General features: G+C 33.7%; 8 protein-coding genes and 1 non-coding gene across 11 annotated transcripts; 5 read left to right on the top strand and 4 right to left on the bottom strand.

Annotated features, from left to right (window-relative positions):
- Positions 1 to 5941: 5941 nt before the first annotated feature.
- Positions 5942 to 11019, bottom strand: LOC136987274 (UPF0389 protein CG9231-like). The gene is made up of 3 exons (XM_067284986.1): positions 10814 to 11019; positions 7589 to 7688; positions 5942 to 7348 (listed from the first exon to the last, which is right to left on the bottom strand). The coding sequence occupies exons 1-3, from the start codon at positions 10935 to 10937 to the stop codon at positions 7165 to 7167; spliced, it is 408 nt and encodes a 135-aa protein (XP_067141087.1). The 5' UTR covers positions 10938 to 11019; the 3' UTR covers positions 5942 to 7164.
- Positions 11020 to 24453: 13434 nt separating this feature from the next.
- On the top strand, positions 24454 to 76773 carry LOC136987313 (zinc finger MYM-type protein 3-like). Its single transcript, XM_067285042.1, has 23 exons — positions 24454 to 24768; positions 55920 to 57236; positions 59479 to 59607; positions 61485 to 61599; positions 61909 to 62003; positions 64423 to 64665; positions 64777 to 65034; positions 65111 to 65305; positions 65418 to 65654; positions 67054 to 67357; positions 67440 to 67510; positions 67566 to 67661; positions 67734 to 67920; positions 68033 to 68098; positions 69518 to 69714; positions 69814 to 69904; positions 71073 to 71204; positions 74432 to 74661; positions 75068 to 75287; positions 75364 to 75486; positions 75571 to 75813; positions 75894 to 76008; positions 76086 to 76773. The coding sequence occupies exons 1-23, from the start codon at positions 24706 to 24708 to the stop codon at positions 76264 to 76266; spliced, it is 4908 nt and encodes a 1635-aa protein (XP_067141143.1). The 5' UTR covers positions 24454 to 24705; the 3' UTR covers positions 76267 to 76773.
- A 4601-nt stretch (positions 76774 to 81374) lies between these two features.
- On the bottom strand, positions 81375 to 85897 carry Prx4 (Peroxiredoxin 4). The gene is made up of 6 exons (XM_067285056.1): positions 85680 to 85897; positions 82535 to 82652; positions 82345 to 82461; positions 82148 to 82270; positions 81913 to 82078; positions 81375 to 81821 (listed from the first exon to the last, which is right to left on the bottom strand). The coding sequence occupies exons 1-6, from the start codon at positions 85831 to 85833 to the stop codon at positions 81768 to 81770; spliced, it is 732 nt and encodes a 243-aa protein (XP_067141157.1). The 5' UTR covers positions 85834 to 85897; the 3' UTR covers positions 81375 to 81767.
- Positions 85898 to 86532: 635 nt separating this feature from the next.
- On the top strand, positions 86533 to 86606 carry TRNAI-AAU (transfer RNA isoleucine (anticodon AAU)). Its single transcript has one exon. It is a non-coding gene; the product is annotated as a tRNA-Ile (tRNA).
- A 988-nt stretch (positions 86607 to 87594) lies between these two features.
- Positions 87595 to 88077, bottom strand: LOC136987210 (transcription factor A, mitochondrial-like). The gene has a single exon (XM_067284900.1). The coding sequence runs from the start codon at positions 88075 to 88077 to the stop codon at positions 87595 to 87597; it is 483 nt and encodes a 160-aa protein (XP_067141001.1).
- Positions 88078 to 92105: 4028 nt separating this feature from the next.
- Positions 92106 to 112675, top strand: LOC136987306 (putative uncharacterized protein DDB_G0277255). Of its 2 annotated transcripts, XM_067285027.1 has the most exons (15): positions 92106 to 92271; positions 97627 to 97698; positions 97913 to 98083; positions 103841 to 103950; positions 104022 to 104187; positions 104571 to 105585; positions 107130 to 107268; positions 107406 to 107549; positions 108021 to 108111; positions 109456 to 109625; positions 109695 to 109968; positions 110040 to 110147; positions 111317 to 112140; positions 112357 to 112377; positions 112454 to 112675. In XM_067285027.1, the coding sequence occupies exons 2-15, from the start codon at positions 97638 to 97640 to the stop codon at positions 112514 to 112516; spliced, it is 3357 nt and encodes a 1118-aa protein (XP_067141128.1). In that variant the 5' UTR covers positions 92106 to 92271; positions 97627 to 97637; the 3' UTR covers positions 112517 to 112675. The 2 variants fall into 2 exon arrangements, with proteins under 2 accessions (XP_067141128.1, XP_067141127.1); XM_067285026.1 differs by having other exon boundaries at positions 92107 to 92271; positions 109456 to 109968.
- On the bottom strand, positions 112633 to 123109 carry mRpS9 (mitochondrial ribosomal protein S9). The gene is made up of 13 exons (XM_067285039.1): positions 123006 to 123109; positions 121540 to 121684; positions 118731 to 118834; positions 118598 to 118660; positions 118496 to 118526; positions 115276 to 115355; positions 115110 to 115198; positions 114974 to 115049; positions 113649 to 113774; positions 113537 to 113579; positions 113347 to 113452; positions 112815 to 113063; positions 112633 to 112746 (listed from the first exon to the last, which is right to left on the bottom strand). The coding sequence occupies exons 1-13, from the start codon at positions 123075 to 123077 to the stop codon at positions 112734 to 112736; spliced, it is 1197 nt and encodes a 398-aa protein (XP_067141140.1). The 5' UTR covers positions 123078 to 123109; the 3' UTR covers positions 112633 to 112733.
- A 27-nt stretch (positions 123110 to 123136) lies between these two features.
- LOC136987307 (coiled-coil domain-containing protein 181-like) lies at positions 123137 to 131802 on the top strand. Of its 2 annotated transcripts, none has more exons than XM_067285028.1 (5): positions 123137 to 123197; positions 123617 to 123828; positions 127672 to 129134; positions 130517 to 130680; positions 131388 to 131802. In XM_067285028.1, the coding sequence occupies exons 2-5, from the start codon at positions 123657 to 123659 to the stop codon at positions 131530 to 131532; spliced, it is 1944 nt and encodes a 647-aa protein (XP_067141129.1). In that variant the 5' UTR covers positions 123137 to 123197; positions 123617 to 123656; the 3' UTR covers positions 131533 to 131802. The 2 variants fall into 2 exon arrangements, with proteins under 2 accessions (XP_067141129.1, XP_067141131.1); XM_067285030.1 differs by having other exon boundaries at positions 130507 to 130680; positions 131388 to 131524.
- A 5497-nt stretch (positions 131803 to 137299) lies between these two features.
- On the top strand, positions 137300 to 141999 carry RpL13A (ribosomal protein L13A). Its single transcript, XM_067285053.1, has 6 exons — positions 137300 to 137390; positions 137640 to 137712; positions 141014 to 141079; positions 141257 to 141501; positions 141572 to 141694; positions 141870 to 141999. Exons 1-6 carry the CDS (start codon positions 137370 to 137372, stop codon positions 141954 to 141956), a joined length of 615 nt encoding a protein of 204 aa, XP_067141154.1. The 5' UTR covers positions 137300 to 137369; the 3' UTR covers positions 141957 to 141999.
- The last annotated feature ends 2180 nt before the right edge of the window (positions 142000 to 144179 follow it).

Raw genomic sequence — 144179 nt, 5'->3', positions numbered from 1 at the left:
GGGTTTCTAAAAGTACATCGTTGTTGTACACAATGGGGAAGAGGGGATCCAGGCATTTCCTACGTGATCATTTTTAATGGAATTAGTGGCATATGAATTTGTTCTTATAAGCCTACTTACTAGTCACGTGAATTCGGAGATGTTTTCTGTGTGTGTGGTAAGGGCACGATTTTGTTCACCCTATTTGAAGCTTAATAACTCCTGTTCCTTTCGTCGAAAATTTCTGAAATTTTGCAAGAAAGTTTGGGTATTAGTGGGGTTTGATACTGTTAAAGCTTGGTGGTTAAACGCCGAGAGAGTGTTGACACGGGGGGGTCACTTGTCGCATCTCGAGAGAGGTCGGAGTTAATTTACAATTTTTATAAAATTCCTCTCTAAAGTTGTTATATTTTAATGCAAAATCTGAATTCACATGTAGAAAAATGTGGAAATTCAGTTAAAACACCCTTTGGGTTCTTCTGGATTCGCCCCGACCACATTTAACAGTCTTTAATAAAGATTTTGTGTATATATTGGGGGATGTTACAATGACAATACTACTAAGTTTTGTAGTGTGGTATAAAATAAAAATAGGTTGGGAGGAGACAATTTACAAAAATATTGGGGGCTGTGCCCCTCTGTTCTACTGACGCCAATATCAGATTGACTATGGCGGGAGAAGGAAAGACGATGCTGTAGGACTCTTATAGGGGAGCCGAGACCCCCCTTTTTAAGTGAACTTCTTTGTTTCCTTGTAAGGACGTGTCATTGTGGCTTGTGGAGGAGTGAAGGCGGAAAAAATCACCCCGAATAAAAATATTAGAGGGTCGAATGCGGTGGTGAAATATGGTTAGGGGAGGAGCTCGTGCTGTCTCTCCGCGCGGTTGTGTGTGATCGTACAATATTCAATGCATTGGAATTATTTAATAGATTTTAATGTGGAGAATATATTGCTTAAATCTGTACGATTTCAGTGTAATGCGATATAATTACTGATCATTTCCTTTTCCGTATTAAGCTGCCCTGGATATTTAGTGTCGAGTACAGCAACACAGACACGTTCGTACCATTTAATTCTCTCAATACATTCACTAAGCGAGCTCCGCATCATGTGACATCGTCTATAAGTTGGTCTTGTTACACGAGTAACTTGAGACGAATTCCCTTGAAAACCCTAATTAATATTCATTACACGTTCAGTCACATGGTGAAGCAAGACCCATTACCAATAAAGTAGGCCCTAATTGACAAAATCAAGGCCGATCGTATAGCTCTAGTGCTGTACTGACGCGTTTATATACTTATCTCTACGTTAAATCTATTCTGTATACCCAGGTAGCGTGTTTATTCAGCTGTATTGTCTTACTGCTTCTTTATCCAGCTGTACTAAAGCCGTTTTACTAGGTAATGCGCCCACTGTCTTTTTTTGGTGTGTTTATGGTTACGTGCAGGCCCTTTCCGAATACTCCTAATAATAAAATGTAGGAAGTAGGGACCCATATACATTTTCGTTTACTTTTAATTTGCTATGGGGTCCCAATATGTATTATTCCAATGGCATCTTGGGTGGTTCTACCTGCACTAATTCTTTATTCATCTACTCGTGAATAATATTTACGAATATAAAATTTCCTTGTATTATCTTTTTACTTGTTTACAGAGTTTCTATTGTATATCTATACAATAGAAACTCTGTAAACAAGTAAAAAGATTGGCGGGTTTTTTTAGAATCTCGTAGAAGTGACGTAACAGTTGTTCCCACTAATCTCTACACTCGGTTGACTAGTAGGTGGGCCCCTCCATCCTTGGAAGATTGATGTAAGAACCAGCTGTGGGAAGAATTGGGCTTTAAGATTGTCACCATCTCCTGTTACTGTATTTTGAAGTTTCTTATTACAGAATACGTTTTATTATTTGCGTAAATATGCAAATCGCCTGAAATGATCCAAATTACACTAGAGATCCTCTAAATATATACTTAACACTTTCCGTATACAGTAAAACCTGCGTAAACCGGAATTTTTTCGTTTTATACAGGTTCTGTTTATACAGGTACCTGTACAATAACTGTACAGGTTTTTACTGTACAGTTATTGTTTTCTTGCTTTAAAGATGAGAAATTCACATGTGAGCCACTGTGTATACTTCACGTCATTTAACATAATTAAAAACTGCTTTACATTATAATAATTAGTGTTTTGGATATCCATTTACGATCAAGAATTGAGATAAATGAATTGGAGCCTGCAACATGGTATTCCATCCATTTCCGAAAGCCACGATGGGCCTGGTGATCTCGACGATGATTACAATTGAGCAATAGCTGATCCAGAAATATCTAGGTGGTGTACGGAAAGGATATTATCTGAAGTAGCGGGCTTTACTCGAGAAAAACCCTAAGAAGGGGGTGCAATGCCCTGCGCACCTCCCAAATCCGACCCTTCATATTAAATGCCGTTAATTAACCTTTTATACGCTTAAAACTAGACAATTCATAGCATTCATCCTCGAAATATGCGTGTGTATGGGAGGTCCACCTCTCTCTAGTGGTCCCCCCAACTTGCAACGTAAACGGATTCTCATGTTAATGTTTTCTTTTCGAGACAGCTGAGCTGCAGGTGTTCCTGTTTTTATAAAAACTCGATTCTAGGAATTCCATCCCGGCCGATGTTGTGGAAGTAACTTAGATTGACACAATCGGGGAAGATGAATAACAGGATCGACAAGTGGGAGGAGGAGAATACTGAATAGAATGTGGGAACCACTCTGATCGCGCGATAGATTATTAATCACTCTCTAGAGGAATTTTTAAGAATTTCAATAGAAAAAAATCTAGATATAGGGTCTAAAACCCTCGAGCTTTATTTTTTTTTATCTTCAATAAAATCATTTGCTAATTGATTAATTCTAGTCGGGCCGTCGAGAGCTTAAATGGGGCCCAGGAATAGAGCTAGCCCCTTTTACCTTTTAGAGAGACCCAATGAAATACGTAGAATGTTTCTTTATTAATAATAAAAAAAAGCAGTTTTAAAGATTTTATGTTAATAAAAATAAGTTTTTAAGGGTAGGAACCCCTATGGGCAACAGGGGGTTTATCCACGGGGGAATTTAGAAAGATTGGGTAATTTAACTGCCTAACATTCTCCGAAAAGCAACAGGGAGACAGACACGTGCCTTGGTACCCCTGAATCTGCCTTGTGCAGTACCCATATTCTCACAATCCTAGATTGACAGGGCCCTAAATTTTCACCGTGCCCACCTCTCTCGACGGTCCTGGATTCTTCCTAGATATTAAGGATTCATTATAAACGTTTATTTAAAGTTGATGATTCGTTGTATTCGTACTGCGTTAGTAGGGTTGCCAGAGAGGAGTCTCAGGCGGCTCTGCCCCATATTTATTTACATTAGTACAGGAAAAAGTTGTGAATGCCATAAATGCACTTACACTCTAACATATACAATACCTAAAAGTGTGCTCTTCATCCACGGGGCTAGCTAGTGAATGTAGGTTTTTACGTTGTAATTCGGGCCTCCCCTAATTATTTACAAATTAATGAATAAAATCAAATGTACACATTTCAATACAATAGAAAGTGTTCTTGGAAAATTCTATTTGACATCGATAAATTGAAATACAACCTGTAACGTTATTTAAATTAGTTCTTTCCGGAACAAGTTCTTAGAACAAACCAGAATTGTTTATGATGATGATGATGACGAAAACGACGATAAAATTGGCGTGTATGTGCAAGGAATATATATATAAACCTGTGTAAACCGGAATTGCACGGTTAACAGATTAATCTTAAGTTCTGTGACAAAATGATCGTGCGGGCAAGAGTCAGTGTAAGGGTGCAACCAAGGTCATTTGGGCCAAGGGTCTAAACTTAACTACTTTCGATTACATAGAAGTTTCGGTATCCAAGGTTAAAAATCTCACGTGTCATATTTGAAGTCATGCGGTACGTAAATACATCTGTTGCTACTCTCCGGCAAGGCCGTCGAGCGCTTGTACGGGGCCCTTTCGCTCCTTAGAGGGTCCCCTTTTGACATTTTTCGTTAGTAAAAACAATTTACAGGGATGGTAACCATTATGAGTCCCCAAATTTTCTCAAGATGAAAAAAAATTCCCAGTTCCCTCTCGACATTCGTTCGTCACATCGTATGTAAGCTCCCAATGTGCAACGTAAGCTATTGAAAGCAAGAAAGACAAGGCCTCCCTAGGTGCCGAACACAGAGAAAACACAAGATTTATGTTTAGTTTTTAATGCAAAAAACTTGATATGGAAAGAAACTTTAGCTGTATCACTTCCATAAGTGGTGGAAACCTGTATTTACTTGACTTATTAGTGAGGCCGAAGTTTTCAAACGCGAAAACGTGTACGTCGGACGTTCGGCGCCGCTTTCCTGTAAGCCTAGAAGTTTGACAATGGCGTTTGGAACGTCGAACACGATTCCACTGACTTTCCAAACGCCATTGTCAAACTTCCAAGCTTACAGGAAAGCGGCCCTGAACGTCCGACGTACACGTTTTCGCGTCGAAAACTTCGGCCTCAATCTCTCTATTGACTTTGTTCGTGTCTTTTTGAGATGGAACCGCGTACGTGATTGGCCCGAATTCATAGTAAATCGCTTTCTGATAGCATAGGAGTTCCCCGAAAGCCTTGACATATCGAGGAATCTCAATATCAAAATTTTGGTTTAGCAGAGGTGAAGCGCTAATCCACCTTCCTCGAGCCTATTAAAAACGCTCGAATATTTCAAAAATCATTGTAGTTATCTCTCTAAATATCAATTAAGCCGAATTAATAATAATCTTCACCAGCATTCGTTATTCAGAGCAGACAGCAGCGTGAAAGTAGTTTGAACTTGAACTTTATGACATACCCAATTTATATAATAATTTATTATTAATCTGCAACTCCTACGTTAAAGATAAATTACGTCATAATACTTCATCTTCACAGGAAGTGAAAAATTCTTAAGTTTGATAAATTATATATTAATTTTACATTATTATATTTGCCACGTGTCTAATGTTCAGCACATGGTTGCCAGAAGCTCGTGAATTATAATAAATTATCCGCAGTTTGTATGAATATAAATAAAACTTCTTCCCCTCTTCTGGTAGATTTAGCATCTTTTACATTCCCCTGAGACTTCGTTGAAAGCGGTCTTCAAAAGAGGGGCATTAATCTTGTTAGAACCTCCCTACACCACTTCATTTTGTATCACAGCAGGAGCAATGTCGTAGTCAGGAATAAATCATTGGGGTAGCTAGAGGGACAAACTGAAACAATTGGTATTCTTCTTTTTCCCAGCTAGTACTGCTACAGTTTAAGTGTAAAGTAGCCTATGTTTATGGAAAGCATGTATTATGTATACTACATATGACATAAATTGAGGGGGCTTAGCCACCTCATAGCCCCCGTGTATGAGCTGGAGTGGAAAATCCTCGCTCCCTGTTGAGTACAATGATGATCTGTACTTTCGGCAAATCCCTTCTTTAATAACTTATACGATAGTATGTGGATCTCCCTGACAATGAAGAAATGACTTTAAAAACTTTGTTTTCTTCCCCCACTTTCCATCTTTCGCTTATAAAAGTGATCAAATTATTATAAATCTGTTAACTTTCATTCGGAAGAATGTAGGTTTGGGTCTGATGGACTTGAACTTGAGCAATTGAGGTATCACCGTTGTGACCATTTTTTTTTTAATTCTTTCTGCCTTGTGGACTCTAAGAGGATCTTTTTTTGCAAGCCCATTACGGTTTTCCAGGTGCACAATGGGGTGGTGAAGGATACAGCCACCCACGTCACCTTTTCTCAATGCTAGAACTCTTTGCCGCATGCCGCCAATCAGTTTGTTCAACTAACTTGTAAGTAGTGCCGAGCCATTTGCATCCATTCGACAATGTTATATGTTAATATTATGTTTAAAACACAGTATAAATGCAAAGTTTGTTGATTTACATCTTTAATAAATCATTTAATTGTACATTTTTTCCAATTAAAATAACTGTTTTATACCTTACACATTCAACGAAACTTACAATTAAACTTTTATAATATAGAATATAAAAATTCTTAAATCTCAAACTACATAAAATGTACGAGTATAACAATATTTAATTATAATTTAAATTTTATAATAAAATTCTAACATTAATTGTTGTTTATTGCTCATAATTTAACAATTTATATGCTCAAAGGTTACTTAAACAGTGGAGTAGAGGGTCTTTAAAAATTAATATATACAGTCATTTAGAGGTGGCCATTATCCGAGGTTTGACTGTATATATATAAAAAGAAATTGAAGAGTTTCAGAGAATAACATGCATTTGCATACACCCATCATCATAAGTGAATGAGAGAAGATGCCAGATTATTGCCGACAGCTCTAGTGTCTGCTAGAGTCTCTTGATATACAGGATCTTTCAAAAAGAATGCTACCATTTAAAATTTTTGTAATTATGTTAAGTATTATCTGAGAATGTCCTAATGTACATTAAAACACTGGAAAACTGAATTGAAGAGTAGCCGTTTTCATTTACGTGTGGCATTTCCTGGAGGCAGTAGAAGACGAGATGTTTGAATGCAGGCAAGAGATGAAACGCGGATGTTTACTCTAGCGATTGGTACATTGCATACTTCTCAACAATAATTAACATAATTTCAGTAATTTAAAACAGTAGCATTCATTTTGGTAGACCATTTATATCGCTTGCTGGTGATGATGCACACAATCTTAAACAACAGTTTTTCCTAAAAAATCTTTCTCCCAGAAAAACAATTTGAATTGAATTTTACATTTGAGGAGTTTCCTTTACAAATGCATTTCTCTTATTCTCATAAAACATTGCTAATTAACAAAGAACTGAATTGAAATAATATAGTTTCAACCAAATTGGCACATAGTGCATGCAATGGGCAATATTCGTTTCACATTTTTGTTTAATTTTCGGGCAATCAGATGTGAAGCAAAGCAGCAATTTTGTAAATGTGTTAATACTTTTAAAATATGCATATTGTTTTTCAACTGTTTATTGATAAAATAACTCAATTTTTCTGTCGTACATCTTGAAAACATTCCGACAAATGCGTTAATTAAATCTCTGCTTAATACACTATATACAGTACTTTTATTGTTATAAAATTCGTGACAAGTGCAAGATCAAAATATTTATTTTTTACTTTGATTTTGCATTTGGTGCCAATCTAAATTCTTCTGCAATATGCTCTCTCCTCTTCTGGCAGCGTACTTTCCGGCAAATATCATGAGAATACATACTACTCCTGTCACGACGCACATTATGACGTTTATACGAACTCGCGAGACGCTTCTTGCTTTTTCCATTGTTTCCTGACTAAATAGATTATATAAACAAAGTGTAATACACAATAAACATTATTATTGTTTAATAGCATTATTAAATTAAATATGATTCAAATTAAGGAAACACTATTTAAAATTTAAATGAGGAAAACTGTAATTCATTTATTCTAATTGCTTCCTTTAGTTTTCTATTGGCTCAAATTAATAGATTGAAATTTTTTTTAAACTTTGAAATTATAGTAAAATGAATTCAATGGCCTCATATACTTACGAAACGGCTGATGGTACGTCTTTTATTGACGGATACTTCTTGGCCCAAACCAATATGTATTTATCGTAAGTAGTTGGCACATGATCTGGCTGTCTCAGAGCTAAAATAATTGTTTTTTTTTTTAAATTAAAACATATTTTAAGCTGGAAAAACATAGAAAAAGCAATTTTTTATATAATATGAATCTTGGTAAAACTAATTTATTGGAGCTTCTAATAAATAAATAAATAAATACACTAGGGTTGAAGAGTGTATATAATGATGGATCAATAAATAACCAACACTTTTATACTGTTGCTTTTGGGTTCATTTATTGATCTATCCTTATATTTGAGTTATGCAACTCTTCTTGTATATAAAAATTAAAATTCTAGTCAAATGAAGATGTTTTTAATTGTTATTCTTTTGAAGTTTACACCTTTAAACAAAGTTTGAAACGGTATCATCTGCTTCGAGCTCCTCTTACGCGGATGGCGAATCTGCGGCACATTAGAAGAAATGCCTTTTCTCAAGTAGCCTTTTAAATTTATACTAACTGAAGTATATTTACTTCAGTTCTCTAAAAGTAATAGTTCTAAGTCTAAAACTTTGGCACGAATAAATTATTTGGAAGTTAATTATGCCTAATATACGGCGCTCGAGACTCAAAAAAAGGTTTGCCATCCCTATTCTATTATGTTCTAACTTCAATAATTTTTTTCATTTGTAAGAGAACTCTATGTTTAAATTTATAAGATCTAACATAATGAAAAATATGGATCTTATATATATATATAAATTGCAACTAAATTTTCAAATTGATCGACAGTACTGCAAGTTATGTTACCCCCCTCTTATATAATTATAATTTAGTAAATTTGTATTCACATACTAGAGAATTTAATCTTAGTGCAGGTGTATTTTACTAACAAATTTATGGTGCTATTACGTCAGTAAATCTGCATAATTTAATATATATATATCTTATTTTTTTTTGTCTGTTTTCGAGTCATACCTGTTACGCAGCCTTGAATGATGATAATTTCAGTAAGAGAGCTTGTTAGTTCCCACTAACATAACAATAGTTAAAAGAAAATAGTTTTTTGCATTGATTATTATCGTATTTGATAAGTCAGATAATTATAACAGTTAAAACGACCTGCATGAAATAATGGCAGATTTAAGAAATTTCCTCGTTGCATTCCGACGAACAATTTCAAATTGTTTAAAATCTTTAAAAAGAATATCTTTTTTAATTGTTATTTCCGGAAAATAAAAGAATGTTTTATCAAACTTGGTGCTATCAAGGTTGTTATTGCCGTAATTATACCTTACACTAAACAACTTATACTCGGCAGCAGTTTAGAAATATTGCAGACATTCCAAAGACGACCTTGCCAGAGGTCGGATGACCTTGAGTGGGGGATTTTTCTTTGATCAATTCATCCAATAGTGAGAGGATGGGAAAAATTCCCACAACCGATAGCAACCTGTTTGAGCCAATTTTTTTTTTTTTTTTACAGTATAATTCTGTAAGAAGATTGTTTAATTTAATGCAGTATAATTCTTTAAAACTAATATCTTACATATACAATTTATGCATACTTTTTACTTTAAATATCTGAAGTTTTCTTAAAATTCATTCTATAAATATGAACATGCAAATAAGCTAAAATAATTTGCATTTAATTCCATATATTAAAAAGAATGCATCATGCTACACCAATACATTTTATATTTTTCAAAGTAATGTTTGCGAATGAATCAATCTTATATAATCTGGAAAAGTTTAAACTATAAATGGACACATTATTGTCAATTTGACAAGTTTTCTTACATTAAATCAACAGATAAAGTGACCAATTTAACAGGAAGTTCTATTTGTTAAACTCAATGATAATTACTGATAAAACTCGGGAACAATTTATTCTTATTGATACTAAAATACTTTTACAGAAAAACATAGAAATGTAAAAATGTTATAGAAAATTAATATATGGGAATATCGAATATCCATTAATTTTGAGTACAGTTTATGATGAGAGAGTCACGAAAGTACAGTACATCATTGTACACAATAGGAGGGAAGGGGGAGAGTCGAGGCATATGAATTTCTTATAAATCTACTTACTAGTCACGAGAACAGACTATCCGTTAGAAAATATTCACAGAGCTTTGTTAAATCAAGGAGTCCATGAACTATTGTAAGTAAAGGGGAGGAGAGAGTTTGCTGAAAGTAAATCAATAAGATAGGCTCAAAAACTGTACATATAACTAATGGATGAGCCTACTGTCATATCTGTATTATGAATAAATTAAAATTTAAAATGTCATGCTGCCTATGGAAAACATTCAGTGAAAAACAATGCTGCAGGAATTTACAGTCTTTATATTAATTACGAACACATACAAAGAATGGAAGGATAATATTTATAAGCAAGCAACTAAATGTCATAATTATAAAAATGGAATTATTATTTGTGCAGTACATAGTAACTAATTTACATTTACTGTGACTTCTAGCACACCGAGTTTTCAACTACAAATGTTTTCGGCTTTGTTCGGAGGCCGTCTTCGGGTGAAATTACAAGAATTATAATTCTACCGAGACGTCACATATTCTACGTTACACAAATATCCTTCGTATAGCCAAACGGTTGCCGGATTAGATCGAGCTACGTTACTGCTACTATTGATAATTAAATGCCAAGTAATTTGGCCTAGAAGACATTTATATTTTATGTCCTCCAGATTCCGAATAACTGTTATTTTACTTGAATAAAGCCGAAAACATTTTCGGTCAAAAACTCAATACGCGATAAGCGTAAATTAGTTAGTATATAAAATCCGGCAACTGTGATATTGCCGTGTGGAGTATATAGATAAAAGGAGTTATTAAATTACAAAGATCAAATAGGATATTATTTCATAAAACCAACCAATCAACATGTTGGTTATATGACATATTATGCACAAAAGCCAATCAACAGTATCTTAGAATTTTGAATTTTATAGATGCTGTATATATGCTTATACTTTTAAAAGCAATAAAAGCAATCAAGTTAGATGGAGGATATATTTTATTCAATAGAAACTTCGCAGCAGCTATTAATAACGTTTATCATCAGATAAATTGGTTTTATAAACGACAGGAAACAGTATAGACAAGCTCAGAAATACATTACGTATGCAGCATGCAGAAATTAGATTAATATTTTAATGGTAATAACTAATTAAGTTACTCACATTCAAAACTTCCGTTACTTTTTGTGCCATCTGAACTTAATATTCGATAAATATTAACCGAATATTTTGGTTTAAACTGTCGAAACGTTAGGAGCGATAGTTTTCCACCTTGCACAGACAACATTCTGTGTTTGTTTGGCTTACAGTTCCAGCTGACTTAATGCCGAAGTCCACCACATCTAACCACGTTACTTCAGAGTACATCAGCGCCCTCTGAATATCCAGAATCAAAATTTTTTAAATTATTTTTTGCTTAAAACGTTACAACGTAATTAGATTATATATGCAAAGATATTTTTTAATTGGAATTATTAATAAATATAATAATTACGTTATAAAGCTTTTTAGCACAATAATTTAAACAAAATTAAATCTATGAAACTTTAAATATAACAGAAGTAAATGTAATATAGTATTACTTAGAAAGTAATACTTTCTAATCATTTTTCGGGTATTTTGAAAGAGGATCCAGGTTCGAATCCGAGTCGAGATCTCGAAGTTTCCTAGATGATTTGAGCCGTGTATATTGGGGTTTTCAGCTCCCATTACGAATACGTCGAATCTATGATGGGCACGAGCCCAGCAATGGCCATGTGGATGAAACCACTGGACATGGACGGGCCGGCCACATGGAGTTTTCCGGTTTTTTTCGCGTTTGCAATACCTAAATAAGGGGCTGATTTCCCTTATAAAGTCCTCCCTTGGGATTACCCGCGCGTCACAAGCAACAAATAAACAATGATAGGCGTGAAAAACTCAATTAATGCCCACAGACGGAAAAGGTTTAAAAAACAAAAACAGTATGAAAATATACAATCTTTTTATTGTTCGAATCAAACCTGCTTTCCTTTTGACTATTAGAGTATCTATAACAGTAGAATAGTCCTACTTAACAACACTTAACAAAAGACAATGGCCGTACACTAAGTGTTTAGCCGGCGGAAGAAGGGGGAAAGGAGAGAGAAGAAAGAAGAGAAAGGGAGGATCCCTCTGAGCGGAGTACGTAAGGGTAATTACTACTCCCTCTGCGATTAATACTGGCGTGTAGTTTTTAGGCTGCGAGGCCGTGCATCTAAAAGAAAACCCGAGTTGCATCATACACCAATAAGAAGAGCAACTACATATAAGCTAGACAGAGTAAAGATTAAGATTTAAATCTAATACTAAAATTAATACAGAACGTAAACTAGCAAGCCCTATAAGAAGCATAATAACTGAAACAACCAGGAGAAACAACGAAAAAAAAACCGATAACTTTATATTATAGCTGTAAAATATCCCAACTAGCTGTTTGGCCGAATGGTCGAGTAATATGATTAAGATCAGATTCAAAGATCTTTAGCTTTAATTTGTCACACAAACACTATACACACAAATATTAAATGCCAAGATACAGAAAAATGGCGTGTAAAATAGTAATTTCGGAAATCTCAGATAAGTGTCTTTATTTGTTCGTCTAGGTAACATCTGTTAAAATGTGTCTCCTGTCGTTCAAATTGACAGAAATTCCTTTTCTTCCCTTACACACAGTATCGAATTTCACTCGGATACTCTCTTCACCTCGGAAAAATTGTTGTTGTGTTTTAGCTCTAAATAAATAAAAAATTTTGCGTGTAGACAACCTTGTATTCATTTTGTATAGCATTTATTCCAAGTCATTACTATTATGTTATTAAGAACTAGCCTACTCCGATAGGTTAACACCTAATGTAAACAAAAGCACGTGTCATTCTGCCTTGTGATTGGTGTAATTCAAATCTCAGTCGAAGTGCGACTGGTTCTTCTGTATATTATACTTTCCAGTAATTTTGCTCTAAATGATGTGATAAAAGGAAATTAACTATATAAAAAATATTGAGCATCAAACACAAGACCGTGTTATTTATTAAACACTTGGCACTTTTCCACTTCTATTAGTTGATACAACTAATAGAAGTGGAAAAGTGCCAAGTGTTTAATAAATAACACGGTCTTGTGTTTGATGCTCAACATATAAGAAAACACGGTTTCAAGAATACCTAAATTATATAAAAAATATATTTTATTTATCTATCGAAATAAAATTTAAAAAAAAAATTAATATAATTTGAAACATTGGTCGCGTTGCCTGGTAAAGAGGCTTTAATACATCTGGATAAACAATGGTAAAGTCCGTTTAAATGAAACGGGCTATGTTATTGGTTTACTTACCCAGCTGTATTTATGACACTTTACCTCATTGGTATACTCTATGTGACACCAGGGGGCAAGGCACTGTCGTCTGCTATTAAAATGTTTACAGTTCAATAAATTCGAATTTGGAACTTTAGAGTTTACGTATTTCCAGTTTATTTTTCTTTAATAACAACACTAATAATGCGAATAAAATTTTTTACACCCATCGCCTGCCTTAAAAGGGTCGGTAGATAACTAGAATAGGGAGAAAAACTTCCTCCTATTCCCTTTTCCCTAACATATAGGGAAAAATTTAAAAATTTTCCCTATATGTTAGGGAAAGGGAAAATGTGTAGGGAATGAAGGAGTATATATAGTTTACATATATGGGATAATTAAAATTTTTGCGACGCAGAAATCTTTAAGAAAACTTATATAATAAAGGAGAAAAATTAACAAAATATGCAAATTTATTTCTCAATCTCTTAAAATATTATTTGAATATATTCTTTTAAAAAATGAAAAAATACAATGTTCAATAAACATTCTATTTATTTAAACTTTCCAAGTTTAAATCAAACATAATAAATAAAATAAATAAAGAACGACATAATATATTACTTTTATCACAGTTTTATGGCTATGTATAATACATATAATCCAAGTATTTTTGATTTATAGCATTAATCTTATTGGCAGATCAAAAGACTTTGATGATGCAGTTCTTCTTTACACACACAGCTTATTTTGATATATTGTCTAATAATAGTTTTAATTAAGATATAAATATGATTCTCTGGAAAAGTATTATCTATAACATGCATCGATAGATCATTAAAGAGTTCTTCGATCGATAATTGGTTGAAAACTCGGGTTTCAATAACTTGATAACTCTTAGGAAGAATACTTCTTTTGTTTCCTAATAATTCTTTTATAACTTTTTCAGTTTGTTTACAAATCTTTAAAACATCTAAAGAAGGATATAATTTACAAGTCTTCTTTGTAGAGTAGTTATTTAGAATGCAATTTTTGCCAAGAACAGAAGAGCAACAGTCGGTGCACACAATTAAATCACACACATCCTTCACTACAGCATCTATACATATTCTATTGACATATTTGCACAAACTTTGTATATTTAGTAAATATGGCTTGTTTGTTTTCCTGTTTGGATAATCGATATCCAATTTTCTATACTCTGAAAAGATAACAGGGTCGAGTATATATACACTTTCATCATTTATTGAAGTTTCTGTTCTTTCTGAAACTATAGTTTTAAGAGCAGTAGTGTGATTTGATAGATGCTTCAATTCCTCTTGTATGTAAGAAGCAAATGCTTTTTTGAATTCAAGTGCAGAAAGAGTGCCATATGAGTTAACACACTTGTAAATTCTATGAAGACATATGTGTAAATGATCAAGACTAAATTTGTATGTTAATAAGTACCTCATTTCTTTTGTAGCGATTAACTTATCAAAGATACGTTCGAGCGAAACTATGAAAGAAATGAACCCAACTATGGGTACTTTTTTATTTGTATCACGGATTAATTTTCTTTTCGAATTCCTTAAATCCAGTAAATATGCTATCACTTTCGACAAAAATGGTTTCCAGATGTGTTTATTAGTCATTTGTAAAGGTGATTTTAAGTGTTGACTAAGAATATTTTTAGAATTACAAATATCAATTAAGCCTTCTATCAGATAGATGAAATCTGTAGTTGCAACCACTTCTCTAAATTCTTCATGGAGTACATCCTCCTCTAAAGATAAAAGCATATCTGCTACAGAAGAACTCAATGCTTGAACAGCCAAATCACAATTTTTATAATAAAAATCTTTGTAGTTTTTGATTAACTTCTTTGACAATAAAATCTGTAATTTTTCAATTAACTCCCATTTGATTTCTTTGCCCTCATAATCAATTAATATTTTGCTTTCTGCAAAAAAATTTCTTAACAGTTTTAACAAATGACAAGAATCAAAGAAGATGCACACATCTTGTTTACTTGTCGGATGAGGAAACCAAGGTAACATACTATTAATACTAAGTTTCGCTCCTAAGCTTTCAGCTAAATTAAAATTTATTTTAAGACAATTGCAAGTGATTCCAACAATATTAACTTCTACATCATGCATTAAAATTAAACACAAGTTTATCAAGTTGCATTTTTCCTCAATAGTTAATCTATCGATAAAGAAGTATGCTATTGGAATTTTCCAATCTACATTAATTCCTACAATTACAAAAATAATCACTTCTTTTGCTTCAGTACGATCCCCCATTTCAATATTTTCACCCAGATCTACATGTCCTACAAATTGATTGTGATCCCAATCCACTTTCTTCTTTATTTGTATTTCATCAAACATTAATACAGCATAAATATTTTGATCAATATTTTTTGTTTTTGCTGCGATGGAATCCAAGATTTCTTTGGAAAATCCTGGCTTTCCTGATGTAGAAGCAAACCATGATCTTACAGTTGAAAGTTGTGGCAAACAATATAAATTTCTTAAATATTCATAGCTATTTGGTGAATAATAGTATAAACTTTGAAGAAATCTTTTCACTTCACTATAAGAATCCAAATTTTTTTCATGTTGTAGACGGTTCAATATTTCAACGATCGAATCTGAGAAGCTCTCAGAAAGTACAGAATATATTTTATAACTCAATAAATTCTTATTTTTAAGTTCCAACAACAAATCTGATAGAGTACTGACAGTTTTTCCTTCCTGTTTTGTTCTTTTCCTTTGATTATTAAGTGCATTCCTTTCTTTAACTTGTTTTCTCCTTTTATACGAATTCATATTTTGGCAATATTGATGTTCCGACAATCTTATGTTATCGTTTTGGACGTAAAATTTTGAAATTTCATTATCATTTCTGGAATTATCTTCTAACACACTTCTCCTACAGGATAATAATGTTGTTTGCTTTTCAACTATCTAAAATAACAATAAATAGTATTATTTCTTCAAATCAACAGTTTATACATAAACAGTATCCATTAAAAGTAATTATAATGCACGTTTAATACGTATGTACGAGGTCTACAGTATAACAGCAGTTAAATAAAAAGATAAATGCAAAATATAAATAACATACTTCGCATATTTCTGGTGGGTAATCAAATATAGTTGGTATTGCATCATCCTTTAATTTTTTCCTATTGACATAACCTTTTAAAAAACAATCATCCTCAAAATGTTTGGAGCATAAATAATGATATTTTGTGGGTTTAAAATTTTTTCTCTGCAATGCAGCAACCCAATTCTTTAATTTCTCTGGATTACTTACAGGAAATCTATAAAAGAACATACAATGTCTTAACATATTCAAATAGAATTGGAATTTGTATTATTATTAATCTACAAATCAATAGTCAATAGCTTTCGAGTAGAAGTTACTTTTAGCTACTTTGCACAAATGTAAATATATACCCACGTGGCCTAAAAATAACTTCTACTGCATTTTAATTAATCAATTTCAATTGTAACAGCAGTCGGCGTGAATTCATATTATAATAGTAATTTATAAATTACCTATGAAATGTGACACCACCACCTTTGACGAATGTATTTGCGCAATTAAATGCTGCACAGGATACTACCATTACGTTTATGCACATTAATATTTGTAAAACATTTCAAGCGAAACGTTAAGCAGATGGCATACTGCTGCATTTCCAGTCAAATGGCGATTTAATTATTATGATAAGTGTTGCCAGCTCTACTAAAATAAAATAAAAAATATTTTTTTTTCTGTATTATCACTATTGCCGTATTATGTAATATTTTCATAATTACACCGCATAAATTTTTTTCTATGATAATTTTTTACAATAAGTTTTATAATTCTGATTATAAATAGAAAATATATTGATTAGTAATCAACATATTAGCGAGGTTGAGCTGAAGTTTTCAACGCGAAAACGTGTACGTCGGACGTTCTGCGCCGCTTTCCCGTAACCCTAAAAGTTTGGCAATAGCCTTTGGAATGTCGAGCATGATTCCACTGACTTTCCAAAGGCTATTGCCAAACTTCTAGGCTTACGGGAAAGCGGCGCAGAACGTCCGACGTACACGTTTTCGTGTTTAAAACTTCTGCCTCAACCTCATTATTTTCGATTGATACGGTGTAACGCAAAGATAAAATTTCTAAATACTAGAATTGGATATCTTAATGCTAATATTTGTTTAAATTTATAATTATACTAGTAGATTAGGCCGGCGTTGCTCGGGCAAAAATAATAACAGCAAAGATTAAGAAGATTAAGATTATTAGATTATTTCGTACTTCTAACCCTTCCATTATATTATAGTATTTGATTTATAGTTACAAAGGTTATCTTACGTAAGAGTTTATCACATCGAGTGCCCACTCTAACACATTTTAAAAATTCTCTAAACTGTGTACAGTATAGAAATAAAAAATTAGGTCTCCCCGCTTCCGAGGCTAATTAAAGAATTTTTATATGGATCTAAAAGTATGTTCGTTTTCCTCAAAAAAACGCAAAAAAAGTCATCTAAAATAGTGCAGTAGATGCCGAGTTCTTCAGGGTAATCCTTAAAATACATGCTCTCGACTTTAGTAGTGTCTTGGTTCTGTGCATCGTACTTTTCCTTTAACAATAGAGTCGTGCCGGTCATCTATTAACTGCTTTCAGGAGAAAAGTTTTGAATTGTATCAATCGTGACTTCCAGTTTATATTAGAACTTCATATATGGTTAATGGGACTACCTGTCACTACGTTCTCCATATCTGGTCTCGTCTTTCTTCTATCTAACTCCATTCTCGAGATTAAGGAAAGACGGACGGACGGACGACAATGGGAATTTATAGGTCTATAATTATTCAAATTGTAGCCAATAAAATCATCACCGAACACCTTTGGCTGCTGAGACACATTTATTTGCTACACTAACATTTTCAGCCTAACGCATACGTCTTAAAACATTAAAGTTTTAAATATTTAAATACAAACGTAACATCCAATAACTCAAAATTAACACGAAAATTAAAATTTTAACATAACAGTAAAGTAAAAAACGAAAGTAAAACTAAAATTGCAAAATTTTAAATACAATAATATACTTTAAGTAAATGCAGTGGCGTGCCGTGACATTTGATGACAAGGGAAGCTGTGTGACGGCCGGATGGCCGAGCGGTAAAGGTGGCAGCCTACCGCTCTGGGGGACCCGGGATCGAATCCGAACGGGTCGAATAATCCCCAGGAATTTTTCGGGGGGTGGTTTGTTCGGATATGTCGGGCCCCGTCCCTCATCACCCGGTCGCCCTATTGTGGGCCTGGCCGAACCCATAATGGGCCTACTAAAAGAGGCCCTCTTAGTGCCCACAGGGCGGAAAGAGTTAAAAAAAAAAAGGGAAGCTGTGTTTCTGTAAGAAGCCGACTTCCAGGGGCAATCAGTTAATTGCGCGTCAGTAATGATCTAGGGTCCATTCGTACGTGCGTGATGGCGGAAGAGAAAGACGACAAGTATCAGACAAAAACCGTTTATTTTAACATAAAATAAACATACACTATGTACAGTACAAAATAGTTTGCTTTAGGACAATCAACCGTTCGGATGTCCCTGGCGTCGATGTGGTTCTTTGATGGTCGATCGAAGGTGGCCCCGGGAGCATTGGCGTTGACAAGTCTGTAAGGCACGGGGAGACTTTGTCCGTTGGCGTCGGGGACACGGTCTAAGTCCGAAGTGGTACGGGTTACAGGTCGGCACAATAGACGAGAAACTGTTTTTTTTTTTTTTTATTTTGCGCGTTGACACACGGCGTTATGGTTATTCGGAACGTTAACCGAGTCCATTTGATTGGTCGTTCTCCCTCAATCACGCTTTCCGAGTGGTTGGTCCCCGGTTACTAAGCGTAACGAGACTTTTACCTGAAGCGCGAGAAAAGTCAAAATTGAAAACGAATTTGATCTTCCACCGATCGTAGGACGACTTCCTTCCGCTATTTATAGTTTCTGCCTGGCAGTTTGATATAAACAATGGATCAATGTCCGGCTACAAACACTTTTACCTATGTTTTTTTAAACTAATAAATTTTTCTCTAAATTAACCGTTTTTTCGCGTCTTTCGTGACGGGTCGGACCTGTCCGGAACCTCACATTTCCATAAAAGTTTTAAACCAATAACGGAAATGAAAAAAAATAAACAATTTATGTATTTTAGTTCTAAAATACAAATAATACATACATGATACAAATTGATACGATACGAACAATAATAGAAAAACTTGTTTTTTTAATTTTTTATAAACTAACTGTATTCGGCGATTTTTCCTGCAAAGTCGTTAATTACTTTATCATAAAAGTCGCTGGTCGTCGACTCCATCGACATATTTAAAAGCTCTCTTTTCTATCGAAAGCAACGCTAGCGACCGCGATTTTTCCTCCGTTTGAGTGTTCCTGGCTAATGTACGAATTTGCTTCGTGGTCGAAAAACTGCGCTTAACACACGCACTGGTAGATGGTACCGTAAAAATTAATGATATTAAATCATATAATTTTTTCGTACGTCTTTGTTCGGATCGACATTAATTACAATATGTTTTATGTTTAAGTGTTACTTGTCAATATAGACCGGACACGAATATAAATATTGCGATTCGCTACGTAATTTAGATAAATCAAAAAATTTACTTAATTTAAGGAAATTAAAACGCGCTCGGAAAAATTGTTTTTCATAATATTAAAAGTGGAAAAAGTTCTAAAGATTTTATGTCTGAAAATAGATCAATATAATTACAGTATAATTAAAAGAAAATTATAATCAAATATCAAAAGAAACGTACATAAAAATAACATTGAATACTCTTTTACTTTTTAAATCTTAAACAATTCACTTAGTCAGATAGCTTCGTACGAATGGCCAAGGGATAGAATCGTTGGAAGCGTTATACTTGTGTAGCTTTCACCAGCTAAACCGGGTGAGGTTGGTGTTCTGTAAAACGCAAGCGCAAATGCCTATAATCTGGCTGCTTGGAAGCTGACAATACAGCGCTTCCATTCCGCCACTAATATTCAAATGTACTGTACAATAGCAATCTTATCGTTTTTTCCACATGTAGTTAGAAATTTGTAATAAGATACAAAATGTGGTTATAATAAAATATTAATTTTAATTAATTCAAAGTACGTTCAAATATGAAAGTAATCGCTCAATATGAATTTATATTTTAGAAAATACAAGGGAAGCGGCGCTTCCGCCCTTCCAATGACTGTTAATCCAATATTACTTAGATGAAAACTGAAAATCAAAGACGGAAACTGTTAACCTACATGATAGCTTTTGAAACTTCTATGACATCATCACATCTCTAGTTCCTTTGTGTAATGGAAATAATTTATAAATTTAATAATTAAATTTTATTTTAAAATTTAATTTTTAAATATTAAAAATGTTCTGCTCAGACTCAGCTTCTTAATAAATACAGTAGAAACATACAATACACCTTATCGCTGAGAACAAACAATTTATTACCTAAAACTAACGTTTTCGGCCCAATTTATGGGCCATCTTCAGGTTACAGCTGTTCGATTCCGATACAAAATCGAACACATTCAAAATAAAACCAAAATAGAACATACGTTTAAATTAAACCAATAGAACAAGCATAGTACAAAATAATAAATAACAAAAATTAAAATAACACGAAAAATGTAAATGAAATTAAAATACAAATAAAATACTGTGACTGGCCGTCAATCTTAAGGAACCATTCGTTTTGCATTAACCCAGAAGCCTACTGAGTGACGGCAGACTCATTATCACGAGTGTTACGTCTTACTATGTATTTCCAGGATGACGGTAACACCGTCGCATCCTTATAATTTAAACATTGCCAGATAAAGCTAGCATCTGTAGATCACGATGTCGCAAAAAACAGGTGCACAACAGCGTTATCCAAAATGGCGCAAGCAGATGGTTCAGTGGTAGAATGGGAAAATGCCAAAATTCTTGTAAAAGTACACTCGCCAACGCTGTCGTCCATAACTGAGAAATGTGAAATCTACAGAGCGAGTTTGGCTGGCAAATGTTTAAATTATAAGGATGCGACGGTGTTACCGTCATCCTGGAAATACATAGTAAGACGTAACACTCGTGATAATGAGTCTGCCGTCACTCAGTAGGCTTCTGGGTTAATGCAAAACGAATGGTTCCTTAAGATTGACGGCCAGTCACAGTATTTTATTTGTATTTTAATTTCATTTACATTTTTCGTGTTATTTTAATTTTTGTTATTTATTATTTTGTACTATGCTTGTTCTATTGGTTTAATTTAAACGTATGTTCTATTTTGGTTTTATTTTGAATGTGTTCGATTTTGTATCGGAATCGAACAGCTGTAACCTGAAGATGGCCCATAAATTGGGCCGAAAACGTTAGTTTTAGGTAATAAATTGTTTGTTCTCAGCGATAAGGTGTATTGTATGTTTCTACTGTATTAAAAATGTTTTACTCTCGAGAATATTTCCGATTGGATTTGAATTCGAACTTTCGAATTTTTTTTTTTAAATACGCTTCCAGAATTTCGAATTCCGTCATTCTGCTTCTTTCGTTCTGCAGAAAAGATGAACAATTCTCCAAGTGAAAAACGTAGGAAACGAAGCCGCAATAGCTCCGAATCCGAAGATCCTCCAAAAGAAAAGAAGATAACTCCTTTGAATAAAAATCTGAATAAAGATTTTTATCCCACTCAAAATGGAGATGAATTGAGTGGAGATCTCACTCTTGGAAAACAAGCACCCTGCCCAGAAGAAAGAGCTCGTTGGAGAAAATACTGGAGAAGATTGAAAAGATTGGGAAAAGATAAAGCTCAGAAAAGAAAGCTTTCGAGACTCATGAAAGAACGATTCAAATCGAGAAGGAAGAGAAAAAACACAAAGAAAAATAGTCGGTCCAAGCCAAGGAGAAAGGGAAGAGGAAGAAGTCCATCCAAGAAAAGAAATGTAACAAAGAGAAGAGGCATCCAAAGGAAAAGTAGAAGTAAGAAATAAACATCAGGGCCGAAGGGGTGCTAATAAGGTAGTCTTCGATTATGGATAACGGCATAGCTAGACTTTCATAGTTTAGTTACTAAAAGGCTCTTTTCAGAGCCATTTTTTTAATGTTGAGGAGTAACCAAATCGAATTTTTAAAAATTTACTAAATTACAGTATATTTAAAGGAATTTTATGTAACCGAGAACATTCAAATATAACCATTCGAAATACTTAAATATTTAAAAATAGTTAACGATTTTCAAACTTATTTAAAATTCCAAATAATTCATTTTTTTCGAATTTTTAACGAATTTTTTAAGTCATACACAGTAAATATAGGAAACATTTCTTTAAAATTTTATATTTTGTAGTCGGTTTTAGATAATTTTAGAAATTCGTTCGTTAGAATTTCGAACGCTGAAATTTGAATTTAAGAATTTTAAAATTTTCAAGATCCCCGTTTTCCGTGAAATTTGCAATGAATAAATATTTACTTCATGTTATTAACGATAATAGTTAAGTAAATAAAATATAGCTTTCTCCTTTTAAATGGTTGTCCGTCAGCGCTCTAGTGAGTAAAACCACCACACACCTCATCAATGGCTGACAACACGGAGTTTATCGGATATCTTCACATGTCTAATATATAAATAGGAACCAGTTTTCCACAAAAAGTCTTTTTTGGTGACACGCCTTTCTTTGCAGATTGTCCCCGTGTAGCGTTACCTCATCCCTTCAATCCTTTTAAATAGATAATTTTCGAACTTTATTTTTACAAACTTCAAAAGTTGAAATCTCGTATATTTATTTTAAATACGAACTAATCTATGAATATTAAAAAGATCTTTTAATATTTATCAAGGATTCAAACAGGTCCACAACGGATTAGGGACGATCAGTTAGTGAGAGAAGCCCGACAAGTCCACATCAACTTGTGAAAATTTTTTGGTCCACGCAAACTGGAACTCGGGTTCCCCATCTGGACACATATTCCATGATACAACTTTGAAAGGTGGTAAAGACAGCGTGTAAATATGTATATTTTTTAATTTTCATGTTACTTTTATGAGTTATGAGATGTTACGTCTTCATGTTTTTATACAGTATCTTGTGTACACAGCTTTTCTCCCTTTCTTTAACTTATCCTTGTCATTCCTCAATATCCTTTTACATACAAAATACAATGTAAATATTAGGCTCCCTTTTGTGGCCTGTCATTTCTTTCATGGTGTTCTTCGTGTTCTTGTTAAAAGTAAACCAAGCAATTAGAAATAAAAGGAATTATATTAGAGACACCAAAAAAAGGGTTTGGGAGTTAGACTGAAAGAGCATCAATATAGCATTAAAACGGACCTTTGCAGTATAATACTACCCTAGATGTCACAAGCTAAAGGGCCTATACGGTAGAATAGAATGAGGCGGAGATAGTTAAGCCTTTACACTCCCAAACATTGGCGGTGAATGCTGAGAAAATTGAATTATATAAGAGCAGATTAGAAGATAAATGTATTAAAGATGAATGTATTAATGCAAGAGATGCAGACAGTTTACCATCAGCATGGATGTTCATTGTAAAAAACACGTTTCTTTATAGAAACTACATTTACTAAAGTATATTATTGTATTTAAAATTTTGCAATTTTGATTTTTTACTTCACTGTTATGTTAGAATTTTAATTTTCGTGTTAATTTTGAGTTATTGGATGTTACGTTTATATTTAAATATTTAAAGCCTTGAATATTTTGAATCAATTTGAATATTTAAATTGATGTCGAGAAAGCGAAGTTTAACTGTGTATTTGAAATTTTAGCATAAATTAATTATTAAACAGTTATATTAATAATAAAATTTGTACACTTTAATTTAAATATTTCAAATCTTTACTCCGATGGCATTTATGGAAATGCGTCGCGCTTCCATTTGAATAACACGGATTCTGTTCTCACTTCGGGCAAGCCTTCTGCATTAGTTAATAATTTCAGAATAACAATTTTTTAAAGTGAAAAAATGCTTGAAATTGTTTTAAATCTAGAAATAATACAAAATTTTAAATTGAAAATAAATATATAAGTGATTTTAAAATAAAATTTATAGGTTGTGATTGATATTTTAAAGAAGCGGCAGGAGAAAAATGAATTATTTACGCGCACAAATTTGAATATATTTATTGATTTCGAATCTATTTTCCCGTATAAATATCCAAATAAACGATTTAAAACCAAATTGAATATTTTTAAAAACAATTGTAGACTTATCAACAAACTTTTGCGTCTTACGAATCGATAAAAGCATACGAAAACATATTTTAAACGTGTATTAATATTTATTTAAGCGGATAATAATTTACAGAAAGAAAAATATATAAAAATTCTACGAAAAATAATTCGAAAACATCCGAAAAAAAAAATACGTAATTAAATATTTCCAAAACAAATATCGTAAACATTAAACAATTTCGGGCGTCCCCTAGCGGTGAAATTTGTTTTTAAACAAGCGCGCGGAGTTTCGCTTGTTCGGAATAGTTATAATGATTGAGATTGGTGACAGCTCGTCGATTTTTCGCATAATTTAATGAAGTTATAACAATAACAGCTTGAAAAATTACCGGAAAGGTGGCATTATCGTTCATATTTTATCCAAAAATAATCTTAACGATGTTCGAAGTGAGTGTAAGATGGGATGTTAGGGTTAAAAGTCGACTTTAATCAAATCTGATAAAGTAACATGGCGGACTGTGCCGAAAATTTAACTACTGCTACTAGCGACAACGAAGAAAAATCGTTAAAGGTATACTTCGATTTACTTATTTACGATAATAATTCACGTCCTTTTTAAGTATTAACGACAAAATTTCATATTTTTATCGACAAGATGGCGAAGTGTTGTTGTTGTTCGTGTACACGAGAGAGGGCGCTGTATGGTATTTTTTTGAAAATGATTATTTAAAAAATTTCTATGGTTATTTTCACACAATTCTCATTTACGATCGAATTATTGAATCTAAATAAACTCGTTTACATAAAAATATTAGTAAAAAAGAGTTATTTTTTCCTTAATTGATGATGCTTAATGAATTCCCCCTATAAGATTTATGATTAGATGACGAAAATCAATAATAAATGGCTAACAATTACTCTGTCTTGTATCCTGTTTTCTAGTGTGCATTTCCATAACATTAATCCGTATTTAACTTCTTGTGATTAATTTGAAAACATTTGACAGATATTTATAATTTTAACAGATGTTTAAACCTGTTAAATAATACATTTTTAAGCTTGTTAATTTTTCTTATTTATCAATAAACTAAAATTTTTCAGCAATTAAAAAAAAATCTTTGTTTACTTATCATTTATAAAGATATTTACAGGTTTTCTAAATTTAATGTGTGTTGTCTGATTTAGCGATTAGTAAAAGCTGCCACATTATACACACACTTGTATGTAATAATCTGTTTTAAATCTAGTATAATTAATTTAAATGCTGTTTTATAAATTATGTGTTAATTATACTTAAAATGTGTTTTTTATTCATATTAGTAAAATTTTATTACTTAATTAAACATTTATTCTTGCTGCGATTATTTGATAGCATTCAGTTATATCGTAATGTAATATAAAATACCATGTAATCTCAGCAGACATTGGTAAAATTAGTAATAAAATAAATTATTATTTAAATTAGTAAAACAAAGTCTCTTTATAGATGCTGTTATATTATAGTCATGACTGTATTAAAGATTTACAATATATACAGTTTTTGAAGTCAAGTTTGTAATTCTTATATATCAGGTGCACATATACTGAATATTGGTACAATTTGAAGGTTAGTACTACCAAATGAACCTAAAGATCATTTATAGATCAGGCTATAAGATCAGGCTACAGATCAGCCTAAAGATCAGGCTATATTAAAGCTAATTTAATAATTAGATGTAAAACAATTTGACTAGAAGTAGGTGGTTAGGTTGCTATCTGATGGTAAATTTAATAATTAGAAATAAATAAATTTAGAATATTATGAAAGAAAAGGTTGGCCCAGAGTGGGACTTGAACCCACGATAAGCAAATGTGTTGTCGGTTATGCTGCTCAGATCTCCGTCTGATCTTCATTTTCACAATTATTAATTAATTTAGATATAATCAGAACGGTCACTCATGCATCTGCATGGTAATCAAGGGTTGTGGGTTCAACTTCCACTCTGGACCTATCTTTTCTTCCAAAATTTAAATTAGAAATTAATTTATTTCTTATTATAGTATTAAATGTATCGTAAGATTGCAGCCTAACTACCTACCTAAATTTTTTTGCTAAATTCTTTTATATTTATTTATTAAATTAACTGTAGTATAGCCTGATAAATAAGCCTGCAGATTGTTAGACAATACTAATTGAACCAAGTTGTATATGTGATTGCAATTGAAATGTAAAATTGCAAATAAATAATGTAAAAAAAATGAAAAATTTTTACATTTATGCTAAAAATATTTAATTATTTAGAGATCCCAAATATGAATATTTCATAGTAGTTTATGAGAACTGGAGGATTGAATTACCAGTAAATGGTTTACTGGTAATGCAATCTCCTAGTTCTTACAGACTGGAAATGGTACCAATACTGATTACCAGTAATAAGGTTAAAAAAAAAAATGCATTGGTAAATATATTGGCAATTTGATATATTCTTACTGTTAAATTTAGTAAAAAATAGCAGAGAGACAATAATTTTTTGAAGTCAAATATTTATCTGTATACACTTTCATATATATTAAATACAGAAATACCAAATATATGTATTTAAACCATAAAATAATTTGTCATTTTTCATTTAAATTTCAACTTTTTATTTGTGGCAACTAAAAAGTTATAGCCTGCTCAATATTTTGGGAAACTTAACTTTTCACTTTTTAAAATAGAGAAAAGGGAATTCAATTGATCATAGAACACTAAATATTTTAGTTGCCAACTCAGTGATGAGTCAATAACTAAATAATCATTGACGCAGTAACTTTTGCATTATTAATTAACTATTAATAAGAGAAAAGATATAAAAGTCTCCAACAGATGTTGAAACATAGAATTAAACGTTATGCTGGACACGTCAAAGGTGTGAATATATTTAATGTTGAAACATAGACAAATTAACACCATGTACAGTACCATACATACAATCTTCCAGTGCATAATATGTATTTGAATTAAATACAAATGGAATGTTTTCAGCCTAAAAGAAACTCTTTTTAGAAAAATTAGAATTTCTAACGTTCAGTAAAGATCGACACGTGATACAGGCCCCCTAAAAGAGGCTGAAAATATTTAATTTAAATTCATATTATGTCCTGGAAGATTGTGTGTATGGTATGTAGTTTTAATAGAAAAGGTGGCTCCATGGATATAAATGTTAGAAAAGAAACTCAAAAGTGGTTGAAGAAGTTGATATATTTGTTTGGATTAAGTGCTTTTTGGGAATCTCAGTCCCATCTTCATATCAACAACAGCGAATGTTGATCTGAAGATAGGATTGAATCCCAAAAAGTGCTTAATCTGAATAAATATCTTGACTCTTTTAACCACTTGTTTTTCTTATATTAATAATAATTTCATCAGAATTTGAATTGCATATGACAATTACCAATATCTCCTTTTATATAAAGGGGACAAATTTTAAAAAATACCAATTATCAAAATACTGGCTTAATACACAAATAAATGACACCACCAATACCAGTAACCAGCAAATGAAAAATTTTTACTGTAACTAATATTTTTTTTTCGTTTTAAAACAGACATTAAATTTAACTGATAGAACCTAAATGGAAGAACAACAAGAAAATAAAATCTTAGAACAGAACATTTTAAAATTACAGATGGAGTGTGCAAAGGTGCACGTGTCATATATGATGCATTGAATTAGGCAATTCAAATAGTGCTCTCCAGGCTGATGAAATAATCTGTCACCTTGAAGTTAACTGTCATCCCTTTCCGGATGTGTCAGCCGAAGCAGTTTTTTCACACTGTGTAGGAGTTGCATCTTGTCAAAATCCACTTGCACATCATTATATAATGCATAGGCTGCAAGTGCTGTGTTGGACAGGTGTTTTCTAAGGCTGTATTGATGATCTTTAATCCTTGTACAGAGACTTCTAGCAGTGGCACCAATATATTTATAGGAACCTTGTAATCTTTAATCCAAAATTGGAATACTATAAACTCCTTGTAGGTGTTTTTCTCAGTTGGATCTCTTTCATTCCTAAGGAGTGAGAAAATCATAGGATTTCTTCTAAAAACAGTTCTGTGCTTACTGCATTAGGCTATTCTGATTTTTATTTTACCTAAATATTGTTATATTGAGACATTTGAGAGTGTATAACTGAGCAGATTTTGTATTCTCGATCGCCATTTTAGTTGCCGTTGTTTTAGGAGTGAAATGGCGTTTCGTCACTTCGTGCAAATAGGCCGAGTGGCCTATGTACCATTTGGTATACTAATGCTGGAAAACTGTGTGTCATTGTTGACTCAGTTTACTAACTATAAATGATTGATTATAATATTTAATGATCAATTCTGTATGAGAAATTCCAATACAGTATTTTAAAGATATATGTCTTTTTAAGTAGACTGCTAATCTGTTAAATGTAAAATTTAATAACATAATAAAAATAGACAAATGGAACAGAATAGGATATGCTAATTGGTGCATTTTAAAGCATACACAGTGTGTTTCAGATCACCCAGACCACATGTTTTCTTGAAAATCATTTGTCATAGAAGGTTGGAGAAAATCTTTTTATAGTCAAAGCCCATAGGAAGAATGGATTGGTGACATTGTCATCATTCAGGACCCAGCAGAAATAGGACCAACTCAGCCAGACTATGAATTTACATATCAGAACAGGATTGAGTTTGGTGTCACTAGATGATAAATGAAGTCATAAGAAATAGTTTTTGTTAAAAAAAAAAAGTGCATTGTGATCTATTATTTACATAATAAATCAAATTATTTCGGTTGTTTACATAATAAAGAATCAGTATACAGAAAGTTGTTGCTAATGTTAACTGAGTCACAAATATTCATTCTAAACATTTTAAAATCCTTTCTTTGAAGCATTTTGTGCATGAAGAATTTCAGCTTTTTTGAGAGATTTGCATGCTATCCTGATACATGCTTTCATATACACTTTCATATATTGTAGGATATTTGATACTATGTTTAATCTTTTCCCATAAGTAGTAGTCCAGTAAGCAATCATGGTGGCCACTTCTTTTCAATCCATTTGCAAGGAAACTTTTGGTCTAGAATTTGGCAAAAAATTCAAGCAAAATGTGCTGAAACCACATTATCTGTTTATTAGTCAGTTTTGATGACACACATTACATTACTGTGGAGTAACATAACTTGTGTTAGTGAGTAATAGTTTATGAGAAATCATATACATTTTTAAACTTTTTGGTGTGCATTATACACAGAGTTCTGTAAATGAATTGCAATGCTTAAGCATGACATAGAGGCTTTACTTTTTTGTTGAATAGCAAATCAATACCTTTCCTACAGTTGTTGGTTTGCAATTGAAATTACAAAATAGTATGTTTTAGTTCAAATATACTTTTTAATAATTCACTGGTTGCACACTTCAAAAAACATTTCAGAAAAAAGTTGGTTAAGAGTTGGATCAAACCATAACATCAAACTTTTTAATCTGGCATCTTACTTGGTCATGCCTATTCATTGTGATTTGTTTATAGAGCTCATTATATAATGCATGTGGAAAAGTTTAAACAATGATTTCTTATAAACTATTGCTCATTGACACAAGTTGTTACTGTGCATTACTAAAAGGATATACTAAAATGTATTGAAATTTCAACAAAATCCAGGATGTCACCTTTTAAGCCAGCGAGGATTCTCTGCTGTCCAATAATGAACACTATGGATATTGACATCCCCATTGCTTTTAAGTGTTACAGAATTTGCTGGTGGAAAAGTGGATTTCTGTTTGGAGTCCATTGATATAACTCAATGCAATTTGGAAGATCAATGTTACAAGTTTTTTAAAAGTTTTTGACCTAATACAAAGTGAAATGGATTCATTCCATTGTCATTCAAAATACTTCAGATGCACTAATAGCTCATACCAGAACTTGAAGATATTCTTTGAATGGAATCGTGAGGATTAACGATAATTGCAATGAAGACATCTACCACTCTTTCCATTATTTTATCTAGACTCCAAGATCCAGGGGAGATTGGCTTAAATGGGAGTGGGGTGAGGAAAGGGCAAAGGTCTTCTACAAGGTAAAATTTTAAAAAGTTTGAAAATGGTATAACATTGCTTCCCTGAAAGGACCTAAACGCACTACTACAGGTTCTAAGTAAAAGTTACCTGAATGGGTTTATTAAGGAGTTATAGATGATTTCATTAATACTTTATTTTAGGATTCATTTGACTTTTGTGAGTTTTAATGTACAGCTTGCATTAGGACAGAAACTGTAAAATTTCTTTAATAAAAAGAAATAAAAAATTATGTAAAACCTGACTGTAATGCTTGCATTAGATTGAACTTGAAGTTTCTTTGGACACATTTGCCAAATGTACGTAATTTCTAAGGATTGAATCAGCATCACTCAGCTTAGCAAAACATCTGTACTTGTATGAGTTTATTTGATTTTATAAGCATAGATTTTATGCTTTTATTTGGGATGGTTTATGGAGAATTTTTAACTTTTGAGAGAACTCTCCCTCAGCATGCACTAGATCAGTGGTTGCCAACCTTTCTAACTCCCTGGACCACTAAACTCACAATTTCGAATCCTGCAGACCATCATCATGAATTTTTAAAAATGATACAAATATCTATAGAATAATAATCATAAAAGTTCCATTTCTCTTTATATTGCTTTATTAACATGAAATTCACTTGTTTAATTATAACAAATTAGTGTGAAGTTTGTTGCTGCTTGTTTGAAATAAGTTTATGGATTCTTGGCTCTTTTCCATAAAGGACTACAATCACAGTCACATTATTTATTGATAATAGTCATTTTGTGTTTGATTTTAGATTTGAATAAAAAAAAACACCATTGAACGAGAAAAAGCAACCAAGCATTTTGCATTTCTTTTGTAATACTTTGTGTAACCTTGAATTGATCAATGTCTTAAATTTTTCCACGGACCACCAGTTGGCGACTGCTGCACTAGATAAAGTGGCGACTCTATTGGCTGACTCTCCATTTAATTTGTAGATATTGGCTGTATTGTGCTTGAATTCAGTCAGTTTTATATGCATGAGGTGCTAAACTTTGGAATATATGACAGGAATAATGAGTTTAATCTGGATATCTTTGGATGTAGACCAGTGTTTTTCAACCTTTTTTTTATCTCGTGGTACATTTGAACCTATAATTAAATTTCCGCAGAAAAAAATCATGTGTCTTAAAGGTATATTTGTAAATATTCTACTGTCATATTACTTTCCACTTAACGTAAATCTTTTTGTCTATATTTTTTGTGAATTAAATAAAACAGTATCGTTGTTCCTTAAAATTGCAGCAGGTTACAACAATAGTTATCTAAATTAATAATTTTCATTCGCATAAGAAAAGCAATTAACATTGTCTTGATTTGCATTTAAAAGTGGCACAATAATTGCCCTTAGAAACCTGCCCAATGTCCCACTATTAGTTAAAATAATTTGAACTAAGAATGGTCAATTATAGATACATTTTTGATTTAAAGAAAATTTCATTTAAATGAAATAACCTGGTGTTATGCATATATAATTTTGATTATGTATATGTATATATAGTTACTACAATATGTATACATTTATTATTACAATTTAAATTGATTATACGAGTTTTTCAGAGTTATTCATTTTGACACGTACACTATTTGTTCTTCGGGCTTCTTCTGAAAATCATTTATTAAAAAGCCAGGATGCATTTTTGTCCATTACTAACAAATACTGAATGGATGAAAACATTGGTATTATCAAATAATATCAAATAATTTTATTAGTTTTACTGGTTTTGAGTATATTTGTGTGTGTTTTTCAAAGCCAGGATGATAAGTTTACTTTAAAAAATCCAAAAATTCACTCATCATCCTGACTTTTTATCAGAAAATCTATCATGTTTTAAGGTGCTGAATCATATTATTTTTAAACAGCAAAACTAAAGTTTGATTTACTTTGTAAATGAAATTTTTCCACCAAAAGCTGTCTACGAAAAGCTTCATTCAATATTATCCAACTCAACCTTCTATCCTGATATGCAAAGTCATAGTCTGGCTTATAGTCTCGTTTCTCTGAGTTCCAGTTGATGACAATATTGTCAATCAATCCTTCAGATCGACTTCAGTTATAAAAAGAAATTTATCTTAACTTTCTGCAACAGACCGTTTTTTAAGAAAAATGTGATTTGAATTGTCTGAAACACCCTGTATAATGAATGGTACACAAAATTATAATATAATAATTATGATACTGAATTAAAATTTTATATGATGTTTAATTAGAAATTTAAAATTAAATTTAAAGTTTATATCAGTGCTTACAATGTAGGAAAACATAATTTAATGATAATAGATTTTATCCACAGCTTGAAGTTTCAAAATAATAATTATTTTAAAGTATTGTATTAACATACTGAAAAATCTAAACTAGAAGTTTGTTTCTATATTTAGTGATAACAATATGCCACATTCTATACTATTCTGATGCCAAAATGATAACTAAGCATTGTTAATATTATCTTTAAGATAATTGATTTTCCTTAGCTCATACTTATTCAAAATCAGTGTTACTCAAAGTAATGAACCAAGGCAAATTTTAGTAAAACCTTTTGTATGAGATACATAAGTGTGTGTTACATCTACTCATTCATTATTAAAATAAAACCTTGCTAAGTTGAACTGCGTTGACATGAAGCTGCTCGAGCACATTATATAGAATTTTTCATATATAATATGGTCTTGTTAAGTCGAAATTGTTGGTATTTTTAACTCAGACTCATTTTTATATGTACCCTCTACAGTTTGATAGACTCATAATTTTCATTTTCTCTTACATTCTGTATGAATACAGAGAGTTAAAAGAAACGAACACTTCTTCATGCTGAACACAACACCAAGCCATTACAATCTTCTGTCGACATCGTTTTACTGTTGTGGTATGTTACATTCTGATAGGATGCAAGGGACACCTTGACGACTCTCAAAAGTGCTGTAAACTGTATACAATTTTATAATCCTTCTGTGAACAGATTTTTGAGAAATGACTTGCTAACGGAAAATTTAGAGCTACAGAAAAATTGAGAAAATCAAGTATTAGATTTTTTCTCTTAAATGTAGAATTAACAAAGTTTTACTGTATTGAAATACCTCTCACAGTTATCCTTTTTTTTTTTTTTTTTTTTCAAAAATTTTATGCTACGTTGTTATTTTATACATATAGACTGCACATTTACACAAGTAAAATGATAATATAATTCAAAGTTCAGATGTAGTGTACATATAAATTATATTACTGTTGAAGAAAATATTGCTAGTCTATCACACATATGTAGTTGGAGAGGTATTGGTGTAGACACGCATTCTAGTGTTACTACTATTAGGATATGGTGGAAGAGGATATTTGTGGAGAATTAATTTCTCTTTTAGGATGGCTGTGACTTTTTCATCTTCATAAAAATATGCTAATAGATCACGTCATCAAATGAGAATATATATAAAGACGATGAGTCCAAATTTTATCAAATACGTTTCAAATAAACATATCAAAAATTCTTTTGTGTTAATCTTCGACTTGTGTACTGGTGTAATCAAATAATTCACTCACAACAACCTTTGAAAAAACCAGTAATTTGTGTTTTTGAATTTTTAAAATGTGTTAAAATTATTTATTTTCTAAAATTATCACATTTCTGAAGAAATGCAAGTTGATCGGTTGATTTTTATTGGTGCAAGACCTATTTTGGCCAAGCTGAGACATTTGGAGAAACTCAGCTTGGCCAAAATAAATTTATCATACACTTTTCAAAATAGTTAATATTATCGAAAAACTTAATGTAGATAAGCAGAGAATAAGGAAGAAAAACAATCTGGTACACATTCTTTAAAAGTATGGGGAATGCTTTATTTATGAAGGTTTTTGTTATGATTCTATGCTTGTATTTAAAATTTCATTTTTTATACACACATACACACACACAATGACACCTTTTGTACTTATTTTTATTTAGAAATATGTTTGTATTTCTAAATAAAGTTGCTGGAATATTAAATACTTCCAGTTCAGTACGAAGTCTTTGGCATTTACAATTACCCCACACCAAAAGCAGAGGAAGAGGCAATTGTAAATGATACTTATAAAAATCTGACAGTATTTATAGTGACAGTCTAGATTAGGCCTATTTAACTACAAGAACACACTATAGTAGTATCTCATACTTTGAATGCTGAATTTCAACAAAAATTCACTTCACAGTTCAAACAACGCTTCAAAGTTTAAACTGTGCATTCAGTGAAAAAATGCTCCCAAAGCATAAACACAATCTGTTGTGTACCCAAGTCATCTCTTGTCTTTGTGTTATGCTCATATGTTTGCAGTGCTTTTCTTGCTTTATTTTTGGTGTGTTTGCTTACATATATTGTCTGTTATTCATCAATTTTTAACATTTTCTTCTTGCAATTTTTATTTGTTGGCAGCTTCTGGGTGCCCTATACATTTTGTATCCTTTAGTTCAAAGTTTTCTAAACGGAACTTTTTAAATTACATTTGACATGTTTTGAAGTTTTGGAATGTATTCCCCATAACTTATTACAATTTTTTAAATGTTTGTACGGTATTATATTTTTCTGAAATTCATAAAGCATAGTAGGCCTGATATGCTTTTTATCTGAAGACATTTTTACTTGATTTTATTCAAACAAAATGTGAAATAAAAGTTCAAAATAAGTTTCTAAACAAAGAATACCATATCACATTAGCAATAATGTGCTAAAGGCTGTAGTATTAGATAGAGTTGATGTAGTGATAACTGTGAATGCAGACTATCGCTTAATTCACTTAATTGTTCTAGAGAATATTTTTCTTCATGTTCCTGAGACAGAAAGATTTAAAAATGACATTGCTTTCGATGAAAACACAACACACACTATCACCAGTTGCTTCTTTATTCGAACAAACGTCACGCGTGATGGGAACCATTTCTACCATCAATTGGTAAAGTTAAGGCTGAAAGTAGATGAAATGCCGTTTCACGCAATCATCTATAATCTGTTGTTCTACTTTTTCGACCTCGTCGATGCCATTCCTGTTACTTGTAGCCAAACCTTATCCATTGTGTTGGTGATGGTATTTCTGCTATGCCTGGTATTGTTGCCAAATGTCATTTCTATCACGTGTGTATTATTTGACATCACTTAACTGTGAATTGAAAAAGAAAATGTGTTAAATTACACACCCGTGTTAAGTAATGAAAGCTGTCAAAAATACAACAAAAACTTCCTGTTTAACCCAATATAACCTTTACTTATTAACCATGGCATCCGAGATGGGAAGATTGTATCAATGGTTGGGTGAAAAAGGAACTTATCCCAAAGCATTAAAGTGGTATACATGTGTGGATGATCTGGCAGCCATGTTTAAGTTGCTGAAGTTGATGGTGTGTGACCAGTAAATGCAATTTTCATTTTATTATACAGTATTTATGTATTTTATTTATCGTTTTCATGTTTTAATTTATTATTTAGGGCATTTAATTCTGTTATTTTGACCTTAAAGTATGTGTATTTAAGTTTATCAAAATGTGTATTGTTTAGGGTCTTGGAATGGATTGATTCACTTTCTATTATTTCTAATGGAAAATATTGATCTGGAGTTCAAATGGTCTCCTGGAATGAATTAAATTTAAAGTATGAGATATCACTTTATTAAATTTATAACCACTGTGAAATAAAAGAAAACAAAAAGTTTTATTCAGTTAAATTTAAGAAGTTAATTTTTATATATATTTAAAAAACAAATGAAAGGAGAACTGAATCCAAGTCAGTAACTGCAGATGTTACTGATCATGCTGTGCTGCAATTGTCTTCAACCATTCACACTGACTACTACTAATTATGTATGTATTTCTTTTCAAGTTTTCTCCTTACATATTACTTATTCATACAAATAGATATGTGTGTAGTTTATTTATGCATATTTTAAGTAAATGTCTAACATAAAACAAATGAAAATTACCAGTTTTTTTTACTTTCCCGGTTGTTATACAGAGGGAAAGTATGGTAATCTGGCAAAAAATGACCTCCCTCCAGACTTTTACATCTTTTTACACACATCGAAATGTCGAGAAATGCAAAAAAAAATTTAGAGGTAATTTCTGTATATATGGGTGTGGGGGGGGCAAGTTTTTGTTTCACCCTGTTTCAAGCTTAATAACTCCTGTGCTTTTTGTTGAAAATTTCTGAAATTTTGCAGGGAGGTTTGTGTATTAGGGGGGTTTGAAGCTGTCAAATTTTGGTGATTAAAGGTCAATGGGATAGAGAGATAAAGGGGGTTGTGTGTACTTCCAATAGGGTTGGACTTAATGACGATTGTACTCTTAATTAGCATTATAATTTTTTTAAAACCCAGCCCTACCCTCAAAATTAAGCATTTTGCCATTTTATAATAGTTGAAAATATAACAAGTTTTTAAATAAAATATGATAGCAGATAGCGCAACCAAAATTTTAAATGTTGGATTTTTGTTATTTTTTTTTATTTAAATTATTTTTTGAAGAGAAATCATCTCACTTTTTCATAAGAATTATTTCAATAGAAGGTGAATTATCTTGACATTTCAGCACTTTCTTCATGAATGATTTATTTTTTTGTAATTTTTCTCTGTGACTTTTTGGTTTTCTGATGGTTGTTGTTCTATTTCTTTTTGACTGCTTTGATGATTTCATTGTCTGTTAACACTTCCTTCTGTAGAATATTGTCTCTTAAAAAACATTTATTGATGTCTCTTTCTTCCAAGCTTTAATTTCGGATAAATGTTTCAACTTGTTGAACAAAGCAATGTTGTTGTGGTCTGTCAGATCTTCGGCACATAGCTCTTTCTCCAGATAACAGATTGCAGTTAATTTTTAGTATCAGGCCACGACCTTACTAAAATTGAAGGCATTTTCTCAAAAGCAGATGCTAACATATAAAGAAAATTAATATCAGGTATGTAATTAAGGGCTAATGAGTTCTGTTTCTTCATTGATAGTCAATTATTGAAAGACGTTTTTTTTATGTACAGAAATATAAAAACAGCACTTTTATGTCATCAAAAGATAGATTGGTGGGATATGTTAGAGTATTGTCTAGGACAAGAACAGATTTTAACAGGATTTTAAATGGTTCTCTAAATAAAAAAAGAATCTATCCAAAATATTCTCTTAGGTTTATAGTAAACTGGTAGAGCAGTGTAGTTTACATTTTGAAATGTTCTTGGTTCGGCCATCTTACCTACAATGGAAAGGGAAAGTTTGTGACTTCCAGCAAGAAGGTGGTTTTATTCATTTTGAAACTACATTCATTGCCATAGAAATTAATGCACCAAGAATAAGTTGTATCACTACGAAACTGCAGATAAGTCTGAAGAAGATATGGAAATGATTAAAAAACCAAATGTAGAAAAACAACTATACCAATAACACTATACCTTACACACTTTTCTAGCAAAAGTTTAATCAAAACAAATGTTTTCTTCCCCATTCAGAGGTCTGCCTCAGGCTACAAAACATATTCAGTTACAAATTAAAGAAGAGAACTGAGTTCTAATGGTAGAACTATAATGCTTATTTTTAAAGTTATAAATTGGGGTCAAAAACATGTTTTGATTAAACTTTGCTGGAAAAGCATGTGAAGTGTAGTGTTATTGAAATGATTAGAGTTATAGCATGATGGCTCATTGCATAATGACAGCAGAGGTGTTGTTAGTATGTCCCCCTTGGTCTATAAAAAAGTGCACAAAGGCATCCTGTCTGTAGTTTACCTGTTGCAGATGGATGCTGTATCACTAGAGATGCCTTTTCATCACAATCAACGACCATATAAACAACTAACCAAGTTTGAGAGGGGATGGATCAAAGGGTTGAGAGAAGCCAGATGGTCTTCTTGTTGAATAGCTCACCACCTAGGCTGTTCTGACAACACTGTGAAGAGGTATTGGGACTAGTGGACAAGAGAGAGCTCACACACATTTCACTCAGGCTTAGGATGCCCTTGGCAGACCACTAACCGAGAGAACTGCCTGGTCCTCAAAAGCACACACAGTGCCAACCATATTGTTGTCCACTATCCAGACACAGGTGGCACCATTACATTCCTGTGTCTTACCATACCATTTTGAAGTGCCTGGGTGAGGAACATTTGTTATCATGTCCATTACATGTGCTGCCATTGATAGACACCCACTATTGTCTCTGTTTGGAGTGGTGTCACTCCCAAGGGGAGTGGATCGCAATGAAATGGAACCAGGCCGTCTATGGCAATGAATCCAGATTCTGTTTGGATCACTGACGAGGGCTGTGTTTGTGTCTGGAGGCTGTTGATAAAGGCCTCAGTCCTGCCTACTCTTTAGAGCAGCACACTTCCCCCACAGCTGGTGTGATGGTCTGGGGTGCCATCGCATTTAACAGCCGGTCACCTCTAGTAGTGATCCAAGGATCACGACAGCCCAGTAGTATGTTAGTGACATCCTGAAGCCACATGTGTTGCCTCTTGTGGCAGGGATCCCTAGATCCATTTTCCTAAAGGCCAAAGCTTGATCACTCACAGCAAGAATATCACAGGACTGCCTCCACCACATTGTCACACTCCCCTAATTTGTCATCAGTCGAACATGTCTGGGACGTCAAGTTGGACAGCCTAGGAGTTTGGCCAAACTGGAGGACCACTTGCAGAACTTTTGATTGAAATGCCGCACATCACAATATGGCACCTATATGTCTCTATGTCGCCCGAATCACTTTGTGTATTCATGCTAGAGGTGGCCCAACAGGGTACTAGAACTTCCTTTCATTTGTACTTTTATCTGCAATAAATAATCCTTTTGCTTTTATTTTGTAATTACTTACTTTTATCATCATTACACTTGCGTATATAGTTTTGTTTGATTTTGACAACTTCTCCTTGGTGCGCTAATTTTTATGGCAATGAGTGTAGTAATGCATGTTCCTTGTGATGCTACTATCATTTTTGATAAAGTTTAAAATTTTTTGTGTGTAAACGTCTAAAAATTTTTTGGAAAAATTCACTTGAGCTTGTTGCAGCTTGCAGCTTGTTGACCTGCTGACAATTTTTTGTAACAAACACTTAGATAATGAATTCAATGGCACTTTTTTTTTCATTGTAAAAGTCATTTCTTTCCGGCCAAGAATTCTTCTCTGCTATTGATCTCATGCAAGCGTAAAATTGTTTATATAAAATTTGTGTTAAATGTGTTGTTTTGCATGAATTGATAACGCGTCCATGATGATTTCATTTTTTTTTTTTTGTTGTTGTTTTTTCTTTTGCTTATTCACATTATACCTGTTTGATAGCACATTTTCTTACATCCAGTTCATTATATATTTGTTTTATAGATTCTCCATTATCAATAGATTCCTACACTTTGTATAAAGTATTGAAACAAAACTACAGTAGAGCATCGATTATCCAACTCAATTGGAGACTGGGGTTGGTCGGATAACTGAAAAGTATGAAAAAATACATTATTAGTATAGTATATTAGTATATCGCTATTAACCTACTTCGCGTTGAATTTTCATCGATGTTAAGCCTAACAAAATTTTTTTTAAAATAGTAATTGTCTCTATTGTGTTGTTAAAAATTATTTCTTTATTTTGCACAAAATAAATACAGTACTGTACTGTATATTGAAAAATATAAAACAAAAAAATATATATTCGGATTACATATTTTACATAAAGTAGACCTATACAGGCAGTCCTCTACTTACGAACATTCGACTTACAAACTTTCAAAGTTACGAACAAAGCCGACAGATGGCGGGTTAAAGTGCAGTTGGTTATTTTTTATGTATAGTCAAGTTTATTTTTGAAGTTTTACGTTAAAACATTTACAGTACATATGTATGTACTGTACATTTGTAGTTGTTTTAAATGTTTTAATAAATAATGTACTTGATTTGAATTTATACTTTCCTTTAACAATCTTAATTCAACATTATTCAAGTAGCCTAAATATTACATAATTGTAAAAACAACGTTGTATTTGAGTTTTTGCGCCAAACATCGTCTTTTCGAGTTACGAACTTTTCGACTTGTGAACGACCGCTACGAACGGATTAAGTTCGTAAGTAGAGAACTTACTGTACATTAGAAAAAGAAGTCCAAAATTTTCTTTTTCTTCACAGCAAAAAACGAGTGTCAGACTCGTTTTTTGCTGCTAAATCTTGCACACGTTTTAAAAACAGCAATTAGATAGCGTCGTTAAATAAAATTAAGCCTCATTTAAATACTGGCCTCCCTTTCATGGTCGAGCCAATGTTGCCAGCTAAAACACGCAAAAATTTAACAAAAATAATAATAAAGTAGCCAAGACATAGCCAAATATTGTAGCGCCACATCACTAGCGGACATTTGAATTTGCCGACTAGAACGCGGTCGGTTAACCGATGTGACGGTTAATCGGGGGTCGGATAATCAATGCTCTACTGTAGTACCTAGCCTAATGACATGTTCATTAAATGTCAAAAATGTTAGCTTTAAAGGTGGTCAAGATAGATTTTATGGAAACATTTATGGAGTTTAGATTTTAAAAAGACTGTTTGATATGAGAATGTTCCAAGTGAAAATGGTTGAATGAAGAATTCAATTTATGAATGTTCAGAAAAATCTAAATGTAAAAATGGTTAATGTTTGAATGTTCCATTTAGTAATGAATTTTTGTAAGTGTAGCATCCTGATGATGGAACAAAGCTCTGAAAACACTTGGTTATTGGTTCATTTTTGTATACATGAATGCCCTAAATAAAGCAGTTTTTGTTTTGAGAAGTCAGAGTAGAACTTTTGTTTGATTGACATAGTACTGAAACAAAACTAATTTCTTTTCCAATTGTTTTAGCCTGTTATTTTGAATTAGTATAATTTAAGAAAAAAGATACATATTGTAATAAAAATTTTGGTTTTACAAATTTAAAGCAGTTAAGGCAAACCCTGAATACACAGATAAATTTTCTGAATTCTTTGTTATTTGAGAATAAAAATCAATGACAATTAATAGGATTTATACTTATTTAAGAACTATTTAACTATACAAAATTCAGCATCAAGATGGATATGTACCTTACTGGATAAAAAGGTTCTGAAAGGGTTATATATACAAAGTTCCAGTATCCAATAGTGTAAGCATCAAGATGTTAGCACATTACCATATTTTACGGACTATAAAGGTTGATTTACACACAACAGTGACGTGCCGGCACAGTGACCGTTTGGTGCATAAACATCGATAAATATCGCACATAGCCAATTAGAGTTTCATCTACTACACGTGATCTGTATTCTGTCAATCATACAAGTGTCGTACATGAAATTCTGATTGGCTATGTGTGGTATTTATCGATGCTTACTGCACTGACCCAGCACGTCACTGTTGTGTGTAAATAGACCCTAAGATGCACTTTTTTCTTTGAAAAATTGCCTCCAAAATTTAGGTGCGTCTTATAGTCCGTAAAATATGGTATATGGAAATTGTCAGAAACAAGAGATACAGACACTTATGGTTAATGCTCCTGAAATATTTAGAATTATATATTGTTTTTTCAAGATTTGTAGTGCCATTTTGTTTTTAATTGAATAATGCGTGTTCTTGTTCAGTTTTTTAAATGATAAAGTCATAAGTGAAAAATTATTTCTACAATTTTTTTGTTTTAATATATATCTCAAAAGCAATAGAAATAAAAGTGTGAATAGAACTAAGGAGTAATTTTGCTTTTTGATTCGGGAAAGGAATGTATAAAAATTGTAAAGATGCGATTACATGTGTAATTTCACATGACTAATCTACGGCAGCATATACCCCATAGAAAATGCCTAGAACAAAAATAAAACCTTTGCATAATCCAAATCATTGTATACTCCATGCCTTCAAAGCAGCCTTCATGCCAGCTTTCATTCTTTAAGTGAGGTTTGCTGGTAGGCAGTTTAGAAGGTTTGTAGAATTTGGAAGAATCATAGAATCATAGATGTAATATAAATAATCAAGTCTGAGTGTTCTATAATAAACAACATTCAAATAACACCGGAGTCAACAGCGTACCTTGAATTGTTGCTGGTGTGAGTTGCATGTTCAAGGTATGTTGTTGTTCTATAATAATATAATCATTAAATGCTAGATTATTTGGCTATATTCTGGCTAACTAATAATTTAGCCAGAACAAAGTCAAATATTAATAAATATTTGTTGATTTAATTGAGTCTAAATGTCTAATTATAAAATAAGTGATGATGATGATGATAAATGCTAAAATAAACTCAAAATTATTTTCTATTTAATTTTTTTCTAATACTAAATATAGCACAAGTTGGAGAGTTGATTGCTCAGCTGTCAGATTTAAATTTATTCTACAGCAGCTTCTTGTTATATCTCGCATGTTGGGGAGAAACCGAATGAGTGATATAACCACTCTAGCTACCTGTTTGTCTAGTTTCAATCGTCCTGCAGACTTGCTTCTTTGTGGATGGTATTTCATATAATGATAGTTTAAAGGTAATTATGGAATAAGGTAATATTTCTTTGCCAGTAGAAGTTCATTGGCAACCAATTTTTTAAAAATTACTGGCTAAATAGCTTTTATATTTGGAATTTAAAAAAAAAAAAAAGACAGTGCAATATATCCAAATGAGCCATTAATAAGGGGTTACTGTACTATTGTCTTCTAATTTGAAGTTACTAAATAGTATTTTAAAGAAATGTTCATTTAATTAATATAAAATGGATTTATATATTATATAGCAGGGGTGGCCAACTTTTGTGTACATAAGATCTACTTTTTATCTTAAAAATGTGTCGCAATCAACTTGTTGTCATAGCCGTAGTAAGTGGGGAGGGGGAGGTGTGAAATACATACTATGTTTATACACTGTGTTTCAGTACAAGGTGCACTCCCACGAGCTATGGGTAGATAAGCAAAATATATGTTCAAAACTATTTTTTATTTTTTAAATCACTTATTAAGTTTTCGAGATATAGGCTCATAAAGAAAATAAATTTCCAGACCCAACTTTTGATATTTGCAGCTACGAGTTAATTCCCTACAGGCAGTACCTAAAATATTCGATTTTTTGACACTTTTTCAAGATAGATTTTTAGTAACTTAAAATATAATATAATTTTTTTTAATCAATTGCAATGTATAAGTTGTGGTACTATTTGTTCATAAATACGAAAAAGTTGTTACAAAAATGCACAGTATGGCTGATAATTTGATTAAGATTTCCCTTTTGCAATTTTTTTTTGGGCCACAAAAATTTATCATGGAAGAATGATATAAGAATTTTAGACTTATTTTTTGCTAATCTATCAATAGCTTGCGGGAGTGCACCTCGTACCGAAACACCCTGTATATTTACCTACATAAAAAAACAACATAATTATTTAACGGGCCAAAATACTCACGTTCGGGGGAATTAAAACAACACGAGTAATTATTAGCAATATTTATTAATTCAAATTAGCTACAGATAAAGACAGATTTAGAATTTATTTTATTACCTTAACATTAATGGGAGGACTGAGTTTGCATGTGTCTAACCAAGGAATCATAATTTGGTGTATATCCCGACAAAGATAATAATAGTCTTTAGTATGGGAATCAGTCACGACAGAACGTTGTTTAGTCTTTGTTAACTTTAAGTACGAAAATGCCGATTCACACAGGTATGTAGATCCGAAACAAGACTAAATATATTCGCTACATTTGGTGATACTGGGATATTTTTCTCGGTTGACGTATTTCCAAAAATCATCTTCAAATTTTCTGGCTCGTGAGATTAAATCAATTTGTAAAATTATAATTCATTTTCTAATGCCTTTTGCTCCATATAAAATATGTCTGAAATTTTTTGGCTAATGCATTTCACACTTAAATTTTTTTTTAAAAGGAAAAGATATAAATTCCACAATTTAAATTTTTCAAAATCTTCGAATCTTACCTAAAAATCTTCAATTACTTTTTGGATTTCTGTAATGTATTTGTTGATCTTATAATTAATATTTTAATGTTTTTGTAGGTTATCTGCCATATTTGGAAAATGATTCAGATAAACTTCTACATGCAAAGAAGACCGGGATGAAATCATTCATGTACCTGGAACCTGTTACCGGTGTGGGTGATATGACAGATAAATATATCTCAAACATTTTCAAACAATAATAGTTCTTTCTCAGGCGATACAAAAAACAAGCGACAGAACATGGAACAAAATAGAACACGAATATTTAAAACTATCAGGTAGGCCCAGCATTGCTCAGGCAAAAGTAACGATAGCGAAGATTAAGATTATGACGTTATAGTCAACCTTACCTGTTTTCACAGAATGCAAGAATTGGGTCTTCCTGTTTCCAGACTAATTAGAGAATTTTTAGATGGGTCTAAAAATAAGTTTGATTTTCTGCAAAAAACGAAAAAAACTGCATCTGCGTCTTGCACGTGGCTTTCTCTTAACACTTCCATTGTTGATGGAAGTGTTAAGCCTTAATCCTGTGTCTCCCTGTGGGGAGGAATTTCGAAAAATCCCTTCTTAGTGTGCGTTCTCGAGACGTACCCTAACTGTGTACCAAATTTCAACTTTCAACTCCTAACCGCTTGGGCTCTGCGCTGATTATTATTATTATTATTATCATTATCATCATCATCAACTCATCTCGATTATATATATATAGATTAGAATCAAATCCATGTCTTGTGCAAGAATGTTGTATTGAACATGTGCATTTCCTGTGGGTAGTCTGTGATTAAAGATCGGTGTCCAAGAGGGCCTGCCAGGCAACGGACAAATTCAGCTCCTCTTTGTAATTTATGCAGGTGGTGTTACGGCTAGTTTTATAAATGGAAATAGTCTCCAACCATCTCAGGTGCTCAGGGAGAGGCGAAGTGATGATGATCCTCGCTTGGTTGAAGGTGGCCTTGATGTCAGGGTCAGTTGTGTAAACAGCAAGAGCCATAGTGTTCCTCCCATGCCGAACATCTGCAGTGTGCTCACATATTCTAACTCTCAAGGAGCGTTTGGTGGAACCGATGTAAATAAGGTCCCTATCACACCTGTGGTCCTTAAGAGGGATGGAGTAAATGCCTGGAAGTCTGTTCTGATTGGGAGAGTCTTTCCCGTTGTGGAGGATGTCCAAGATGGTCGGACATCTGTATGTGATCCGAAAGTGGCATTTGTTGGCAATCTCCATATATAACGATTTAATGTATGGATTAAATGTGATGGGGACACGTGTTTCATCTTCTGGTCGGTTGTCACGATGGATGTGGATGGCAGACACATGTACAGAGTGGTGGTACTGATTAATCAACCTATGGATCAGATTGGGGTACCCATGGTTGGTTGTCATGCATTTAATATAAGATAATTTGGTGGCTAGAGCTTGCGGAATGGAGGAATGCGAAAATGCCTTCCTGTTTAAAGCGTTAAATGCGGCAGTCTTGTACTGGAATGGGTCACATGACCAAATCGGGATGTAAAGGGAGACCCGTACCCGGTTTACAGTAGACTGAGGTGTGGACCATCAACCCTTCGATTTTGATGTTTAGGTCTAAGAAGTGGGCCTCCTTGCTGTTAGCCTGTTTGATCTCTACGGTTAGCCATATGGGCTGTCATTAATCAATACCACAAATGCCGTCACGTCCAGTACATTTTTCCATAGGATGATGATGTACCTTTTATATAAAATGATGTTTGGAAGAAACTGTGGCAGGATCTTGTGTTCCAACTGTCTGATGACCATTTTGCATAAGTCTCCAGATACTGGGCTCCCCATGGGGACCCTCTTTTTTGCATGTAAACAGTTCCATTGAACAGAAAAAACAAATTATAGCATATCAGGTGGGCCATCTCTAGTATCTGTTGGTTTAAGGTGTGATCTCCAACAATACCGTGGATTCGATTCGATTCGATTCTAATTTTAAATATTCATGTTCTATTTTGTTCTATGTTTCGTCGCTTGTTTTTTGTATCACCTGAGGAAGAACTATTATTGTTCGAAAGCGTTTGCGATATATTTATCTGTCGTATCACCCACACCAGTAACAGGTTCCAGGTACGTGATTGATTTCATCCTGGTCTTCTTTGCATGTAGAAGATCCTTAACTTTATCCATCAAATTCCAAATTGAGAAAACAATCTGTTATGTAAAGCTAAAAAATGTCTCTCCAGATAACCCTTTTTAGCAATGGCTATCGAGGTAAGGCATATTACGCAACAACATTTATCATTCACCATTGTAAAAAAGTAATTGAGTTCCCATTCTTCATGAAAATGATAAGTTTTCAATTTTTTTGGTTCACTACTCATGTTCATGGGTATACTAAAATGCAAAAGAAATATGACAATTTAAAGAATAAATATTGAATTAAATGAAAATTTCTTAGAAAATTAAAAAACTCATGAACTGTGGTAATTAACTCCGTTGATGACCGCAGTTTAGAGGTCTGTTGCCGAGAACGCTCACTTATCAAGTAAATAGATAGGTAAGAAAAGCCACAATTTAATTTAAAACATAAAGAAAAGGTACTTACATTTTAAACAGAAGAAAATTTGAAACTTAACATTGTCACTGTGGATAAATAATATTGATTAATAATAATAATAATGTTAATACCAAAGTAAAGAAGCTACCGTATGACAGTACCAAATATTCAAGCTAAATGGCTGTTTTTTTTATGAGTCAAGTTTTAACTGCATGAATACTGTTGTGTTTGCATGTTACATTCCATGCATTGTGTTTGGTTACAAATGTAACAGATTAAGTCAAGACATCGCGAGCGATCGACCAAAATTGGCTTCGTGATCGACTTGTTGGCCACCCCTGCTATATAGTTTAAATGGTAGCGACATCTTTAGTTTTAATTTAGATGGCAGAAAGTAATGCTTTTATGCATAAATAAGTAGGAACATTGCAGTCAAGTTAGGGATGTGTTTTAAATGCATATAATTATTTTGTCAAACTTTACTTTGTAGAAGTAAATAAAAAGCAATAAATTTGACAGTCAGTCTCTAAATAGTTTTCAGAAATGAGGGGAATTAACCAGAAATTGGTCAGCTTTTAAAGATAAAAGTTTAAGTAAGTGTGAGTAATAAAAATGGTTTGGTGCACAGAAAATGAGTGGGAGAGATCTAAAAGTGCATCATGCATGTAGATATGAGGTTCCTACACCAATATAGACATTTGCATAGGCCAACCGCTTGAGCCTGAGTGAAATTGTCAATAAAACGTCAGACCTTAAACACATCTCTGGTGATTGTGATAGATGAATGTGTTGGTGGCGCACACAAGAATTTCACATCTTTCTGAAGAATTTCTTAGTTATTTAAGCATAGGAAAACTGTTTGATAACAAATTAATAACAGTACACTATATGTACAAAGAACAAACAATTCATTAAGACTGAGTACTCTTTCTGGAGTTATATATAATTACATTGGGTTACTTTTCCACGCAATTATATTTAATCAATCACTAAATAATTTGTCACTAGAAGAAGGCATTAGGTGCTATCTATTATTGGGCTTTGTGAGATTTGTTTATGTGTGTGTGTGTGTGTGTGTGTGTGTGTGTGTGTGTACTCAGTTACATATGGTGCCGACTGGGGATGCCTTCAGCACCCTTGTCTTATAAACTCATACCATATACTGGGTTGAGCAATGGCTGGCTGAGTACCATGAGTAGGAGTTTATAGGACGAGAGTGCTGAAGGCATCCCCAGTTGGCACCATATGTAACTGAGGATGGGTATATCATATTTAAATATGTCTGGAAGAGGAGATCAGACTGGAGGCTCAGGTAGTGTAACTGGCAATGCATCTGCACTGTAAGCAGGAGTTGCAGGTTTGAGTCATACTCCGGGATGATTCTTTTCTTCCAGAATATTTAAATTATTTAATAAATATTAATTTAATTATAATTATTAAATTTAATAAGAGATGACACCTAATGCCTCTCTCTAGTGACAAATTATTTAGTAATTAATTAAATATAAATGCAGAAGAGCAGTTCAATGTAATCTGGTGGTTGTTTTGGCTTAACAAAGTTATTGGGTTTTGTGAGGTTTATATGTGTATGTATGTATATATATATAATAAACTAACTACCATGCTGTGGGAGATGTTTGCATCTCTTCATTTAGGCATAAGTAATTAATCTCCTTCCTATAAATCTCCACTTTCTTCACAGTTACAAGACATTACATGGGTGACCTGATTCTTCAATTACCTTACTAGAGAAGTAAAACTTTCAGATGCAATAAATGGAACTTTTCTATTGCAAATTAAGCAGCATACTTTAATTATTCATAAATTACAAAATTAATTTTTCCAGATTCAAGAAGGTTTGTGCAGGGAAGACAGTTCCCACAGCATGGAAATTTATTATACAGAGTGGGCCAGCGAAAACGAAACGGCAGAGTGTTCGTGTTCGTCCAAGCAAATCACTCGGACAGGTCGATTTTACTCTCGAGGGGACATCTTATGCAATAAAGTTTTTGCGATTCTGAATATTAACTAAACAAACATTTTTTTCGAAATAAATGTTTGTTTAGTTAATACAAAATAAATGAGTTTTTAAAATTTATTGTTGTCTGTTGTATTCAGAATCGCAAAAACTTTATTTAAAAAGATGTCCCCTCGAGAGTAAAATCGACCTGTCCAAGCGATTTGCTTGGACGAACACGAACACTTTGCCATTTCGTTTTCGCTGGCCCACCCTGTATATAAATTCAGAAAGAGTATTTGGTCTTAATGAATTGTCTGGGTTTTGTACATATTGTGTACTGTTATTAATTTATTGGTAAGATTTTGTCCACAGTTATATTAATTTTACATAGAATATGATGTTATCTGTTAAGAGTTTCATCAACCAATTTGTAAAATATATAATGTAGATTACTTCTTTTCCTTAAATGAGAAATGTAAAAATAGTGCTTCAATAGAGGATCTTTTATTTAAAGTATTTTTATAACTATGAGTCATAGTTTGGATTTGTCATGACGATAGAAATAAAGCACAATCGATGATGTTGATGTCAGTGTCGTCAATGTAAATTTTTTGTAAAGGAATTTTTCGGTTTGTGACTGTCTTATTAATCTTCTTATTGTTTTGAACTTGTTTATGTGATTTTCATTTGAAAATTACATGTACAGTACAGTAAAAACTCGATATAACAGACTTTGCGTTATTACAGACAGCTGATGTTGGTCTGGTTGGAGGTATAGGAAAATTAGAAGAAAACTCACTTGCAGAATCCATTATAACAGATTCTCACTATTACAGACTATTTTTCGAGTCCTGAAGTCCACTGTCCTTTTCTTATTATGGACTTTTCATTCGCTATTTTATTTTGTTGCAGTCATCACTTTATTTATTTTGTAGTAGTCGTCGTTTTATTTAGTTTGTTTCCAAAAAATAAATGCAAAAGTAATGTAAAATTCATTTTTTAACAATCCATGTAGATTTTAACATTACATCTAGTTTGTTTCATTTTTTGATTAATTTTGGTTTTGTTTTCTGTGTGTGATGGGTCTTGGATTTGTTGTGTAAAGCAAAGCTGTGGATCGTAAAAGAAAATGAAAAGCTGTAGACTTATATTTTAGATTTATCGATAGATATATTGCTTTTACAAGTTTAATAAAAATCATGCTTACATACTTTACAACTGAAATTTTGTCCACAATATCAATACAATAATGGATGAGTTGATATTACTACACTGAGTGGCCAAAAACTTAGAGACACTCCTTATTTGAAAGTAAACCTGTCCAATAGTGATGTAACAATGTAGAGTTGCTTATATAAGGAATGCTTAGCTTCAGTCAACGTAGTTAATTCAGAAGTTAATGTCAAAATGGGTAAGATGGAAGATTTAAGTGACTTTGAACAAGGGATGATCATCGATGTAAGAAGAGCTGATGCCAGCACCTCTGAAACAACAACTTTTTTAGGATTTTCTTGCCCAACAGTATCTCGGGTGTTTAGGGAGTGGCAGTTGAGGAAAAAAACTCCAAGTGATAAGAACAATTCTGGTTGAGAAAGGCTGATGAAAAAGACAGGTGAAAGGCGATTAGCGTGCATTATCTGCTACAACAGAAGGGCTACAACATGACAAATTACAACTGAATTCAATGCAAGTGCATCACAAAGCATATCCCAACAAACAACAAGATTGGCTTTAGCAGCAGGAGACCATCAAGAGTGCCTTTGGTATGACAGAAAAAACAGAAAAATAGGGAAAAGGCAGCTGTTGTGGGCTAAGGAATGACGAAATTGGTCACTTGAGGACTGGAAAAAGTAGCCTGGTCCAATGAATCTCATTTCCTGCTCCATCATGCAGATGACAGGATCAGAATATGGTGCAAACAGCATGAATTCATGGACCCCCTCCTGCCAAATGACAACTCTTCAGGCTGGTGGCGGTGGAATTTTGGTCTGGGGAATGTTTTCATGGAGTACGCTGGGTTCCTTAATATTTGTGGACACATCTCTGAATAGCACAGCTTACCTCAACATCGTTGCCAATCACGTACACTTGTTTATGGCTGTAATATTCCCTGATGGAGATGGTCACTTTCAGCAGGACGATGCACCTTGCCACTCTGCTCGATCAGTCTCAAATTGGTTTGAGGAACATCAATCAGAGTTTAACGTGCTTGAATGGCCAGCTCAGTCTTCTGACCTCAATCCTATGGAGCATTTGTGGGACGAAGTCAAAAGAACACTTCAAAGCTTGGAAACGCCATCATCCAATTTGACCCAACTTAGAGCTGCCATTATGTCAGCATGGGCCAACATTCCTCAGCAATGGTATCAGCAACTTATTGAGTCCATGCCTAGAAGAATATCGGCTGTGATCAGAGCTAAAGGTGGACCAACTTGTTATTAGAGGGTGTCTCTAATTTTTTGGCCACTCAGTGTATATACAGTAGAATCCCCATAATTTTGTGGTAACAGATCTACTGAAATAATGTAAAAATACATTGGTTTGGCATGTGGACATGAAAAAAACATACACAAATTACCAGGGCTGTGGAGTCGGTAGATTTTTACACGACTCTGACTCCGATTTTTTCTTATGATTCGACCCTGACTCCAACCAAGGGCGGACTTGTTAACAAAGTAGGCCCGAAAATTCTGATGTCATCATGTGACCTCAGAATATTAGCATCAATAAATATTGTTCTAATAAAGATAGAACGTAGAAACTTTTTTATTCCAAAGCTAAAATATGCCTCTAAGTAATGAGTCAATGCAATAATTTTACTTTTCTGTTGTTATATATAACAGAGGAAAAGTGTAGCGATAGTTCAAAAAATGATCCCACCCTAAATTTTTGCACTTGGGGCACCTCGAAATGTCGAGACTTGCAAAAGATTCGGGTTTTTTCCTGTATGTACGAATGTTAGACTCTATGGGAGGCACGATTTTGAATCGGAGTCGGATGGTTTAACACAGGAGTTATTAAGCTTGAAAATGGTTGAACTAAATCGGTTGATACACATTCTAACACCCGTGAGTACAGAAAAAACCCGAATGCTTTTGCACTTCTCTATGTTTCGAGGCTTTCCGAGTCCAAAAGCGTAAAATTCTGAGAAAATCATTTTTTGACTGATCGTCGTTCTTTTCCTTTGTTATAGGCCTTACTGTATAATAGCCGGAAAAGTAATAATGACGACGATTCTGATTATTTTAAAAAAAAAATACAAAATAAAACAATTTAAAAAAATTAATTAAACATTAAAATTTGACACATCTACTGAATATATAAGTTCATTTATTGACTTGTTTGATGATGGCATTGGTATTTGGTAAACGTATATGAATAAAAATAGTAAATACATTCTTATACAAACAAATTAGTTTAATAAAAATGTTGTACAATACATAATATACGAGTATATTGGATAATATGTAAGTATACAGATACATTAAACTAAGTCAAGAATGAGAAGTATAAAGGAGAGGAGGGTATTATGGAATACCATTTACATTTCTAAAAATGACTTTACTGGTTTTTGATTAAATTCTGCAAAATCATCATGAGTACATACTATAACTAGTTGTAATGAACTGTCACTTGTAAAAAAAAATATATTTATAAAAAGTCACAAATGGAGGTTATTATGGAATAGTCGGGTAATATGGAATAGGTGGTTTAAACCATTTAAAAACTAATTATACCTCATAAAACATAGTTATTTTTAACTAAAAAACCACATTTTTAAGATTATGTGCATGTCATTTCTGCTTCGAGTCTATTTACAAAGTCACAGATATAATTTTCTTTCTCTGCTCGGTACAGTCAAGGTAAGCCCACAGAGAACAGCTGAAGCATTGAATCCAAATTTCCCCTCGTCGATCTTCGGAGAATTTTCTGTTACAGAAGATACATTCAGCATCTTCGTTTTCCAGTTATATGGAATACTATACTTTTACGTCGGGTATTATGAAATACCTAGTATTCCATAATACCCGACACGCCATCTTGGAAAATGAACCTTTACACTGATGAACAAAACACTGTCAGCTAAAAAACGGCCACAGTATAACAAACTACAATTCTTTTAGTGTACATTATGCTTAACATCAATGTTCAAGTCACATGTGTGTTAGTAGGTTAAAATGTTTGAAAACTTGCTTGCAAAACTCTTAAAAATCACAAAACACACTTTATTCTGTAGTGTGTAGTACGACAACAACAAGCAGTCAACTCTCACTGCACTGCATCATAGGAGTCTTTCTTGAGTAGTTTATGGTATTCCCAAGTGATAGCAGCAACAAACAGGGCCGAAACCTCGGTATTCCATATTTCCCGACTATTCCACAATACCCTCCTCTCTAACATTTAGACTGGTAAAAAAAAAAAAAAGAGGTTGCTTATTTTGCCATGTTGTTTAATTTATTTTTTTCCATCTCTGTTATAAACTGAATTACTCCTTACAAAAAAAAAATCACTTCTATTAAGTCAGCATTCACTGAAGTTCTTAAATCATATTTAATAATTTTAAGAGCGGAAAATAAACGCTCTACCGAAACTCGGTTGGTGACAATGCTGTGATAATCAATGTTGTATTTTGGATAATGTCTGGATAGTGCAGTATTGCCGTTTTAACATCCAAACTTGAAGAGTGGTCAATGTGATTTATTTTTTCCAGTGCATAATAAATATCATCTTCAAATTTTGTACGATTTCTTTTTCTGTCTGTTTTCATATTAGAACTCAAGCTTAGTTTTGAAGGTAGAGACAAGTTTTATAAACAAAAATATAAAAAACACTAGCAGATGAGCCAGATGATGCTCACGCATAAAGTAACAATAATGAAGATTAAGATATTTAGATTATAGCCGATTTTACCCATTTTCGCTGGGTGCAAGAATTAGGTCCTCTCTCTTCCGAGACTAATTAGAGAATTTTTAGATGAGTCTAAAAGTATGTTTGATTTTTCACGAAAACGCAAAATACCGCATCTAAAATAGCACGGTAGAAATGGAGTTCTTCAGGGTAATCCTTAACCCTCTCCCTCTTCCCTCCACAAGAGGAATTTCGAAAAATTCCTTAGTGTACATTCTTATGATGTATCCTAACTGTGTACCAAATTTCAACTCTTAACTGTTTGAACTTTGAGCTTATCATTATTATTACAGTATTATTATTATTATTAACCCATCTCGATTATATTATAAGATTGTGAATGCTAATAACGAGTAAAATATTCATCAAGTCCGACCACCCTGGAGATATGACACGTGACCCCTTCTACCCTGTCGACCTTTAATAGAGAACCAAAATTTAATACCATTAATGCCCTTTATACACACGCTACTGTGCCAAATTTTGTTTCTTAAACTTTACTCATTCTGAGGTATTGTTTAATAGTTCAGAGCAGAATAAAGAAATTAGACGCCAACATATGCGCGTGGATGTGCAAATTTTTCCCTTTATTTGACATTTTTTGGGTTAAAGAGATCTCCAAACGTATAGATTTGCAATAAAACTCGGAGAGTCAAATGTGACATGATTAAAATACTTTTTCGTTTTTTATATACAAAACAAGTTGGGAAAGTGAAAAGGAGTTGGAGTCGGGGGATTTTTGACGACTCCGACTCCGGCTAAAATAACAAAACTCCACGACTTCGACTCCACAGCCCTGCAAATTACAAATATTTTTTATAGGTCTGTTCTCAAGATCCATTTTAACACAATTCTACTCTATAGTAATGGACTTTTCAATGTAATGGAAAAGTCTGTAATAACAAACAGTCGTGATAAAACAGACTTTCATTATAATGAACCAATCTCTTCAGTCTTTTGATGGTCCATTATATTGAGCTTTACTGTAACTAAATATTGACAATTCAAAAGATAAAATTTCTTGAAAAATTTTTGTTAGATCACATTAGTTCTAATTTGGAGGTTCGAATTAGGGCTGTTGTGGTTTTGATATATAAATAGGATTAATACAAATTTTTGTTTTATTAAAGAGGAAAATATCAAATGGAGTTTTTAAAAAAATCAGTTCAAAATCGTGTAAAAAATCTGTGTAAAAACTGAATTGTATATACAGTAAGACCCTGCTTAATACGGGGAATGCGTTCCTGGATGACAAAGTGCTAAGCAAAACAGCGTTAAACGAGATCATTTTAACATAGAGTAAATAGGGAAAAGGTAACGCAACTAAAAATAAACAGATTTTACTATAATTTTAAGTTGGTTTTATATTAATTTGCATAAAAATATATGTTAAATAACACACAAACATATACACACAGAAATGTAAAGTTCATATTTTGTGATGAAGGTCCTGGCTTTTCCGAAATTTTTGTTTTTTTGCGATAAAGTCGTGTAGTTTCATTTATCGCTTTCTTTTTCTTTTCTTAAGCAAATGTCGGTAGCAGAAGATTGCATCCAAAACGCCTTGTTTTGCTTTTGCACTCCTTTCAAAATCTGGATCATTTGCTATAATTTGATCAACGATTTCGGTTACCAAACTTTTACTAGAGAAATCTGTAACAAGTTGTTTAGGTACTTTATTTTCAGAATCTCTATTTTCCAGTTCTACACGATTTCCTTGTTCTGCCAGTTCTTGAAGGTCGTCTTTGGTAAGGCTTTCACCAGAAACTTGCAGTAACTCCTCAATATCCTGCACGTCTACATCTCCTAGTCCTGCTGTATCAATTAAGTTGACCGTGATAGGCTCTTCTCATTGAGAATTCTTGGATACCTTCGGCCATAACTTCTTCCACGCTTCGTTCATGCATCTATCAGTTAATTCTTTCCAAGCGAAGTTGATATTGCCTATGGCATCCGCAATGTTATATTTTTTCCAAAATTGCGCCAAACAAACATAGATTTAAGGGAAGTACAGTGCTACGATGAATTGCCACCTTTTGCCGATTGATTCGTGTTTGGGGATAATCATATTATATATGAATCAATGAAATGACACAATAATTTTTAAATCAGCATAAATTTTGAGCTTTTTTAAGGCTTTGAGCAGACTGTGTTATATCGAATCAGCATTAAGTGGGGTCTTACTGTATATCAAAAATTATAAAATCTGTACATAACAGAACAATGATAAATGAAGTTTAATTGATATTTAACTGATATAATTTAAATATAAAAATTATAATCGTCATTAAAACAAAATTTTATTTATTTATTTTAATAGGATGAACACACTTCTCCAAACTTGGAAAAAGATGCATGTTCACCTCCTCCTCCACCAGAGACTTGTACAAATATACAGAATAGAACTGTAGAATCAGCCGGAAGTGCAGAGTTATATCCTCATGTATCTGTTATCACACCGTTAAATGAAGATGATAGAAACTGTGAGGAAATAACTTCCGATAATAAGGACTACTGCAACGAGTCTTACGAGAATTGTGATGACGTTGATTCGAGAGATCCTGCCGAGATGTGTGAAAGTACTTTAGAAGAAATTTCGGGAAATGAACCGTGGATCATAGTCGACTCCGTTGAAGACGATTCAGAATCGTTTGAGAACAGTTCAGAATGTAGAGATCAAAGCGTGCACAATGAATCTTTTCAGGCCAGTAAAAGCGACAAAGAAGAAAACGAAAATTTATCTTGCCCCCGTGAATCCAGTCCATGTTTAATTACTATAAGTGAAGTTAGACAAAATGAACCTTGGTTGAGTGATGATAGTGGAAGTAATATTGGAAAGAATGGTTTACCGAAGGAGGAATTTATTCTCTCGGAAACCACTTGTAAGACAATTCAGGAAGAAGAAGAACCAGAGAAACCAGTTTGCAGTTCAGAAGCCACAGCAGAATTCAAAACTGATTCAGCAGAAGGTCGCTTAGTAAATCCTGTTAATTGTGTTAATGAAAACGAAAATAAAAATATAGTGCAATCAAGCCCAGTAACTAAGACAGAAATAAATAATGAAAACCTGCTTACCGAAGATGGCAACGAAAATAATCAAACAGAGACACTTACCAAAGAAAAATGTAACCAAGAAGATTTAAAACAGAGTCATGAAGAGCCAATGGACATAAATGAAATAAAAGAGATTTGCAAAGAGTTGGTGGAAACGAGCGATGCAAAACAAATTCCCGAAGAATTAGAAATTAGCAGCGTAAAGCGGAGTGGCGACGAATCGGCGGAAGCAGAAAGTATAGAACAAAATTGCGAAGAGTCAGTTGAAGAAAGTGATGCAAAACAAAATTGTAAAGAGTCAGTAGATATTAGTAGTGAAAAACAGAGTTGTGAAGAGTTAATGGAAGTAAGTAGTGTAGAACAAAATTTTAATGAAGAACCAATGGAAGTAGAAAATACAAGGCCAGAAAATGACGGCGACAGTGTAGAAACCAAAGAAGATAAATCTGAAAATGCAAAATGTGAACAAAAAGTAGATAAAGAAGTCATGTCAGAATGTGAAGAGGAGAAAATGAATTCAGTAGAATCTTCAAATGAAGACTGTACTTTAGAAAAAAGCAAAGACAGCACTTCTGATAAAAAGGTATAAATTTATATTACATATGTTTTAAATTTAAATAAATTAAATTAGAACTATTCATTTTTTTAAGGAAATCTACAGTTTAAATGAAACTAAAATTCTGAATTTAAAAAAAGAAAGGTAGAAAATTTGTTTTCAGTTATTGCTGACATATTTTAGATTATTATAATTTGGTTGTAGCTTAATTAGAACATAAATCAGCAGACTGACTTTAAATTAAAGTTAGTTCCATGTACATTCATTCCTTGGTACGTGCAAATTGGTCCCAGGACTCGCGTATGCTCAAGTCTCTTATATAAAATGGCATAGTGCATATGATTCCCCATATCTTTTATCCTCCTGTAAACTTTAAATCATTTCTGGATTACTTATAATACTTAATACAATGTAATTGCTACATAGATAATTGTTTTACTCTATTGTTTAAGGAATAATGTCTTGCAGATGCCACCATTATAGATTTAATTACATAGTATATGTCAGTAATGATGTAACATTTTCTTTTTTCGGAACATTCTGAAGTTTTTAAAAATATTTTCAGTTTGCATTTGGTTGAATCTGCAGATGCAGAGGGTCAACTGTATTAGATACACTTCGAATTCCTACAGTTACGATGGTTTTCACATCACTAGATAGCAAAGAGGCATTTGTCTGCCTCTTTGAGAGAGAGTTATGGAGACTCATCATTGGTTTAGAGCAGGGGTCGGCAATCTATGGTCTGTGCGCCAAACGTGGCACACGGGACAATTTTCAGTGGCACTCTAATTAAATAGAAATGAAGTAAAAATTATATTTTAATTATTGATTACACATTTAAATGAAAGACATAGTTCAGCGAAGGCCATACTACAGTAAAAATGAATCTTTTGTTTGTATATTTCTATTACAGTGCATGCGTTTACATTCCGCGTCACCATCTACATGTTATTCATGTAAGAACATAATTCAATTAACAATTTAATTTCAAAATTATACATTTTTGAAGTCCGTTACAACCAGACTAATTTGGATAACATATATAATAAACATGGTAGAATCATGTCAGCACTCGGAATAAGACTATAACTTATGTTTGGCACAACACCGCCGAAAGGTTGCCGACCCCTGGTTTAGAGTATGAAGAATTTCATTTGGATGGTCTGATCCAGATATGTTTGATCCCATTCTTCATTTTCTGACTAACCCAAATGTAGATCATGTCTATTACAATGGGCAAAAAATAAAACAAATCATGTAACTTGTACAAAGTTAGTGCCCTGTTCCATCAAATTAATTCTTTATCATTGCACTTATAAATATGACATAGTTACATGAACTTGGTATAATTAATTTTTCACATAATTTGCTGCAAAATCTTTGCTTTGTATCAGTTTTATGAAACTTTCTAGTCAAGTGAAAACACTAAAGTTCAGCTGTAGATTTTTTACTTGACTAGAAGGTCTTAGCCTTGTATTTTAATTTTGTCTTTAGTGCCATGTTTTCTCAATTCTGATGTACCATTGAATCTAACGCGCACCCAGGTTTCAAGATGTAAAAATCTGAAAAAGTTAGCTTGCGAATATAATGCAGCTGAAACAAGTTAATTCATTTAAACAGTAATAATGGTGTTTTTTGAAAAGGTATTTTATATTTGTGTTTATGATGCTTCATAATGCCCACATCATTTTTGAATGTATTATCATCAGCTATAGAGGATCTGTGGACCAATACAAAATCACAATAAAAATTGTTGTACAGTTAACAATTTAACAAGATTTTATAAAGGAAATCTTTACCAACATTCATATGATAAATAAACTGATACATAAACTCTTAATAATTAGTGCAGAGTTCAGCGTTAACAAACGCCGTATTAACGCTGAACTCGGCGGTAATTATCAAGAGTCTATACAAATTTTGGCGTGAGTTTTTTATCTATCTATTTCTATAACTGATACATTAAGAACACAACACATAAGAAACCATTGCTACGTTTGAGTGCCTGACTTACTTGCTTCATGAATTTTTAATATGAAGACTGCTTTCTCTGCATCAGTGTAGCTTGCCATTTTCCCAGACATGATCGACACAAGCACCATTTCTGGAAAAATGTATGTTACCAGTACTGAATATAAAAGAATATTTTACAATAAATAAGTAATATGTCTTTAGATGTTATTACTTTACTTTATAATAATTTCAAAAAATTGTAAACTGATCAAGAAATTTTGAATTAATTAACTGTATTAATGAATTATATTTTTAGACGTCAGAAACTGCGGAAGATAAAAATCACTCAAAAGAGGAAGTGAACCAAGAAATAAATTTTGAAGAGAAGGATTCGTCTGCAATTAACGAAGAAGAGAAAAAAAAGGAAAGTGAAGCTGAAATAAAAGTAAGAAAAATTACGATGTTCATTTACTTGCATTTTATCGCTGTTGGAATATTAAACCACAGATCTACGGATTAGGTTTATTCATAGTTTTGTCATATGCAAAGTCGTTGGGGCAGTTAAGACGTCGGCCTACATCTCTCGGAACCAGGTGTCAGATCCCGGCAGCCAAAAAACTCTTGGAATTTTTTAGAGAGTGGTCTGTCTCGGCACTGCCCGTCCTCCTTTCCTTGCTGTCTAGCAGAACCTATGATTGGCTTGAGTAAAGACCCTTTTAATGCCCGCAAGGCAGACAGAATTTTAAAAAAAAGAGCATATCCAACTTTGTATTTATATTAATACCTAGAATTATTAGAAAATTTAAGTTAAAACTTTTAATTCTCATTTGAAGTATAATGAAATAAAGTAATTAAAAGCACTGATGAGTTTTTCATAGTAGACTTTTAAAAATAATGAAAAATAAGATTAAAAACCTGTATCACATTAGTTATATTAAAACATCAGTTTTCTAATTTCGGTTTTATTTCTCTTCTTTGTTCAATTGATTAGGTCATCACTTTAACATTTTAAGTTAAGAATTCAGCTTTATTTAATTAGTAGTAATAAAATGAAAAGTTGCTTGCAGCTGAACACTTTCTTTGCTGTATTTTTTTAAACAGTAGAACTTGGATAATTCGAGTATTTCCTCCAAATACCAGAATTTCCTACAGACGTAATGCAAGGATACTAAAATACTATTTTAATTTGGACTTTTTTTATGTTAATTCAAAATAAAATTGTGAAAAATTTATGAAAATCAGTTGCATTATTAAGGTAAAATGTGTTCTGGCACTAATGTTAGTAATGTTAATTGGGAGATTCCAGAATATAGTATTCAGGGCGTTTCTTAGCTTCAACCCATTTAAAAAATTTTTTTTAGCTTTAAGCCAGTTTGTCGAGAGATAGGAAGATGTAAGCGAAGCAGGCTTTTGGTCCTTCGATAAATTTGAAGAATTCGCTTTTAACAAACAGAATACATTTATTTAAAAAAAATCCAAGATTTTTAAGAAATGTAATTGGCAAAAATACTTACGTAACATTAAAAATTTGTAATGTAAAACAGTACTTGTACCATATTGTATTTGGTTAATGTTACCTATGGTTCCAAGATGGCGGCTCGTCTGATTCCAGCAAGACATTCTAACCTAACCTAACCTAACCTAACCTATTCTAATAATTTTATTGGTAATAATTATGGTAATTTATTAGAATAGGTTAGGTTAGAACGTGCGTCCCCACTGTTTCCCTTCTTCTATTTGCTGGAATCAGAGACGGGCCGCCATCTTGGAACCATAGGTAACATTAACCTTGTATTTTATTTACATATTTTTAATGCCAATATTCAAATTTTTTTTGAATAATTTGAATTTTTTTATGGTTTCTTCAACGTCAAATTATCCAAGTTTTACTGCATATGTAGGAAATTGTGAAAGATAATATATTTCTAACAGAGAATATATTGTTACCGTGTCTAAATGATAAAAAAAAATTAAATTCATATACAATAAACCGTGCAAATATGTACATATATAAGTGAAAATGCTTAAATTGATATTCTACTTAATAAAAATATATTTTTTGACTACTTAAATTGTCATATTACTATTTTAAAAAACTTTTATACTAATATTTATATCAACAATTGCTTATTGTAATAAGTAAACAAAATATAAAAGGAATTTTTTTGCACAGCTAGAAACAACACTCTCTATAGGAGCGGTAAATGTGTTAAGAACTATTGGAACAATTATACAAATTATTATAAATTTGAATATAAATCTATTAACTAGAATGGTAAAATTATACACATTAAACTTAGAGTTAATTTTGTTATATTTCAGGGTTATATAACGGATACCATGAACGAACTACTCGGATTGTTTGGTTACGATAATGTAGACGAAAGCATGAAGGATAACTTAAAACTCGAAAAGATTAGTTCTTCCATATCAGGAAGTAAGCTTATTTTTAAGTATATAATTCTATATTTATAGCTATGATCAAGTCTGAATCTATAGAGATAGTTAGATATCTTTATATTATTGAACTTTTATTTAATTTATTAAAAATAATTTAATGAAAAATAGTGCATAATACATAAATTATTTAGTGTGAATTTTAATTACTTAGTTTCTTGTCTTTTTTTTTTTTAATTTTACTATTTTATTTTCACTTTATAAATCTTAAAATTCATTAAAAATTACTTTAATCTGTTAAAATAAATTCTTATGGAGAAATATGATAACTTCAAATTTTCTTTATTAGAAAAAACACCAGACCTTTCCGACCAAGCATCTTCCAAATCGGCCGAACCCGTCAAGAAAGATTCGTCGAGTCGTGTTTGTACCGAATGCCATGCGGTACGTTTTATCTCACGCATATTTACGAATTGCATTTCCGCGTGGCTTTGAGAAATAGCCGTCGCGGTAAAAATTATCTTACATTTATTGGAATACCAAAGAGAAGAGTGCTTTCTATCGGTTATCACCGGTCAAATCAGTTTGGAAAAATTATAAAGCTGCTAATATTTCAACTTGCTCTTTTAGAAAAATTAATTAAAAACATGACAAGCTTTATTTTCTGTATTAAGTTATACCAGAAATCAAGTTTTACTTTTATCTGCAGATTGTTCTGCTGCCGGCTGCAAGAGAGCTTTACGAACAAATTTATCAGAGTTTTAAATGTTCGATTCAGTTCTGTTTATTTGTTTTATTTTCTATATTTGCTACTGCATTTGCTGTTTTCTGCAGGGCAGGGGCTAAAACTCGATTAGGTTTAAGTTAATTAAATAATGAATTAAATACTCCTCTGAAAACTGCACTTGTCTTAACCACAGTACTATTACTCAAACCTTTGAAATGCAGTACAGTTTTAATTGTCAAATGTTTTCGATCATCTTAACCTACTTCAGGACAATGAAGAACAAAAGCTGGAATGTCATCTCAAACAAATTGATTTTGATTATTAATGTTTCAGAACAATGAAAACATAAATGCGCACGTTGGACCTCTACTCATATTAAAATCTAAATCTATGTAGAAATCCAACACGTGTATATAAATTTTTGTTGTTATAAAATGTTATTTTAGTATGTTTGGTTTTGGTTTTGATTTGTATATTTTATTTATATAGGGTATTTAAGGTGATTGAGAACATCTGAAAATCAAAACAGTACTGTATGTTAAAGGTTTGAGTAATGATAATAAATTAAGTATACAGTAAACCCTGCTAACTTGGACAAATTATTATTTTTTTTTTCCAAAAAATTGTACGGTAATTTTAAATTATTTGACAATAGACAAATTTTAAGTTTTTTATAGCTGAATACAAAATCAAAAAACTTCAGCTAGATCTACCCGAAAAGTACAGTAGTTAAATTGGCAACACAGGATTTGATATTTGCTCAGCCGCTGCACTGAGTAAATATGTACAGGTATCCCTTGCATGACACTGTAGATATGTTCCAAAAAAGTGTCGTGTTATGTGAATTCATGCCATATGAAACAAAGGAGTAATGCAAAACATAGTTCCAAAAGTTAACGAAACTATAATTATCTTTTTCGTTACTAAGAGAAATATATTTTATTAAAGCAATCAATAATTAATTTTAGTTAAACAAGGGCATTTTCTTTTTACAAAGTATAATTTTTTTCTGAGCCTTTTTGTTGATCTTGATCAGAAGTATCAGCAATATCCTCATTGTTTTATTTTTATCATAAAAATTTTTTATGGATGATAAAATAAAGATATGTTATTAATTGAAAATTTGTTATAGTGGGTCACATTTGTTTGGTTGAGTACAAAACAATTTTTTTTTCTTTTTCTCAGAATTTGTGTTTGAATACCAAATTGTTCCAGTACCAAGATACTACTGTATTTTGTCATTTTTACAAATGATTACTTGCCTATGGTTAAAAGAAAGTTTAATGACATTTACCTAAAAATATTTTAATAAATTTTAGTAAATACAAAGATTAATCATACATATTAATTCTGTATTTTATGTTTTAATCCAATTTATTTTTTAGTGTCATTCCTTTACATATCATTATATTTTTGTAATTTTTATACATTTATATGTAATTTAAATTCCATGCATTTGCAGGACAAACAATTTGAAAAATTGTTAGTTGCTATTCAGGTTTTATTCGAAAGATGTCAGAATATGTACACCGGAGAACAGTACAGTTTCACGTATCTAAAAGCCTTTTACCGGTGCGCGTATTGTCACTTTAAACCAAGTAACTACAAACGTTTTCAAACCTTAATGGTTCTTCTTCAGGTAATGATCCCCAGGTAACGATTCGGGAACAACGTTCCGGATCGTATTTCTTCACAACTTTGAATCGAAGTGCATTCCATTAGGGGATCATTACCCGAAGAAGAACCGTTAAGGTTTGAAAACGTTTGTAGTTACTTGGTTTAGAGTGATGATACGCGCACCAGTAAAAGGCTTTTAGATACGTGAAACTGTACAGGTTCTATTCCTTGAATTTGAATGTTTTGTTTTCTATGAGTGATTTTTGCCTGAAAAGGACAGTTATATACTGTCAACAATACTTGCAAAATAAATTTGTTTATGTAATGCTGACAGACAGATATGTACATTATCTTTTTCTAACAGTATTTGCTGCTGTTCTAATGAGAATGTCATATATTGTTCTTATTATTGCTGCTGTTCTAATGAGAATGTCATATATTGTTCTTCAGTCTTCATCTTTATATAAGAAAAATAAAGTAAGAAAACCATAAGAATTAAATTAAATTCTTCTTTTGTAGACAAAAAAACTGAAATACCAAGTTCTGTTTCAAGGAAAAACTAGATTTCTTTGTTCCGATACATGTTTTCAAGTTTTCCGTAGTAAACAGAAATTAACTCCCACTAGTTCTTCAAGTAGTCTGACTTCTAATCACGAAATGTGTGCTCAGTGCAAAAAGGAAATAAAAAACGGACAGGGATATTTTCCAACTGGAGAAAATAAACCGTTATGTTCCGAAGACTGTATGCAGAAATATCAACAGGTAATTAATATATTTGATTATTTCATTTGATTTTTGGAATTAATGTGATAATTTAAACCGAAATTACAATTAATTTCAAAACATAACTATATCGTTTGTGTTAATTTTAAGATTCATGGACCAAAACAAGTATGTTCTCAATGTAAAAACAACATCGAAGGTCGAACAAAATGTTTAACATGGGAAACTATGGAATTTTGTAATGAGGAATGTTTAGGAAAGTATCAAACTTTTCTTGGTAGCCATTGTACGTGTTGTCAAGCAGCCGTACAGCGATCTTCTCTCGGGAAATATTGTGTAAGATTTGGATCTGACATAAGGCAGTTTTGCTCTGGACGATGTTTAGAGGAATTTAAGAAAGGATTGAAGGTAATAAAATGTTTAATGAATATCATTGATTTTAAAATGTTTATCATTTTAAAAACTACATATTGGTTATTCATAGGTTTGCAGCTTCTGTCAAAAAGATTTATCTAGTGGACAAGAGGGTTTCCTTGCTCCTGTCGGCGACAAAGGTTATTTTAAAGATTTTTGTAGCCAGCAGTGCATGGAAAGATATGAAATGATGAACAATGCATCTGCTACTCCTCCAACACAGAAATGTTCGGTCTGTTGCAAAACAGCGCCAATTAAAGTACAAGTAAGCATATTGTTTTTCTCTACAACGTATGAAATATAAGTAACTAGAATTTCTAAAAATATGAAATCTTGTACATCTGACTAACATAAATTATTGTAATTTTCAATCGTAGGTGAGATATGAAGGGAAAAGTCATGCTTTATGTAGCGAACCGTGTATTGCAGCGTTTCGTTATGCCAACAAAATTAATACTACCATTTGTGACACGTGCCATAAATTTTTTGATTCAAAGAATAGTCAGCCCTTTACTTTGCAGTTTGAAGGTACTTCAAAAAGATTTTGTGCAAAATCTTGTATGAATCTGTTTGTTTTATCTCATCGTAAAATTGTCCCGTGTACTTGGTGTAAAGTAAGTATCGAAAGCCAAATTTTAAAAATATATCGCATAAAATTAAGTAATAAAATATATATTTAGTGGCATTTTCATTTAATATTTTAAATATTTTTAAATGATGCTGTATTAATTTTTTATGTAATATAAAGTTTTAATGTTGCAAAAGTATAAATTACCAGTTACAAATCAGAAATAAAATATTAACTTTCTTGCTATTGTTATGTGAAGATTTAATTACTTTTTTTAATAGAGTAGGCCCACAACTTAATGGATTAATTGGGTGGGAAGAGGCACTCGCTATTGCCAAGTCCTTTAAATCAAATATATTTTAAAAACATATACACGAGACACTCAGAAAGTTTATCGAAACTGTAATGTATGTGGATGGAGTGAGAATGACTCAAGTTTTTTTCAAAATACTTGGTAACCATATGCTGAGTTACAGTGCATGAAGTGGTGACATCACAATCAGTTTGTGTGTGTCTGTGCTTTCATTTTTCAATTTAGTGAAAGTGAAATTTTAGAGTACAGTTTAACACACACTTGACTCATCAGTCTCTTTTTGTATAGAGTTATCTGATTGAGTGTTCCATCCCAGTCCTTCCACATTCCCCATACTCACAAGGCCTTGCTTTGTGTGATTTTCACCTCTTTCCCCACATGAAAACACATGAAAGACCAAACATTTGTCAACACAGGTGAAGTGATAGCCATTGCAAAGGTGCACTTCAGATGGTCATGAATTTTTCCAGGACATTTTCAAAAATTGCACAACTGCTGGATGAAGTGTGTTGCTGCAGAAGGTGAATACTTTTAGGGTAATGTTGTTGTCTAAACATATGCACAGTCAATGAAAAATTTCTTTTACGAACTTTTTGAATTTACCATATATTAATAATGAACTTATAGTGTACAGGATGTATAAAGACATTATAATGTGTAAATAAAATATTATTATATTGAGTAATTTATACTTGATTCATTGATCAACTGATTAGTGTGTTCTATTAATGAATGTAAAAAAGTCTAAGTCTGTTAATCAAGGGCCAACTGTATTTATTCTCTTTTAACAGTAAAAATGTCTCATTCTCTAAATTTATTAAATAGATATAAGAAGGTTTAAGTTCAAATGATATTAGGAACACATCAAAAATTCTTTCAGAAAGTTAACTTATTTATTTGATCTCTCTATTGCAATCAACATTAGTAAATATAATTGTTACAATGTTACGAATTGTAACTTTTAAACCTGTATAACCAGATTGTTTTTATAGTTCTTAAAGCAAATTAGATTATTTTTCTTTTTACAATGTAAATATATGATCAAACAAAAGTATTGTTATATAATATAAATATAGGTAGATGTAAAATTTGTAATTTTATAAACAAAATATAATTTAAATACTCTTTTCAGGTGAAAAAATATAATTTCGATATGATTGAGAGAGTCGATTCTAACAATCATGTCCAACTCTTCTGTTCCCTTAATTGTCTCTCGTTGTTTCGAGTAAGTCTAAATGCAACTTCGTCAAGGAGTATACGTTGTGATCATTGTCAGCAGTCATTACCAGCCCAGTATCATCTTACAATGAGTGATGCATCTATAAGAAATTTCTGTTCCTATCAATGTGTTATTCATTTTCAAAATCAGTTTACACACGTACCCACTCTCACAACTGCTACGCCTTCTGTACGGCAGAATGCAGCCAACTCGTCAGGTTTTTACAATGTTATTTATTTAATTATTTTATTTGTTACATAAAATATATTAATTTATTATTAATTAATGACTATTTGAAGGAAAGATGACGACTCCACAGACTCCGACACCTATTATATCGTCTGTTATGTCCTTAGCTCCATCGTCATCAGCATCTTCGTCAACCTCGTCGACATCGTCTAAACAGAGTTCCCAACAAAACACAGAAATCCGTACAGATTACTGTGCCACCTAAAACTAGATCGGCTTCCCAATCTCAAGCACAATCTCAGCCCCCACCTTTGACTGTAATATCAACTAAGGTACAGCTTTTATTTTATATGTTAATAGAATAAATTTATATTTTTATATTTACGTTAATATTTTTACTATAGCCAAATTCGGTAACGACTCAATCGACAGTTACAACAACAGCTTCGGGTACTCAAATAATAAGAGAAGTCATAGTGAGGCCTCCTGCACCGAAACTATTAAAAAATAAAGCGCTTCTTTGTAAGCCAATTATGCAAACCAAAGGAATTTCATGTAAACCTCATCCATGTCATAAATCTATACAGACAGGTAATATATAGTGTTTTAAATTGTAAATGGCTTTAAATTTATATCCATGTTTATTATTATATTAACAATGTAATTAGTAAGTATAATGAAAATCATATTATTGTATTTTCAGATGATGTAATATTGGATAAGCCCGAGATCCAATCAGTTGAAGTTGATGAAAAGAAAAAAGATGAAGGTAAAGTCAAGTTAAATACATGTATACATAATTTGGTCTTTGTGAAATCGTATCAATTACTGTAAATACTTAATATATAATTAAAACAATGTTACACATATTAAATATAACATGATGTACATGTACTTCACTGAGAAAACTCACTTGATACTTACATTCAACTCTAAGAATTCCATTTCTTACAAAATGTACTTAACTCAACTAGTAAACATTTTGATTTAGATAAACACTTGCAAGTTTACTAACAAATGAAATTACAAAGGAGGGGGATTGTATTTGCATTTAAAAAAAGGAACAAGTTACATTATATAAAACAAATGATGTTTTTTTTTATTCCAAACAGTCAGCATTATATTAAAAACTACAATTATATATTTAATTTCTTCATTTTGTCTTCTTTCTAATAATATAAAATACTCTTGGAATTCCGAAAGTTATTTTATGTTTATTTTATTGTGATTTGATTCAAAAATGCAAAAATAAACATTAAATTTCAGAAACTCTCAGTAAATTATCTCAACTTACATCTATTAACATCCTCCTTACGTGAAATTTGAGAGGAAGATGTTATTTTTAAGGTCAGGATAGATGGTAAGCATAGCCCACACTAACTAACTTCTACTACTGATATCAGCAAGCTGTTAATTGTTATATTGTCCTGTAAACTAAAACCCTTCCCAATTTTAAGTCAGTCAAATTACCATGTTATTATTTTATTGTACTCCAAAGAATGTTTTCTTGAATGTTTAATTAACAACTAGTTTTGTTATATCTGATTAATTTTATTTTTTAGTTGCAGTTTAACTGTCATGCCAGTAATCCTGGGGTTTCCAGCAGGCTGGCCTCCCCCAGTTATATATGGTATGCCGATCTTTCCACAAAAATACAGTATAAACCTACTACAGTCTAAAGTATATCAAGATACAGTCAAATATCATGAAAGTCATGACACAAATTTCGCTTTGTGGTCGTTTTGAGTTGGCCACAACGTGTTGTGACCGTTTTTACAAATGCCACGATGCGAATTTCACTTCGTGGCTGTCTTGAAATGACCACATCACGTGGTCATTTTTTTTCCACTCAAATAGCGATTTCGGTCTTTGAGCCTAACATATGCATAGATTTGCTTGTGGTCAATTCATTTTATTAATCATCAAGAAATTGATTAATCTGCAATTTTATATGGGTGATGATTCATATTTTTCATGGTGTATTTGATTAAATATTGGTATATAGTATTAAATATATTTTAAAAATATGTATTCTTAAAAATGATACAGTTTTGTATAGTAATGTAACTTATTTGAGGATGTCTACATTATAATATTTTTTTAAATAAAAAATTATTGGATTAATATTATCGTTTTAATTTTTACTGAATTCCAAAATGCCGATTTTTAAATTTTATTTGGCTTACAGATGGTAATACACAGCCCAGTGGAAAACCAATCATTATTCCCGTTCCGTTGCCAATATTTGTTCCGGCACCACTTCATATGTTTAACCGTCCCGTGCCAACACCTATGCCCTTTCCGTTGCCAATTCCGGTTCCAGTATTTATTCCAACGACAAAAACATCATCATCTGAAATCTTAAAGCATATCAAAGAAATTCAGGTATTTTACTTCATAAAAAAATCAATGAAGATTTACAGTTATAAGAATTTTGTTAAAACTTTGTTGAATTAATTTTCGAAATATTTTTATATTTTAAAGGAAAAAATACCATCTAATCCATACGAAGCAGATTTACTCATGATGGCTGAAATGGTGGCAGCAGATGGACAAAAAACACCAAAAGAAGGAAGTAAGTATACTATTTTGACACTTTCAAAACATAGAAATTAAACTTTGTTAGATATACAAATGATTTTTGATTTTTATTGGAATTTAGTAAAAAGAAATTATCAAATGTCCATATACACAGTGGCCATAATTAAAGTTTCTTTATTCAGAGCCCTTTATAGCTGGAACCAATAAGCAGATAGATGCCAAAATTTATATAGAGGATGTGCAAAATATGCAGAAAGAGATGTTTCAAAAAACAATTTAATTAAAATACAGGAAGTTAGGAGACACTTTATGGAAAAATTTTGTTTATTCCTGTAATGCACCAGTAATGAATTAATGAATACAATTTATCATTGAAATGTTGCAACTTTGGCAGTTTTAGTTCACTTTAGTTTTATTCAATTACAGCAATGCAGCAGAGGGCAATCTGCTGAGGAGGGAAATGCCTCCTAGGCAGTCTTTTATTGGAAACTGACCCCTGAATAGGGGTCAGTTTCCAATAACATAAAGAAAACCCAGAAAACTCTACACAGCCAGAACGTAGGCAAGGCACAAACCCATGACCAACTACTAGTGTTTCATGTGTACAGTACAATGGTTTTATCCACTTAGCCACTGGTGGGCTGCAACTTCGGCTGACTTAAAGAATTATATTACACTGCAGGTACAAAGCATCACCAGAGAGCTGTTGTGGTCGGCTCTAGAAACATACTGTTCATCACTTTCAAATTTCATACCTGAACAATTGGGCACACATTGAGCAACACTCCTTGCATCAGTAAATGGCCACTGTAAAAAGCATTTCCCGTACAGAAACAATAAATGTGTTTCCATCATGTTCTTGCTGTTTTGTTTTGTGTATTTGATAGCATTATACAATATAGTTGTATTATGAATTTACAACTGTTTTAGATCAGTAGAAGTATTGGAAATGAAACTTTTTTAAAGCAACTATAGTTTTTTATAATTTTTAATTAAAAATTAGTTTCTCATAGACATTCAGCAACCATTTGTATTATTTTCATGTGACCACCACAGGGTTAATTAATAATGATCTTATGAAAATTTTTACTGCATTTGTCTAAATTCATTTGTGTATTCGAAAAATATCATATACTGTAAAAGTTTATTATTTAAAAGATATAATTTCGATATTAATTTCTAATATTCAATAATAATTTCAGGCCCAGTAAAGAAGTCTGTTGGCGATCAACTGGAGTCATTTAATTCCATTGATACAAAAGATGCAAACGAATCATTTGAGATGAAGGAGTCTCCTATGGATCAGGAAAATGCCATCGTTTCCTCGGGCTTAGGTTAGATTAAAAATATCATCTTTATAATTTATCATAACTTTAAATATGGAATATTGGATAGCTTTTATGAAAATAGGAATAAACTTATTTATAAGTGAAACTGACACAAATAAAGGTTTAACAAATAAAATAAAAAAGAATAAGATTTTCAAATTGAATTGACGCTGTAACATTTTACATAGGAACTGATGTTAGTTCTTTATTAGTGCTTATTTATGTTGAAATATGAATTCAAATCTTACTTTTTTAAGAGAGAAATGCACTATTTTACAGCGAATTCATCTTTAGATATTTGTTATTTTAATAGGGATGGATTAATAAACAATAAACCAAAAGCAACACCGTGGCTGGTTGGTCCTGCTGGTTATTTATTGATCCGCCTTTATATCGTATCAGTGAATGTGATTTAGAAAACAGTAATATCTATTTATAAATTTATGTCATGAATTTTAAATTAAGGCTATTTTAATTTGATTATTTAACCTTTTCCATGCGGTTAACTACCGATCGGTATGTATCACATGACTTCTTCGTTTATCGGTGATGCGAAACGTACTGATCGGTAAAAATTAAAAAATTAATCAAATTTTTTGATTAATTTGCGTTATATTTAGTTTTCCAGCGATCTTAGCTTTGATTTGCTCTTCTGTAGGTCGATTAACTTTGTTTAAGCCAATAAGTGTCTTGTTACCACCCCTGGGCCATAAATATTTCGGTTAATACATTCCCCTACCATTCTACAGTAAATCTTCGCAGTTAACTACACAGTTGGCTGAAAACAATCAAAGGGAAACTCCTTCTAAGGTTTTATTGGGTATCTTCTGTCTTTGTTGACATTACTTTAACTAATCACAGACTTGTGAAAGGAAAAAATTGCCGCGAAAAGCTTCTGCCTCCAACCTTCGAAGTAAAATGTAAACAATCACAGTAAATTTGCTTTTTAAATCAATTTTTAGCTCTAATTAACTAATTTAATGCACTTAGACATTAAATTAGTTAATTTGACAATATTTAGGCAAGAAAATATGTTTTTAAAACTATGTAGCGATAAATATTCCCGGGAAACTCAACCTTCCTATAGTAAGTCTATGGAAGATGTTCGTGCTGTTAATTGGCTTTAAAATTTTTGTCAAACGAATTCATATATATTTTGAATATATTTACTTATTTTACAAAAATAAGAGCAAAGCCCTGTCAGTCGTACAGCTGACTAATCAGTGTTGTTCACGACAATCGACTACTCTCCTAGTTTAGTAATTAGAGACATAGTGTGAATAATGGCAATAACTTCTCCCCTGCTCTAGGTAGAGAGCTGCCGTTTGTTTTGTTTAAAAGAGGACAGATGTTTCTATCTAATAGATGTACAAAGTTCAGCGATTCTCTGTAAATGATTTTTTTTTTGTTCGTAAACTTAATATTATTTTAAATATGTATAAAACTAAAAATTATACAATCGTAAACTGTAATATGTTTTTAATCAAACACAAAAAAACAGATTGAATATAGCGCGATATTGAAGCGAAATATCGCGATTTAAAAAAATTACCCAAAAAACGCAAAAATGCGCCGCATAACGAATTCCACCTATTTACTTAATGGTAAAGGTTTTCAGCATGGAAAGGGTTAATAATCTTTCTAGTTTTCAGAAATTAATTTCAGTTCTAGACTTGTGAAAATGCTTTATTTTCTCATATACATGTAAGAACGTTGTAAAAAAAAATTGAATAGTAATTAAGACTTTCTTAACTACAATAATTAATTAAGTCCTGCTGTAGACTACTACTCTCATTAATTTAAATTTATTTTGTATACTAGTACTTTCTATATATTAACAGGACTTATACTGGAAAATATGGATGCAGATATTCAGTCTTACAAATCAAAAATAACGTTCTTTATTTAGTTCACCTGTAAACTATAGAAAGTACTAATATACAAAATAAATTTTAAATTAAGTTAAAAAAGGACACAAAGGCATAATAATTAACTTCTCTCATTAGTTTAATATTTCTTTATATCTGTTATATACATCCCCACTTTGTGTATTAGAAAACTTTTTGAAGACTTATTGTATAAAATGTGTGTTATATTACCCTATTACACTATAGTTAAGCTCCTGAAGATGTTGGCTCATATTAAAATGGCATGAAACCTTGAGAGTAGAGAGAAAACTGAGTGAATATAATTTGTTACAGTATTTTGATGACAATTTTAACATTTAACTGAAAGTTATGGCATTAAAGTTCTTATCATTGACTTCATTCATACAATAGCAAGTTTTGCAAAATATCTACAGAATTGAAATATTAGACAATATTCCAATCATCAGATCATTACTACTTTATGTTAAAAAGATCATAAAGTTAGTGTTTTGATTTTAGAATTATAATTAATAAATTGTATCCTCAGGAGGTAAGATATTGTTTTTTTTATACTTGTTTATTCATTTGCATAATGTACTTCTGTATCCCTACCAGAGCTCTGACTGGTCTCAAAACTGGATTAAAACGAGGAAGGTTGTTGAAAAGGCATGTGGCCATAAAATGAAATTAAAGTTGGAAAAATTTTGAGATTAATAATACCGAAGAAGAACAAATGTATTTCTGATAATTGTCAATGTGTTGTCAATTATTTTTGATATAAAAAATAAACATAGAATATTCATATCACAATTTTATACGTGATCTTTGAAAAGAATGCTACCATTTTAAGTTATTGTAATCATGTTAATTATTATCTGAGAACATTGTAATATACATTAAAACATTGGAAAATGATTCAAGTTTACATTTGCCTGCTAGTTTCTCACTGTGTGCACCTGGTTTTAAATAGTACATATAAAACTGACATTCAAATTCTTTTTGCATTTACAGTGGAATATCCGTTGTCAATCTTTCACAATTTTACAATTTATGGCTTCGGCAGATTACTCGTTTTGCATGATGATTGATTGATTCAGAGTTTTCAAACTGCAGAATATTAAATGCCTTCTCCATTATGGAGTTGCCATTTTTATTTACAGCAATTCCAAGAGGCAGTATACTACGTTTGAGTTTTGTCTCCCATCTGCAATCAGATGATTATTCTGTCAATCAGTGTACATCACATACTTCTTGGATAATAGTTAATGTAATTACGGGAATTTAAAATGACGGCATTCTATTTGGAAGACACTGTATATGTATATATATATATATATATTTATTATTTGTTTGATATTGTTTCAGAGCAAGAAACTTCGGGTCAAGACGAGTTATCTTCTCCAGAGAAAAGTGAATCTCGTGCTCGATTACGGAATACAAAACGAACCAAAAGCAGAGGCGGTAGGGGAAGAGGAAGAAAAAAGACAAGACTAGATGGCGATTTTTCGGCTTCTGATACAGCTATGGAAGATTCTGTTTCTACTCAATTATCTACTGTAAATGAAAGTCTAGATGAGCCTGAACATTGCTTAAAGGTATTGAAATTGTTTTATACTTAATTATATATGTTGTAGATGGATTTTAGCAAATAAAAGATATTTCAATTAAAGTAGTAATGAGTGTAATTATTATTTAAAATTGTTAAAAATAAATTGATTTATAATGTAATGCATTCTAACCTGTTACTGTAATCCTTGCCTGTTACAAGAGATGGTCACTTAAGAAAATAAATTTTTGTTATTTTTTATCCCAAAAGTCATTGTTTTTACAGACATGATATAGTTTTTCTTTGCGGGTAAAGATTTAATCATTGACGTTTCGGATATGATTGAATAGTTAATAATGTAGAATTCACGAAGTGCTACAGCTAGAACTTTTAGAAAGCATTAAAATCGTAAATAGTAAGTTGATATTAAGTAATTGCAGGTGTTCAAATTTCAGTACACATTTGGAGTTAATGCTTGGAAACATTGGGTATTAGAGAAAAATTCTCAACTCGAAAAAGGTTCACAGTCATTAAGAAAATTAAAACTTTTTAAGACCGATATTCTACAGTTGTCACCCGACGAATTGAATTATTCTCTGTGCCTCTTTGTTAAAGAAGTACGCAAGCCACAGGGTGACGAGTATGCTCCCGATAGTATATATTATTTATGCTTAGGTAAGATTTTGTTTTGTATATTTTAAAAATTATAAAATTGTCGATATTAAAACACCTAAAAATCTCCACTTTTCAGGTATTCAGCAATACTTATTTGAGAATAATAGGATTGATAATATCTTCACAGATCCTTATTATGAAAAATTTACTGAATGTCTGAATGATGTACTTCAAAAATACGATTCTGTAAATAATGAAGGTAAAGTTTAAATTAGCATTACTACGAAAAGTTGTAAAAAAAATTATAATTTGTAAAATAGTGTCTGTGCATTTTCCTTCATAGTTCATTTTATTTCAAGAATTGAAGAAGAAATACTGTGGGAAGCCAAGCAGCTTGGAGCTCACTCTCCTCACGTTCTTCTTAATACATTGATGTATTTCAATACAAAATATTTCTTTCTGAAGACAATTGAGGATCACATGCAGCTGTCATTCTGCCATATTATGAAACACTGGAAAAAGTCATCAGTAAAAGGTAGCACAGTAAGAACGGTGCTGTTAAGATACTATCCACCGATATCCAAGGGTATTTACTTGGTGATCTGGTTAAAATTTTTCATTTTATTGTAGATTTTTTGTGATTAAGTTTGTTAAATTACTCGACAGAAACGGCCAAAAAGCAGCAGCGTCGCGAAGAGCAGCCCATCTTCGAACAGTTAGAGAACGTAGACAATCCGCTTCGTTGTCCTGTGAAATTATATGAATTTTATATGTCAAAATGGTATTTTTTTTTATTCAAAACAAAAAAGTCGTTTTAAAAATAATAATTTCACTGATATATCTTTTTTTTTCTCACAGTCCAGAGAGTGTAAAGACAAGAAATGATGTGTTTTACTTATATCCAGAAAGATCGTGCGTTCCGGATAGTCCAGTTTGGTATTCTACGCAGCCGTTGGGAAGAGAGTCGGTGTCCAAGATGCTGCAGAGAATAAGGATGGTGCGTGAAATCCACGAAATAGACGACGACCAAAAAGGATGAACGGAAGATATAAATAAATGAAAAATATATATATATAAATATAAATATCATCAAATGAGAGAAATTTTATTTGTAACATTGTGTTGAACACATTTGAGAGACTCAGTCAGTTGTCTTTGATCACATGTTATTTCATGACAATATTTAGTCAGTCATCAAATTATATTGTCATTTTATTCCTTAATGTGACAATATGTATTGAGCACACTCAACTTTTATTAAATTGTTTAGATTAAAACATCTCAATATTTTTTACTATTGGCCATTTTGATACATTCGACATTACGTTGTTACTTATGTTCTTTTCAGAAGTTTTTTGTTTCTGTTCGTTACGGAACACGTTAATTTATGTGACAGACGAAGTTTATGTATCATAACGAAAAAGTGTAAAAGTTTCTTTTTAACCGGAATTCTCGGAAGAGTTAAATGTACGAAGATTGGAACTTAAGTTAAATATTTTATATTTAAAATAAATTTTTTTCCTCTTTTGGAAATATTCATAATTCATATTATCCTTATGATTTACATATACTAAAATAATTGAAAAGTATAATAATTGTTCCCATAAGATAACTCATTCTGTGTTAATTAATTTTTAGTTTGTTAAGTTATTCAACAAAGAAGTTTGAGTTGCAGGTAGGCAGAATCATATTTTATATATATATATATATATTTAATTATTAGAACTTTAATGCTAATTCATTTATTAAATATTACCCAGAAAATGATTCTGCATGTCTCTAGGTTACAAATTTCTTTGTTAGAGAATACAATCAATAGTATAAAATTAGCCTAAAAACAAATATCTGGCCAGTTTTGATTACTAGCCCACCGGTAGTCAAGTCCCATTTGGTCACCGGATATGTTCAAATTTGAAAGGGATCGCGTAAAGATCGATTTCTTGGGGAATAAGTCTGGGACCTCGCGGGAATTGTGGCTACAGGCTCTTTGTGTCATACTCAACACTTCTCATTTTCACGTCAGTTGCAAGTGCCAAACTAGTCTGTAGTCAATTTCAGTTGCATTTTTTCAGTTTAGAGGGGATTTATCAAATAACTGTAATGGCGAGCTGGTTGCAGTTTCTGGCACGGCTAGAAAGCACGACCGTATAAGCATAGCTTGGCTTAACAGGCTGACCACGTGAAGTTTTCTGCATTTTCTTTGTGTCTAACATCCCACAAGTGTTTCAAAATGGTCAAAATATCTGAATTATTTCCAAAATTATCTGGAGATTGATGATAGGACCACCTTTATTTTGTGTTACTGCTTTCTTTCAGGCAATCATGCATTGAGTCTGAAAGCTCATACAAAAAGTTTTACCATGCAAATTACAGTTTTCGGGTAATGTACAGTTGCATACTGCTGACCTTGCTTATAACTTTGATAGTTGACCATCCCCAAAGATTTTCTATTGGATCAGGGTATGGACTTGTAGCAGGTCATTACAAAACAGCAACATTATTGGCTTGAAACCACTAGAATGTATTGAGGCATTGCGTATTACTGAGTGTATTTTTGGAAAATCCAGTCTTCTCCAGCAGCATTGTCTGCAGCTGCCTGCCCTTCAAGATGTCATGATAATGCATAGATATTTGTTTACATGGATGAATACTCCCAACAGTTCATGCATGTCAAAAAGTTGTCCAAACTGTAACACTGCCACCACCCCGTTACGGGGCGGTGGCAGTGTTACCTTCTCAAAAATGGAAGTGCTTTCTCTCCGGTCATCTGGACTGTCAAGGGTCCATTTCATCAGAGAAGACAACCCAACTCCAATCAGCAGTGGTCCAATATGATTCATGGCAAACATTTCTCTCTGTCGTGGAGGTCACCCGACATCAATAACATGGAATAAGTTTGGGAACCTTCAGGAATTGTGGCTACAGATACTCTTACAAAGCTGGATATTTTTTGGACACCAAAGTTTTCCAAGCTTTTTCAAAAACAGTGGCATTCTGCTTGGTGATTTTTTTTCTTGCAGCAACCTTATATTATCATAGTTACCATTACCGAGCTTTTTGTAGTTCTAGTAATACACTCGTGCCATTTGGCACTATATTTTACGGCACCATGGTTGAAAACCACTGCCTTATTCCATCAGTCCAGTCTAATTTTAAGTTTTGACATCTTCATATATTACAAAAATGATCAAACTCCACTTTTGATCTTATTAAACTTTGCATCTTTACTTAGTAATTTTTAAAAATTGTGCCATTAAAATCTAAATGATTATTAGTGTATATTGTTTATTTTAAAACAATCATTTGATGACACTGAATGCCAATAGGTGTCAACAAATGGTCATGTCTGTTGAATATCAGAATTGGGAGAGATGATTAATGTTGATGATGATGATGATTTATCATCATACGACCATCACAAACAGCCAGAAAAAAGGAGTCTAATGTTTATGTAACTTAACAAAAACAATTCATAGGAACTTTTGGCAAGATAGTGCATTAACACTAATACCATAATATAGTAACAATTATACAGTGAAAAAGAGCAAGGTTGGACGGTAATAAGCAGCGGCCACCACTACATTATTGCATATGATGCTTGGCCAACATCGAGAGAGGATCGACGAGCACGGCACTGTCAACTTATGCCCGTATTTCCTGCGAGACCTAGAGTATGAAAAACTCGGTTTGCGTTAATCAAACGATTTTGGAGCCGATAGGAGGATGAAATTGGGAAGGAAATTACGTCGAGATTTTACGTGGGATCTGAGTAAGTACGAAGAACTTGATGCGGATCAGTCAAAGGAATTTACAAGTGTAGAAGAAATAGATAGCAGACACAAAACCTAACAAATCTGATGCTTCAAATTGACCCATCAGTTTTATTTAGACATTTTCTCCTCCTCCCAGATGGGATTTCTGTATTAAAAATTTGATTTTTCTGTCAGTTTATTTAAACTGAAAAATATTATCATTAATGTATTCTTAAGCTATGTTTGCATTGGCATACAAGCCGATACAAACTGCCGATCATCTCCTTTTGTCAACTATTTGACCAGTTCGTTAGGAGTTAAAAATATCTAGACTTTTGCTGAATTCCGTTCATTCAACTAATGAAGTTCTCAGTTTATGTTGCATAGTACAAAGCAACATTTTGCTTTGTTTATTTCGTTTATTCATTTTTTACAACATTGCGAACTTGGATTTAGATGATAAAAATCAATTGTACCATTCTTGGATCATTTAATTATATTATAGACACTTCGTGGGATTGATACTCCATTGTAGGAAGCCGGACGATCGATACTAAAAAGGTTGTCTCGAAAGTTTTATGGGCAAGTTTGACACGGACGTGGCAAACTGCTCTCGCCATTAATCTCTGTTCCACTGTGGATCTATACCCAAAAGGCATCACAAAGAAAAAAAACCTTCAAATGCATTTTAATTCTGTTCTGTGAGCACCTTATGCTTATTGTATATACATTTTTACTTCAAAACTATAAGCTCTATTTAACTAAAATATATTCTGAATTTCAAATTAAAAAGTAAATATTTCTTGCTTTGGCTAAAGATAATTAAAACTTTGCATAGACTATAGAGCATTTACTTTAAGTAACAGAGACCCGAGCCAAACATTGTAATGTGCTGAGTGTTGCAACGGGATCCACAACGTCGGAGCGTAACAGAATCCACTTGTTGCTCGGTCCGGTGCCCACTCCCTCCGAAGGCAGCTTCACTACGAAACATCAAAGAAAGGCTTGCGTCGGGTTACGAATGAGGACCCTTCTTAATGGCATTCTGAGCAGTGGTCACTCTTCGTACTTCTACCTTTTCCTGGCCTCGAGCACTAACAGGACAACACCAAACTGCATTGTTGACTATTGTTGTTATAGTCAAAGTACCAGGAATAATGGTTGACTTACAAGAAAATGATATTTAAATTGTATTTGTGCTTTTTGCATAAGTAGAATTGACACATAATAAATAGAATTTCAATTTGTTTTACATGGTTATAGTACAGATATCACTTGATTAATGTGGTAATTGTATCCCTCAATCCTATCATGTATATTAAAAAATTGTGTTAATGAAAATACAGTATCTATGTTAAGTAAAGCCATGTATATAAAGGGATTGCCCCAATTAATTTCGTGTGTTAATCAAATCTTGCATTAAACAAAAGTCCTATGCTTTCTGAATCCGACAAAAAAATAAAAGGGGCATGGTAATTTGTCACCATACCAGCCCTTCAAGAGCATATATAGTAGCTAATCAAATCTTAGATATAGTTCAAAATTGTTATTTGTACCACATACTCTTGTGCTTTTTTTCTTCCATTTGTTTTTGCACATCCTTTTGATCGAACTACCTGGAACCTTAAATCGAGACGGTTAAAAGCTTCTTTCTGCCGCTCCGGGAGTCTCGGAAATTTTTTCGCCCGCAGTCCATCTCGTACGTCGAGATATACCTTTGTCGTTTGAATTTGTGGGCCTGGTCAAATTCAACGGGACCTTTTCCATATCCATCATAGATCCACAGGATAGAAAAGGTTATAAGAAAACCTCCTCAATTAAAAATTATTCTCAAAAACAATTTTAGATGTTGCTGCAATTGATTTTTGGCACAAAGTTAAATGTGTCCAACAAACATTTGTAATAGTTCGACTCGCTTCTCTTCTATTCTGCAATTACAATTTTATTTGTTTGTTTGCTTGTTATTGGTGAACAACCTAATCTACAATTTCACTTTGTTTAGAATCGTCGGTCAACAGGTGAATATTCTGTAGCACTTTAACCAGCTCGTCACTGGCGTCTCGCTACCCTAACCACGTCGAGATGGCTCTTAGGACAACCGAGACTTATTGTGGGGTAAAAAAGGAAATAAAGTATGTACAGGCCACCGATTTAAATGAGAAAAGCACATTCCTAAATTACAATGCGAATAACGTTGCGTACAATCTGTCGCGCTCGTCAAGCCAGCTAGTAAAGTAAAACTTTCACCATACGGCATGCTTTTCAATAAATTAACATACGTAACACACAGTAATTTTATTGCCAAATAGTGTATGTTGCTTATTAATCAATACACTGCAAAGATTAAAGAATTCATTCCGCTTCACGTGCTAAAAAGATACCAGTAACGCCTAAATGCTTTTGTCCAAATTTATTTCAGACCCGAATAACCAAAATTTTGTTTACAAAATGTTAGGATAATACAGAGACGGAACGTGGCAAACTAAACAATATGACTAGTAGAATAGATGTAAACGTAACTATCGAACGCTAAAAATTGGATTTGCTCACAATTGGGATTTGATTATTAAAAAAATAATAAGAAGGAACTTTTTCCAAAGCAAATCTGCAATGTTTTAAAATATAACATTTTCCAAGTATTAAATGTGTAAAGAAGTTGTACTTAAAAATATTTTTTCTTCTTTTAACAAGTATAAAAAGTGGTCGAGAATGTTAAAAAACAGAAAAAAAATCCTTGGGAATGGTGAGATGAGGACTATTTTAATAGTCCGACTTGTTTTAGAAAAGATTATTCGTTCATCTTGCTGAAATATTTGAGCTTATCTTCGGGGTTGGGAATTATCTGAAACGAAATATCTTGTCAGAAGATTGTCGGCACTTCTATCGGAAATTTTTACCGGGTGCATTAATTAAGGTACTTCTCCGAAACTTACGGTATCTCCGCCCGGTTTCCATCCGGCCGGACAAACCTCGCCGTGTTTGTCGGTGTACTGGAAGGCTTGGACGAGCCTCAGAGTTTCGTCTACCGAACGCCCGACGGGTAGATCGTTCATCGTTATCTGACGAAGTATCCCCTTATTGTCGATGATAAACAGTCCCCTAAAGTAAAGTAAAGAAATTAATTTTTATATCCGCTTAAAACAAATCTTTTTCCCATTTTTAAATTACCTGAGCGTGTGACCGAGATCTTCCAAGTATACGCCATAATCCTTTGCTATGGAATGAGTAATATCGGATAAAAGTGGGATGTTTATGGGCCCCAATCCTCCTAATTTTCGTGGAGTGTTGATCCTGAAAGAGTTTAATTTTCCATCGAGTCTTAAGACGCGTTCATCCGTATAAATCACGTAAAAGTAATTATTTACCATGCTAAATGAGTGAAAGGAGAATCGACAGAACATGCCACGACTTCGGTATTTAAATTATGAAATTCTTTGATGCGGTCGCTGAATGCGATGATTTCGGTCGGACATACAAACGTGCTATAAAAGACACACGCAATTATAATTAATCGATAAATTATACGTCTATGTACTTTAAAATAAGCATACTTACAAATCAAGAGGATAAAAGAAGAACACCAAATATTTTCCGAGAAAATCTTTTAGTTTCAGTTCTTTAAATTCTCCATTAATGATAGCTGTACCTTCCCAATTTGGAGCAGGTTTAGAAACTAAAATTTCAAGAAAAATAATGATAAGTAGATAAATTTCAAAACATTTCATATAAATATTAAGTTGTATATTGGTCTTATATTCAGGATTCTTTAAAAGAAATGTTAACACACATAGAGAAGACAGTAGCACAGTTATACTTTTTTGAGAACTCAACAATCAGGTTATGATGGAGAACTTCGTAGAGGAAAATGCTGCTACGAATCTGATATAACAAGTTAATTTCTTATTAATGTTAACATGTTTTGAAGCACCATGTATATAGTGTGGACAAAAAGCCAGTTGTCAATTGGGAGAACAGTATTGTTAGTCTGTACTTCTTCAAAAGTAATGCAAACCAATACACATGCTGGATGATCTTCCCGAGTCAATGACAGGAACTTTGCCTTATCCCATTTGGGAGAGACTTAATGCAATGGATTGGTCGGGCAGTGATCCGTCGTCACGATCTCTACGCTTGCCTGACCTAACTAACCCATACGGTTTTTTTCTTTTGGGGCTACGTGAAGCAATATGTCTTATAAACACTTCTTGCCTTCAGAATTAGTACCATTATTCACAACATTCCATGTGTAATTCTTGCAGCAGTGACATGTGAAGTCCTGCATTGTTTACAACACTGTATTCAAATGCACAGACGACACTTTGAATACAAGTGTTGACGAACATTGTGTACGTATACTAGTCTGCAGTCGCACAGATTGCATTAATCATCATTAAAGTCATTTAAAGTGTCTTTTTTCTAATTTATAACATCCTCTTCCCCATTTGACAGGCGACTTCTTGGCCACATTACGTACTGCTTTTCACAGACTGTGCGTCAAATAACACATTTGTTAACGAAGTACCATAAATGTAAATTCAATTCAAACTGCTTAACTTGAAGTCAAAACTGTTTTAAAAAAACACTAGCGGTTTCAGACTTTATGCCAATCACTAGTAGTTATCTAGAGAAAAATAACAATTGAGAAATGTCAGATTATTGCTATTTGTAACAGTAATGGAGCAGTTATATGGTATCTTACATTCAAAAACTTAGTTTTATAAATCAGATGCTATTCTCATAAAAGTTTAATTATATTAGAAATATTCTAAAATGGATGAAATACTTAAATATACACCAGTACACAAACTATTACTAATAATAATAATAATACTAAAGGTGTATCGGGAAGAAAAGCAAATACTTTGGGCGATGATTCCTCTCATAAGAGGAGTAAAAAGTCCACAAGAGTCCACATATGAAAATGATGATTTTCAAGAAAAATTCGCAAATGATAGCAGATGTTACAAGATCATTTTCACAAGCCATGCTCTGCAGAACATATCGGATTATGTATGGGACTGGATGAAGGATGAGATGCACCGAATGAGAAGATAGGCTCCCAAGATTGACTTATTGTCCGGATAAGGAATGCAACCACAATTATCAAAAAGGATACGGATGCACTTCAAAGAAGTACACAATTTATTACGGCATGTTCAAAAATTATCGGATATTATCGACGTCGAGGAGAACACTTTGAGAACCTCCGACGACGTCACAAATCTACCTTGTTATGGATCAACAAGTGCAACCACAGCTGTTACATTAACACTTGTCATGTCAAACAGTGAAACATTCGTACTACTACATCTTTGTTAATATTAATAAATCACTGTATTTTCGTACAGACTTGTATATTACCTTATGCATTCATCTGAAGTATTTACCAATACTCAGGCAGAGAGAGATCTGTCAGTATGAAACGTGCATTTTCATCCACTTCTTTCTTACATCCTTGCAAATTACCACAGACTGACTCGGTGACTTTTCTAGCTATCACTGCTAGCAATTATGTTTGTCCTTAAGTTTTGACACGCATGTATTACAAACTTATACAAAATCAATAAAAAAAAATCTCCAGCTAAAATAATTTGACGATCACTCGGATATTATCCACCAAAAACACATGCGGCGTGTGTATATTTTATGCATCAACTATACACCTGTTAAAGCCATATTTAACGTACCAACAAAGCGATCATTATGCGGGATCACCGATAAGACCATATTCAACGAACCAATATCTACAATTTTTATAATCTGCCTGGAATAATTCTTCTTAACATAGCCCAGGGTTGGCTAATTTTAGACTTGCACACCTTGTAGATTATGTAACGAAAAGGAGTCAGAGATCGAGTGGAAGACACATGGTCCGTTGCGAGCACAGTTATCGAAATTACGTATACGTCCTCGGAAAATTCTCTCGTAGGTACCATTTAATGTTTATTAATAGTATAGTAGCGTCCGCTTACCTATCAGACCGACGAGGGACTACGAATCTGAAATGCATATCCGACATCAATAAAGCACATACCTTTCCACACGATCTCCGGCTCCTTTTCGTCACTTAACCTACAAGATGTGGTAAGTCTGCAAAATTAGCCAACCCCGAGGTACATTAAGGATAGAGATTATATATAAATTACAATGATAACATTATTGCACAGAACCATTTACGTCGTTGGCACGTAAGACAACATATGGAACTTTATAACAAACGATAACAGATAACGCAATTATCAAGGATTTCCGTTCCTATCAAAATCATAAATATTCTATTAAATTTGTACGAAAACTACCACGTACGAGAAATAATACAGCGACAACTTAATTATAACAGATGCACTCGAGGATAACATAATCATACGCGCTCGAAGATTTCTAAAACAAACAAGAAACCAAAAGTTACATAATTTAAATGCTTAGAGATACTAAAAAATGCAATAAATTACTTTAATTTTTTAACCTTAAACTCAATTAAGTTGTATTCATACATGATAATGGTATTAGAAAATATAAAATTGGCTAATAAATCACTAATTTTAGATTTTTAAATGCAATTCAATTGATCTTAGCTTTTAATTCATTAAAAATAATTAGTGATTCATTGCTTATGAATATGCAAAATTAAATATTAATTAACCACAGAACATCCATTGATGTGAGGAGTAAAAAGTGAAGCTGAGGAGGGGGTTCATACTTTGAGCTTTGCTCCAATGCAATGTATGCCCAGAGGATTTTGTAGATTCTTGAGGATAGACTTGGCCTCCACCGTAAGAATAACATGCTTCTTCGCATATAATCACTTTAAAATTCGTCACGCATATAAATGCTAACAAGAGATGCAGCGACATGCTTCTTCTGATGCTCGGCAACTGATGAAATTCGACACGTGGATTTGAATGTCGTTTCGATTGTTTATTATACTGAAATGGATCAATTTTCTAAAACGTAAATTTCTAATATTTTTTATTACTTGTTAATTAATAGTAAGTAAATAATAATATTAATAACTGAACACTTTTAGGATATCGTTTCGTATTGAGATGTGAAAATTATTTAAATATTATATAATATTGTTTTTATGTAATATTTAAACTTTTATTAAAGTTATTAATATATTTCGCATTATTACTAATAATAATTTCGAATTTTAACTTGATTTTTCCATAGAAAATTTTTTGCCAGATATTTATAGAGTGGGAAGAGTGTTTGGGGAATATCCCTAAAATCTACTGTAAATTCGCCGATTGTGAAGCCGCCGTTGAAATAATTGCTCCTAAGTATTATAAATATATTTATATAATTGGTATATATAATAATCTATACGACATTGGGTTTAAATAGAAATAGTATGAATTTAATTACAATAGAATCTAGCATTGGATACTTCTACTATTGCATGTGAAACGAACTGTCATTGGTTTACTCGGTAGCTTGTCGTTTACAAGCGCCCATTATTATAAATCATAGATAATTTGCATAATCGAGAAATGAATTATGCAAATTACAGAATGTGTACTTTATTGCTCGAAGATTCGTTATATATTCGTGGCTCGTTAGCTCAGTCGGTTAGAGCGTCGTGCTAATAACGCGAAGGTCGTGGGTTCGACCCCCACACGAGCCAATCGTTTTATTTTTTATATTCCTAACATCGTGGATCTCTCGCGCCGGAAATCGAACCCGAGCCGCCTGGACGAGACCTAAACCACGTGGCATATGCCGCTCACGAAATTTACACAGATTCAATCGCTTTCAGCTGTTAGGGAAGACCATAAATATTGAGTAGAGGACCCTAAATATTGAATGCTTCAATCTCTACTGATGGGTGGCACGCTGCCTCCTCCATTGCTAGTGTGCTACTCTGGAGAGTGCTCTCGTATGACAGTAATTCGAGAGAAATTTGGGATTTTTTCCCGGGCTCAGAGAAAACTCGGAGCTATCAAGGGCCAGAAATATATATACATATATATATTTTTTTTTATAAATTCTTCCCCTTTTTCATATCCATCATTAATTTTATTTTTTTTTTTTTTTAACTCTTTCCGCCCTGTGGGCACTAAGAGGGCCTCTATTAGTAGGCCCATTATGGTTCGGCCAGGCCCACCAATGGGGCGACCGGGTGGTGAGGGACGGGGCCCGACATATCCGAACGGACCACCCGCCGAAAAATTCCTGGGGATTATTCGACCCGTTCGGATTCGATCCCGGGTCCCCCAGAGCGGTAGGCTGCCACCTTGACCGCTCGGCCATCCGGCCGTCCATCCATCATGAATTTGTAAGGCTCGGGTCGTTCTGATAATGAAAGCCGAGCCCAACAATGGGACGTTCGAGAGAGGTCCTACATATATTTTTTTAAAATATAAATCATTTTAGTCTGTACGTACTCGTATATAATGGCGCAACCCAAGATGGTTATCGAATGGATAAGGATAGGCTACGTGTACGCGAACTGTTGAGTGATGAGGGATGGAGTTCAACGCTCGTGATTAAAATAAATTAGAATAAGAAACCGGGGTATATTTCACGTGAGATTTTATTTAAAAATAAGAATTTTGAAAAGAATTATTGCCAACATTTGTATGTTCTTTTAAATATATCATTCCTTTTCTTTTTTAAAGTAACTGGCTCCAGTTTCTCTGCGACTCTGTACTCATTTGGACTTTTTCTTTCCAGTATCTTATCTGATCATTTAGTGCCATGATTTTATATTCGTTCTTTGAGATTTGGGATGAAGATCTCCAAACTTTGCCTAATTTCTTTAAAGATGTCGGACCTCGTTTCAGTCGTTCGTATTTAACAAAATGTAAAAATGGCGGTGTCGGTCGTTTCAATGTAGTTTCTTCGCTGCTCAAGTTGATGAAATTTAGCCGAGATTTTTCTTTCCAATATCTCAGTCTATCGTTTAGAGCCATGATTTCGAATTTCTCACGCCTAAAATTTGACTCTGATTTCCATACTTTTGCTAATTTCTTTACCGATGACCGATTTTGATTCTGTCTTTGCTCTTTGTAGAAGTACAGAAACGATGATGTCGGTCGTTTAATATTCAAATCCTCCATGAATTCTCGAGGGTTGATCGAATCGAAGCGAGCCATTTTTATTTATTATTCTTCGAATATATTTCCGACCGTTTAAATATTGTTGTATGCAAACAATGAATTATAATATCTATTTGTTAAATGAGGATATTGTTACCATTCAGAGCGGCGATAGTAGCAAGAGAGTGCGTCAAATGGTCTAGGGCCCGTAATTCGGAGGGCCCGGCTCCATTAGCCATTGCCTAAAAAAAAAAAAAAAATAATAAAAAGGTCAACAGCCATCCGTGCGTCAAAAGTAATCTCTCCCACGAGATATCTAGCACCATCTACATATATTCCTAGGGCCGCCTCTCATAGTAATAGTGATGTATGGTTATGATTCATTTTTCTAAATTTAAACTTATACGTCGCGACATCGCATATTCGATGTAGCGTTCAAGTTGCTCGAGTGCGAAGTTATTACAATTCAATAGTGTTTTATAAAACAGTTAAAAAGGGTAACACTACGGTGTGACTTGGGGTGACACCACGATATCTGCACCGGGTGTCACCCATGCTAGCGTACGCTAATGTCACATTATATAAGATTTGTTTAGAAGCAACTTATTTAAATAGGGCCCCAATTTAAATTTTGTCTAGCCCTCTAGAGTTTGTTAAATGAGGATATCTGTTACCATTGTAGTAACAGGATGCGCGCCGTAGTAGAAGAGAGTGCTTCATCTCCTGGCTTGACTTCGCCAACGCCTTTGGGGTCATCTCTCATGCCACGATCTGGGAATGTCTAAAATGGCTGGGCCTCCACCCTGACTCCATCAACTTAATACAAAATCTTTACAATGAGTACAGCACTCGCATCCGTACTAATGCCGGCTATCTCCATCCAATTCCAGTCAAAGCCGGGGTCCGTCAGGGCTGCCCGAAAAGCCCCATTCTCTTTAACCTAACTCTAGAGGTAGGTATACGGATAGTGGAATCTCTCAATCTTGGCTACAGTCTTCACAATCACAAATTCGGCATCTTAGCCTATGCGGACGACGTTGTCCTCTTCAGCGACACTCAACAAGGTCTCAGATCTCAGCTGGACAGTCTCCTAAGATGGCCGGATGGCCGAGCGGTAAAGGTGGCAGCCTACCGCTTTGGGGACCCGGGATCGAATCCGAACGGGTCGAATAATCCCCAGGAATTTTTCGGGGGGTGGTCCGTTCGGATATGTCGGCCCCGTCCCTCACCACCCGGTTGCCCCATTGTGGGCCTGGCCGAACCCATAATGGGCCTACTAAAAGAGGCCCTCTTAGTGCCCACAGGGCGGATCAACAAGGTCTCAGATCTCAGCTGGACAGTCTCCTAAGATGGGCCGAATGGGCCGGGATAGCAGTTAATGCGAATAAATGCGCAAGTTTATCTATTCTAGGGAAAGAGCATTCAACAGGTACCACAGTCTTCGACATCAACGGAACCCCAATACCATCTTTGAGCCCGGAAAAATTCTACGATCATCTAGAAGTCCCTACTGGCTTCTCAACCGGATGGATATCTACCAAAGTAACCGATAACGCTATGAAGGAGCTAGAAAAAATCCATTTCTCCAAACTGGCGTCCTGGCAGAAACTGAATGCCGTCAACACCTTTGTACTACCAAAATTAACATTCCACCTGACACTGGGAACTACGGCAAAGAAGATAGACGCAATCGATAAAACCTTAAAGAAATACGCAAAACGCTGGCTCAACTTTCCACAGAGAGCCAGTGCAGAAATCCTGTACTTGACCTACAACCAAGGTGGGGCTAATTTTCTTCCTCTTAATACTTTCGCAGATTTAGCTCAAGTTAATCACGCCATCCACCTATTCCAATCACTTGACGAGAGAGTGACCAGCTTAGCAATGGGGGCACTCACTACTGTTATTCACAAGCGTATTAGAAGAGAACCATCTGACCCTGACATCTGCACTTACCTAAATAGGCTCGCTCGAAGAGGAATTCGGCTTTAGATCTCACGACATTAGATCCACCTGGACTCGTCTTTGTGATGCCACCCGTCGTCTACGCAAATTATTTCCAATGGAATGGATCCCTGAAGACGGTTCCCCCCTACTAGCCGTCAATGGTCATGTCATCCGGAAGAACTGCTGTAATAACATCTTCAGCGGTCTTGTAAGACTCAAACACCTGATGTCTTTACGCAACAAGCCAGACCAGGGTAAGGCTTATCGCATAACCAGTGCTTGCAGGGAGAGCAACCACTTCATGCGGGACAGCAAGTACACTCAGTTTGCGGACTGGCGTTTTGTCCACCGTGCCCGTTTGAGTGTGGTTCCACTACACGGCCACAGGCGCTATGGCAACCTCTCCAAAAAATGCAGGCGTTGCACGCATCGCAATGAGACACTGGCTCATGTTCTGTGCCATTGTCTCCCAAGTATGGCTAACATCACCAAAAGGCATAACAACATCGTGATGCGACTATCCAATGCCTTCGACAAGAAAAATGACAATCTCTACATTAATTAACCAGCGTGTTCCAGACTTTCCCGGCAACTGCAGACATGATCTTGTCTTCCTCGACGAAACTACAAAGGAAGCTACTATAATAGATGTCACGGTGCCCTTCGAGAATGGAGAAAACGCCTTCGCCACCGCGAGAGCTGCAAAGATCAGCAAATATCAGGACCTAGTGTCCTTCCTTAGAGGTAAGGGATTCAACACATTTCTTGACGCTTTTGTTGTAGGTGCCTTAGGAGGATGGGACCCAGCAAACGAGTCAACGTTAAGACGCCTGGCGATCCCAAGGAGGTATGCGGCGGTCATGAAGAAGCTGATGGTCAGCGATATCATCCAGGCTAGCCGTGAGATTTACATCAACCACCTTAATGGCAACAGCTCCCTCAATGGTAACTTCCCTCAGCATAGACCAGCTCCTGACCACTCCTCCCAGTATCCATATAACCACGATGCTGCTCCACAGTAATCCTTTTTACTCACCGTTAACTTGGACTCTGTCTCTCTTTTCGGCTCTGTGCTCATGAACATGCGTCACCCTTTGTATATATTGTACGCGTTGCTGGCTGGCTTTGTGCCCGTGTCAATTTGCGTTCCGATCTTCTTATATAAGTGTGTGTAAATACATCTCCTGTGTAAATATATCTTCGCGTGGCTGGCTGTGTGCCCATGGACGCGTGCTCTGTCAACGAAACGGTTGACTTGTATACATTCTCCTCCTTATAATCTGTGTATCTAATTAGTGGTAATTATTATTTTAATAAAAGTTTTTAAATCTGTGATCTATCATAGGAAATTTCAAACAATAAAAATGATTTTTTAAAATTATTTTTAACTTTTTGGGCACTAAAAGAACCTTTTTTATTATTTTTTTTAAATAATACTCGTAGTGGATTTGGAAAGGTCCACAATGGGGAGATACTGGATGGTAAGGGATATGACCGGACTTATTCGAAATAGATATCTGGGGTTACTAATCCAGATTTGATCCCGGATCCCCTAGTATGGCGAGCTTTGCCTCAGCCAACCAGCTGTCTAAAAAATACGAAACACATTACAGATTTGCATCATTTTTGCGCAGGAACCGTGCTAATCTCTCTATTGTTAAAATTTTAAAATATGCACAGTACAATTTATTTTTTAAAACTCTTTCCGCCCTGTGGGCACTAAGAGGGATTTTTCTTTCAGCAAGCCCATTACGGAGCGACCGGTTGGCGAGGAACGTGGCCCGATGTATTCATTCATTCATTCATTCATTTTATTTATTATGTACTGTCAAGTGCATTCCTGGCCCCGCATGGAGCATTGTAATCCAAACTTATCAGCCGCAAGATATTACTGGTGTTTTTCAACACATCCATATCAATTTTGGAACCCCGGAGTAGCGGGCTGCCACGGCCATTTGGTCCCATTTTTTATTCAAGTCGATTTCAAGAAAATTTACAAGAATTGTGGAAGCGTTATTATTTTATTATTTTAATTTTTTATGTTAATAAATAATAATTCCGAAATATACATTTGGTTATATTTGGGCTATCAAAAATAATACATCCTTATCTGGCAACACTTACGCGACATTAGAAATTGACATGAAGTGGCAACATGCAGTCTATTCCCGCGTGAAGGTGCCAAGATGGTTTTGTTTTGTTGTTGCTTTTAAGGTTTATTAATATGTTTACGTTCGTTACTGTAAATTTTAATCGCGAATTAAAAATTACACAAGTAATTATGCTGATTTAAGTCTATTAAAGGTAAGGATAATAATAAAAATAGCTTTTAATTACAGCTAAAACGTGGAATGTGCATCAATAATACAATTGTCTTGGAGAGGTTTGGGTAAGGAGGGAATTGATATCCTCTGGGACCTTATGAAGAAACTCTGGAAGCAGGAGAAGATCCCAGATGAATGGAGGAGCATTCTGGTGCTGATCTTTAAAGTAAAGGGGATGTACAGAATTGTGGAAACTGTCCCCTACTATGAAGATTTGGGAGAAAATTGTAGAAAGAAGGATTAGGCAGGAATCTGAGATTGGAGAGGAACAGAGGACTTTTGCCAGGAAGGAGTACAACTGATGCTATCTTTGCTCTAAAACAGCTGTTGGAAAGGCACAGGGAAATGCAGGAAGATTTGCGCATGGTGTTCATATATCTAGAAAAAGCGTATGATAGAATACCAAGGCAAGAGGTACGGAGAGAAAAGAATGTTTCAGAAAAATATGTTAGGCTTGGCAAGGAAATGTACGAGGGAGCAGAAACCAAAGTTAAGAGTAGTGTGGGCACTACAGAAGGGTTCTTTGTAGGTTTCTGAATAGTAGAGACGAGCATAATGTATTAAAATCCAAATGTGCCGCTCCCTTTGGTTCAGAGTTTTAAATATCTTGGGACATTTGTCGAGATGGAGGAGGATTGAACTCAGAGGTGTAGCATAGAATTCTATGTGGATGGATGAACTGAAGGAAGTTGAGCGGTGTGTTATGCGACAAGAAAGTTAGCTGCAATCTGAAAGGAAAATTGTATAAATCAATTGTTAGACCTGCAATGTTATATGGAGCGGAGACATGGGCAATAACAAGAGCCCAAGAAAGAAAGATGGAGGTGGCAGAGATGAGAATGTTGAGATGGATGTGTCGAGCGTCAAGGAAGGATAGAATAAGGAATGATTTTATTAGAGGTTCTGTTAAGGTGGGCCCTTTGAGCAAAAAGATGCAAGAATGTAAGTTGAGGTGGTTTGGCCACATAGAGTGAAGAAGCGATAATTATGTTGGAAAGATCAGAAAACTGATGATGAAAGGAAAAGAGGAAGACCAAAGATGCATTGGAAAGATAAGATGGAAGAAGACTTGAATGAGAGGGGACTTAAGAGAGAAGAAGCCCTTGATAGGGAGATATGGAAGAAACGTATTAGAGAAGGAATCTCCGACCCATGTAAACATGGGAAAAGGCGAGGATAAAGAAGAGCTTTTAGTTACAGCTAAAATGTGGAATATGCATCAATAATACAATTCTCAGTAATATATTAAAATTGAAATGGAAGTGTTATTATTTGCTAAAGCAAATAATACATTTAATAATAATTTAAATGATAAAAATCTTTAATTTTGTAGCATTAAAGATATTTATCAGTTTAATTACTTCATATTACACTTCCATTTCAATGCAACTATACACATTGGACATAAGAATTTATAAATTAAAAAAAATCAAGTTTAAGAACAAAATATAATGTTTTTAGATGATATCCATCATCAGGAATTGATTGCAGTTGGTTTAAGTTAATACATTTTATATTTCATTACGTTCGTGCCGATTATGTTATTGCATTGCAATCGGAAAGTTAGCCTCGTCATGGAGTGTGGATGGCAAACAGAGGAGAAATTATCCAGTATGCAACATAAATGACTTTGTTACTGTTAAATTTCGGTTTTTTATTTAGCTCGGTGTGTCGTACTTTTCTCAATTAGCTTCTTTAAGTTCATTTTAATTTTAGAATATTTGTAAAAGCCTCCGAAAGCTGGAAAGTAGGCAAATTAAATCTACGTATCATACACAATCTTTCGGCAAATAACATGCATTTGAATTAAATACGAACGGAATGTTTTTGGCCTCTTTCGGGGCTTGAAAAAACATTCTAAAATTAGAATCTTTAACCTTCTGTAATGATTGACCTGATTGCTACTTGATGCAGACCCCTGAAAGAGTCCAAAAACATTGTTTGTATTTAATTAAAATACATATTATTTGCTGGAAGATTGTGTGTATGTAGGTAGTTTTTAATTTTAAAAATATCCATTACATTTTTTAAAAATAATTTTGCTTACCGTATGCCACATGGACTCAAAGGTTCACCATCCTGGTCTTAGAACATCCAGATTCCAAAACTAAACTTCCAGAACACTGTCCCAACGGTCTCTATAACTGTTGATATCATGGATCATGACATCGTTTCTCGTCTTTATGCCGGTCAGATTTATTACACGTAAGACCCACGGCTGTTGAGAAGGGGAGCCGAGGATTTTTTCCCAAGCCAGAAGAAAATTTTTGGGACCCGTAGTGATTACTACCCTAAAATCAAGACTGCTTTTTATTAATAAACATTCTACATATTTCATTTGTTAAAAAAAAATGGCGAAAAGGAACTGCTGTATTCCCGGACTCCATACAAGCTTTCTACAGCACTGATCGGACTCGTCGTCGTTCCTCATTAATCAGTACTAATATATTTTCTTTTTTAACTGATTGTAGTGATGATGATATAAATTATTATTAACAGTAATTGGTTGTCTGTACAGTTGCCGACAACATAAACACAAGCACATTTATTGTTTTGAATAAGAGCAGGTGTGGCATCATATTTAAAATTGTATGCATATTTGGGAAGACCCGAGATTGAATCTGGACAAGTCGAAAAACCCAGAATTCTTTGGGTGATCCATCTGGATATGTTTGGCTCATATATTAATTAATTTAATTTAAAATATAGACTCTCCACTTCAAAAGTGGCTTTATTAGTGGTGGTTTGCCCCTGTACATCATACTTTTCCCATTAGAATAGGGTTATGCCAGTCATTTATCTAATTAAAAATTTTTGAATTGAAATAATGCGACTTCCAGTTTGCATTGGAGATTTGTATATACTAAATCCAGCCCTTCTGTCAATGTATGGTCTCGTCTTTCGTCTATGTAACTTCATTCTCGAGATTAAGAAAAGACGGACGGATAGTCGACAGTGGGAATTTCTAGGTTTACAATTTTTTTAAATTGCAGTCCAACGAAAAGTGATTTTACAGCGAGTTTTACAATGAATTGCAAAAGAACATGTCTAGGTGCCAAAATAAAAAGGAAGGCAAAAAGGACATAAAGTATGGACATAATATAATAGAAATATACAGTATAGTTAGAAAAGACAGCTGTAATCGGTTTTCAGTAGCATTTCATGAGGTCATAAAAAGCGGAATCAAAAGGGCGATAGTATGAAACTTCATAGCCAAAGTTTTGGAGAATATGTAGAAGACATATCTGCTGTGATATAGATAACCATTAGAAATATTTATGATACCAAAATCTTTTGATTACCAATTATAATGGCATTAAAATAGCCATTTTATTTTACCTCCTCGAATCAGGCAAGCTAATAAATAGTCAGTGATATGCCATTAAAGATATGGAAGAAATATCTTCACTCTGGAAATGTTGTATGTATTAATTATTGATCTGATATTCATTAATTATTACCTATCTATTGTAAAAAAAATTATGTTGTGGAGGCATTCATTCGCTTTATCTAGTATATTTTCCTTTCAGAATACCTATTTTTCTGGGGAATCCATCTCCAGCCTTGCTGCAGCTTTCCTGCGACAAGTGGGCGAATTCCCCATTACTATTTCTTTGTCTTTTATGTCTTCACCCTAATAAAAAATGATAGTTACACACACCAAATAATGGTTTTGGTTTCTTGTTTTAAAAATTGAAGAACTATACTATATTTTTGTCGATTTTTCCGACCGATGGCGAGATTATTATTAATCAAATTGAAGACAAGTCTGCCCAAGAGGGACCACCATTTATTTTGCGCTCTGTCTTCAATTTGATTACATAATAATCTCGCCATCGGTCGGAAAAATCGACAAAAAGAAATTTTAAAATACCGACGCCAGGGTGCAGCTTTAAAATTTGCATTTTCCAGCGCTTGTTCCAGCAGATAAAAAAGCGGAAACACCCACTGGCTGGATGGTTGAAGAGTAAGACGTCTGTGTGTCACCGACTCCTAGTTTTAACTGGATGTTTGTGTTTTTTTAAAGGACTTTTTTACCTTTGGCGACATGAAGCCTAAAAAGGAAGGCCTGTCGCCATATGTGTATGTTTTTAGTCTGGAGCGCAAAATAAATGGTGGTCCCTCTTGGGCAGACTTGTCTTCAATTTGATTAAACTATACTATAGTTATATAAGTTGTGGCTGGAGGCAGTTAAGATGTTAGCCTGCCGCCCCAAGATACCTGTATTCGAACGTCTATTGGATTGTCAGAAATTTTCGTCGTCCCAGTCCCTCGTCACCTAGCCGATCCCATTACAGACCTGACTAAACCTGCAATGTGTCTGTTGTAAAGAGGTTTGTCTTCTTAATGTCAAAAGGAAGATGTCTGTGAAGTTTGGGGTTAATTTGCCAAATGTTGTTAGTAGTGTTCACATACGAGATACTGAAGTTTTGGTAATTCTTACTGGTGTTGGAACCGTGCGAATATAGTTTGCTTTCGAAGATTTATGAGAAAAGTCTTTCCGGCTTATGGTTTCTTCTTTTCGGTGAATAAATTACTGCTGTGTTCAACTGCAGTGTTAATTTGTTCAATATTGTGCAGTCTGTACAATATGCATAATCAATACTGCTTTGTTTTACTTAAACAGCCGTAAGTGGTTTGCAGTTGGTCCAGTGTGTCAACACCCCCTTCGGTTCGATAAAAAATTCATTAGACACAATTAAAAAAGTCACTATCTGCTTACAATAACTAAGCACGGGTATCAGGTGTAGCAAGACCTACACAATATCCAAATGTAAATGCCACTCTGGAATCGTCAGTACCCCCACTACCTACGTTACTGTAAAAAAGCCACGTACGACAGATGTATTCTAACACACGAGTAGCTGTCAGCCTTATAAAAGAATTTGTGGAGCAACTGCTCATTTCATAGTGGCAGCAAAAAGAATTTATTATAGGGATACTGTATGCCTCAAAGTAGCATTTAAGGGCTGGATAAGGCGTAATTGTGGGACGTACATACACGCTCGCTCGTACCGGGAGAATTTAGACATGCTAATTAACCTAACTACTATTATTTGGATACAGGAGGAAACCGGAGTACTCGGGAAGAACTCATACAAACAAGAAACAGATGTGCAGACTTTACATAAGCATTAACTCCACCTCAAATTATCACGAACATTATAACCAAACGACACTATACGTGGACCTGTTATATTACTACATCAAGATGCTCGGCATAAATCATAATGGGAAATTTATATTAGTCGTAAAACTAATATCTGATTGTATTTTATTCTAAAAAATTATTAATTCTTTAATATGTCAGGAATTAATTTTTTTATTTTAATAGAAGAAAGAAAAATGAGAGAGTGTCAACCGACAGATAATTTTATGCCCTCAGAAGTCGCACGACTTGTTCTTGGTAAGCATGCTGCTGTCTATATTATTAAATAAATGACACTTCCGTCTTGCGGCATTACTAACAGTGATTTAACGCCGCAACACGGAAGTGTCATTTATTTGATTTCTAAATGCTAGCGTGAAGTGTACTATATGTTCATTATGTCTATATTATACAAGTGTTTTGCCATTATTATTATTATTATTTTTAAAATAATTTTGTGCTTTTATTTCAGGTTATTTAAAAGAAACCAACTGCACGAATACTTGGGAAATGTTTCTTTCGGAAAGTCCGCATTTACACGAATACAAACAGTTATTTAATGAAGGGAAGGAATATCCGACTAATTTCAACGGAAAGAGTTTATTAGATATTCTTCATTATTACTACACGGCATCCTTAAAAGGTCAGTTATTCAGAGTTTAGTATTAATTTTTCTGTCTTTTTTTTATATTTTTTATTGAAATTTCTCAGATTTTAAGAAGGAAAAACCTTTTTCAGTATGCGTTACGTAGCCTTCAATTCATATTTATTGATAAGACTGTCAGTTCTTATCGATGAAAGGCTGTTATCTATTGTATCTTGGTGAAAAATATAACTAAAAATGTATTTTCAACCAGAAAACAACCATAATTTAGTTTTTAGATTTATCCTTTTCATACCACGGGAGCCAGGCTCATTTAAAAGGGTGTAATTTTTAAAAAATACATTATTTTTTCGTAACAGTTTATTAATTTTACAATACAGTAGGCTATGGAGAAACTGAATGGGTTCAAATTCTTCCACAGCTTCACTGGAGACATTAATATCTCTGCAGATTCTTAACGAAAAAGGCCATCTTCCAATACAAGATGTCGAAGATATACGGTAGTTTTAGCCAGTATAAGCCGGAGAATGATCTTTCTGTTGTTGCTGCGACGACGGTTTGGATTTTTGAGTTTCCTTAGCCGAGGAGCATTTTGCTTTCTTTGCAAACATCCAGTATTTTGGAAGATATGGTCTTCTTTCTTTTCGTTAAAATCTTGGATTCTTCTTTGCTCCATTATCATTTCTGCTATGAATTTGTCTTCATGGGTACAGTACATTTGAGCTCTTTAGTTTGGGTCTGACAGTTGGCTTCATTTTAAGGCTTGTCTGCCTTTTGAGGTAACAGATAATTGAAACTGCTATCTCAGCAGTTTCAATTACCATATTCAATTACCAATTGAATTTTACCATACTTAATTAATAAATTTAGATTCAGTACATTTTACTGGCTGATTTCTTCAAATTTTTTAATTCCTTTATGGAATTTTGTGCAAGGAGCACAGCTTCGGCTAACTGCAGGTCTTCATACTGTAGCGAGAGATTCATAAGTGACATGCCAGAAAGATTTGGTAACTTTTTATTTTATTTTTCAGTTTAAATGCTTCAGTCGACGCTTTCGTCTCTTGCCAATAAGAATTTTTTTTCTCGGGCTTCTATCGTGCTTTTTTGAAGCTCTAATAAAGCGACATGGATTACGACACTTGTTTTTTCTGGTTGGACAGTATTGTTTCAGTTTGAATTGCTTCATCTCTGGTAATATTTCAGTTATAGTTTCTTTCAGAATAGCTTGTTATTTGTAACAATTGAATGTTATATACGAATCTATCAGTTACCGTTTAATTTCCAACAGCTGAACTTATAGCAAGACGAGGCTACGAGAGCCGCAGCGAACGTAGAGCTAGAGGGCGGTTTGATTGGATGTGGATTTGAGTTCCATGCATTTTCCCACTTGCGAAGGCTATGAGTGGGAAAACGTATGCTTGCTCCATTATATTTTTGACCATGTAGTCAAGATACATCATGCACATGTGAACACACACTCACTCACTATGAATAGTGATAAAAGAGAATTTTTAGCTGCATTATTATTGTAAAGTACTATTTTTAGTATCTTAGGAAACCGACACTAACTGCGGTTGGTAAAACTTCCGTTGACCTAACGGGTACTTTACGCGGATTCGAGATTAGTTTGCCAGGCCTGGGCTTTTAAGCGTGCACCGAAAATTAGTAATAATAACGATAAATATCAAGTCAAATCAAAAAGTTCAAATATATTTAATTAGTAACTAGAATGTACTACGTACAAATGTCAATAACTCAAACAAAATTTATTAACGAAAATCGGCAAGTCAACCCGACAATAAACTCAGCTACTTAGCTTAACTTAATATTAATTCCCCTTTGAAAATTCGACAAATCAAATACTTAGAAACTATGAACAAAATCTCTTACTAATTAAATGTTTATCCGTCACCTCACTTTACGAAGAACCTATTTCCTCAATCCTTTCGATATCGTCAAATCGTCAATCGAATTCCTCTTTAACACCTTGGATCGTCCAATTATCAATCTGGACTTCTATCAGAAAATACTTTGCTTTCGAATTCGCCTCGCTCTCAAAGTCGCCTCGATTTGGAAATCACCTCTCTCTTCTTTGGCTAATGTACGGGTTTTATACTGTGAGGTGACGTCACACTTCAGCTGAGTTACTCCCCTTATTTACATACTTAGTTGCTAACATTACTCTTCTTTTCTGGCAGCTTTAAGTTTCCGACAAAGCTTATAAACCATTTACAAAGTATTTATCATAATTTTCTGGGATGTTAAGACGGTTTATCAAGTATTTCTTTACTAGTGAGTGTGGGGACTCCCCCCTCCATTTTTTTTCTGCGGACCGTTACTTCCGCTGGGCTGCGCAAGTGCGCAAGATTTTTCCTACGGCGCTTATTTCTCCGTGAGTTGTTTTATCTTCTTTTTTTTCGTTTACTAATAAGAGAGTGGTGGGGAACCTTCGTCCTAAATAAACATAAGCCCCAAACAAAATATAATAAAACGGAAAAATAATAATAAAATAAAAATAACGCTCGGACTCAGTTCCTTACACTATCAAATGAATTAAGTGACACAGGGAATGAGGACAGTTTAAATTTAGTTAGTTCTTTATTAACTGTTAAAAATGATGACAGAAAAATACATTTGGAAATATTAAAACACGCAGAAATGGAAGACAAAAAAAATTAGTGGTGATTGAGTACCGTTATGAAGAAGTCGCGCCGAAGTACAGTGATTTTTTTTGCATTTCAAAGCCGCTTCCGAATGTCAAGGAAAAGTGTACAAGTAAGTTAGATCTATTTATGTCTACGTGTCATTTCTGTTTACTAGGTTACTGCTATTGTATTATTGTTACTGCCGAGTTAATTTGTATTATTCTATTTTTATTGTAGAAATTTATATATGTAGTGCAATGTATGGTGAAAATATTCGATTTGAATGGACTAGCATGCCAGTAGAAAAACTTTAATGGTAGTTAACAAATGAAGAATCTTTCAGGTGATTAGCAGTTTTTCTTATCTAAAAAAATTTACGTATTAGTTAAAGTATAACAGATCTTAAAAATTTTATATTTTCACTCACTAATTACCCGTATTTGTTTGCTTATTTAGGCAAATTGCTGACTGATTTGGAGTTCAGAAAAGCATTTTAAGTTTTACCGTAGCTCAAATTTGTACTCGTAAAGACTATTTTAAAGTGGTGTAATAGAGAGAAGTACAAGAAAATTGTCTTATTATTTGAAGAAAGACGACACTTTCCTGATGTAATGGGAGCTATAGATTGCACTGTATCGATTGTAAACCCTACACGTTGGACATTAAGCGTTTATTAAACGGAAGGACGGTGCTTCCGTTATTCTATAGGCCGTCTGCAACCGTAGACTTACTTTCGCAGATGACGAACGTGTTTTTGATTGCATCTCCTGGACGCAATCAAATTTACGCTTAAGGATTATCACTCGGGAGATTCTGCTTACTCGTGCAGAGTAAATTCATTGACATTTTTTAGTGACAATGGTCATTAATGACCAAAGATAAATGTTATAATTACTTACGTAGTGCAGCGTGTGTAATAATTGAACATATATTTGGAATTTTAAAAGCTAGGTTTTACTTGCTAAAGTTTATCGACAAAACATGAACTCATTTAATTCTGTTTATTGCAATTTCCAACTGTTATTTATGTAATCTAATTCGAGAAAATGATAGCTTATGTCTCAATTGTGAAGATTTAAGAAATGAACTATCGCCAATAATTTGTCAATCGTCAATAATAATGAAGAGATTCAGGCAGAAGGGAAGAATAAAAGAAATGCTATTAAACAATGGTTGTATCTCACTGAACAGCATATACTAGGAATATTTCTAATTGAAATTTATGTGGAAAAATAGAGATTATTGTTTAAAATATTTCTGATTAAATTGATTTAATTATAAGAATAAAAAATGTAAATGAAATACAACAGCATAATAAATGACATAATAGCCATTACGACGATATAGAGATCATCTTCCTTGCTCGAAAGTCCTTTTACAAAGTATCTTAACTCTCATTTAAGACATTAACTAATATGGAAAACATTTCACTCCTCCTTTTCATCTCATTTATGCTTTCCTTCATTAACTTTTATGCCCAAAATTCTTTATCCTGCTCGTTTTTTAATCTAATTTCATATGCAAATCTTGCACCCACTCTTTTTCTTGTGCTCTGTTTACTTTATTTCTTGTTAAGACTGCGTGCTTTCTGGATCAACGTATAGGTGAGTCGTTATACAAAATTAAACATTGACGGAATGTAGCGTTCGGAAAAAGTCGGTGAATTTAAAACAAAAATTTGAGTAGGAACCCTGAATATAACACAAACCTAAGATCAGCAAATCTTTAAAGTAATAATAAATGCAAATGTGTTGATATGCATTATCTCCTCGTATAATAAATACAAATAACCCAATAATTATAATAATAATAAAATTTGGCTGTTCTTTTGGTATATGATATTTTTGTTTGCTATTAACTTGGAACCGATCAGCGAGTGCCATAACTTAGTTTAATTTTGTAAGATTCAAAGCACTCTATTTAAATTTCGGCTTGCCATTCTAATTGTACTTGCCTTAAACGGCAAGACAAAGACCTTCTAAGAAGTTCAAAAATGTTTGATTGTTAAAGATTTACTAGTTTTAGAAGGTCTCGGACTTGTATTTTTGGCAAATCAATTTAACGACAAATGTTTTTGATCTAAATTTATAGATCTTTGTCAGTTGCTACAAGAATAGAATGAGAATTAGAATACGGTAGCGTTTGTTGTTGGATTTAAAGTCGGCATATAGTCTTCCCCATCACGTAACCCACGTCATCTTTTTAAAGTTAATCTCAATTGCAGGTAACCTGCAGATTACATGCAAAAATTTACTAAATTATAACTAATACGACGACGCCGATATTTCTGATCGAGATCGACAAAAAAGCCGAGATGACGACGATACTTCGTAAAAAGAAAATGCCCTAGTTTATTAAAATTAATGTGTAATACAGTACTTTTAACTGTGATTGTTAGTTAATTATTGATTGGAAATAAATTATCTCTTAGTAATGAAAAAGAATAGTATATTTTCGTTAACTGTTGGAACCTAACCCTGTGTTTTTCACAGTCCTTTGTTTCATATAGCGTGGATTCATGTAACGCTGCACTTTTTTGGAACATAACTACAGTATTATATGAGGAATACCCGTATAAACAAATAGAATACAAATAAATATCCCTCATTTTTAAATTTATTTGAATGAAAATAATAAGAAGCTAATAAATGAAGCTTTTAATAGTAAAATATATATATATATATATATAAAGAAATGACTCCTAATATATCAAACTTTTCTTCTTTCGTTGGAAGATTTGTTTTTTTTAACTAGACCCTATGGGCACTAAGTGGGTCTTTTTTCCATACCCGTTACGGGTTTGGCTAGGCCCACGATGGGGGCGGCTGGGGGACAGAGCCTGGATACGTTGGGTTTCATCCCTTATCACGGGATGGATTCATTGTATCGAGGATGGACTGCTCGTTACAAATTTCTACAGAGTTGCTTGCCTGGATTTGATCCTGGGTCCTCCAGAGCTATATGTTGATACCTTAATCATCTCAGGGATTTGGTATACCTTTTAATAAGAGAGAGAAAAGATTAATTTTAAAATATTCTTTTGATGGAAGTTAATAACTGAAAAGCTTTCTTTATATTAATCTTGCAAATTATTAGTTTATTAAAGCTTTTTTAGAAATAAAAATTGACTTTTAAAATTTCGTATTTAGATTCTACAGCAGCAAGCGAAATGAAATCCATTATCGAAAGGTTAGAAAATTCAATATCTCAATTGAGAAACTACACGTCCGAGTCTCTTCATCCGAGGACGGCAAAACAGGTAAAATACGTTTTCTCTATTTTGTATATATGTATTTTGATCATTTTAAACTAAAATAACGATTAATTTAGTTGAGTATAGGATGCATTAGCAGGCAGACAACACTGCAGTGTGTTAGGACACTTTCCAATATTGCAGCTACCTCCGGTCAAAGACTCCAGCTGAACAGAAATGAAACCAGAAACAACGATAGTATTTTGAGTTTAAATTCTTGTTTGGATAGAAATGTAAGAGTCGGTGAGTATGACGATGTTTAAAGCTAAAAAATCAACCGTTTAAAACGGTAATTCTCAAAGTATGATCTGCGCATCACCGATAGTCTGCGGAAGTGTGCCGAGTGGTCTGTCAACCAACCAAGACATTTTTCCAAACTTCAGTTCTATGTTCAGGTATAGAAAAGAATATTTTCACATACTAAATATCTGTTATTCCAGGTTAATGGATATGCAAAATATTTTGGCCCCACAATCTATCGTTATCTAAGATCATATATACACAATAAGAAGTAGATGGGGCAGTTCATCTGTGACTTGGTTTAAGTGGTCTGTGGATCGATAACTTTGAGAATTACTGGCTTAAAATATTTTATTATAAAATGTTTCTTTAATACTTTATTTTAGAAACTCAAATGGAAGTAGAGCAAACATCGCCAAATATATGGAATGATTCGAATTCACAAATTTCACGTATCAGTCCGGCGTCGTCTTCGTCCTTTATTAATGAAAATCCTACTGTACAAAGTAACGAGTACCATTCTAGTAACCCTGTGGGTTTTATTAATTCCTGTTTAAATAAAGAAACTGAATTAGGAAGAGCAAAATCTGATCACATGAAAAATGTATCTAAACAAAATTATGTTAATGTAAGTAGTTCTGTATCGTCAAATAATATACCTCGGGCATCCTCGTCTGTTCGTCTAGAACCCGAAATAACGGAACATTGTACAGAATTATCGTCGTTTGATAAGAGAAGTTGTAATAATTTCGCTAAGCAATATCCCTGTTCATCTAGTCATTCTGCTCGGTCTTGTCATCATACCACAATGCAACTAATCCCATCTTCCGCGAAAGAACCCATCTTGTCAATTTGTGAGAATGAAAACGTCTTTGTTACCCAGTGCCATCAGCAGACCTGCTCTTGTGTTTTGTCTACGGGTATTAGTCATAATTGTAATTTTTCCACTTGCGTTTCTTCGGCATCTGCCAATAACAAAGCATCTAATCAATATTCTACTAGCAACAATTTAAATTCGCCGACAGTTCGTAACAGAAATACTCCTACTTTACCTTCCGTTTCAAATAACACTTCTGTTTTATCTAGAAATTCGATAGATTTTTCTTGCCCTTTACAAAATGAAAGAACCAATATATCGCTAGGAAATAACAATGATAGTGTAAATATCACATCCACTAACAACTTTGATTGTATAGCAAGAGTGAATTTATCGTCGGCAATAAATCAAGAAGTTAGATCGTGTGCTGTGGGCCACTTCAATTTCCCGATTTCCACTTCGACTATGGAACATTCTCCTTCTTCGTTATTTTCTCAGCAAAGAAATTTATTACCGTCTTTAACCACTCCCGTAAAAGATCTGATGGAATACGAAGATTACTTCCGTTCGCCAAAAAGGAAAAGGTATACGACAATTATTATTTTTCATATTTGTTTAAGAATATTAATGTTGTTCTGTTTATTCATATTTTATTCAAAATACCCAACTGATTAGCTAAAATATCAATTATTCATTTTATTGTTTCGGTCTATAAAGGAAAAATTTGGGAAACTTGGTTCTTACGCTTTTGATTACCTACTTAAACAAGGCTGTGAAAAGAGGACTCTGCAGGATGGTCTGAAAGTCTTCTTACCCTCACAGATTTATTTGAAGTCGTGCATTGTTCATTTCAGATGGCAACATCAGCTTCGACGGTGCAAAAGAAAACTCGAGTTTATGGGCTGGGACTGGTGTTAATGTCCACAAACAGACGTTAGCTGATGCATAGAAGATCAGCACATCTGCCACCCACTTGTACCGAGCCATTTTTCCATGTTATACGAGCATGTGTCAGTCATCTGAAATGTATGATGAAGTGCCTTTATTCTGTCTAAACAATGTACACATTTGTAAATGTGTAGAACCTTTGCGCAACACATGTCCAATGTATTGAAGGTCACGTGCCACCCTCTGTCCTCGAAGAGTAGCATATATTTCCGGAATGTTGCCGGAGTATATGCTATTTCTCTCGAGGACAAGACCACTTGCATTGATACATTGGGACCGCTTTAAAATTTTTCAATGCTCGACTGAAAGAACATAATGTACACTTTTATTTAAAATTAATTAACCCCCTCCCTCTCTTCCAGTGTGGATGTCGTTTATGGACGGTCCCTTACCATAAATTAACAGTAAAAAGTAACTGTCAGCTTAACAAGGTATTTCTCAAAACCTATCCCCATAATTAAGCTACGCACACCTGTAATTACATTTCACGATAATGGTCGACTTTAAAAAAATAAACCATTAACATCCATGAAATTGATTTAATGTAATTCTATAATAGTTTATAGAATTACATTAAACATTCTATAGTTCATCCTTCATAGAAGCCACAATATGGTACCTGTAAGTGTTCCAAACCAGCAGTCATTGATGAAATGCTATTTGACCCCAGACTTTTTGCAGCAATTTGATGGTCAGTTTCTCATCCATCCAACCATTTTGCCGAGTGAATTTTTGACACTCGATTTTTATCACTTCTTTATCTTCACGTTGAACGTCTTTGAATACAGTAAAAGTGACAACTACCTTCTTTTGGCATTTATGCTTAAGGCTGCAATGGTGAAGTGAGTAATCTTCGGGAGTAATCTACTCAGCTGAATTAATTAATGGGTCTTTAACAATGGATGCAGTTTAAAAAATGTTAACGTTTTTGATCCAGTTAATGGGCCGTCTTCGGGTATGGACAGTTGAAAGTAGAAAGATTCCACTTTCAACCATCCACCCTAAAATTTGAGCAGTCAGTGAAACGTCGGACTTTTTAGTTCTGTTTAGATAAATTGGTATGTAGTGGTTATACTTAAAAGGATAATAACTACTATAAAAAAATTGTCTTTCTACTTCTAATATCCTTTATAGAGATTTCATTTCATTTCATTTTTATAAAACGATAATTTCCTTTCAGCCTTATTCCGAGGAGGAGGTTGTTATCTTCATTTTCTCCAACCGTCTGTCCAAACAGCGAAAGCGAAAGCAATAGGAAAGATATGGGAATCGTTTCGGAAGAAATCACTCATCCGGAAGAAGAAATTATCGATTTCGGAGTACGTTTATAATTAAATTCCATTTACTTAATTTGTATCAGTTAACATAGTACCATTATTTCCATTTAGTAAGATTTTAATATTTTATTCTTTTTTTACATTAATCAAATAAATGTATTTTACAAAAATCGTTTTAGATATTAATGGAAGAACTGATCAATTTCCATCCTTTACTTGAGAAAATAGCAGAGAACATTAACAAAGTAGTGAGCAACGATCATAATCAGCCGATAGATACAACCAAAGCGATGACCGACAGCGAAGCATCTTTATCGTCTCAGGTGTTTATGTTTCGCTTTTATACAGTTTTAAAATCCAATTGACTACAACAAGTAATGTTTACGACATGATGTATAATATTAAAGAAATAATAATAATTTTAAGCATTTTTCTTTTACTAAATACTGATGATTTCAATACAATAGATTAACGTTAATTAACTGTTTTCTGTATTCGAAAATGCCGTAATCTAATGTTTAGAATGTCGGAATTTATTCGAATTAAAGATACGTATTACGATCATCTCATCTTTTCAGAATAAATTGTCCCCAGTGAAACAGTCCAAAGGGGACAATTTAAATATAATCTGTGCTCCTTATTGTCTTAATTATTTAATTAAATTAAGTGCTGTTTAATCCAGAAAACACACATAGTAACTCAATTTAAGCGAAAAAAGCTCTTCCTTATTTTTAGCAATAAATATTTTACTTAAAACTTCCATTTTAAACCTCGATTTGTTGTTAATCTTTTAGGAGAGTCACATTCCGGAAGCATTAATTAAGGATATCTTAAACAGGACCGAATCCGATCCGGTATTCGAAGAAGTTCTAACTTTCCTTTGTGGTACGTTAATAAAAACATTTACGGTTCTATTTGGATCTGCAATATAACGATTTATAAGTTACAATTTAAGGGTGTAGAAAGATACAGGGTATTTCAAAATTACTCGCACAAACTTGGGGATTCTTGCTTATATAAAAAATCAAAAATATCTATGAATGCAACTGCAGAAAGGAATGATTTATAAGAAAATGACACCTGATATTACACATACTTTATTAGCATTATTAAGAATTATAACCAGATGAAATCTACAGTAAATGTTTGAAATGTTCTCCATGCGAGTGTGCGCGTGCGCATTCACTCATTGGATTGTAAACTGTTGCACTCGCTCCAAGCTCCCAGACCATTTGCGAATGAGATTCTGAATGCATCCAAAATACATTGCTCTAGGACTGCTGCATTATTGGAACAGAAAAGACGAGTGATTTTAAATGCCTCTGAAATCTGGGATGTGTGCAATGGGATTGACTCTGCCAATCCATTGCTATGGGTAGAAGGTATATGGCAAGTATAATGGCTAAACTGTGAATGTTCAGGTTGTAGGCAACACATTCTCCAAAAGTAGTGGTAAGATATTTGATAAATGTGTGCGCCTATTATATCAATAATACCAACCCACATATTAATCCAAACTGTTGCTGATGTCTACACACAATGGCCTCCAGCATAGCTCTATAGTTCCACAATAGTTCTGCCACATACTCTCCTAGAATTATTAATTTAGAGCTATTAATTTATACACGTTATAATAGTTAATAAACTAATAGTTCTAAATTAATAGAATTTAGAACTATTAGTTCTGAAAGAAAAGATTGGACGGAGGTCTGGGTAGCAGAAGTTGCAGGTTTAAGTCCCACTCTAGCCCAACTCTTTCTTCCAGAAATTTCTAAATTAAAAATTAATTTATTAAAATTAATACAAGATGGTGGCCTGATAACCCTTAGATACTAACCCGTACTTATTCCACTAGCACTTCTGCAGGAATTCTAGAAGGATTTTCGTTATGGCAGTTGCACCGTGTGGCCAAATGACTGGGCCGTACAAGAACAACACTGTTCACCAAATAACCACTTGGACATTTGATTTATATGAATGTGTTTTAAATGTCAGCTCTGTAGATGATTCTTACCCTTTTGACATTGATTTTCTTGTAAGCCATTCATTTCCAAACCTGTGTTTACGGGACCTTTTTGATTTCATGTAAGAAGCATTCTCCAAGTCTTGCCTTAGTAATTTTGAAACACACCCTATATAGTATATAATGATAAAATTGACTCTGGATTATCAATAAAAAGAGTATAAACACATGACGATAATAAGATTATTTTGTTTTTGGTATTGCAGAGAAAGTCGATTCGAGCAGAGATAGTTTCGAGAACGAAAACATTTCCCAAGCAAATGACGTTCAAGAATCCATACAGTCGGGAAATAAAGAACTGCCTAAGCAAAATCTTCCGTTTAACTCGTCCGAAATTTTGAACGACACCAGCACGACTCTAAAAGAGAATGATGATGTAAGTGTTGCACAGTCTTTCCAAGACATTGACAAACAATGCTTGAATGAAGAAAATAATAATACTCAGAACTGTAACAACGAGAGACCTTCGACTAGCGAAACTAGCAACACGTTGCAGAATCCCTCCATTGCTATATGTCCCGAATTGCCAAATGTAGAATCCGAAGTCGATCTTAATACGAATGTTTCGTTGCCGGTGACGGTCGATACGAATGTACAGACGTTAGAAAACAGACTCAATACCAATGTGACTCTTGCAAGTAACTTTGTTGTACAGCCTACCGCCGTGACGCCCGTCAAGATAAACGTGCCGGACTTTCAGTTCTTAACCGTTTCTCCAAGTATGTACAAGGCGGCGTCGCATTATTTTGTTTATAATTTAAAATAACAGTAATTTTTCTGCACAATCTAGGTCATTTATTTGGGATGCAAACACTTCTCTCTTTTGAGCCAAAAAGAACCCCCAAGCGAGTTCAACCCATTCAACCTAAATTAACGGACGGATCTTCTTTGCTATCCAGTAAGTACCAGTTAAGATTTTGCGAAATAATCATAAAAAATCCAATCACTTTTGAGTTCTTATTGACTCTTATTCGGTTGGAAAGGCTCGAAAGCTTTATATCTTTTTGATTTTGAGAGTCAAAATTCTACCTGGACTTACATTTGGCTTACAATAATTTTAACTTCATATATTATTCTGAGTTATTTAATCTATTCCAATGCCAAAAAAGTCCCGACCAAACAAATAGACACAGATGCCGTCGCCCTTGTATATAATGCTAACCAGTTTGAGTCGGAACGGTCTCTAGTTCCAAGCGTAAGATTCTTCATACATTTTCTTGTACAGTGTGGTACGGTCCTTTTCAGTAGACAGTTCTGTGGAATCGTTGGTTAAGTTACCTTGCCACGTTAGAGGAATAGAAGAGATCGGCATTTTTAACAAAAGAAAATCGACGACGAAACAAGAGAAAACAGTGCAATTTAAAACAATGCAGAATAAATTAGGAATAGACATCATAGTATGAGAAGTGAAGTCAATGTAGCTGCTAATGTGTATTTTTGTTAATTAATACAAGACAAAGATCCAGATCCATGTGACGGCAATGAGGGGCGTTTTTGCTCTCTCCAACAATCTGGTTAATGTAAACTTTCATTACGAATACATCATGATTTTTAATTCGTCTCTCTTAAGAAAACAAACACGACTTTTTAAATGGATGCTAGAACCTGAGCTTTCGGGTTATTTTAAGCAAATAAAGCCCAACAACGATAAATTTTTCGTAATTATTTTATCAAGTGAATTAAAAATTCTCTCGAGATTTGTTCCCAGACCTGTCCTTGAAAAGTGTTTTGATAATAATCATACTAATTATATTATGTTTTAAAAGCTATTTATATATTGTTCTTGCTCTTGTTCATGTGAAGTCCAATCCTTGGCACTTTACAGAAGAGCATTGCATCCGAGCATTGCTATAACTTTGTTTTCTATTAATTTTTAAATGTGATTTAATTTTTTAAACTCCAAATTCTCCTGAATTTAAAAATTAATTTTGGTTAAAGTTACTTTCTATAATCAATTGTGAACCTTGCATACATTTTACTAAATATTAATTCCTTAAAATTATTATTAGTAATATTTTATTTTAATTTTAAATTTACGTTTTAAGAAACAATATTTTTTCTTACCAGATGCAAATTCTACTTGCGTTCTACAGCATAATAAACAAAGAACACCCAATGGAAAGAGGCCGAAAAGGCAGCGATGCCTGAAGTCAAAGTTGCAGAAAATAAGCGAAAATACGTCTATTAACCAACTGAAAGCCAACAAGCCTTGCAGTAACTTGCTGTCTGATCCCTCGCAAAGCAAATTACCTCAAGAAAATTCAAGACTACATTCTCCTCCCAGAAGAGCGAATAACAAACCGGAACAGATGGACAAGACCAGCCCGCAGTTGAAATCTCTGGTGACGTCGGCTCAGGCACTGGCGGGTCGCTCGTGCCGCACTTCAAAGGCACACGTGAGAGTTTTGGATTTCGGTCCCGAAGCCAATGCCGCCAATAGCAAGACCGGTTACGTGAACAACATTAAACAGAACAATTTGATTGCCCAGGTCGACCTTTCCTCGGAAATTGTTTTGGGAAATGAAAATCAGGTTTCGGAGGACAAGCAAGAGATCCATCTGGGATATCTCAACGAGACGGGAGAACTCGTCATCTATCTTAACGATCCAGAAGCGTTGAATGAAAGTGTCGTCACGGTGCCCTACAACAGCGAAATAACCATTCCCGCCATTGTAACTTACACGTCCGCAAACCAAGCTTCAGAAGTGGCAATTGTAGAGAACGCGGACAATGCAAATGTTGCCAACGATAGCGAGATAGCGGAAACACTGGTCTCTCTTGCCAGCAGCGGTCGAAATGCGAGTAAACCCACACGAAGCAAAAAGAACAAGATGACAGAACCGAGTTCTGCCAAGAGGAATTTTCAAGCTATACTTCCCAAGAAGCCACAGGTAATAATTCTTTCGGAAATTCAGGTTATACGTGGAATGTTTATTCATTTATTTTCATTTGTCGCAATTTTCTGTATTTCTCGGATTAGAATCTTTCAAAAACCTGCTAAGGTATTTATTTATTCTATTGTTTATTTTCTCTCTCTTGAAGATTTTTCTGTTTTAATTTGAAAGGAAATTATGCAAAATTCTTAAAAACCAAATTTTATTTTTCAGAAAACAAAGCAGAAGTCACAGGTAAGCCAAATGTTTCCAAAATATTGTTTGTTTGTTAAACAGAAAAGCATTTTAATTTCCTTTTTTTTTTTAATAGGATAAATTGCTGCAAGGCATGGATGTGGATAAATTTCTGTCAAGAGTTCACCAGGGCAAATGAGAAAACAGATTTGAATCTGCGCGTAACAGTGCCTTTTGAAACATTGCAATGACTTATGTAAATATTCTTTACAGTGAGGTATTTGTTGTTTTAAACAAAGAAAAGAAAACAGTATATTTGTGAAAACTGTATTTTTAACAATAAAATTGTTTCTAATAATTTTATTTCTTATTTTAATCTACAAAAACTAATCCGAAATTGTCCGAGATGACGGAAACTACCGCTTTTTCCTAGAAACAAAGGAACGAAATTAAGTAAAATTTCAGCATCGCCATTGTCATCTTATCTAAATACTTACCAAGTGTATTTTGCACGAGCTCCCTTTTGTCCCGTCTTCTTCCTTTCTCTGGTCTTTCTGTCTCTCGTCAAAAGGCCCGCTAGTCTCATACCCTCTCTCGTTTCTTCGTCTACCAGACTACTGAGAGCCAACGACAGGCCGTGTCTTATGGCACCCGCCTGTCCGCTGAATCCCCCGCCGGCAACGCTCGCTTCGACGTCTACTTCCCCCAACATGTTTGTAAATTGTAGCGGAAATAATAACTGCTCTCTGAGAAATATAATCGAATAGAACATAGTATTGTGTTAATCTTTGTTCCACATAGAAGAATAAAGGTAAACAAACAAGTTATTTTGATGGTGGGGACAGGCAACTTCTTACCAATCACAAGAGAGTTTAACAGACTGCATGCGATTGTTTAAATTCTTTGGTGATTTCTTGCCAACTGCAGATCCCCACTTTCAAAATAACTTGAAATTCATTCCTTCTTTACAAGGTTAATGTAACTCTTATGGGACACCCCATATATAAATTAGTAGCGAATATCTTTTACCTGTCTTGCATATACTCAAAATATTGTATATCTGTGCCATTAATAATAAATTTTCCCGTTCCATTGGGAAAAACCGTGACCTGAGCCACACTCTTCTTGCGAAATCCTGTAATACAGAATAAAAAAAATTCCATTTTTATATTAGTTATTTAAAACAAATTATCGTATAACACAAGATATAATTTTTGACCTTCCGACGTTACGTATGTTTGTCCGGTTTCCATCTCCTGAACCTGAAATTTACAAATATGAAGTAACGAAAGTAAGAGGGAAGACAAAACAATCGTCTTGATTTTTCTCACCGGCGGAAGCTTCAGCACCATTGAGACCACTTTCATTTGCTTTCGGAATTTCATTATGAATTCTCTGACGCGGAAAGAGTACGGGTGCTCAATCAGCCTGTTTAACGTCTCGACAAAATGGGCAAACTACAAAATAAAAATAGATAAAAATATCAGTTTGTAAAAGGCTGTTACCTATCTTACCGACCCCATATTTAGGATTATCACACTGAAGTCCAGGAGTGAAATGAGTGAACAAGCCAAGAGACTGGTTTGTAGAAAATGGTGTAGTCATATAATGTTATTTAACTTTTCACAGATTTTCAGGATATAGATTGAATTTCGCTTATCTAACCATTTTGTATATAGGGCAGCTTTATTCGAGTGTTACTGGCTGCGTTTGGCAGATTCAACAGTGGTTGCTGTCAGGTAGTGATGTATACATTGGAACAGGAAGCAGCATCATTGGTCAGTTTCAGCTAGCGATAGATGACGTAAATGAAAGACGCTACAAAATGTGACGTCAAAACACCAAACGTGTTCCGAAACGGCCTACCGTAGACGGCGATCGGCAGAAAAATACTCGACAGCTCCGGAACTGTTGAGTCTGCCAAATGCAGCCATTTTCTACATAGATAAATTCAGCATTGATATACTGGGGGTCTTAGTCAGTCCCGACATTAACAACACTTATGGGAAATAGGGTCTATCTTGACACTGTTTCCCTGGTATATATATAGGTTACTGTACCATTTAACCAGAGTTAAATGGTACAGAATATATCAAAATAATCATAGACTTTTAACTACGAAATTCGGCTAAACTATGTTATAAAAAAAAAGCAAAACCTAACAGAAATGACCAGTTGCTTTCTTCCTGTAGTTTGTGGGGATGTACTATGGTGTCTAAGTATATAAAACATTAGTGGAATGCGTTTTTAATCTCGGATATTAACATACACTTGTCGCAGGTAGAAAGAACATGTATCAAATTACATATTTGGTTACATGGAATGTTTCGCAACCACTTAATTAATTTGTATTTTAGTACAAGTATAAAGTTTTAGGAAGAGAACAAAAGACAAACAAACAACCTAGATACTCTGTATTTAAAGTAAATAAATAAACGAAGTCATCGACTGCACATATGAATTAATGTTTTTAATCTCTATGCGTATAGATGGCCGAGGTATCGGCCATATACTTTAATCCGAGCAGAGAACCCCAGAAATTTTTCACGGGTGGTTGGGTTCTGAACCCACTTACTTCAAGACATAAGAAATAGTAAGTGAATTTTTATCACATTTGCCGGGAAATATATTTTCCAATAAAAAAAACTGTCCCTACCTTATCATCATCAATTTCTTCAATTATCATCTTTTCAAACTCTTCTTTTTTCAGCCATTCTGTTCCTTCTATATTTCTGGAAAAAATAAAAAATGAGATAAAGAAAAAAGGGGGACAAGATTACGAAGTAACTTACAATTTAGACTCTTCGGGCGGCTGAAAAATTCCCTTCTCGATCATTGTATCTTCGAATGCGTCCAACTCTACCATCTTTTTGACGATATCCTAAAAAATATGGATGTAGATAGGAATTTGATTTTGTACTAATATTAAATATTTAGATATATAAAAGGGTAACGTACGTGCATAATTTGATGGTAGTGTGGCCATCGGGTATAAAATAGAGAATGATTTGGTCTACCGGTGATGTCAAACTGTGCGTCTGTAAATACAGAGAATTTGATAATTCTAAATAAAAATAAATTTTTAATTTAATTTAGAATACTCCGAAAGAAAAGATTTGACCCGAAGCAAGACTTGAGCCTACGATACCCACTTACACGAGGTTTCGTCGTCGGTTATGTTACCTGGACCCGTCTGATCTTTGTTTTCAGAGCCATTAATTAATTTAGACATAATAATTAAATTTGGTGGCCTGACTGTCTACCTATAGGCAAATTACCTTCTTCCAGATTATTAATTAGACTTTTTCTTCCTGCCAAAATATAGAAGGTTGGAATAGTTACCAAGTCAATAGGATTTGATCTTAGTTTCTCCTCGGGCTGTCGGAGTTCCGCTCGGGAAACATTACAGTAGAAACTATTGAATGAGTTGCTCAAAAATAAACAAAAAGTATCTTCTTAGGTTGCGGCAATAGAACTTGTTACCCATTTGTCCTCTGCATTTATTATAATACAGTAACTTGTACAGAAGTTGGAACTAGACACCTTTTACTTAATTGGTCGTTGCTGTACTGTGGTAATACATATCCCCATAAGCTTTTTGAAGTTTGTACAATGAAATTAATGATTGAAAGATATTTTGTATTTTGTAGCATATTTAAACCATTAGCAAAGTTATTCTCATCCATTAGTTGTTACAATGAGGCTAGAATGGCTCATTGAGGTGGAGTGTTAGCGTTAGCGAATCCTCTTCTACGAGGCTTACAGAATCGTGTTTGTTCTCAAAATTTAATGGGCCGATTTTGATAAATCTTTGCCAATTTCCATTATTTGAGATGAAAAGTCCAAAAATGTAATGAGGGTCCATTTAAATGTAAAAAGTAGAAATTGAAGGGTTTTCAATATACAGAGGAGGTGAACTGATAATGTTCCTGCTCTCCGATGCGATTGAGCGCACCTGACAGAATTTAGGTCTAGGGGTCAAAAATAAAAACAGCATTGTGGGCACCTAACCGAAAATAGGTGTGAAAACAAACAAAAGACAAGAACAAAGCACTCGGCAATGATTGCTTTGTTCTTGGATCACCTCTCCGTGTTGACAAATGCAAGGACTGTGACTCCCGTAGCCAGCAGGTAAAAAGAACAACTCTTTGGTGGTGGTGAATGAAAAGTTCACCTGTCCATGTCCATCAGGTTCAAAGATAGCCTCTTCTGTGTTAAAGAAGAGGGGTCTTTGACGCATGTCCTGTTCCCCTCTCATCGACCTGAGAAAGTTCGAAATAAAGTTTATAACAACTTATTATTGATGTGTAAGAAGGTCAAAACTTAAACAATATAGCGACGAAAAGAGAACAAGTCTAATTCCCACTGCCCTAGCAGGCTCGTCGATAACACATTCAAAGTGTCATCAGTTCATCACTACTAAAACATCATGAGACCAAATTCCCACACCTGAGAGGGATATAATGGCCGTGCACCCAATTGTCAAGGTAAACACACCCAGAAGGTGATGACATAGGCAGTCGCAAATTGTCCCACCATAATCGAACACTCGTCAAGGCAGACTCCACCATAGTAACAGGTGACGACCAAGACTCCCATCCCGCTGTACTCCGTGTGGATTTTCTCCCCGATGCCATAACTCAAGGCTAGTTTGCCCTTCTCCATACAAAGACTGATGATAACCCCATACTACGAGAGGTCAATGATAGTCTACTTAATAGAGGTATTTAGAAATTGTAAACCCTCTCTCTCTCTCTCTCGGTCAACTTAGTCCAAGTTTGTATATAGTCCATAAAGCTAATCCCATATCGGATCGTATATATACACTTGTTCGTGCATATAACTGTAATTGTAACTGATCATTGTATAATACGTTTTATTTGTATATTAAATTTGTTTAGTTGATCTGGCATTGACTTTAATTGTTCGAACCAGCACCCTATCAGCTTACCCATGGCTCCCCTCACTCAATATAAAGCCCTCCGATAACCGCTAGAATGTACGAGAATTGCGAGTTAAGATGCGTTATTTCATAACTGGTGTCAGAGAAAAAGAATCTGACATAAGATCTTTCATTCTCACATCAATATACGGAAAAAGCCATCCAGTGACACTGTGAGCAGTCTTTACCAGACCGTTGCCGACCAGAGGGGTTTAAACCGGTATCCATCAAGCCCCCAGCTTCTCGCAGAGATAAACTGATGCTAACATTCAATGCACTGTAAAAGGCTTATTATATTTGGACCAATATGCTATTTCATTAAAAATACAAAAGTGACTGGATCATACAAATAAAATAAACATTTTTTTTCACAACAATAAATAATCAACTAATCAAGATGGATTTATTATTAGGCTACATTTTTGCTAATTAAATATTCGAACGTTACGTAATTTGGACTAAAGGTAGGCGACTAAGTTGTAATGTTGTATTAAATTTAATAATTTGAATTAACTTAATTAATTCAGAATATTCCGTGAGAAAAGAAAGATCGATTCACGCAGGAGTTGCAGGTTTCGGTTCATAATTTGTGCTTATGACATAGGTATGGATAGCATAATTGGCAATGTAGCTATGTCCAATCTTCACTTCTAGGGCAATTAATTTAGAAGACAGTCACTTAATCACCTATCTTTAATCCAAATTATGTACCATTTATATATTTAAGTAGCCAAAATGTAACTTGTTAATGAATCTGTTTCGATTATTTGAGTAGTGATGTTAATGGGTTGCAATTTGAAAAAACTGTAGACCTACAAATTCCCACTGTCGTCTCTCTGTCTGTCCTTCCTTAATCTAAAGAACGAAGTTAGATAGATGAAAGCCAAGACCAGATATGACAAGAGGTCCCAATTAACTATATACAAATTTGCGGTTTTTACCGGAAGTCACGTTATTTCAATTCAAAAATTTCCCCCGAAAGGAGTTAGATGACCAGCACGACTTTATTGCTAACAGGAAAGATATAATGTGCAGGGCAATATACTACTAATTTAAGGTGGAAGGCATATGTTTTAAATTAAATAAATTTAATAAATACGATTAAAAATGCAGCCTGGCATTGTGACGACGTCACAATGAATAATTGCTTGTTCGGGTTTAGTTTTGTGTATGACAAAAAGTAATAAATTTCTGAACATAATTAATTAATGTTTATGAATTATCATTATTTAATACCTTTTTGTTTAGGAAATACTTGACTGGGATGCTGCAAAGAGAGAAAATTATTATATAGATATGATAATTTACCTCATAACGTGATATAAATAATTAATGTACCTTCATGATGGGTCTGGATTCTTTCTCAAACAAGCCTGACGGCATCAAATATTCAATTGCTTTCTAAATATAAATAAATAAATTAATTAATTAAAAAAACCTTTGCACTGCAAATTACGTGGTCATTTCTTACGTCAATATCTTCTTGCGTAAACATGTCTGGATCTACGCCCATAATATTAGCAAGATGACGTTTACCGATTTCGTACTCCCTCGTTTCTTTTTCAATAAATTCCTCTGTAAAAAAAATTAAAAAAAAAAAATTAAATGTAAATTATTATTAAATCTCAGACTTGTTTTTATTACAAAATATCTTTAGGATGGTCTAAAATCAGTTAATTGATATATAGTTTAATATAAGAAATATAGTATTTAAGATTTCTGGCTGCTATGAATATTACATAGATATATTTGTGTTTTGAGGATATTTACTTGAAAAAGTCTCATACACAGGGTGTCCTATAAGTCACACCTCACTGGCAAACTGTAATTTTAGGACAATCTGATGTCAGATGGATGCATTTCTTTCTTTTCCCAGCATAGAATATCCTATGATTTTGATTTATCACGACAGTAGCTCTTGCTAACAGTAAATTTTAAGCTAACTCTCTGATAGTTTTGAGATAATTCTCAGTTGAGTATTTGCATTTGTTCAGTTTTCTCACATCAAATTTTTTTCAGCACCATCTATAGACCATCCTTTGGCTAATACTAAATGGCTTAAGCTGTTTCAAAGCTTCATAAACACATCTGAATATCTGTTAAATAGCAGATCACAAGTTTTCTGACATCACATTGGTTTAAAATCATTTGTTTTACTAATTATTTCAGCTAAAACTTTAATAATAAATATAGCTAATACTTTAATCTAAAGAGTTTGTGGCTTTTCTTTATATTTGTATGTATACAAGTACTCCTCGCTTTACAACAGAGTTCCGTTCCGACAACTACGTCGTTAAGCGAATTGGTCGATAAGCGAGGAGCTTGCGCTGGGAATATAGGATCGTTGTAAAATTATGCAAATTATGCAACAAACTTCAAATTTATTCATAAAAAGACTATTATAGTACGCTATTAGCCTATTATAGTATGCTTAGTGCGCATATCACCATCGCCACTGACCGACATTCAAGCCGAGAAAGGGGATTCCCCGAATTGCAGGTCGAAACTCGAGTGGTCGTTAAGCAGATAGGTCGTAAAGTGAGGAGTACCTGTATTTCACAAATTTAGAAGTCAAATATTTAATTTAATAAATGTTTTCAGGACAGATCAGACATCACACCTTTAGATCATTATCATGATAAGTTTTACAATATATTGATATATACAAAGTATATAGGATCATCATGATATTCATTTGCTAAGATTCACAACTGAATTCTTAAACTAGAGATAGCTTTAATCTACTCAGAAGACAGAGTTAGGGCCATCCATTAACTATGTGTACAGTTTAAGGAGAAAATTGCAAAAAATTGCATTGTTGTACATGATTAGGAGGGATGAAAGTAGAGTCATGATCTATGCCAGGGGTGGCAAATCTATGGAGTCATGGTCTATGCCGAAAGTGGCAGGTAAGGAGAAATCATCTGGCACGTAACATATGTGATTTTGACTTATCGTCTGTATTTTCAAATCATCCTTTTGATTTATCATCTGATCATCTTTTTTTTTCAATCAGTTTTTTTTATGTTTATTCATATTAAAGTATATTCATTTAATTTCTTTAAATATAATTATTTGAAGTCTAAAATGTTTGACACTCATAAGGTACACATGCTTACTATATGGCATGTGGGTTCAAAAGGTTTGTCACCCCGGTCTATGCGGATATTTTTAGTGGTATTAGTGCCAAATGAGTTTATCGTAAGCCTACTTACTAGTCGTATGAATAAAGCAGTGATTCTCAACCTTTTTTTCATCACGGTACACTTTTAATAATTTAAAAATTTGCAATACACAGTTACTTCGGTAAGTACCACAGGACGTCATAACAGTAATTTTTAAACGCAGTTGGTTAGCGCACATGGTCTAAACGCTTTGGTAACTACCGGCAGTTACCGGTAACACCGGTTACAATTTCCAAATGCTCTCTAGGAAGGTAGAACCTATTGAACTACTTGTCTGACATCGCTTATGTACGGGTATTCGCAGTGGCGGCACATTTAAAAAATCTCGCGGCACACTAAAGTGCCACAGCACAGTGGTTGAGAATCACTGGAATAAAGTATCAGAAAAAATTTGCAAACATTTTAAAAATAATTTCTTCAAAATTAGTGTGAATGGACTAATGTACTGTACATGTAATTATAGGGGGTACAACAGCAGTTCTGAATGAGGAATTTTGACTTCCCAGACAACAAAAAAGTCAAAGGAACCATATCTCTACTTGTGATTCTTGGTGAGATATTTGCCTCCGAAGTTCTGATTGGACTACTTGTTAAACATGTAATAGGATTAACAGTGCAAGCACGATTCCAATCACCACCAGAAATAGTCAGTGCAATGGCATTTCTTGTGTTTTCTGCCATCTGTAGCAAAGTGGAAAACAGTTGATTATTAGCATTGTTTTGAGAAATATTCCAGATTTTTTTCTCACTTTTAAATTTTACCCAATTTCTGAAGGTCTTCAAAATTCTAGATAGGTTGATTTTGGGGCTTTATCTCACAGAGAGTCACATGTAAACCTTTGGTTCCTTTGACATTTTTACTCTTATAGGCATGGTCTACAGCTCTGATAACATCCTAACTGCTTCATCTAGAGCTGCATTTATACCATTAAAGAGGAGAATGTTTGCCAAAAGTACATCACAGTACACAACAGGATGCGAGGGGATCAAAATGGCTCAAAAACTATACCTGTAATTAATGAGTGGCCTGTAATAAGTCAGATCCAAATAATTTATTGATCTCATAGTATAATTTAATATATCTAAGATACAAACCATGTCTTTTAGCTCTTTCAAGGTATGCTTTCATGGCTTTACTAATTTTCTGAATTTTTAACGATTGGGCATCACTCATTTCAGAATTGGCAACCAGAACCGAAGGTGCTTCTTTCCTTATTACGTTACAATAATGAAAATTTTTCTAAATAAAACAAAATAAAAATTCTAACTTGAATACAATATATTTAAAACATCATAATTATGGTATAAATTAAAGAAAGGGTGCGTGTTTTTTTTAATTACTTGGAGGGTAATTATGCGAAATGTGATGGTAAAAATTCTGGGGTGATTCGATGTGCAGAGGGGCACTTCTGCATAAACCAGTATTACTGCCTATCACCATAACTAGGATATTAATCACATCAACATTAAATTAATGTATATACAAATGAGGATAATCAGCAAAGAAGAAGAGTTTGAAGGTATAACCAGCTAGGAACAAACAAAAAATTATATTAAAGCCTTAAAATGATGGAAGAGAAACGAAGGCAAAGTTCTACTTTGTATACATGTAATATTTTTATTTATGTTTATTGAATATAAATACTGTCAGCCATATATTCTTTTAATTTGTAACTCAAATGTATTATTAAGTTATTAGCGGGAGCACCAGAGGAAGCTGTTTCCATGTTTTTCATTTTATTGCAAAGGCATAGCCTCAAAAGAAAGGTCATCTCCATGTTTGTGAATTTTTGTTGATTGTCCCTGGCATGTTAAAACGACGAAAGAGAAACAAAGGCAGAGTTCTACTTTGCAAATACAGTAGAGCATCGATTATCCGACCCCCGATTAACCGACCAAGGCTAGTATTTAAACCAGGCCTAATACACTATACTAATAATGTATTTTTCATACTTTTCGGTTATCCGACCAACCCCAGTCCCCAATTAAGTAGGATAATCGATGCTCTACTGTACATATTTTTGTTTATGTTTATTAAATAAATTATGATAGTTTACAAAATTAGTTTTGAATGAATTAATTTCTATCTCAACACACGACTACACGACAGTCACGCGGAACAGAGGTCAACCTCCACTTCGTACCTAGTCACGTGCCGAAGCGCAAGCGACAGCAAGCACTGAAGTGCACAGACGGGACAAGCCCCACACTACATAACATTAGGTACTGTACGAACAGTCAAGTGGGCTAAACAAAACAAGTGTGGAAACACTAATCTCATCAGAAAAAAAAACAGGCTGAAGTACCCTTCCCCACCATTACTCGTCACATTTCGCCTAATTACTCCCTAAATAATAGTAATTATAAACAGAAGACATCCTTTTCTCAACTCGTACCGTAATTATATTATTGTATATTATAATATAATATTAATATATCATTATTACACATGTGCAAATAATAATAGTGCATATTTTTCAAAAAGTTACTAATTAAATTTATGATTTTATTACAGAATTTAACAATATTTATTTACAAAGACAAAATAACGGTACAGATACCATTTCGAGTGCAATCGGACGAAAATATTGGCGAAACATCACACGAATCGTGTTACCAATGGGCGTCGCCATCTTGAAACTACGGTGGCTCCACCTGCGTAAAATTGATACATTCATTTTTAAATTGTCGATGCTGCCATAGTTTACTGTTAGATCTTGAAAGTGTGTCATGTTAATTTTCTGTTCTCTCGGGTAAATATATTTTTTTAATTTCAAATGAATTATTATTATATTATATATGTTAAGTAAATATAATAATAAATTAAATATATTATTATTTTTAAATATAAAATAATCAATTTCAATCCATTTGTGTGAACACATGTATCTACTACACATGTGTATAATACACCTAAAATTAGTTTCTACCAATTAAAATACAGAAAATTGATGATTTTTAAATTACATTCAATTAATTGGTGTATAAAATTATAAGTAATTAAAAGTAGAATTTAATTTTTAGGTAAATTGTACATGTGTACATGTAAATAAATGGAATAAAGGTTATACTTAAAGCACTTATCTGATATAATGATATTCCAACACACATACAGCAAGTAAATGATGATGCAATAGTAGTTATAAATGATTTTTTTAAAATATAATTTCAGGTGGTTTCTTACTTATTATAAAGAATAATAGATAGGAAACATGAAGGAGAACATTGACAGGACCGTCGTAGAATCCGATAGTCCGATATCCGTCGTTAAACAGCCGAACGTCGACAGTTTGATGCTCGAACATAGAGAGATGGATACGAGTTTAGATTCTTTGTACGACTTTACTAATTCGGAAGATGACGGTTTCGAAGAAGATTTTGCGGGTGAGCAGGTTACTTAATGCAAAATGGTTCTTATTTCTAAATATGTTAAATTATTCAAGAAAAATGAATGCCGTAATTGAGATCTACTTAACAACTCAATTATTAAAATATTACATTTGATTAATTATTGGCAGGGCCGTCGAGAGCTTGTACGGAGCCTGGGGGTAGAGTGAACCCCTTTTTGCCTCTTCACGGGCACTTTAGCTATCTTATCTTTTGAACAAATGAAATATTTAGACCCTTTCTTTATTAATAAGAAGAAGTCTTAAAGATTTTATTTTCTGTTAGTAAAAATAACATTAATTTTATAGGGATGGGAACCACTACAGCGGGATTACTAGACATCCTCTATTTCCGGGGATTGTCCTCGGTTTTTCTTGTTTTTAATATTTGATCATAGAATCGGTCTTTGAATAGAACAATTTTATCAACATTCCAATATAATATCACCAACGGTGTATTTTTGTAGTCCGATTCCGATTGTAAATGTTACGATTAGTTTAACCGCAGGCTCCTAAGATTTCTCTGGGCCGGGGAAAATCTACGGTTCTTCCATCTCGACGGTCCCGGTTATTGGTTATGATGTAATTTTTGAAATGATTTCGGTGAATTATTGTACTAAATTCTAGGTAATATACATTTTCTATGACATAAATTATTTGTTTTTAAGTACTTGTATGACATAAATTATTTAATGTTAATATGACTAATTTCCTAGTTATGTTGATATTTTTTTTAATATCAGTATTGTAGAATTACTCTATTATGTTATTAAAGAGTTGCATGAGTCATAAGATGTATGGTTACTCATGCATTATTTTGTTTTGATAGTTATGACTCAATAATCATCATTTCTTTCATCATTGATTGAGTCATACATGTAAACATAATCTGATGCCATAACAATTATAAATGAAATCTCCTTAACAACTCAGTTACTGTTAATACCAAATTATTTTTTCCAAATTATATTTAATTACTTATGACTATGTAAAATTATTATTATTTTAATATTTGATATTTATACGCTTTATAATTAAGCACATATTGTCGAATTTTCGAGAGAAAATTATAAACGAATTAATCAATGCACATTTAACTGTGGGTGAAGTTAAGGTATGTTAATAACATTTTTGACCCAGTTAATGGGTCAAAACTTCACCCGCGGTTAAAAGTTCGTCGATTAACTCGTCGGATTAAAATATAGTGGCTAGTTCATCCTTGTTAGATATTTAAATGACTAATTTCTTTAATTAATTGAGATTGTTAGGTAGTTTCTATAAGAATATGGGAACCATATAATTTACCAGCTATACACTGCAAAGAATCTGTAGCTATGTTATATTTTTATCAGTTTTTTTTCATTTAACCAAAATGTGTTCTGTCAATGCTGCTATAAGAGTTATAGCCTGGTGAATATTGATCTTGGTAAAGAGACTGCTATGTGCCCTCGTCACAATGTTCTGAGGGTACGTTAGTTAAATGAGAATGATGTAATCATTATTCTTACTTTCACTGGATGTTTTGACTGGTTCCTTTATGACAAAATGGCTGTTTCTGGAATCGAAGATATGAATGTTACTAGTGCAGTCTTATCCTAAATATTGTTATCAGATTGCTTCACGTGGGCAGTTATTTGTGTCATTTGGCTTTTAATCCACAATTTATACATTCGAGTGAATTTAGAAATGTCGATATTGCTGGGTGTCATTTTCTTCATGATGTAAACTAACGTTTTCTTTTGTGAATTTCATTAGTTTTGTTTGACACCAGCAAGGACCAATCTTACGAGTTAGAGGATGTCCTCGTAAATGGCAGAGATATAAGTCGATGCCTGTCTGAGAGAATTTAAATTGGAACACTTACAATTGTTTAAGATAGCAGTGTTCTCCCCAAACTGGTTTTAGCTGATTGAGTGACTTGCTAAATTTTCTTACTCTCTCAAGCAAAGCAATTGTATTATTTGCAAATTAAGGAAGGAAGGAAGTGTAGGCAAATAGAAGGTTTTTTTTTTTGGATTTGATAGAATAGGAAATGAGAGTTGAAAAGATGTAAACCAAGAAATAAACCGATCTATGACAAGTATGTTCAATCTCGAGTCTGCTTTTGAGGTAGCCAAAACCGTTTCAATAATGGAAACTGTTTCTCGGCAAAATCTTGTACTCGATTGCTTCTTGTTATCATTTCAATTGATAGAAGTAAGCATAAAATTGCTTGAGAGAATGAATCATACAGGAACACACAACGAAGATGGATACAGGCTTTATTGTTTCAGTGGATATGCATTTCAGACAATATTGGTCCTCTTTTAATATTACATCAATCAAAACATTATGTATAATTTTAACTATAACTTAAATTTTATAAAGTTATCTTTTCATTTAGTGAAGTGAATGTATTTTACCTTCTTTTTTCATCTTGATAACAAGTTTCAAACAATTCTTGAAAAAGCCAGTCAAATAAAATAAAATAGAAATTATTTTTTACTTTAATGATGATAACTGAACTATCAATTAGTATCTATTGAGTGTTATAATATGAGTTGTTATTAAGTACTGTTCATAAAGAAATTTGCGGTAACAGCCAGCTAACTTTGTAGGTCAACCACCTAAAAGTTTCTCCTGAAGCAAACACTGAAATAGAATAGTTTATAAAAGTGTTGGCACTAGGGTAAAAGACTACATAAGTTTGACTACTGGTGAAGAGCATATATTTTAAATGAAATAAATTAAAAATATGATTAAAAATTGCAGCTCGACATTGTGATGACACAATAAATAATTGCTCCTTAATAATTAGAAACTAAGCAATTTGGTACTAGAGATTGACATTAGGTGTCATCTCTTATCAAAATTAATAATTCTAAATTATTTAATAAATTATTATAACATTCTGGAAGAAAAGAACTAGCTTAGAGTGGAACTTGAACCCATAACCTTTGTTTATTGTGTGGTGCACTTGCCAGTTGGCACTGTAAGCAACCGTGAATGGTTATATCTAAATTTAAATACATCTGGAAGTAGACTTGCTTGAGGTCCAGATGGCATAACTGGCAAGTGCACCGCACGGTAAGAGTAAGTTGTGGGTTCACGTCCCACTCCGGGTAGTTTTTTTCTTACAGAATGTTCTAAATTATTTAATAAATTATTAATTTAGATAAGAGATGGTGCTTAACATCTACCACTAGTACCAAATTATTTAGTTTATAATTAATAATTATAGCATAATATTAACCCAATTAATTAAAGAGGATCGAAGTTTATAATATTCAACCTGCCTTAGATTAATTATTTCGGCCATTGTTAAACATTAACAGAAAATAAACCTAGATAAAAGCAACAACAAACAATACTTCTTGCAATTGAGTCTACATCTGACTAGATGCATGAATTTTAAAGGATATGATTCAAAGTAAAAATGCTTGCTTTTATTCATATGGAATACTTATTACTGAAGCAAAACCTTCATTCAAAAGCATTTGCTTCGTGTTCATAAGTATAAAATTTTGCTTCTATTTTTATTCATTTAATTAGTTTCGCTGCAGACGGTGAATGTAGCCGTATGAATTATTATTGTCGTGAAATATTATTATTTTACGACAATAATAATTTAGTTACAAGTTATCTATTATGTATTTACTTTACAGATAATTTACAAATATAGGTTTTTCAAGTCAGCAGTCAACTTGAATTTGAGTAATAAGAACCCCTATTAAAATAATACACTTTCATATCAGTCATTGCATATATGCATTATTTAGTTTTTAGAGAATGCTTTAAGATAAATAATGTATTTGGTCATATTAAATAGTCATTTGTTTATTTCATTTTTTGATCTTTTTAGATCAACTTCAAGATAAAATAAGAGCAAAACTAATAGATGCAAATATTCAGTTTCAAGCCGACGAAACGCCAATCGAATCTGATCGAGTTCGTCACGTAACCTTTCGTGACAGACTCGTCGAGGTTGTGTCGTGCACTCCTCCGGTTAGTCCCGACTTTTCAGAGGACGAAGATATAAATGAGAAAAGCTTAGAAGAAATTCAAACGGCATCACAAAGGCCATCATTTGAACATTTTGAAAATGATGTATATGGTTTTGATAACGAATTTGTGCCATTACATTGTGAAAATTCAAAGTTGGAAGATATAAGTGAAGATAATGAGTCAAATTTAGAGGATAATTCTGATGATACTGTAGTTCAAGGAACAGTTGAGAAGACTAACGAACCCGAATCAAACACTAACATTGACGATTACGAAAATAATGATTTTGAATCGGATAATGAAACCGAAAGTAAAGACTCTCAATTAAATGACGAAAATGCAGTTGAAAACGTAGAGTCTCAATTAAGCGAAGAAAATATAATTGAAATTGGCAATCCTCAAGTAAAAGACAAGAATGAAAAACAAGCCGAAAGTGAGAGTGAAAGGCACGAGTTAAATGAAGAAGAACTTCAATTAAATGAGATACACAATAATAACAATGATGATCATCAGGAAGAGAAGGAATTGGAAACGGAAGAGATTATACAATACACTCCAAATGTAGAAGAAAGAAATGAATTTGAAATGGAAGAAATAGAAAATGAAGAAATCAAGTCTGACGATGATGAAAAAAATGATATTTCTGAATCTAAAAATGATGATAACTTAAAATCTGAAAATTCGGATGATTACGTGCAAAGTGATAAGCACGAAGATTTAATTGAGGAAATCAAAGAAAATGATTTTGAAGTTGAGGATAATTCAACTTTATCACATAATAAACCGGTCGAAGAGCAAGAAGTAGAGGTTTTAGAAGCTCCCGAAAGTAAGATTTCTGTTTCCGATGCTATGTCGGTTTTAAAAAAAGATATAAAAAGTTGTCCTAATAATTCTCAAAGTAAACATTCCAAATCAATGGAAGAAATTTTCAATCTGAAAAGATATGAACCACCTTCTACATCTTTATTCAAGAATTCAAAAAAATCCAATTCGGCACTACCTAAATCATCACCGAAGCACTCGAAAACAAAAGTGTCATCTTCAAAATCCAAGCAGACTGGCGAACAACCTTCAAAAAAATTACCAAATTACAAGGGTAATCCAAGATCGCAATATGGGCTTTCTCAAGAAGAGCTAGAAGAATTGAGACATCGAAATAAAGAAAAGGCTCTACAAAAGAAAATGAAAGAAATGGAAATTGAACAAGATAAGTTGCAAAAAAAAAGAGAATCCGAACAAGCTTATGAAGCTTGGCTTATGAGGAAGAAAGCAGCAAGCCAGACCAAAAGTACAGAAAAGAGTAAAGTCAGTGATGAGAAAGTAAGTTTAATATGAAAATAAGATTATTTATTTTTATATTTTGAATGTGAGCAAGTTGCAGTGTGAAAATGTAAACCAGATGTAGGTATGTCTATTTTTCAATATAGTAATCTCATCTACTGAGGCACTTATCATGGCATTAGATCAGGGATTCAAAGCAGTGCCATAGCGAGGGGGGTGCAAGGGGGTGTATCATGCCTCAGGCACCACTCGCAGAGGGGCACCCAAATGGTCTCCAAGACAAACTGTATTTCTGGAGAAGGGAGGAAGACGCCAATAAAGTGTCGTGCCCCAGGTGCCAGTTATGTTTGCTACGCCACTGATTCAAAGATGCATCTTGTAGACATAACCAATGGATACATTCCAGTATGCATTTAGTCTCATCCACAACCGATGCACTGGCTAATAAGCTTTTACTGGAACATCCAGCAACCTAACAAGATAGCAGAAGCAAACAGTGCTATATTAGCATCTGTAGACTTATTTTGTCAAAATAGCTTGGATTAACACAGACAAATATTAAAACTGTTAATACCACAGTATAACCATGGAGGAAGCCATATTACTTCATCAAAGCTCACCATATCCACAGTCCAGTGGGTGCAATGTGCATCAGTGCATCAGTTCTCAGTAAATATTGGAACATATTTTAGTACATCATGGTTCACCAATATGCTGTTTGATGCATCCTGGAATGAACCTGACATTTGACTCTCGAAAAGTTCATCAGACCGAAAAGTTGGGTCTCTTCACAAGACAACTTGCTTATTGTCAAAGGGAGTGCTGGCATTGGACAGTAACGCTGGCAGCACATTGCTCGTAACACTGGATTGCATGAATATTTGAAATTCCTGACATTGTCTGTCTTTCATTTAGTCCTCAACGTGAAGTAGCACTCTTGAGGCATATATTTCTAGTTTAATGAAGATATCGAACAAGTCCTCTTTCTACCATTCAATTTCATGATGACTATAACAATAAATGCCTCTGTACAAAAATGATTATGTTGAAAAATAGACAGACAGAATGCATGAACATAGATGGACAAATTCAAACTTGTTTGATGTTTCTTATCATTTTAAATATATTTTTTGACTTTCCTACAGTGTGATCAAATGAAAAGTTTACTTGGAAGTAAACTGGGCAATTCCAGTAATTGGGACTGCCCGACCGACTCGTCGTGTTCAACTAATTCATTTATTTCAAATTTTACATGCCGCTCCTCAAGTGCATAAATAAATGTTTAAGATTTAAGTATTTAAATGATACTTAACAAGGTAGTAACAAGCACGGCATTGCCAAGTTTACCGTTTACAAGCAAACTTTTCGTTTGATCTCCCAGTATTATTATTAAAATTTTAATTCAATTAAGATTTTATTAGTCGGAACCAAAGAGAAACAGCAAAGAAGCGGACGAAGCTTTTCGAATGTGGTTGGAAAAGAAAGAGGAGCAACTGTACGTAGACAAAATAATCAACCAGCTACAAAAAGAGGAAACCTCGCAAGATAATCGTAAAAAGTTGGATGCTAATAAAGCATTTAAAAAGTAATTTTTTCTTCTAAAAATATATACAGTAGACCCCCCCTATAACACGGATTCGTATAACACGGCAAAAACAATGCGATCGTATTCATATAACACATTAAAAGAGACTTGTATAACACCATAAAACGTCATCGCCGACTCGTGTCATGACAGGATTGGTCAAATCTGGACCAACAGCGGATGTTGCACAAACCGTTGAGTTTAAACTAGCACTGGACCTACTAAAAAACATTTATTATTCAATGGCCATAAAAATTATATTTTTATTAATGATGTCTCCAAAGTTAAGTTATTTTTCTGCGAAAAATTTGCTAATCAGGAAACACGCGTTCGCCGTTTGACAAGCCGCTCTGCGACGAAAACAAACTTAAGCAATGGCGTCTTCGAACGGTGCGCACTCGGTAAGTAATCCTACAATTTTTTGTTTATAGCATAGTTTATATGGATTATTCCCAAAAAATTATACATGATTTGGAAATGTTGAGTCAAATTAGTCTAGAATCGATTAATTTTATGGAAGAAAACCTTTCAAACAGCCATAGCCCCTAAACTGCACATGTGCCGGGCTGTGATTGGCTCATGTATTTAAGTGACTCGTACAACACGGATTCATATAACACGGAACGTATCTACCGTGTTATAGAGGGTCTACTGTATATATATTTACCCGATACCAAATTTTATAACTTAAAATTTTTGCATTTCAGATGGCTGAGAAAGAAACAAAGGGAACAACATAAAGGAAAATCTACATCCAGACCGGTCGATTATTCAAACTCATTACCTCTTTCTGCTCGTCATCTTGAAATGTTTGCTCAAAAATTTTATGCGTATTTAGGGAGTGATTTGTGATATGTACATAAATTTTATAGAAATTTTATTATTATTTATATATATATTATTTAATATTTAGTTTTGTTATAGATATACATATACAGTATTTATAATTTAAGCTTAAATCAAGCATTGTATTTATAATTTTACAATTATTTATTAAACGACAATCAGGAGCATTCATATTTTATATGAGAATATTGAATTTTGTTTGTTTAATGTAAATTTTATTGAGGGATTAAAAATTTGATTTTGACACCATTAAGCTATTTATTCTTGCATAGTTTATTCCGACATAAACTATTCTGATATCAAAGAAATGTTATATTTATAACATTAGCGATTTATGTTTTCATTTCGTAGAAATCAAACTGCGAATTTACCGCGAGTACAAATTTCTACGGATAAATAATTTGTAATTAGCCGGGTTAAAGCCCGAAATCATCCGGTATTAAATGATTTTTTTAATGTAGAATTTTGGACTTGATTATATACCGGTACATGGTGCTTAACAGCCCATATGTATGATGGCAATCTCTTAACGTTATAATGGAACTGAAAAATTTGTAGCTGTTTGCATCTCTTTTATGCTTAAATATGTTTGTATATGTAAATACTTACTATTATGTTACGTATAGTTTATATGAATGTTGAACTATACCATATTGGTTTCTCTAAGTACACTTTATGGTGTACTTAAAACACACTTTTCTCGTAATGTATCAGTCGTTAAGCAGCACATACCCGTGTATAAAAAGGATAGTGTCAAAATCAATAAATAAAGCTAAATTTTTTAATTTTTTACAGTGCTTTTTCATAAATACTGACTTTAATGGTGTCAAAAGTTATCGTAATTGTTTATACCGGTTATAAATGCAAGGATAATATAACTTACTGCTATTTTACATTCATTTATATCAATGTTCTCACACATTTAAAGCAATTAATAAGAAACTAAATAATGTCATTTTCATTTGTATGGCATAAATTTTGTTAAATGTGATCTGATGAGCATAATATACTGTTTTATTTTATATCTAATCATGCCAAAGTTATCAAGTAAGATGCAATGAAGGTGCGATACGTGCAATATTGTTATCCGAATAGTTTTTACAGTTTATATACTCATAGTTGCATGTTTTTGAAGGATTTAAGAAAATTTATTTGTTATAGAATTAAAGGTAGTTGTAGTGGTGGCTTTAGATTGTGCGAGGCCTTAGGCAACTATGGACTTATAAACCTTTTATAAAAGGGTTTGTGTTATGTGATACTTGATACTACAATGTGAAGATTCTACAGAGTTGGAGAGGATTCTAGAAAGTTGAGGAGGATCTAAGAGGATTTGAGGTTGAGGACTGACAAGCAAGCATATATTTGCAATTCCGAGACACTACATAAAGCCTAGGTTTCCTATGCCTAAAGCTGCCACTAGGTAGTTGTTAATATATAGTTAATATTCTGATATTTCAGAATAATTACAAAAAGAATAATAGCATAAAATGTTAGTGAGATAATGTGCTAATTTTTTGAATAAATATACATTCCAAATAGTTAAGTAGGAAAGTTTAATATAAACAGAAATGATTGTTATTTGTAATTAATAATGTTCCTTAAGAGAAAGCATCTACGGATTAAAAAAACACAGAAAATAATAATTTTGAGTGCGCAAATAAGAATTTTGTGTGTAAGCGATAAAAAATCAATATAAAACATTGGTAAAATTGACTTCGAATTAATTACAACCATCACGAAAACAAGGTGCCTTTCCTCTTTCAATAGGACAAAATTAATATCTATTGTATATAAATATAGTATTTTTTATATATATATCTTGTTGCAGAATTGATGGTTATCATTTGAGACATTCCAAATCTACAAATTTCACATAGAAATTCAAATGTGATAGCTTTGATATTCGAAATTTCAATGTTGTTATGATATAGATGGTATAATATAGTAGAAACTTTTAAAAGCTAAAAAATATTATTTCATAGTTCTGAATAAATAATACACCAAATTATATTTTATTGAATACCGAGTGTTTCTCTCATTCGTTTTATTGGTTCGGCCAGGCCCGCGACGGAACGGTCTGGTGAAGGCACGGTCAAACGCTTTCGAGTCGGATAACCCACGAGAATTTCTGAAGGTCCGACTTCGACTCGAACCGGGTCTCTCGGATCTGTGATCCGATGCCTTTGCCGCTTTGGCCATTTGTAAAACTTAATGTAACTTTTACAATTATAAAAACAACAGGAAGTTCCTGGAGATCCTTTAATTTTTGGTTCACTGTTCCTTGCTCATTAAATTGTTATTTTAAAGAATATTGATTTTTTTTCTGTTACTAGTCATTTATATTATGTATTTAATCATTGAGCATAATAAAATTTAAAACAAAAAAAAGTTGATTTTATTTTGTTGTTTTTGTGTAGATATTATACAAATAAGTAGTGTAATCTATCTTTCTTGGATTATAAGTATATATAATATATTTAAATGACGGTATAGTTTTATAAATATTAATTTAATGGGGAACGTTAGAGATGGAGTGTATACACTCAATGCCACGTTGTTTGATCCCTTCTTCTTAATATTGTCGGTTGGACGCTTGCTGCGAGGCTTAAGCGTCCCGTAGATGTTTAGTTGCTGGCTGGTCGTCCTCTAGCGGTGAAGTCAGGCAACAGCTTGTAGGAGTGTATTGATGGGAGCAGCGGTGACGCCCACTAGTAGCGGAATGCTTTGATGTACTCTTTAAAAAAAATAGTCAGAGCTTCCTGACAGGTGGAGAGAGGATTGAGGTTAAGATTGTTGGAGATCTTGGGGTTATGTGACGTGGTGAGAGGATAGTCGTTTAGAATTTTTTGCTGGATATTGTTGAAATTGGGGCAGTAGTCGAGACGATGCGAAGACGTGTCGATCTGGTCGGGGCAAGTACTACATTTGTCCGTCTTTTTGATTTTCTGGGAGAAGAGAAAGTGATTCGTAAGCAGCGAGTTGGTCCTGGCGCGGTTGACGAGGACGTTCATGTAGCGATTGGTGATGGAGGGAATGCTGGTATGCAAAGAGTCGTTCAGCCAGGGGTAATTGGAGTGGTTACGGTAGTGATTCCAGTCGTCTTCCATGTTCTGTTGGTGATCATAGCGCAAGATCACGGAGAGGTCTTCAGGTGTGATGTAGTTGGAGTTGACAGAGGTGGACGGGTAACTTTTGGCGAGGGCATCAACCTTTTCATTGATTCTGATGCCTAGATGAGCTGGAGTCCAAACGAGATGTAAGTTTTTGATCCCATTACCAGTTGTCTGTTAAAGCCCCCTGGTGGTCAAGTCAGAGTAACGTTTATCATGATTGATTACACCAAATATTAAAATTGAAGTATACCGGTTTATTGTGTCACTCTATTTTTAATAATATACTTTTAATTTAAAAAAAAAAATGCAATTAAAAATTATAAAAGGCGCATTGCCTTGTAACGCGACTTAGTATAGCTGTAAAAGCAAACCAATGACGTAATCCGTTTAAAATGAAACGGGTGGTGTAATCGATTCTTATCGACTATCCCACTTCATCCACCGACCCACCAGCCGTCACGAGCGTCCGTTTCCGGGAGACTGTCGCTGCAAAATGGCCGGGCTGGCTCTGCCTAGGCGCGGATGCGTTCAAATCCTGTACTCGGACCGCCATTGGCGTTGTCTTCTCGAACACAAACAAAACAGAGGCCTGGTCCCTGCACAATAACTGCAGCGTCTTCGGGGCAGAAGCCCAGGGCATCCTGCACGCAATCCACATCAGCGTCCCGCTGGCCAAACCCACCGTCATCTTCTCCGACCGCCGCTCGGTCATCCAGGCTATGGCCAACGTCTCGTTCTCATCACCACCTATCATCATCGATCTCGCGGCTATTGTCAGCGCCCACACGGTGCCCATCGTCATCGGCTGGACACCGGGCCATACCAACATTCCGATCAACGAGGCGGCCGACAAAGCGGCCCGCCGCGACCCGTTCAGTGGCTCCATCTGGAGACCCCTCACGCCACGCGACCTCCCCCGGGCCATGCAGGACACCACCATCGGCACCCTGACGGATTCCTGGTCAGCGGCACTCCGCAACAAAGGCCGGGACAACCTTCGTCCGTTCGCCCCCTGGAGGTACAGTTGCGCGTCGTCTCGCCACGCGGAGACGCTTTTGGCCCGGCTTCGGACCGAGACGGCCCCGTTACATGCTTTTCTGTACTCACGGCACCTACACGACTCTCCGGGGTGCTCCCATTGTGGCGCAGCGGAAACTACACTACATTACTGGCTTCATTGCCCCAAATACACTACAGCCCGCAGGGACCTCGGCAACACGATGACCCTTAACATGTCTCTAGTGCGCACGCTGACGCCTGTCTACTGGCCGCCAGCCTCCATCACTCCTAGTCAGCACGTGGCGGCGCTGGAGCGCTACATTAGCCTCGCTGGTCGTTTCGCTTAGCAACTGGCAACGTTGGTCGGAGAAAGAGCCGCAAAGGCTATAATCTCCATATTAAACTGTGAAAGAAAAAGAAGAAGAATCGATTCTTATGCAAATATATTAATATTAAAGCTGCTTTATCCAAAATTACACTTACTGAATTAGCTTCATAATTTGGTTTAGATTAGTTTTCTATGAACGTGTGTATTAAAAAAAATGTTTTAATTACAATAGGTATGCACTTTCATGACTCCGTGTTCTTGAAAAATTATAGAGCGAGCCGCGCTATATTCATATTTCTGTCGTGTACATAAAAACAGTCCTTTTTTATTTTGATTCCCTGTGGACACTGAGTTCGGCCAGACCTACAAAAGAAACAACCTCCCTCCAAAAATTTTCTGGGATTTTTTGCCCGCATGGAATTCCCAGAGCGGTAAGCCAACGCCTTAACGCTTTGGCCATCAAGTATTCAACCCAAGTTTAACTTGCTTTTTATCGTCCTCAAATATTGAAATTCAAATTACATCCACTTCTAATCAAGATGGAAGTCCAAAAGCTTTGAAGACATACTGTACGTAAGTCCGATGACAATGTACTTTATTGATGTTTATAGGGGTAATCCACCCCGCTATCCTATAAACATAATCAAACGTAGAATTTAATCATGATACATTGAATAAATGCACTACAACGATGTTTATGGTACGGGTGTGTTCAATCTCCTATCCCCACACCCGACAGCTGGAGACGGCCGGATGGCCGAGCGGTCAAGGTGGCAGCCTACCGCTCTGGGGGACCCGGGATCAAATCCGAACGGGTCGAATAATCCCCAGGAATTTTTCGGGGGGTGGTCCGTTCGGATATGTCGGGCCCCGTCCCTCACCACCCGGTCGCCCCATTGTGGGCCTGGCCGAACCCATAATGGGCCTACTAAAAGAGGCCCTTTTAGTGCCCACAGGGCGGAAAGAGTTAAAAAAAAAAAAAAACCCGACAGCTGGATGGCCGAGTATTTAATATATTGCTTATTTTAATTTTTGTTGGCTGGGTTTTATCTCCCAAAATTTATCTCCACCTCGACAATAATTAATAAAAATGTAAAGATAAGTAGAAATATAGAATTAACATTGGCGGGAATGTCGAGGCGTATGGCCGCCCTATTGTTTGCAGGGCGGAGAGGAATAAAAGTTAATAACAAAAGATCACGTAAAACAAATTAATAACGAATAAAATTCAAATATTATTATTATTATTATTATTTTAAAAACAATATTTATATTACTAAAAAATATAACTTAAAGAAATTTACGGTTTAATTTCTTTTAGAAAGGTTCCACCAGAGGGACGTTCCGTGCGTTATCTTGTTGGAAACCCCGTTTTTGTCTTGTCTTTCTTACACGTTAGGGTTATGACTGGCTTTACTCGTAAGGTAAAATAGGTTATTATTGTAGATAACGAATAATATATTTTAAAATAAAGTTTAATACGTAAGCTATCTTCGCGTCAAACCGTTTAAACGTTAATTGTACGAGATTAGTAAAAATTGAAATAGATTTATTTACTTAAGCCTAACGACAACGTGGACTCTGTAGCTAAGCCTAAAATGCTGTTTTGAATGAATATGACTGGTTACTCTTTTGTGTATAATGCCTTATAATTTGTTATTTCTGTTATTTAGCCGATTATTATCGACGGTCGCGGCCATTTGCTAGGCCGACTTGCCGCTATTGTTGCTAAAACTTTATTAATTGGTAAGTATACAGTTTTACTACTGTTAAAATATTTAACATACATTTATAACTAGAAAATAAATACTGTAAATGTTTTGATTATTTATATTTATTCAAAATGTATATTAGGAGAATGTATTGAAATGTCTACAGATTATATATAGATTGTATCAAGGATATCACATTAAAATTGAAATGTAGCAACCAAAATAAAAAACACAACGGTTCTTTCTTCACGCATTAAATAGTAATAATACAATGAATTTAAAATTTAGGAAAGTCAAAGTAAAATATTTTTTTGAAGACGTGTCGGGGTGAAGATTGTTGTTTGTCTTTAATCAGAATGTTGAACTGTGGTGTGGTATCTGATGAGGCAATGTGCGTTTCGTCGTGTTGGATGAGTAATCGATTTTGACTTTTTGTTTTCGCGGTTACGGGTGTCGAAAATTCCAGTTTGCGAAGATATGTTGTTCCAAATGGAAGCAAAGCTACTGTAGCTTGTCTTGAATTCCAGAATTCACCAAGGTTTTTTGAGTTAAACTCCAACTGTAGTAAGTTTTTTGTCCTGAGATCTATAAGTTCATCTCCGGTTAAGTCGGCATCTGCGATACAGTTTATATCAGAAAGGAACCGATTACAGATTTGTGGTTCGTTTCTTGTGCCAATTTTAGACAAATTGAACAACTATAATATATAAAAATACAGTAGAGCATCAATTATCCAAAACAATTTGGGACGGGTTGTTTGGATAACTGGTCATTTATGAAAAAATATATTAAACACAAAACCATACTGTATATATTTTGAATCTTACAAATTCATACCTTATGTGAAGTAGTACATTAAAGTAGGCTTACAGTTTAGGTTGACGGGGAGGGAGAGAGTACTGCGACACCACGGCACTAGCAGAAATTTGAATTTGCCAATTGGAATACTTTCGGTTAACCCGATGTTTTGGTTGATCGTATTCAGATAATCAATGCTCTACTGTGGTTGTTTTTATTGGTGACCATATATACAGCTAATACTACTGTCATTTATTGCATACGTTCGTAAGTGAAGGAAATGTAAGATTACAGTAAGAGTGTGAGGGAGAATAAAGATAATGAGCTAATTTTTTTTTCTAATCTAAGCTTGTGGATCCTTTGTTAACAGAGTGTATCAATAACTTCAAATATGTGCAGAGAATTTGGTATTCTGGATAACTTAAAAATTGGTGAAAATTAGTATACTATTTTTGTTATTTTGCCTGTTTATCATTGTAAATAATTTTATAGCACTTTTATGTCTCTTCTGTTTTGCTGTTCTAATGTCACATGTTATGAAGAACTTTTGTAGAGAAACTTTCTTGTTTTTTTTGTATTAATGTATATATTCTCAAGTGAGAAAGAAGGCAAACAAGCACACATTTGAAGTAAAACTTCTTTGTGTTCTCACAAAAAAATCTGAACTTTAGATATATCCTGGTTGATTCACTTATTTGAGTTTGGTACTCTCCAAATCTTTTTTGTTTATCTTTTAACAGTGAAGTATTTGATATTTTCAGTATTTTTTTTTTTAATTTTAGTGCATTGGTAAAGCATTCTCTTCATTTTAAAACTGGAATGGATTTAGGCTGGGAACCTAAATGTGTAAAATAAAGCATAGATGTGAATGGAAACAGAAAACAATATGTCTGACATTTCTGCCAATTCAAGTAGTGAAAAACTGTATTTAAGTGTACCCAAAAGTCTTGACTATCACTAGTTAGAGGTGTTATTTCAGTTTCAAATATGTTGTATGCTTTTCTCTGGTACCTTTAGGAACTGAAAGATGTTTAAATCCAGATTTAATGCATGTATTCAAGATGACTTACTAAAGTTTACTAGTTTTTAACATATTAGCCTTGTTTGATGGTATGTTCTAGTTTAATTGTAACTATTTGTCATCAAGTGATGGCGTGTTATAAAGTCTTAATCATATATATTGTTTTTGAAGCACATTGTGGGCTAATTAATATGAATTATGATTATATTTAACAAACTATTTCTCTAAAATCTATCATCTTATAGATAAATAAATCAATAGATAGGCTTGATTTCATTTCTAATGTTTATTGGGCTTTTTGATTCAATAGTGCTAGTTTCTCTCTTTGACAGGTATAGTTGTGAATTAATGAGATAGGTGAGAGATACAGCTTTGTCTGTTCTGTGGCTCGTGGTTTTGTCTTAGGTTTTTTTATGGGAAGAATTTTCTAACCTTCACAAGTTTTTTTATCTTAGAGGTTTCATATCACGAAAGTTGGATGTTTGACTTGTATTGAAATGCCCTCAAAAATGCTTATTTTGTTTTTCAGTGTGTTGTTCAATTATTATGTAGATATTTATGTATCTGTTTGTTACTTCTAAACAAATTGTTTAATATTTCTCTGGCCTGGAAGAATAAGAGCCAACATAAAGTGCATTGAATCCTTATTCTTCAAGCCACAGATTTAAAAATTAACATGCCATTTTTGAAATTTTTATGGACTAAATAAAATTACTGAATGTATACATTGTCATTTGGTTTCTTTAGCCATGTTACATGGAGAGTAAACAATATATTAAGTTATCTCCTTTCTCAAATTCTGTGGAATTGAAAATATTTGCTAGATTTTATTATTGATCTTTTATATGAACATATATAAGTTAGAAGTTTTTGAAGATACAAAGAACACCTGCTATTCAATTTTGTTACTGTTTATATGCCTTTAAAATTGTTCAAATGCTACTAACATCAGAATGCCATGATCCAATAAGGAACTCTAGCATACTGCATTATGATCAGATAAACCTGTTGATCAAAATTTAGGATAGTGGCATTAACAAATTAATGCTTTGTAGAAAGTTGAGTTCTGAATTGTCCGAAGTGCCCATTTGTTATAGCAGCACTCGTGTTGTTCTGAATGTTTTTAAATGCTGTAGTGTAAACTTCTGTCTCAAATGATTTTACCATAAAAGAATTTATATTAACTCCTAAGAAACTGGTCGAATGCTTGCTAAAAGGACACACAGTGGCAGTTTGTCTTTGTTTCATAGCGGTTTGTATGCCAGTGTGAACCTAGCTTAACTTAAATTTTGAGTTCATTCCTTTTCTGATCGTTAAGTTTTCTACGGCATGTCTCACTCAAGAGTTTTTACTGAGTTGGGTTTCTTGTTAATTTATCTTAAAAATTATGATGATCTCTTAGTGAATGAAAATGTGATTATAGTTTACATGCACTACCAGCTGATAAGAGAATTTCTATAAATAAACAATTTAAAAATTTGTTGCACGACATTACAAATTAATTTTCTTTCCTCAGGACAGCGTGTGGTGGTGGTGAGATGCGAAGGAATAAACATCTCTGGAAGTTTCTTCCGTAACAAATGTAAGTTTGAAGTGAATTTTAAAATAAATTTGATAAAAATAATGATGAGAATTTTTTCCTTACCTACATTGATCCAAAAAATATGATAAAATAGAAATCTGAACATGTGTGATACATTTAAAATCTAAAAAGAGATGACAGTTGTATTCTAAAAAAGGCAAATTTCTATTTTTTTAGTAAAATATTTGTCATTTCTGAGGAAAAGATGCAATGTGAATCCTGCCAGAGGACCCTTCCACTTCCGGGCTCCCAGTAAAATATTCTGGCGCACGGTACGCGGAATGCTTCCTCACAAGACCAAGAGAGGAGACACCACTCTCGAAAGACTGAAAGTTTTCGAAGGGATCCCTCTTCCGTACGACAAGAAGCGCATGGTCATACCTTCGGCCCTCCAGGTGCTGAGGCTCAATCCCCGCAGAAAGGTATTACTTTCGATTGTCTAAAAATGGTCGGCTTTGTGCTCTTTTTTTTAACACCACTTTGCAATTTCAGTATTGTACGTTGAGTCGTCTATCACACGAGGTCGGTTGGAAGTATCAGAACGTAATTGCCACGCTGGAAATGAAGAGAAAAGCGAAATCCGCTATATATTACTCTAAGAAGAAGCACGACGAGGTAAGCGTCCCATAGATATTGTTTGCCTTCTGATCCTTCGATGATGATCTTTCTTTCAAATGAGAATATGATTACAACTTACATGCACTACCAGCTGATAACACATTTATGCTTTATATATTAATCTTCAAAATATTAAGAAATCAAATACTGAATGTACTTTGTATTTTTCTAGAAATTACTCCAGCAAGCTAAAGAGAAAGTGGCCAAGAGGATCGAACCTTACAAACAAATAGTGGAAAGTTATGGTTACACTGTTTGAAACACAGGTGTATAAAGTGACAATAAAAAGTCTTTAGATGAAATTGTGTAGTTTTTGTTTTATTTTAAAAAGTATTTTACCCAGAATGCAGTTCCGGACACATTTTTACATTGCAAACAAAGTGATTTTACACACGGTAACACATCCCAAATAAGCCGGAACCGTCAGGTTTATTTGGTAGAATAGAAATTTAAAACAGTGCACCATTTTGGATCATAAATGAAATTTATTAATTAATATTACGTCAAGATTTACGCGGGAAAACTCCGAAACTTCCCTTGGCCCGGAAACCATATTTGGGGTGGGCTTCGTAGGTTACAACTTGCACTTTTCCGTGAGGATCGACAAAGGTGTAAGACCCTCTAACGATACCCTTATCGTCTCGCTCTTCATACTTAGTCTGGCGGTTAGGTCCGTCTCCCGTATCGTAACCGTAACGATAAGAATGCGGGCCGTTCAATCCCTGTAAGAAATAACGTGAGAAGTTACGCAGAAAGTGGAGTAACGTATATGCTTTACCTGCTCGTGGAACAAATTACGCGTTGCTCCATCCTCATTCGACTCGTCCGGCATTTACCATCGTTGCAGATACCAAAAGCAGTAACTGGAAGTAACGGGTGTTACTGATAAGTTACGAGAAGAGTAAATTTTTCCGTAAAATACTCACTACCAAGGCTTTCATATTGCGTTGGAGCCGCTTAACTTGATGGACTTAACAAGTGATGTGCGAATAGTGTCGATGAAACTCGTTGACTATTTTAATACCGTAACAGGTCGGAAGCTAGCGTTGCAGTTTTAATCAATTTATATTGTAAATTGCTATTATTACCGCGTTAATTAGGCGCTCTGTTACGATTATAGAGTGCATTAGCGCGAAGTATCTCATGCGTTACGGTGAGAGGCGGAGGATTCTATGCCGATCCATTAGTCTGATGCGTTTTAAAATGTCTGTGATATAAAATATAATTTGCATTATCTTAGTTTTTTTTGAACGTAATTTTTTGCGTCACGATGCAATAACAGATTGGCGCTTTTATCTACGCGAGGCCTGCGAGAGGAATATGGAGTTGCCTTTCCAAAAGCGATTAAAATTTACGAAATCAAAGACGTTCTCAAAATCTGTTCGATCAATTTTGATTAAACTGTGACATTTTGTATTAATTGAGACGAGGAATCCAAAAATGTAATAAAAAATGGGGGTCCGTGGCTTAGTTTTCGAGATATAAGGTCGTTTCATGAGCGCGTGCGACCTTGTCTTGCGATGTTCCGCGGTCGCTAGCACGTTTCTGTCAAAATTTAATGGGCCGATTTTGATTAAACTGCCATTTTCCGTTAACTTCTGTGCCTTACAAGTGCAGGGATCGTTACTTTCCGGCTCCGCCTCAATTTATCGCGATGTCCTAGTACAGTAGAGAGTCATTAATCGGAACCCCGGTAATCGGAACGATTTTCAGTCGGACTGTGTCATGCTGAATCGAATGTTTTTGATACTAGATTTACTTCTAAAGTATAATTTTTATGTTTTTATATTCTTCAATATATTTATTTTGTTTGTACGAAATGAAGAAATAATTATTAACAATACGATAGCCTCGATTATTATTATAAAAATTTTCGTTAGGCTTAAAATCGATGAAAATTCAACATGAAGCGACACGCAACGGAGAAAAATTTGAACATCGGACAGGTTAATGTATTTTTTCGTACATAATCGGTAATCGGAACAAATCACTAATCTGAACAACCCCAGTCCCCAATTGATTCCGATTAACGACTCTCTACTGTATCATTATTTTTCATTTTTCGGTCTTCTAGAATCAATGGTTTTTAATTTTAGGGTTGGCAAAGGATCTTTTGTCGGTGTACGGCAACGCGACACATGGCGATCTGCCGAGGGGATGGCTCCTGGAATTTTTATTATTTTTTAAAATGGGAAACTGGCCTGTATTTAGGTGTTACAAACGTGAAGAAAACCCGGAAAACTCCACGTGGCCAGGCGCGAATCCATGACTAATTACCAGAATTCAGTACTTTTATCCACTCGGACACTGGTGGGCAGGGCAAAGAATGTCCTTTATAGATAGATCATGCAGCCAAATCGAGTTGTTTGTAATAAAGTAAGTTGGCATTATTATTAAGCCTTATATCTCTACCAACTGGTAATTTGAGATCATTATTAAACTATTATTGAAGTTTTATTAAAACTGGTAAGACTGCTCTCCT

The sequence above is a fragment of the Centruroides vittatus genome, unplaced genomic scaffold, assembly GCF_030686945.1.
Source record: "Centruroides vittatus isolate TY-2023 unplaced genomic scaffold, ASM3068694v2 scaffold_149, whole genome shotgun sequence".
NCBI lineage: Eukaryota > Metazoa > Arthropoda > Arachnida > Scorpiones > Buthidae > Centruroides > Centruroides vittatus.
This window is presented reverse-complemented; position numbering and strand designations above follow the sequence as displayed.

What these genes read in the sequence shown, in the direction of transcription:
- LOC136987274 (XM_067284986.1), bottom strand. Translation starts at nt 10,937, where the DNA reads ATGTTGTCTGTGCAAGGTGGAAAACTATCGCTCCTAACGTTTCGACAG. An exon ending in AAGTAACGGAAGTTTTGAAT is followed by an intron (nt 7,689 to 10,813) that starts GTGAGTAACTTA and finishes CAATTATTTTAG; the next exon opens with CTCTGAGACAGCCAGATCAT. An exon ending in GACGTACCATCAGCCGTTTC is followed by an intron (nt 7,349 to 7,588) that starts GTAAGTATATGA and finishes TAATCTATTTAG; the next exon opens with TCAGGAAACAATGGAAAAAG.
- LOC136987313 (XM_067285042.1), top strand. Translation starts at nt 24,706, where the DNA reads ATGGCGGACTGTGCCGAAAATTTAACTACTGCTACTAGCGACAACGAA. An exon ending in AATTTAAGAAAGGATTGAAG is followed by an intron (nt 65,035 to 65,110) that starts GTAATAAAATGT and finishes GGTTATTCATAG; the next exon opens with GTTTGCAGCTTCTGTCAAAA. An exon ending in TATATATTATTTATGCTTAG is followed by an intron (nt 75,288 to 75,363) that starts GTAAGATTTTGT and finishes TCCACTTTTCAG; the next exon opens with GTATTCAGCAATACTTATTT.
- Prx4 (XM_067285056.1), bottom strand. Translation starts at nt 85,833, where the DNA reads ATGTCGCTGCATCTCTTGTTAGCATTTATATGCGTGACGAATTTTAAA. An exon ending in GCATTGGAGCAAAGCTCAAA is followed by an intron (nt 82,653 to 85,679) that starts GTATGAACCCCC and finishes TTGAAATTTTAG; the next exon opens with TTTCTAAACCTGCTCCAAAT. An exon ending in GGAAACCGGGCGGAGATACC is followed by an intron (nt 81,822 to 81,912) that starts GTAAGTTTCGGA and finishes ATTTCGTTTCAG; the next exon opens with ATAATTCCCAACCCCGAAGA.
- LOC136987210 (XM_067284900.1), bottom strand. Translation starts at nt 88,077, where the DNA reads ATGGCTCGCTTCGATTCGATCAACCCTCGAGAATTCATGGAGGATTTG.
- LOC136987306 (XM_067285026.1), top strand. Translation starts at nt 97,638, where the DNA reads ATGAGAGAGTGTCAACCGACAGATAATTTTATGCCCTCAGAAGTCGCA. An exon ending in CGTTCGCCAAAAAGGAAAAG is followed by an intron (nt 105,586 to 107,129) that starts GTATACGACAAT and finishes ATTTCCTTTCAG; the next exon opens with CCTTATTCCGAGGAGGAGGT. An exon ending in AGTTCTAACTTTCCTTTGTG is followed by an intron (nt 108,112 to 109,455) that starts GTACGTTAATAA and finishes TTGGTATTGCAG; the next exon opens with AGAAAGTCGATTCGAGCAGA.
- mRpS9 (XM_067285039.1), bottom strand. Translation starts at nt 123,077, where the DNA reads ATGGCGACGCCCATTGGTAACACGATTCGTGTGATGTTTCGCCAATAT. An exon ending in GTCCGATTGCACTCGAAATG is followed by an intron (nt 121,685 to 123,005) that starts GTATCTGTACCG and finishes TGTTTTATTTAG; the next exon opens with AAAAATTTTCATTATTGTAA. An exon ending in AAGAAATTGATGATGATAAG is followed by an intron (nt 113,775 to 114,973) that starts GTAGGGACAGTT and finishes TTTATTTTGTAG; the next exon opens with TTTGCCCATTTTGTCGAGAC.
- LOC136987307 (XM_067285028.1), top strand. Translation starts at nt 123,657, where the DNA reads ATGAAGGAGAACATTGACAGGACCGTCGTAGAATCCGATAGTCCGATA. An exon ending in GTAAAGTCAGTGATGAGAAA is followed by an intron (nt 129,135 to 130,516) that starts GTAAGTTTAATA and finishes AGATTTTATTAG; the next exon opens with TCGGAACCAAAGAGAAACAG. An exon ending in GCTAATAAAGCATTTAAAAA is followed by an intron (nt 130,681 to 131,387) that starts GTAATTTTTTCT and finishes TTTGCATTTCAG; the next exon opens with ATGGCTGAGAAAGAAACAAA.
- RpL13A (XM_067285053.1), top strand. Translation starts at nt 137,370, where the DNA reads ATGACTGGCTTTACTCGTAAG. An exon ending in GGCTCAATCCCCGCAGAAAG is followed by an intron (nt 141,502 to 141,571) that starts GTATTACTTTCG and finishes TTGCAATTTCAG; the next exon opens with TATTGTACGTTGAGTCGTCT. An exon ending in CTAAGAAGAAGCACGACGAG is followed by an intron (nt 141,695 to 141,869) that starts GTAAGCGTCCCA and finishes GTATTTTTCTAG; the next exon opens with AAATTACTCCAGCAAGCTAA.